Raw genomic sequence first — 121,896 nt, 5'->3', positions numbered from 1 at the left:
AAGTCCCATTGACACCAATGGGCGTTGTGAGCACACATCACCTGTCTGATCCAAGCTTTTGTGGGCTGCAACCCACTTCGTCAGATGCAAGAAATATTCTCACCTTCTAATCAATGATTGTGAATAGGCCTCATCTACGCTAACTAAATGGAGTTTGCTAACACCTACTCTCCCCATTGTTGTTTCTTACCCTTGGATGTATATATATACCCCCTATCTGATTTCTATTTCTTGCATCTGACGAAGTGGGTTACAGCCCACAAAAGCTTATGCCTGCAGAAATTAAATTTGTTAGTCTTTAAAGGACCACAGGACTCTCGTTGCTTTTACTTGGAGACAGTCTTTTTCATCTCCAAGCGGAGGTGTTGTGCGTGTTTTCTCTGCTGTGCTGCAGCTGTTACTAATGTCAGAAAAGATTAAATGTTGATGAGCTGCGATAGCTCTATCCCCACTTCGGTGCCCTAGCACAAGGGCACAGAGCAGCACAGAAGCAGGAGTGGTACAGGATGGCAAAGCAAAGCATAGAAAAGCCAGTGGATGAGGATGGTTCTGTCTTAGACTGGTCTGGAATCAATAGATACAAAATGCAGCTTTTAGACCTTTTTACTGGAGTCCGTAGCACAAAAAACACAAGCAAGCAAGCGACTAAAATGCAGCCACATAGTCCAGTATTTGTTCTTGTGACCTGTGCTCATACTAGACTGACTGCTTATAGGCAGGTATGGGAGAATGCGAAGGCCCCATGCTGTAATAGCAGAGGCACATATAGCTCAAAGACACAACACATTGGGAAGCAGGAATGGCGTGGTTACCAGGCCATGGAATGAAAGGGAGCACAGGGGAGAAGCTGGCATACGTTAGAGAGACGGTGAGATGTGTGTGCAGTGGGGGAAGTTAAGCTACACAGAGGGGGAGAGAAAGAAGTGCTGTTGAGCTACACAGAAAGACTTGGACTCAGGAGATAAAATGCTGGAAAAATATCTGTTTGAATTCACAAAGTGACAACCAATCTAATTTTATCTACCCTGTCCTCATCTGTTCACAGGGCTGTACTTTATCAGTAGCAGTGCAGCCGATCTAATACAATTGTATAGTGATCTTGACAGAAATAATGTTAGCTACCAAAGGGGTGATGCAGCAGCTCTGAGCTTAAAAAGGTTCGCAACTGTAGTGCAAGGTGAACTCCTAAACTATCTCCTCTCCCCTCCCCCCACAGGGAGCAAGATAAGGTCTGCTCCAGATTTCCACTGCTGTCACAGGATGTCACAGAGTGTGAGGACAAAAGGGTTTGGGCAACAGTGCTTTCAATTGCATTTAACCACAATTAATTCCCAAACCCTGGAACCAACAGGACATAGAGATGTATTTACAACTAGCTTGAAAAAGACAAAGGAAGATAGAGAGTGTGGAGAGAGAGGGGCTTATGGCCTGATTTTCAGAGGTCCCACTAAAGCCAAGTGAATTTACAGGTGCACGGCAGCAGTGAAAATTAGGCCTTATTAATTGAGTTGCTGTGCACATGGGGAGGAAGCAGATACACTTTTGCTTGATAAAGTTTCTTCCCTTTCCTATTTCCTGTCCCCTTTTTGTGGGGCCAGTCTCATGTCCACCCCCCCTACATATACTATCCCCCTCTCCCTCAAGAGCTTGCAGTTCCCGAAGAAGGAGGGATGGGCCAGACTCTCACTCTGGAACCTGCAGGGGCTGCTGGTGGCTCACCTTTGCCTCCTGTCCCTTGCGGGCTGAGTGTAGCAACTGTGCAACAATAGTTAGTACAAAAATATCGATTCCCTGGTCCCACTACTTTAGGAGGCAGAGTAAAATTCACTAGGGACACTCCAAGCTTCCACCAATGGGATCGCTATCTACTTCACCCTCATCTAGCAAACCCAACAGGGACATACTCTCGAGCCCCTCCTCATCACCGGGCTTTTTGAGTCAACAGGTGTCACAATGGCTTATTGACTTGGGTCTATGGTTAGGAATACAGTTCAGAGCACTGAGGCTGTGTTGAAAACACTGAGACAAATGCTCCCCTCAGATGCACTGGTGCAGGCCCACTTGCCTTAACAGGGCTGTGCTAGGGGTCACTAAGGGGACAACAAATTAAAAATGTTATTAGAAACATACAAGAACGCAAACCTTGGACTCTTAAAAGAGGCGAGGTCATTTGTAGCATTGCAGAGTTGCCAACACTCACAGGTTTATTGAGAGTCTCCTGATTTTTCCTTAAAGCTCCAGCTCCTGGAGGCATGTGATTAGGTGAGAATATCAGCTTTCATCTAGAAAAAAGTTTCTAACCCTAAACAGTTGCAGAGAAAAAATTGTGACTCAAGCATAAAGATGTAAGGACATTGACATGTTGGGGCACATGACCACTGTTGGGTCTGGGTTCCCAACACTGCAGGTGAAGTGCTAAAAATACAAAAAATAGAAATAAGCAGAAAAAGAGCATTTTTCCAATGAAATTTAAGAGAATGGCTCCTCGCTTAATCCCAGGCTTGAACCCCATTTATTTTGCAAACCCTTAGTGGCAAGTTCTTCATTTGAACGCCTGTCTCAAGTATCACATTACTCAGAGTTAAACTGTAATAGTTATTTTCAAAAAGGTCTAATAATATTGGGTGTCTCAGTTTTTGAGGGTTCAACTTGAGATATCTTAAAGGGGCCTGCTTTTCAAAAAGTGCCAAATACCTGCAACTCCCATTGACTTCAACTGGAGCTCGGGCTGCTCCGTAGTTCTGGAAGTCAGGCCCAAGGTGTCTGCAGCTGGGCACCCAAAGACCCAAATGAGGTAGCCACTTTTGAAAATTTTGGCCTACGCTCCTGGGGCGGGGATGTAAGGCCTGGTTCTTTTCTCACTTGCACTGGTGTAAATCATGTTTAGCTACATTGCTATCACTGAAGTATACCTATGGCTAGGGTGCTCCCAAACTGCAAAATCCAATCTGAATCTTAACCATCCCACAATTCAGAGGGGCTTGGATTCAGCCCATTATAAATATGAGGGAGGGAGCCCAACTGTGCCATTCAGATCTGGATCCCAATTTTGATTCTGAATCCACCCACCTTCTTGGGTTGTTCAGATCCCACGTTACAGTTCAGGCACATTTCTGCTTACTACACGGTTCTCTGTATGCCTCCATTCCAGTCACCGCCACTGATGTGAAATCTTTATTTGGTAACATAACTTCTCTATGGGACCTAAACAATTTGCTGATGTTGGTGACTTGTCGCAAAGATTTAGCCCTGATCTACACGTCTGGGAAGAAACAGCTTATGGTAAATATACAGATGCTGGAAAGCTGCTGGCCTGAAGTGGCTCTCTGAATTAAGATATCTTCTGGGGTAACGTGAAGGCTTGTCTTGGAGTGTACTCGATATACTTCAGTGCTGACAAGGGTATCCAAAAAAAAGTCTCGATTTACTTTTTCTCCAGAAGAACAAGAGAGCGGTTACTGCTGGCATCCCTGTAAATATGAAAAGGGATGCAATATTTACAACGACAACGGTTCTAATCAACAGGCAACTACTGTCCACAAAAAGAGTTGCATGTTTTTCTGGTAAGCTGTTTTGTCTGAAAAATGCGGTGGTCAGACCCCTGCTGGATTAGTTTAGAATCACCCAAGGAGCTGAAATAAATTAGCACACCCATCTTCCTAGAACAGCTACAGTAACACTATAGTTCTGGTTGGGAATAAGCCTCAATGTGTGTCATCTCTTATCCCTGCTCACTCCCCACCCCCTTTTTAAAGTAGAAGAGACATTAATGAGGGCATGAAAAAAAACCCCATGCATCAGATTATCTCACTTTAATGGGCTGGGCCCCTCATTAGGAGCTGTAGATCACAGCCGGATGGACTGTGACCCTCATTATTTTTCAAAATTACTCTGCAGCTTAATGAATGCTGGTTGGTGGCTTGCTGGTCACTAAACTACTCCATTCCACTCGGATTCACACTTCATTAGTTGCAGAATGTTTATTCCTCAGGGGGATCCGTTTTCTTCCTTGTATGACCCCAGTCTTCTACTCTTTTTTATTCCGCTGCTCTGGTGGCCCTGGGAAAATTGAAATGATTGTGACCTGGAATAGAGACAAGGGCAGTAAATCACTACTGGGGCTGGGGTGCCTCTAGCTTTGGTGACTAAAGACTGCAGCTCTGGAAGGAAAAGGAGACCAACTGTATCAGAGACAGCATTCTACGTCAGACAGGCACTCTCCTCCTGCCTCCAGAGATGCACTGACCTTCTCTCATGCCACAGCACTTCCAAAGCTTTGGAGTGGGCTGAAGAAGCCCTATGATTGTTGCTAGAAGAGCAGAGCCTTGCCTAGAGACCCAAACAATGGTGGCTGCTTTGCTGTCCGGTACTGCTGAGCCTCAAAATTCATTTGATTTGTTCCCTTTGCTTTCAGTTCACTAGGAAGCCTGCTCTAAGTGCAGGGAAGGGCTTCACAGCTAAGTTCTCCAATACTCATCCAACCAAAGAATGGTCAAGTCCAAAGCATTCACACACACCAGCAGGCAATCACTCCCTTTACCCTAGGACCAATCTGCAGGAGTCCAGCTCTTCTTGTCCCTGATGGCAAGAGTTTTGAAGGTGCAGGGTGTTAGTTACATATTGTGCCTTCTCCACAGAACACCTTTTTCTTGGTCATACAAATGAGACTGATGCAAATGAGTGGATGGTGGAGAGGATGCATATGAAGGAAAGGATGGTCTTGTGATGGTGGCACTGGCTTTAGCCCCAAGAAGTCACAAGTCACTTCTCCACTCTGCCAGCATCTTCCCCTATTGCCTTGGGCCAGTCACTTTATTGTTTCATGCCTCAGTTTCTCCATTTACAATTGGAGACAATAGTTCTTCCTTTGTCTGTCTTGCCTATTTAGAATGCAAATACTTTGGAACAGGGGCTGTCCATTACATATATGTACAGCACCTAACACAATGGGGCCCCAATCTCAGCTAGGGCACCTCAGCACTGTGTAATATAAATCATAAATGCATTGTGTCCCATTCAAACTAGAATCAAACATGAGCACCAGAGCACTGACATACCCAGTCACCTCGACAGGTACAACCAGAGCACAGGCTGTCACCTTGAGGGATTCCCCTGAAACACTGACATGCCCAAGTGCTTTCTGGTTAAAATGGAGGCATGCCTGCATCTCTTCCATCTGGTGGCTGGCAGGTGCACTCCTCACCACACAGCAACTAGGGGGAGGGAGGGCCTGTCACAGACTCATCTGATCCTGGCAGCGCCACCCCCATCTCGCTTCAATGGCAAGTCACTTTAGAATGATATTAAATGAAGGTTGCCTCGACGAGATGGCAACAAAAGCAGGGAGGCCACTAACAAACAGAGCCACGTCTCATTGTTCAGCAAGCGCTCGACTCATTGAGCACAGAACTTCCATCCTCCTCCCTTGCCGCATCAGGAGTTGAGTGTGGGGCCAGGACAGAGCACAGATGGTGCCAGCTGCCTAGACAAACAGCAGCCATTGTGAAGTGCACACAAACAGACTTGCATATGGTGAATACTAATGTTGGTTCTTCTGATGAGGGAAAAGGGAAACAGGTAGCTTTGTGTCCCAAGACACTGTTGCTTTCAGGAGCAGCAGATTGGCTTTGTGAGCTGTTCTGGGCGTGGGTGAGTTCTAGTTGAAGGGTCAGTCACCCAGAATTGTCGCTGGGCTTGTCAAACATATAAGACGGATATTGCGATAAATGAACAGATGGAGTTCCTTTAACTGTATGATTAACCTAAGCATTAGGAATATTTAGTGCATCCATCAGCACGTGCTGAAACTGCAGCGGCTGTAAGAATTCTGAAATCTAACGTCTTTTCCACCATTGTTAGTCTGATCTTTGCACTTCCCTGAAGTTGAAGAGTGAAACTAGAGTGGTCACTGTCATATTCTGGTTGTCATGGGCAGTAAAGACCTCAGGCTAGTTTCACACAGGGGACTTGGGTGTTGCAGTGTGTAACTTTTAGGTGTCCGGCTGCCTAGTGGAATTAGGCTCCCAAGCTCCCTGAACAATGATGGGAAGAGTTAGGTACCTCAAGAAGGGAGTCACAGAAGCCAGCATGCTGAGTAGGACCAACCTGTAGGAAATGCCAAGAAGGACGTTGCCTCTCAAAGGGACTTAGGGACCTCAGTCTGGGGTGAAGGGAGGCACCTATCTTTGTCTGGGATTCACAGCCATGAACCTTCTCCTGGAGTTAGCTGCCTAAACCAGATCAGTGCTTTCTCAAGAAAAGCCAAGGAGGTGATGGTGGTGGCATCCCTGCTCTGCTAGGACTTGCACCCCGGTGTCCCTCATCTAATCAGTCAGCTGAGCAAAAGGAAGCTTTAAAATGAACAACAGTGTTGTATGACTCTTGTAATCAGGGTGTGGTTTTTAGCTCTTGTACTTTGTCAGATGTTGGAACTGCAGGCAAAAATATTCATGTGTGTAAAAGTTCATGAACAGGAGGCAAGAGAGCCACGTTTTGTCTGTGCAGGAGTTGGGCTTCAACCACCAAGTTTGGATCTGAATTTCCCCAGAGTTTGAGGATGTTTAGATCCAAGGTTTTTCCAATCTGGAAAAATGGACCAGCATTGAAGTTTACATCAAAAGCCAAAGTGTGTGCAGAATGGAAGGATTGGGTTCAGTCCCACTTTTAGTTTAATCTTAAGAGGTAAAGAGTCTTACTACTCAGATTTGTTTCTTTCACACTACAGCAGGGAGAGAGAATTTTTTAAGTGATAAGCTTTCACCACTAAGTTCAATGTGGTAACTATTACATAGCAGGGTGGGATCCAGCTTCATAAATCACTGTAACCTAATCTGGAGTCTTGCAGGCCACATTCCTGCTTTTCTTTCAACTTGTTTTTGTTACCACTTTATCCTGTCGATGGTACTTGCCATTCAGATGAAGCATTTTTCAGTCTGAGTGCCCCCAATGCCCATTGGAATCAGTGGAAGTAGAAGTGCTGAGCACCTTGCAAGAGGCACTGAGCACCTAGCAGGATCAGATCCTTGCTCAATTCAGATCCTGCAGGCATTATATTTGGGTTGGATACCAAATCTCCTTGAGCACTAAGGAATCCTGACCTCCAACCCATGGAGCTGTAATAAACTGTGCTACAAACCCCCAGGGCTGCCTCCCTATAAACAAGCTCTTTCTTTACAGTTCCATTACCATTTATGAAGATAGCAAGTCATGAGTGTGCATCCTGCTAGGGGGGGAAAATTCACTTGGTCTCAACTTTCCAAAAGCAGAACCAAGTATTAAATATTGACTTAACCTGTCCTTTTGGATCAGTGAAAATAAATATTAAACACTCTCTTAGGCTTGCAGGAAAAGTGAGATACGGTGAATGAATTCCACTAGGAGAAGCATATACTGCAAATCCTGGATTTCACTTTGAATTACAGATGTGACATAGGCTGCCACTTCATTTTAAAAAGCACCCGGAATTTATAGACTTCCTTTGGACACTATGTGAATGTGCCTTGAAGCCAGATATTAGAGAGGAAACAGTGCAGTGAGTCACTTTCCATCCCTCCTTTCTTCTACTGTTTATGCCATTACTGGGCCCTATTACTATTTAATCCCTCCTGCTGCTAGAGAGGTTATGTTTAATAAAAAGATTGTGAAAAGAAATACATTGTATTCACTGAAAGAAACTCCCACCCTAAAACTCATAAGGTGCCACAGTGAAAAGCAGCATTAAAAAAAATGTGAGAATGGAATGAGTAGCAAATCAAACAGCTTGTTTGCTAGATAAATGGGGACCCAGTTAATCATCAAAGGGAGTGTAAAGAAATACTGCCCCCTTACCTAGTTACTCAGCAAGGTGGAAGAAGATGAGAGAGAAGGGTTTACTTTCAGGGGTATTTAAATACTGACTTGTGGGTTGAACCCTGGCACACTCATTGCAGATGTAGATACCTATCCATTTTCTGAGAGTTTGTGAAAGTGGAGCTCCTGGGGCAGGAGTGGACCAGGTCTCACTATTCCTCTTTCTATGGGACAGCTAGGGCTGCTGAGAGAAAGTTGTTTTGTGGGAAGGGCTGTTGAATTGCAGATCTCTGTAACTGTGTGTCTGGGAACAGCAGTGCTAATGCACTTACCTGCTATGATTGGGCATCTCACTGAAGAGTGTTTGTCTCTCTTGCTTCAGTAGCTAGGAAGGTCCTCTTTTTCTTTCTTGTCTGTAAGATAGGTCAGGAAACAAACACTTCCTGAGATCATGCTGAGGTTGTCCTCTTATGTAAGGGAGCATCCAGTGGGAGCTTAGAGCTTATTTTTCAGAACTTAGTCCTAAACTGAAAGAGCCTATGGGAGCAGAGGAGCTGAAGTCTCAAGGACTAGAGGGATCTGAGTTATGCTGTCACTATTTCTTTGCTTGATGGGACAGCTGGGCTTAGCTGTATAAAGCCTGAACAAGCTCAGTAATCTGAGGCTTGCAGAGAGAGTAGCAGGGTGGGTTTTACATAGCCCTACTACTGGTCTACTAAAGTGCTTGTGAGATGTTCTGTTTTTCCTTCTCCAAGAATAAAACTCTTGCTTTCAGTTATCAGTGTTATCAGGCCCTGTTCTGCACTTAATCTGACCCTGCTCACAGGAAATGGAGGGGAAACACAAAATAATGGCAACAGAAACTCTTGACAACTGATGCAAGCTTGCCAGCTTGGGCTGTGTTGTCTTCACGTGCTGACACCCCAACATGCTGAAGGCACTGCGAGGCAGATGTTGCACATTGATGAATTTGTGGCTCTCTGTGATTCCTTTCTCTTTGGCTGCCTAAGGGGAAGAAGCTTGTTCTCATCCATCTTGGCTGCAAACAGAAAGGGAGGTGTGTACAAACCTCTCATTTTCTCTGTTGTCTCCTGCAGCCTCTCATCTGCCTGGTGCTCAGTGCTTTGTTTGAATTGCTTACAGCTGGCAAAGCAAGAAGAGCTCTGATCAGTGGTGAGGACAGTCAGGTGCAAGGCACCAGAGGAGGTGCAGGAAGCTTTAGAGCCCCAGGTTAAGCATCACTGTAGCAGCTGGTTTTTGTAATTTGCTGACACAGGCTGTTTGTGAGGTGAAGAACTTGGTAAATTTTAAAGAAGGGGCATACGATCCAGATTAGCATTTGTAGTTACACTGGCTAGGATAAAATCACAAGGTTAATTAATTCTGAGGCTTCAAGGCATAAACTGATCACAAGCTGGAGTCAGGCAGAACTACGTCTTTGTGGTGTAGCATTGTGCCATTGGATCCTTTCAAAGGATTTTATACCTTTCTCTGAAGAAGCATCAAGTACCAGCTTCTATTGGAGACAATGCTGGATTAGGTGATGTATTAGTCTATTCAGGACAGATGTTTCTATGGCGGCAAATTTGAAAGGGGGAATAAATGTTGCTCAGATCCAAAGTCCCAGTTTTAGGCACCACTGAGATCCATAAAACCCCTGCTCCACTGCACCCCAACTTGATAGGTGCCTAGACTCACTTGGTGCCTAATTTTTTTTTTAATGGAATTTCCCACCAGGGCTAAGTTTCTGCCTCTGTACACGTGCACTGCTGCTTATGGCAGGGGTCCAGTTGCCTAGCTCATGTCTAAACCCCAGCACCATCATCAAACCAGGTGAAGACGGACATTGCCCCACCTATCTTACTTGTGGGGCCCAATTTGGTAGATGTGACTCTGAGCATGCCTACCTCTACACAAAATGGCTGGAAGCGGGGAAAAAGATGGTTTCCCTTCTAATCTTTACTCCACTGGTTAGAGTACAGACCCAGGCTGTGGAAGATGCTGGTTCAATTCCCCCCTTTGCCTGAAGAGGAGGCAGGATTTGAACATTGGTACCCTAACTTTCAGGGGAGTGCCTTAAACACTGGACAATAGTGTCAATCTCACGCTTTCTGTGGCTCAGTGTGTATTTATTTATACAAAGTGGCATGGCTCCAACAGGAGACACTGAGAGCAGTCCCCCCCGAATATTCCAGAGCCTAGGGGGTAGGGCACTTACCTGAGAGGTGGAAGAGCCTGCTTCAAATCCCTTCTCCTCATCAGGCAGAGGGGGGAATTGAGCCGTGGTCTTCCACGTCCTGAGTGAGTACCCTCACTACTGGGCTAAAGATTATGAGGCAGGCCTTCTTGCCTGCCCAGCTGTTTTATGTGGAGTTAAGTATGCACCACTGCTGTTAGAGCAAGAAATGGCTTACGCACCTGACTCCAGAATAGAGGTCCCGCCTGTGGAGAGGTGCAGAGATAAGCACTTCTCTCCCTGAGAGAAGTGGGGGTTTGGGTACACCCCTCTGGTTGGTATCTGCTCTTGCCTATCTTAGCTGGCTCCCTGCCTACCATGCTGGCTTTTGTGGATCCCATTCTCAGGCACCTCTCTCTCCCCCTGCATTGTGTAGGGAGTCTAGGCACCGAGCCCAGGGTTTGTGGTCTACTGGGTGGTAAGGCACTTAAAATGTAGGTGTTGCAACAGCTAAGTTCCTTTTTGGGTTTGGGCTGTTGTGTCTTGCTGCATGTTCTTCAGAGGTGTTAAAGTAATGGTAGAATGGGGGCTGCTTGGTAAGGGGGATATGTGGCTTGGTTCTCAACTGTGCAGATTCTGTGATTAGTTACACCTGCATAAAGTGCATACGAAATGCTACTAAATCCCAATGGCACACCTGCTGCTCGGGTGTCAGTGACTGCACAAGGTGCAGAGCAGTTGAGAATCAGGTTCAGATAGCCCATCCTTCTTAGGGCAATGCTTTAAATCCAGTTTAGGTCAGTGGTGATGAGGGTATTTGCCATTTGACAGCTTTCAGTCTCCTATGCGAGCCGTCTATCTAGGTTTTTATACCACTCTCACAACCACGACATGTGCAGTATGGACCCATATCTACTTCCTAGGACACAGGTGTCCACTGGCAATAGTTGGCCCTTACTGAGGTCAAAGACTGCATAAGTCATGGAGACTAAATACCCTCAGTCCCCCTATATGTAGCCCTGGCAGGTCAGATTTGAGGCAGGATGAACAGGTGTCTGGTCAATTTGGCATCTTTCTACACCGGTAGTTTCTCACACAGTCAACCCACCCTCTTCCCCTGTGCAAAAGTATTTCACAACACTTCAGTCCTCACAAAATATCAGTATAGGAAGAGTGCAGACAGTGAGTAGCCAGAAATCACAGCACAAGGGGGAAGGAACCAAACAGCTGTCTTTGGAGGACGTGGAGAGGAACTACATCCCTGATTTTGGCACAGAGAACTTGAAAGGGAAAATGTTATACAGTCAATCGGATTGTAATGCCTTCCTGACTATCACTGGTAAATTGGATAATAAATGAACACCCTGTGTTCAACTGATTCCTCCAGTCTAGTGCCAAGACTATCAGAGGGATGGAGAGATGTCAAGTGATCAGTGCCACCTTAGACAGGTATAATTAAACTGGCCTCCCAGAAGCTGACTGCTGCAGTGGTTTCTAAGGCCACAGGAAACTCTGAATGTCTTTGCATCACTTGATTTTGCCTAAAGATTTCATTATCTAGGCCTGTGAGAGAGAAGAGGGAGAATATCATCAGCTATATTTCCCCCACTCATTCAGTGTTCAGATTCAGATATCTTAAAGAGTTATGATGTGGCCATAGGGAAAGTGGCAGTTGCTAGTACGGTCATAAACCAAATCACTAGATAGGAACAGTATTTGGGGACATGAATAAGGAAGCTTGAGTGTTTCAGGATCAAAAATGTCCTGAGATATATGGGGAAAGCCTAAGAATACTGGGCCAAATTTTTACCATTAGTGTAAATTCTATGGACTTCAGTGGGGTTATTCTGGCTTTACATCAGCATGAATGAGATGAGAATCTAGCTCTTACTCTGATGTATAAATGATTTTATAAATCTGATCTATACTCATTACTTTTCATCCCAGTAAAATAGATTTTTAAGTTCAGTCTGCAAAGCATCAGGCTGAGACTGTTACACACCCTGCAGATGGAAATGGAACTACTATAGATGCATACAACTATACTTAGACTGCAATAAAAAAGGCAAGTGAGGCTAGCTGTCACATGGGCAAGAGCATTTTAGCTATACTGAAAGCTTGCTAATGACTCGATTGACTTCAAGTCGCATCTCATTCCTTTTTCTAGGAACTTAAGACTGACCACTTGATAGCCTCAATCACCGTCTCCATTTAGCTCTGCTGCCCTCCAAAAGTCTCAACCTAGTCTCTTCAGGCTGCACTCACTCTTTCTCTTTAGTATCATAGGAACAGCAGTCTGCTGGGCTGGTCTGGACAAAAACCAAAACAAAAGTCTGCATCTTTAAACCATTAACAAATAATGCTCTTGGAGAACAGAACTTGGATTCAAGACAGAGTCCAGAAAGTGCAAAAAGCAATATTTGCAGTTTATTAAGAATTATTTATATTACAAAGCTCCTCCTAAGCTAAAAAGGAGTCCGCATTATTTCCCTAGTGATAATGCTGATATCAATAATACCTCATGGGATTTGATTGGTCCTTTACATTAAAATAATGTTTGCATTCTCCTGAAAACAAAATCAAACCAATCTGACACTCTCTGGTTTTCCATTTTGGATATACAGATCCTTCCCTTTTTTAACAAGTTTTGTAACTGAAATATAGTAATATAGATATTGTTGTTTTTAAAAAGGTTTGTTTTAAATATTTAAAATCTAACAAGGCCAAAAGTCTAACAGCCCAAGACACAGAAGGGACTTAGAGCCAGATTTTCAAAGGTATTTAAGACTCATATCCTGAAAGATATTTAGGTGCCTAATGCCTACTGAAACCAATGGGAGTTAGATGCCTAAATGAATTTGAGGATTCTGGGCCCAAGCACCTAAAGGTGCCTTTTGACCCTCTATGTGAATGTAACTCAATTTTTTTTTCAATGAGTACTGTATGAGTTGCCTAGGGGCCAGTTTTTTAAAGGCATTTAGGTAACTAAAGATGCATTTAGGTGCCTAATGGGAATTTCAAAAGTACCTAGGTGCTTAAATCCCATTGAGGCACGTATCTGACCTCAGAAAGGGGAAAAGTCCTGATGTCCTCACCCACATATGTAGTCTTGCTTCAGGCAAACTCCCTTTGATAATTTTTGCCAGAGAAAGAACTGAGAAAATTGAGGAAGGACTTCAAATCATGATTTGGGCCCAGTCCTGCATGTGGATCGAATAGTGTGGATCGCTGCTTGTGTGTATAAATCAACTGACATCAATGGTGGTCAGCATGGGAACCGAGGTCCATCTGCACAGGACTGATTGTAGGACAGGGACCATAGTTATGAACATTTGCATTCAGCAGATTATTTTGCCACTAACTAAAGAGAAAACATTTCAGTTATACTTCGTTGGCAAATATACATATGGTTCCAGTCCAATTAACCTGGGATTATATTAAAATAAGAGCCACTGGGCATAATTTAGGATTTTAAAACAATCATGTTATGAAAAAATTAAGCTTCACTCTGTGGAGCCTGAGGCACACATAATTTTTGTCTAAAGAGACTGAAGACAGGAAAAGAAGAGATAGCAAAAAGCAACCCAAACACTTACACAGTTCTCTATCTTGAAAGCACTTGAACAAACAGCATTTGGTAATCCTCATAACACCCTGGTATCATTAGTTCCATTTTATAGATGGGGAAACGGAGGCACAGAATGGTTACAAGCCTTGCCCAAGGTCAGAGTTGGAATTAGAACTCAAATTCGTGACTTCCAGGTGCATACTCAGAGCACACCTCCTCCTCAAAAGTAAATGAGTGAAAACCAATTTGACTGATAAAAGACCGGGGGGGGGGGGGGGGGGGGGGGGAGGAGGGAAGCCATGCCATTTTTTCATTGACAAACTGCAGACTGTATTAATTTTCAATAAGCCCAGAGGCCATCACATGTAATAACTTTCCCCTGTGGCTTGTGTGATGAACATTTGGCAACTGAGCAAGGTCAGTTATTAATCAGTGGTAGTTTCTACACAAAGCACTTAACCATTGAATTGCTTCAATGGGACGTAAGCATGTACCTGAGGTTAAGCACTGGCCTAAGAGCTTTGCAGAATCAGGGCCTAAAGAAAGATAGATTGTGGAATCAGGACTGCAGTAGAGAAGGCTCTCTCAACACAGGGAATCTTCGCCTCTATTAGCTAATCATCAGAGTTGCACAGCAAGACATTGAGAGATCCTACTGTTTGTGATTTCTGCTGGGTTCAGAAGCACGTTTTCTTCTCACTCCACTCCTGCAGTGCCACAGTGCATCATAATTTCTGGGGCTGCCCGGGCAAAAGGCCCTCAACTAATGAGCCAATCTCTCGGATACAAATAATTTGTGACACTTGCAATTAGGCGTGGATTGAGCACCTTGCTTCTGACGTTCACTCAGAGGTAAGTAATGATGACACCGCATTGAGCTCTCTTTAGTTATGATGGGGCTTGATTTCTGGCTTTTAAGGAGATTAATTGACATTCCAATCATCCTCTTTGCTGGTAGCCAAAGCTAAATGAGGAAGACAGATCTGCCCAAAAGCTGTGCAACACTTGCAGTAGTGGAGTTGAAATCTCTATTACAATGCAATGGTTCTCCTGCAGGTAGTGCAGCAAAGGGAGTTTTATGTAAGCAGCCTTACTGATAGAAGTGTCTTTTAGCATTATACATTTTAGTCTAAATGGGAAAAATAGGCACCAGGATTTCCTTGATGGGAGAAAAATGCCTGCATCCATATTTAAGGCTGAAATAGTACAAGAGGCTGGATAAGAGTAGTGTCTAAGTAAAAATATACAGAAGCATCTATAGGGCCAAGAGTACTTCACACTAACAGCAGCCAAGTTTCCAGTGTGTCCCTGAGTTTAATATTTTTAATCATTTGACCTAGACGCTGTGCGTTTTTTCTAAACACTGCATCAGACATTAACTGCCACACATTCAGGGCAGGACACAGCAAGGTTCCTATTAATGCTAACAGCAGGAGAGGAATCATATAAGAAGGATCTTGTTGGGTAGTAGTTATAAAACAAGGTGGAGTCAGAAACTTTGGGTTTTATTCTCCACACTGTCACTGAGGGACCTAGGCCAAGTCACTTAGCTGTTCCATGCCTCAGTTTCCTGACCTGTTAAATAAGGATAACAATAATCACTTACCTCACAGGGAGGATCTGAGGATTAATTAATGTCCATAAAGTACTTGGATTCATTCATCTCTGCAGCCCAGTGCCTGAGCCATTTGTTTAAAACACAGGGAGTTTGGGGAGCAAAGCCGGGGGAATTAAATGCCATTTCAGCTATTTCCTCCTTGTATAGTTGTATCAATTCCCTGAAATCTACAGGATTGCTCTGCTGCTGCTGCTATTACCCACCTGGGTGCCCCATCATTTTAATGAGCCATGTTAAAACGAACTTTTTCCTTCTGTTTGGATAGCATCCAGTCATCCTTATTCAGCTCCTCATTTATTACAGAAGCTGTTACCTGCTCCCCTGATAAAGACTTACTTGGTATTTCTGTGAGCATTGCAGCACATGTCAAATCAAAACATAATTCAATCCAATCTGAATAGTACATCTGCACTTACACAGTATGGCCTGAACAAAAGGGGAACAATGCTGAAGGACTAACATGGCACTGGGTAGTTTACAGAAACCTGCTGGAGCAATCGTGGGAAATATCACAGGATTTAAATTGATCAGATACATAAAACAGAAATCATGGGCCATTCTGCACAAGCCATTGCTCTGCATTTAATGCTTTCCCTGCTTCAAGTTTTACCAGGTGTCTTAGACAGTATGAGACTGCAAAAGAGATCGGAAAGCCTTCCAAAAAATATTGCCGTGCCTCCTCCTGTCTGGATTATTGTGTTTTGTATAACAGGTTTCTGGATTAGGGTCTTTATTTTTAGTCAAATTGTGATTTAAAAAAAAAAAAATCAGGAAAGAAAAATGTGTTTCATTCAGTGATTAAAAAACCTGTTTCCCTTGAAATCTATGAGACCCATGTCTCATGCAAAACTCTGTACTGCTGAGAAAAAACTTCCAGCGGGAGCTGTTTAAAACAAAAAACCAACTGCATGCAACTTCTGAGATTTGTGACAATTTTGTTCACTGGGTGGATTATGTTGTTTAGCGATTCAGGGCCATGTTTGCTTCCCTTATTCACATGTCTGGTTCCATCGATGTTGCTATTTGTGTACCAAAGTGCTTATGAGTAACCCATCCCAAACCTTGATATTCTATTTCCAGCTATTCTAGAAACTAACATTATACTGCACTTTAGGAAGTCACTAAAATCCATCTATACCACTGAATTCAATGAGCCCAGTTCACCACTACTGTAAACAGGATTACTTCACTGACTTCAATGGAATTGGGTTGGTTTACATCAGCAGTGAATTTGGGCCAGTTTTTCAATAACAATTAATGATCAAATGGGAAAAAGAAAGCAGAGATTTTTTGTTTGTTTCTTTATAAGTCAAAACTAAACAAACTTGAGTGGCATAAACTAAATGTATGATATTGCAAGAGATACCTGGAGAATATATGGGCACTTGTTTGAGAAGGCCTGGGTAACATGGATGCATATTATGACATCCAAAATCCCCAACAGTAAGTTCATTAGACGAGGGGTGTGTGTACCCTAGGGGAGTACGCAGAGGTCCTCCAGGGGTACATCAACTCATCTAGACAGTTGCCTAGTTTTACAACAGGCTACATAAAAAGCACCAGCAAAGTAAGCACAAACTAAAATTTCATACAATAACTCGTTTGTATTGCTCTATATATTATATCCTGAAATGTAGCACAGAAATCATAGATTAGGGCTGGAAGGGACCTCAGGAGGTCATCTAGTCCAACCCCCTGCTCAAAGCAGGACCAACCCTAAATAAATCATCCCGGCCAGGGCTTTGTCAAGCCGCACCTTAAAAACCTCTAAGAATGGAGATTCCACCACCTCCTTAGGTAACCCATTCCAGTGCTTCACCACTGAAATGTAAGTACAATATTTATATTCTAATTGCTTTATTTTATAATTATATGGTAAAATGAGGAAATAAGCAATGTTTTGGTAATAGTGTACCGTGGCACCTTTGTATTATGATGTCTGATTTTGTAAGCAAGTAGTTTTTAAGTGAGATGAAATTTGGGGTATGCAAGACAAATCAGGTACAGAAAGGGGTACAGTGATCTGGAAAGATTGAGAGCCACTGCGTTTAGACCACTTATCCCCCAGCAGTATGGTAGGGTAGTGTAGTATAAATAAAGATCTGAAGCATGGACAGGAAACAAGATTTTCCCCAAATCTTCTCTGCTTGATTACCTTGCTACTCTAATCAGTTTAATGCTGGTTATGAGTCATTTGGAGTGAGGCATGAGAGAACAGTGGAGGAGGAGGAAGTCAATGGGCTACTCACTGCTTCAAAGTACCTCGCTGAATCAGGGGCCTGAATGGGGCCTTGTTAATAGCACTCTGATCATTCACAGGAGTGAGCTCACAGCTCCTCGCCAGGGCCTACTCATGATTTTAGTGAGTCTCCCTTATAGGATGACAGTTTCCTTGTTCTCAAAGGCCGTAGTGCCCTTATAACTTTTAGCCCAAAGGTCAGAGCACTCATCTGGGCTGGGGGAGCCCCAGGTTCAATTTCCTCCTCTGCCTGAGAGGGAGAAAGATTTGAAGAGGGACACCCACTTCTCAGGAGAGTGCTCTAACCACTGACCTATGGGCTGTTCTGACGTTGGGAGGGGTGGGGGCACTCAGTCTCTCTTGCTGTTCCACTTTGGATAAGTGAAATGTTCATTGCAGCAGGGGGACTGGACTGTGGATCTCCCACCTTCTTGCTGGGCACCCTACCCCACAGGGGACTGAGTCATATTCTCTTTCTCTTTGGCCCAATGACTAAATATTTAGGCACCTAAGGGCCTTTGTGGATCTGAGCCAATGATTTGTAGTACGTGGTGGCAAGATGGGACTCTAAGCTGCATAAACCCCCATCTAACTTCTTCCCCACTGTAGGTTTCCTGAAGCCTTTTCATTAAAGGAGGAGGCTGGACTGGAATAAATAGACATTACACGCAGATGGTGCAAAGAGGGTAGAAGGGTTGGCAGGGCACTACAACATATCAAGTGCTCAGGGGTTGTGATTTGCTACAAGTGAGAAACCTGAGGCTGAGCACTTTATTGGAGTTCCCTGGGGCAGCCCTCTGTCCTGGAAGATGAAAGCCAACCCCATACCATAGGTGGGGAAACTGAGATAGAGAGATGAAGAGACTTGCTGGAAGCCCAGGGGAAGCCAGTATCAGAGCTGGGATCCCTGATTCTGTAGCTTATGCTCACGAGGCATAAATGTAAATCATGATGCACATTCTTCCCCCTACAAAGCTCGGAAATCTTAGGACTGTGTTCAGTTATTATACAGTGTTTCATGCGGCATCTTTCAGAACACACTAAATTAAGCAGTTAATTATACCTCTCCAATCCTTCTTCTTGAAAGACCATTTCCACCTCATATCATTTATTCTCAGCTGCCTTAAATTATTAAACTAAAGTCTTCAATACTCTCCAATCAGTAAAAATACCAGCGTGGCTTTTAGACTCAGATTTCTACTTTTTACTGTAATGCATTCTTCATTTTAATTACTGGATCCACATTTTCAAAGGCCAGTGTCATCTCTTTGCAGGTTATTTGTCAACCTCTGAAAAGACTGATCGGCAAATAGGTCACTACACATGACTGTGTGTTCCCAAAAGACAGGTGCAGGGAAGGATCACATTTTATCATCTAGGAGAACCAAAGACACAGCAAACTAAAGGGAGGAAATGTCAGCTGCTGCTGCTTCTGCCGCACTTGTGTGACTGAAGACGCTCTTCCTGCAGTCTCATCATCACATGGAGTCTGAGTGGAGAGGATCCTTCTGTGAAGGAAAAGCAGATTTCCTGTGAGTAAAGAAACAACAGGGGAATGGCAGGTGATCTACAGTTGGACAACGTATGGCTTATGACAAGGAGTAGGTCTCCGCAGCTGGAATGTAAGGAGCTACATGAATTAAACATGATCAAACCCTGAACATTTTCTCTGTCATTTAGAGGCATTAGTATTGGTGAAAGGTGCTGAACTGACAGCTCTAGACTGAAGAACAGGGACAGCGCATGTAACATACTGGCAGAGGGCATGGCTGATGTTCCTCAGTGGACAAGCCACTAATAGGGGAACATCTTCCCATTGCTACCAGCTAAGGGAGTTACTTCTTTGGCTCGAGTAAAGGTCTTACCCTAAAGATCCCAAGATCAAGCTCTGCTGATGACCCACCTGAGTAGGTCGTTACAAAAGGTGAACGACTGTGTGGGGGAAGCTTGCACTAACTTCTCACCATTGGTACATCTCTGCACTATTCTGGATGACCATGTCATGGATGAGAGAATAGTTCAGTCTCAATCACCCATTCAATCCTTGGACATCTTTTGAGACTGCCAATAATGGGGCCAGTTAGTGCCAAGAATAGTGGGGCCCGGTTTGTGACGCGGGCATCTGTCCACAGGAGAACTGGACTGAGATTCTCCAGCTCACTGCACACAGGCCAATGGACAGTCGTTATCCCGTGTCGAATTTTAGCTTCTAGGACCGAGGCTACATTGCTACAAAAAGTTTCTATATCTCCTGAGCCTTCCACTTTCTACTCCCCATAAGTCACATTTAGAACACATATATGGTTCCCCTGTCTCCTCCTCCCTCAAAGATCATCAGCCCACACAATCATCGGCTCTTTAAAGCCACCTCAATCTGCTTGGAGCAAGAGTCGTTCTTTCTGTCTAGTTTTCTTCTTACTTGTGCTCTTTCTGTTTCATTACTAGTAAAATCGCTGGGACCCACAATGACTTAAACAAACACAGATAAAGCACTGTAGAAAATGCAGTGAAGATTCTAGGGATCACATATTTTCTGTACAAGATAAATAAAATATTACATTATGGCTCCTCTAACCCTCTTAACCTTTTTAATAAGGGAAGACAAATACCAGCCCAGGTGCATACAGCTAACATCTGACAGAGCTGAAAACTTTAACCCAATAATGTATATTGCTGTACCAATGGTTCCATGAAAAATACATTTCCAGGATCTTTAACTTCAAAAGGGTGCTCTTGAAACAACTGACATAAAGGGCTTGTTAAATTTAAGTTAATCTAGTGCTAGCTGGAAATGCAGGAGTCACAGCTTCAGAGACTAAAACAACGAGAGTTCTGTGGCACTTTAAAGACTAACAAATTTAATTTTATCAGGCATAAGCTTTCGTGAGGCTCAGCTCACTTCGTCAGATGCAGAGGTAGAAATGAGAAACATAAGATCATCATGTGCATATACAAGTGCATAGAGAACAATGGGGGAGGTGGATGAAAGCCGGGTACTTGAGGTCTAATGACAGTCATTGAGTAGGAGGCGAGAATGGGTAAGCAAAGCAATTTACCTCTTGTAATGAGAGAGCCATTCCAAATCTCTGTTTAAACCCAGTTTGAATGTGTCAAGTTTGCAGATCATTTCTAACTCAGCAGTTTCTCTTTGAAGTCTGTTTTTGGAGTTTTTTGGGAGAAGTACAGCAACTTTCAGGTCAGTGACAGTGTGCCCGGGAGATTAAAGTGTTCTCCCACTGGTTTATGGATGTTGTTATTTTTTATGTCTTATTTGTGTCCATTTATCCTTTTGCGTAGTGATAGTCCAGTTTGGCCAATATACCTGGCAGAGGGGTATTGCTGGCACACGATGGCATATATTACATTAGTGGATGTAGAGGTGAATGAGCCCCTTATGGTGTGGCTGATATGGTTAGGACCAGAGATGTTGTCACTAAAGTCGATGTGTGGGCAGAGCTGACAACAGGGTTTGTTGCAGGGATAGGTTCCTGGGTTGGATTTTTTGTAGGATGTATGGTTGCTGGTGAGTATTTGCTTCAGGTTGGGGGGCTGTCTGTAAGACAGGATGGGTCTGTGGCCCACTGCCTGAGCGAGAGATGGATCATCTGCTAGGATAGGTTGTAGATCTTTAATCATGTGTTGGAGAGATTTTAGCTGGGGGCTGTAGGTGATGGCCAGTGGTGTTCTGTTGTTTTCTTTGTTGGGTCTGTCCTGTAGTAGGTGACTTCTGGGTACCCATCTGACTCTGTCAATTTGTTTCTTCACCTCTCCAGGTGGGTACTGTAGTTTTAAGAATGTTTTATGAAGATCCTGTAGGTGTTTGTCTCTGAGGGATTGGAGCAAATCCGGTTGTATCTTAAGGCTTGGCTGTAGACAATGGATCGTGTAATGTGTCCAGGGTGAAAGCTGGAGGCATGAAGATACGTATTGTGGTCAGTTGGTTTTCGGTATAGGGTGGTATTAATGTGACCATCCTTTATTTTTATTGTAGTGTCCAGGAAGTGGATTTCTTGTGTGAACTGGTCCAGGCTGAGGTTGATGGTGGGGTGGAAATTATTGAAATCCCAGTGAAAATCTTCGAGGGACTCTTTCCCGTGGGTCCAGATGATGAAAATGTCATCAATGTAGCGTAGGTAAAGAAGAGGTGTTAGGGGATGAGTTTTGAGAAAGCGTTGTTCTAGGTCAGCCATAAAAATGTTGGCATGCTGTGGGGCCATGCAGGTGCCCATTGCTGTGCCACTGACTTGGAGGTATAGATTGGCTCCAAATCTGAAGTAGTTGTGGGTCAGGAAAAAGTCACAAAGTTCAGCTGTGAGGTGTGACATATGATCATCGGGGAAAGTGTTTTTGATGGCTTGAAGTCCATCTTTATGTGGAATGTTGGTGTAGAGAGCTTCTACATTCATAGTGGCTAGGATGGTATTTTCTGGGAGATCACTGATGGATTGTAGTTTTCTCAGGAAGTCAGTGGTATCACGAAGATAGCTAGGAGTGCTGGTGGCATAGGGCCTGAGGAGAGAGTCCATATAGCCTGACAGTCCTGCTGTCAGAGTGCCAATGCCTGAGATGATGGGGCGTCCAGGATTTCCAGGTTTGTGGATCATGGTAGTAGATAGAATAACCCTGGCTTCAGAGACTGAGTTTATCTATCTAACCACAAAGCAGGTACAGCACAGGTGGGGAAATTGCAAGCTTCCTCCACACTGTGCCCAGTTAATGTACCTCAATCTTGACCTAGGAGGAACCATTTCAAGGGATGAGGAGGAAGATCAGTGTCTTCCTTATTCAATTCTTGGCTTCTCTGTTACAACGGTAGACAAGCCTGCCAATGGAGATGGTGATTTTCTAACGTGGGCACCCGCTCTCTCGGAGCTGGGCTGAGGTTCAAACACCTTACCCATTAGGAATCGAGTAGCCACAGACTGGTAACAACCACTAGTCTTTACTGATCTGGGCAGAATTTGAACCAGTGACCTTGAAGTAAATCCCATTACCAATCCCTGAGCCCTCCAGTCCTTTAATGGAAGGCACTGGGAAGCCTGACTAGTTTACTTAGTTCATTCCTGTTTGACATTAACATCTGGGGACAGAGACTGTGACTCTCTACAGAGCCGCACAATCCTCTCTCGCCCTTCTCCTTACTATCTACCATAATATTCTCAGCCCATCTAGGCTCAAATGAATAAGACCCCAAACTTGGGACCTGATCACTGATCCTCCCCACATTGGGGATAGGCAGAAAATGGGAGATTTTGTCCAGCTCAGACTTTGAGCTCATTGTGGCAGCAACACCATGAAAGACAATAGATACGTAATTTCCTGAAATTGAACGACTCTGCCGCTCTCAACCTTTCTTACTGGTTTAAAGGAAGAGACATCCAGTCCAAACTAAGAAGCAAGCGCCTAAAAGATACACTAGATTTCCCCTGTAGTCCCTGGGGCAAGAACGTTCTTTGTAGCCACTGTGCAGCCTTGAGTTTGTTTCTCATCTTGAAATGGCTCAATAAGAATCCAAATATAACATATATATGAACAAGAATGACACCCGCAATGACACCACCTATGGTGAGAATTACAAGGGCCATCAATCCTCATGCTTCAGACCACAAATTGGTGTCCGGCAAGAAAGTCCCCTTCCCCACAATCCTTGGAATATTACTAAAGAATGAGGTAAATTACATTTTTATAAGTAGTAGGTGGCATTCATCATTAGTTTTGGTAACATTTATTAATATGCTCTTAGTAATTAAGATTTTTCCCACTATTAATGGCCACCGTTGCATCACGGGAGTAAAGGGATTAAATCATTTTCCGAGGCATCTGGCACTGTCTGCTGTTAGGGAGAGGTCTAGGTGGACATATGGTCTGATCCAATGGGTCAATTCTTTCCTTAATTCACATGCTATCACTCTTGTAGTCCACATCTTTCAACCTACACTGATGGGAATAGAGTCTCTCTGTAAGTGGCACTCTGCATGCCAGAAGGGTTCCTGTGGACAGGTGGGCAGGCTGAGCATGTTGCAGCAGCCCAGACCCTACCAGAGCACAAGGACCATACTTTCATTTCACTTAAATTCATTGCTATTGTTTTCGCCCCTGGACAGAAAGGAGCTTAGTGGGAAAGTCAAAACAGAGCTCAGCCAAAGGGGAGGGTGGGGAAACCAGCCCCATAAATTAAGGCAAGCAAGTGTATCCTAGGAACAAGAAAGAGCTCATGCAGACAAGGCGGAGCCATGGCACGCATGGAAAGCAAATCCCCAGTGCCGGTCCCCCTTCGTGCCATTCCAAGCAAATCTCTATGTGAAGTGTTTGTGAGCAAGCTGGAAACAGGAGGCCCTGGAAAAATTATTACAAAATAAACTCTACTATTTGGTGGCATCTCTCCCAAAGGGAACAAAGTGTCTTTTGTGAAAGACTCCTACCAGAAGCCTCGCAGAGTTTGAACTGTGTCCCTGGACTCCACTGGTATGAAACCCATAGCAAGATCTTATTATTCCCCTTTAATTTTACTACTGAACATGGGACTGAAAATCCAAATAGATTAAAAAAAATATGACTAATCAACCACTTCTGGGCTGCACTTTTCCCAGGACATGAATCCACTTTACTAGGATTTAAGAAAATGTATTAGCATTACCAAGAGATAAAATATAAACCGGGGTAAGGTGATTAAACATGGTGAACAAGGGATCACCAGTCTTTAACATCGAAACAATCACTCATTTGCCACACTGGCTCAAGACTTTTTTTCACCCAGAACATACTAGCTAAAGTTGGGATTTTCAAAGGAATTGGGCCACCAAAATCCCATTGAAATTCAGGGGGATTTGAGTGCCTAGATAACACAGCTCCTTTGAAAATCTCCATCTAAGGACCTTAGAATTGACTTTACCTTTCTCTGGAGCTTTGAGAAGGCAACATTGGTCAGTAAAATTGCTTAATGTATCACTAGAAAGGGCTCAGATACATGGTGATGTATGCAATGTAAACACCAAAATAAATTAGGTTGTGCATTCAGAGCAGATGGGCTGTACCCCCAGTCACTTAGTTCCCTGTCATCACTGGGGTGTGGGAGGTCACTGGAGGAGCATGGTCCTTCCTATCTTTACCCGTGTTGTAAATTTAAGAGGTAGCACTTGATGAGGAAATGAAAAATACCCTGGAACATCTTCACTGCAGCCAAACCCGTCTTGTCTCAACAGGGCCCATTAGCAGACGATGGGTCCTTGTCATCATATCTCCTGTTCCCTCGGGAAGGAGATGCAGGAGGGAAAGGATCGACTCTGTAATTAAACAAAACAGGGATGGGGAAAGAGCTGAGACATCATGCATACAATACACCAACGGAGTACTCCCTGTGTGACAGATGACCTGCAAAGAAGCCTCTCTCTGGACACAGGGCCACACCCTGAACCCGTAAAGTAATAGGTGTACAAGCTATACAACCGCAAGTTGCAGTCATGGGGCTTGATTCTCCTCGCACTTACCCCAGTGTGAAATCTGGAGTAACATCATTGAAATCAAAGAAGAAAGGCCAATAGAATATCTGGCCAAGATCAGATTCAAGGCTCATTGTCTTGAGAATATGGGCTAGCCAGGTGATAGTGCTGTTACCAAATGCCATTGAACTGACATTTTAAAAATCATGGGAGAAAATTATATACAGCATGGAATGACAAATCGGGGCTCAATTTCTTTTCAATTAAAAACAAAAAGGGAAATGCGGTTTTACGGAGATCCATCTCTATTTTGCTTGCAATAATGCAACTGGGTTTCTGAAATGTTTCATTCTAGTGAAAAATCCTCATGGCCATGCAAGTATTTTGATTCATACAGACCTGCTCCCCCTTTTATTAGAAAGTGGAAGGAATTTATGAGCTACGTTTCAAACCATTCTTTTTAACACACACACTTCCCAAACCACCTCCCCCTGCTAAGTAAGTGTTTCCCCCCAACCTCCTCTCAGGGCAGAGATATTGCAATGAAACTCTCCAAAGTAGTTGCCTTCCATGAAAATCTTTAATAAAAATGCAGCAGATTGTAAATCGTTAAGATAGAGGGCCTGGGCAACAGGAAATTTAAAGAGACAAATATATAAAAATCAAAATGTGCTGCCAAGACCGCAATCTCTGAAAGAAAATGGTGCTGAGTAACATTATTTTCCCCAGTAGCTGCAAAGTCACTAGGCAACCTTGAGTTAAGTTCACACTTCATTGTGTCTTCACAGCCTCATTGGGAGTGGAATGAAATTCTCTAACAGCATTGCCAGCTCCACCCCTCCCAAAAAAACCAACTTAAATATTAGAAGACCTCCAATTAAAAAAAATCAGAGCGCTGGCAGCTGCCTTGCAGTGATTAATAGGTTCACACGTCTCCGGATGCCCTGCCTCCGCCGTGCACAATGCAACGTTTGAGAATTTCACAACCTGACCAGCCCCTTTGCTTTCAGAGATGCTCAGCCTGGCTTTCAAGTCATTTCTCACTAATGCACGTAAAATGAAAGATCAGTTTGTCTCTCTAAGGTCTCTATGCAGTGATAACAATCTCTCTCATAGGTAAATGTCCTTAGGAATTGTACTTTGAATGGTGCACCATAATTGACTATTACTCTTGTAAACTAATATAAAATACAACCAGCCCTGCACAGTAATGAGGAGATTAGACGGAGCTGCCTGCTGCCACAAACAGGCAGGAAGAGAAGTGTTGACACAGTGGGGGGAGGAAAATCTTATTTCACTAAGAAACCAGCAACACAAAACCCAGAAACTAGCATGCACACACCAACCAAGGATTCTGGCTAAATCTATTAATCTCTGTGAACGGATGCACTAATCTGTCTTCCACACAAGACATCTGCTTATGTGGCAATGCGCTGAGCTCTGCGTCCAGCTGTGAGCAGCTTTCGAGACACATGTACATCTTCCCTCTTAGGAAACTCAGGGCTGGTCTATACTAAGTTTCTAGAAACTTACATCAGCATAGCTATGTTTCAGGGATGTGAAAAATCCAAATCCCCCGAGAGATGGCGCTACATCGACCTAACCCCCAGTGTAGACAGTGCTAGGTCGCTGGAAGAATTCTTCATTGATCTAGCTACCACCTCTCAGGGAGGTGGATTACCTATGCCAAAGGGAGAAGTCCTGTTGGCATAACTAGTGTCTATACTGAAGTGCTTTAAATGTAGACATACTCTCACAAGAAGGAAAATAGGAATTAGTAGAGACATGGCAGGCAGGCAGCAGCAGGGGACATATCACTGGCTAATCAAAGAGGAGAGCACTTGATTACACTCTTCCCCTTCCATTACACCAGTACCGGCTGCAATGAGGAGGCAACTGGCAATCTTAAAACCAGTTCCAAATCCATGCTGATGAATCCATTTGTTTCTTTTGGTCCCCCTTTTTGTGCGACTGAAAGATCCTAGAGAGCCCTGAAGACTGAAGCTTTATTTATCCACAGAGCATGCAGAAGCATAGGCATCAGCAGAGTAAACTTCCCCCACAAAGGTCCCAGCCAGCCAGCGTGCCTCTATCCTGAGCCGCAGGGAATGTCGCTAGGGAACGACTGGAGTGAATGTCAATGTCCATGGTCTATCCAGTCTTTGGGTTCTGCTGAAATGGCCAGCAAGGGTCAACTAGGATCATTCATTCAGTAACTACAAACCTAGATGTGAAGGGATCCATGTCCCCATGCAACACTGGCATCCTTCATGGGGAACTAGGGGGACCCTTTCAGCACACTCACCTTTCCTGAAAAGCACACTGCAGAGCACTACACACAGCATTAGGGGTTCTGCAAAATGCATTTTCCCAGGGAGAATAGTCCCACCATTCTGCCTCCAGGGTACCCCTGCTGTCCAGTTGTCCTCAGCATACACAAAGCTCATCTGGTTGGCCCCATGGGCCAAAGTCTTGAAAGGGAGTATTCCTCTGTGTGAGGGGCCAAAAGAACAGAGTCCAATTGCCTCATCTTGATTTGCTGAAATCTGTGCTAATAATTAGATAATTGACTGCAAATGAACATGTATCTGTGAAAGAAGAGAAGCATGGCAGATAATGATAATACCTTTGCAATTCTGCTGGGCCCTTCATCAGAGGATCTCAATGGACACTAACAAAACCTCACAACAACCCTATGAAAAAAGGCAAGCATCACCATGTTCATTTCAGATAGGAGAAACAAAGCACAGCAAGGTTAACAGATTTGCCAAAAGTCTCAGAACAGGGCAGTGGCAGAGTTTGGAATGGAATCTGGCAAGCCAGTCTCCCAATCCCTTGTTCTGGTCATTAGTCCACACTCTTTCATTAAGTCAGAAACTAGCAAATGCTTAGAACCAAGAGACTTCTCAGACCACTCTAAGTGAGCATATGCTATACTGCACTAGCACTTTGTAGAAGTAAGTTAATGTCATGCAGGACACACAGTGGATATAAAATCTCTACTGCATACGTGTGTGTACACAGCTATATGCAAATTGGTTTTTCTGTTTACGTGCAACACATCACTGCCTCCAACAAAGTGCTTGTTGTACTCTATCATGTTTATGTACTGTACATGTGTGTGTGTATATATAGGATAGCGATTGCTTTTCCACACACCAGTAATCTCTACTGCTGTATAAGCAGATGTATACAGTGCAGAGTAAATCCCTGTTTAGAAGACACTCACTTTCAGAATCCTACTGTATTTTAATCACGATCTACAAGGGTGGATAGTTAATCATGATCTACATGGGTGGGTGGGGCCCCTGCCCTGATTCCGAGATGATGCTCTTGTTTAGATTGCATTTTTTGTTTTAATACTGAGATTTTTATTGTTGATCACATTTTAAATGGTTGGCATGGTGCTGCTGAGCACCCTGGCTGGGCATGCAGGTGCTTTACACATAAAAATACTGCATGCATGACTGTGTGTAACAAGCAGCATCAAAGCAACCAAGTAAAGAGGGGTGGCAGGCTGTCTTCAGTGAATACTTGAGGCTTATCCTGAGACGTTATGCTAACGTAGCACGGTGGCTCACTAAAGCAGTGGGAATCTCAGGAAGTCATTTCCATTTTGTGAGGCATGCTGAAAAAGTGTCTCCGGTGTATTCATCTTCCACACTGTCTATTTTGCAGCCTATCAATCATTTGAAGAGATGGGGCAGAGGAGAGGGGAAAACAACATCACAGTTTATTCAAGATATCAAGAGAGTGATGGCATCTACAGAGGCACAGTGCAGAAAACTGCTGGGACAAACAGAGAAGCAGGGGTGGGGTGGGGGGGAATAGTCTACAACCAAAGGGTGGGACATTTCTAAAAAGAGTTGGATGGACTGGGGAAGGAGAAAAAGGGCAAATTCAGCCATTAGTGGAACCTTTCTTTCAAGAGTTTACAGGTTGGAAGAAGGAGCAACCTGGAATGCAAGATACACAGTTAAAGTGGTTGGGGAAAATCCCCTCCATTTCTTGAGGTCCTGTGAAGTCTCAACTGATGGCCCAATTTCCAAAGAGAGGTGTTGGAAGAAAGCTCACAGCCCAAATCACCATTCTCTAGCAATGGCACCGGAGACAGAGGAGGTGACCAATGATCTCATAAGGCTGATCCCATTAGAGTGTCATGTTCAAGGATGTGCCAAATAAATCTACCTGACTTGTTCTATATGCCTCTGATTAGACCTGGCTGACATTCAGTTAATCTTTTCAAATTCCATCAGGTCTGCCCTTCTCCTGGGGTGGGTATACTTGGAGAACTGAGCCCCTCCAAAAGCTCAAAACCTTTTCTCCCCAGCTGGCAGTACATACGTATGCACGCACACACACCCCCTACTTGCTGACCTAATTCAACCCCTTACCTGTGTAGGATTGCTCCATATTTTTTTTTCTAGTTTTAGGAAGAGCCAGATCTACATCCCTATTCTAGGATGGTGTTTGTCTGGGAGGAGAAGCTAGTAACTAATAAAGGAGTAGTGGGAACTTTTGGAGGGCAGAACACCTTTTCCTAGGGAGGGGAAAAATAACAAACCAACAGTCTGGTCAGCCCTATAGAAAAACCAAGTCATCCCAGTGAATTTCAGGAGTCCCATGTTTCAATTTGTATTTTAAATAATCAGGAATACTTTCAGTGCAATCCTGTTGGAGGCAGCAAAAACACAGATGTTCTGAAAGAAGATAGAGAATGTTTCATGCAATGCATTCACACTCCAGGGCTCTCAAAAACATTGAACACACTATATACAATGGGGAGCGCGTTTGGAATGATAACACATGTGCCAGTCACACGTGTATCACTGGGAAGAGCATTTTAGGGGATGAGCCAAGAAAGATCAGGCTCCTCAGCTTGCAGAATTATTTCCCCCTTTGCCAGAGAGTTTCACACTTGTTTGGCAAAATTAAAATTCTGTGTTCAGGGAAGATGACAACATCAGGCATAATTTAGCAAGGAAGTCACTTAATCTCTTCTGCATTCTTTGTTAATTTAGTGTTCACTAACCATCGATGAAAAAAATACCACACCGCACGTTTCTTCTCACCACGAAGGCAAGTGTTGTAATAGGTCTCAGGCATTATGTTTTTTTTAATGTGTATATATATTATTGTATGTCTTTATGTGTATATATATATTATATATATATATATCCACACATTTCCTGGAAGCAAATGGTCACTTAGAACGAAAGTGAAAAGCAGAAATGGGAATTTTCTGTCTCCCATATTTGTATTTATTATGGTATGTATTACTGTACACCTTTTGGCCCCAAACAGAGATCAAGGCCCCACTCTGCTAGGCATTGCACAAACACACAATGAGAGAATGTCACTGTCCTGAAGAGCTTACAATCTAAATAAACAAAGAGAAGAAGTGTGTGTGTGTGTGTGTGTGTGTGTGTGTGTGTGAGAGAGAGAGAGAGAGAGGGGAAAATAGGGGCAAAGTGAATTGCCTGAGGGTCAGTGGCAGATGTGAGAACAGAATCCAGGTTGTCTTCTCCTAACTTCCAAACCAGTGCCCTAGCCACTGGGCCACACTGCCTCTCCTAATTCTTAGCATTTTTATTTCTAGATATTCTGCAGCATGAAGGCTCGTAAGTTATCTGACCTGCCAGAGAGTTTTCTCTATTTGAGGAAAAGAAAAGAAAAAAGAACCCCTGAGAAGCTGGCAGTACAGTGCCAGATTTTGTTAAAATTAATTTACTCCTCACAGGCAAAGGGTTGCACAGCCCAGACAGGAGGTAGGATAAGTGTCTAATCAAACTCAATCTCATCTGTCCAAACCTGCATTTTATTTTATTTCATTATTTTCCCTTTCAATATGGAAAGGTGCCATCTCAATATAAAAGCTCATATGTGCACAACACTGAAGCAAGAGACTAAGATAAAATAGAAAAATTACACTCAAGTCCCTTGGAGTATTAGTTATAACATCAGTATTTATTATTAAGGTGCTGGGGGAATGTAACTATTTTTCCCACCAGACTTGTCTGGTCAAATGAGACCTTGAGATGTCAGACAAGAAAACACTGTTCTTGGTTTATAAAATCTCTCTCTTCTCTTTTCTCCCTACTCTTCCCCTCCAGCCCTTCGGTCCTACACTTTAAACACAATCTCTTCTCAGTTTTAATTCATGCCCGAGAATGCAGATTAGAAGCAGGAAGCAAGTGAGAACTTGGAATACTTAACTGCCTGAGGTTTTCCCTGGGAGATCAAGAGAGCAGACATGCAAAATCGTCTGTGACAGATGGGTGATGGATGGAATGAGTGATGGCTGAGGGCTATCATTCTAAAGGCTGCAGCAACACAACCCTGACATGTGGCAACTATCATCTTTGTGCAGGTGCCATTTTACCATCCCCCATAGAAAGCCAGATCCTCCACAACAACAGTACAACACATTGTTGGGCTGAGATCTCCAATACGTCTATACTGATGGCAGCAAAGTGAAGACCCGCTCAGTTGATCCAGAAGTCGACGCAGTAAAACCACCCCCTCAAGTGGCGCAGTGCAGTGAAGACGCCGCGCAGAAGAGAAGCACAGCCGTCGACAGGAGTTACGCAAACTACTCTGTGTAGTTTGGGTAACTCCTGTCAACTGCCAATGAATCGCCCGGTAAGTGTAGACCAGGGCCAAGTGAATTCAGGGCTCATGAAAAAGTGTTGAGATCAACCACTTTTGGGAATAAAGTCCTTGATTATTCATTCAACAGCTACAGCAGCAGTGCAAGCTCCCCCTCTATTCACCCAGCAATGCCTGTTTTCTCCCACTAGCATGTCTCAGTCATACTTCAGAGGGAACCCCTCTATGGCACACAGGAGAATTCAGTCTGCATTCTGTCTTTTGCCTCTCTGCTAACACTGCCAGTGTGGGGGCTAGTTGTGATGCAGATGAGCCTCCTACTAGGAACGAAAGACAGACCACAGGCTCATTTCACATAGGTCACCAGAAAGATGGTCAACACCGATCCTACATCTCCCTTTGATGTAGGCTGAAAGATAAACTCTTCATTTTGACTTGCCATTGGTTTTTATAATCAAGCCTCTTGTCCCCACCATAGCGCTCACTGTAGTTGATAAAGTCCATGCAGCTTGAATCCTGGAGAGATCTCTTCTTCATCTTGCTTGGTCTACACTTAAGGCTAAGATAATGTAACGAAGGTCACCGATTCCATGACTTTCAGAGACCTCCGTGACATTTTTTGTTTCAGCCCTGGGGTGGCGGTCCAAAAGCTATCAGCCCATGGGGGCCCTGCAGCTCCCAGTCACTGAGGGAGGCAGGGGGGACCTCTGCAGCTCCCAGTCGCCGGCCCCACAGCTCCCAGCCGCCGCAGGCATCAAGGAACCTCAGAGCTGTCAGCTGCTGCGGGGGAATGCCGGAGATGTTAGCTAGACCTCTCCCTCATACATCTCCCCATTTGGGCTTCAGTCACTCCCCCCCCATCAGCCCCATTTTATCACAGTTATTTTTAGTAAAAGTCAGGGACAGATCACGGGCCTCTGTGAATTTTTGTTCATTGCCTGTGACCTATCTTTTTTACTAAAAATAACAGTGACAAAATCTTAACCTTATCTATACTAAACTAATTTTTTTGTTTTTTTAAATACCCACTGGTCGGAGCTCTAGTGTAGACAAGGCCCTGGCAGTTGCCCACATTGTCTATACTTGCTTGTAGCAAAACTGGACGTTCAAAAGTAGCAGCAGCTGGTCTACACTAGTACTCTCACCATTGACACTACCTATAGAACTGCACTAGAGGGAAATTTTAGGTCTAAATGGCTAGTGTAGGCAGCATCTCTGCATGATAACACACTATTTGAGATCAGATGGAGCGCTTGGGCTAACAGTTCATAAATGTGTACATTTAGGGAACGGGTATTCTTGGGAGGGTCTAAATTCTGCAATGTGCTTCTCCTCCTGGTCCTAGGCAGCCAAGATCTACTGACAATCTCTTCTCTTAGGCTATTGGAGAAAACAAAACTGTTTTTGTTTGTTTTATAATTAAGAAGTTTTTATAAATGAATGAAGGAGCAAATGATTTCATTGTATCAAAGAGTACTGACATTGCTACATTTTTAAAGAAAGTGAGTTATTGTTTAAGATGTTTCAGGGCACCAAAACAGCTACACAAAAAGCAAATTATACATGCACGCTAACAGATTTACGTGGGAGATCTCACCCGCATGCATGTCTTGGAATTCTCGGAATGTATAGGCCTCCTTCCAATGGATGCTGTGCTCAGAATGTACCCAAGTGGGGTTTTAACATAACAAGGGGCAGAAATGAGAGCTCTACTAGTGCAGTAAATGACAAGAGATGAATCAGTCACTAATGGATGGACCAGATCATTTTGCCTAGAAAACGGGGAAAAAAGATGACTAGGCTTTGAAAAAATCAAGCTACTTAAAAAAAGGAAAAACTACAGCCACCCATAGGAAACTATTTTTAGCCCTTCTGCTGTTTCTAATGCAACATGGTGATAAAAGCTAGCGCACTGAATTTACACCTTTCAAAAAGAAAAAAAGCTGTGAATTTTGTTTTTTAATAGGCAGTTGGCAAAAAAATAAGCAGAGTGGTTTTTCTTTTTCTTTCTTAATTATCTAATGAGCTAGTTCTAATTTTTGCAGCTTCATTAGTACCTTTCTGGCATTGCGGGGTTACCTGGTATCTTTAATAGTCCTTAAAATCCAAGACCTAAATCATTAACGTTACCTAAAACAATTGTCACCCCAGAGAACCAACACCAGCCACAGACTATTCTTTCTCCTTCTCCTCAGACACAATGATCCAAACCTCAGAAATTAATTTTGCCTTCACTGGTGTGATATTACTTGTGTTGACATGTCAGTCATCTACCGATTAACAATACTGAAAGCCAGTCTTCTGCATTACTTTCTGTTAAGCAATCTTAGGCATTATAGCTCTGAGAACTAGGTAGAGGACATGGTGAGAATGCTGTTCCCTTCTGAACTGTAGACAGAATCCAGTTTTTAATCCTTCTATTTGAACTCTGCCAAAGACATGGTCATCTCAGTATGGGGGCAGTTAACATCCTGATAGCAATACAGAGCATTGCTGCTGTAATGGGGTATCCTCAAACTGCTCAAGTTGTAGTACATTACGTTAGACTGAGCTACAAGACGGTCTAGAATGAAATCACAGCTCTACTGAATTCAATGGGAGTTTTGCCATTTACTTCAATAGAGCCAAGATTTCACCCCAGCTGTTATGCGAAGGGAAAAATATTATTTGGGCTGAGGATGGGACATCACAGAAGAAAGCTGCGGCTGAACAAGTCTTCTAAATACTGTCCAGTTATTGCCTTCACTACTCTAGGCTTGCAAAGTAAAAAAACCAACAAACTTTTAAATCTCACCTGTTTTCCTCACCGTAGTCCCAGGTTTTCCCTTGTTTTTACCATTGAAAGAAAAACAGTATAGAGTAGGCTTTGCTGGTTAGAGGGGTGCTGGAATCTCTTTCCTACTAAGAGGCATGAAGTACAATTTTCAAAAGCACCCAAGTACCAATTTAACACATGGCTCCTCCCCCCCATTTATACATTTCAACATACTCCCTTATGGCTCTGGGAATCATCTCCCCATCATGTAGATTACAGATTTTAAAGAAAATATGCTCTGTACACACCAAGTATACTCGTTCAATATTTACACAACTTGCTTACAAGAAATGTTGCTAGTTCACAACAAAGGAAAGCATGTATTCATCACTCAGGACTATGTACTTGTCAAGCTTCAAAGCAAAGGCATTTTTAGCTATCAGCGTTTAAAGGAAAGCATCTACAAACTTTAATGGTAAAATGTGCATTTTCCCCTCCTCCCAAGGACCAAACTCAAAACTGTCAAATGGATTTTTAAGGAAGATTTCACAAAACCAAATGGACTTCTAAACTGAGCTTAAGCATGACAAGCTTTACCTCAAACTGAAGATGGGGAGGAAGGAGCAAGTGTCAAAGAAACTGAAAATGGGGGAGCCAGAGCTGGAAAGGCCACCACCACCTAGGCTTCATTGTTGTTATCAAGGAGAACCAAACTTTTACACTAGACTACTGGACACTTTTTATGTTCACAATGCCACTAACTGCATCCTCTCCCCACATATATCTGTGCGGTAGATGTCACAACTAGTTTGAATTCAGCCTTGCTCCCTGACAAAATTGATCCGCGAGAGGCAGCTGACAGTCAGTCATTTCATTGCCTCATGAAAGATGACCCTATTCTGCGCCATTCATGTCCATTTGTTTACAAAAAGTAAAATATGCTGCTCTAAATTCTGTGTTCAACATTTTGAAATGTTGCATCTGGGAGAAGAAGGCCTGGAGGAAGAAAGAATGACTATCCAAAAGAATGGTGGTATCTCTAACATGTCCAGCAATTTAAGGGAAGGATGGAGGACTCAACCAGTTAGCCAGATGATACTGGAATTTCTATGGTTTTTGGGAACCTGGTAATTCTCAACACAAGGATGTGACTGGATGGTGTTTCTGAACCATGCTTCAGCACAAAGGTTTCCACAAAGGTAGAGGTTAGAGTGTAGGACTTTAGGTCCACAGTGTTAACCAAAGCCAAGTTTAAACATCATTCTTCCCAGAAAGGTGTTCAAGTGGAACGAATAATTCATAAAGGATGATCACATCAACAAATTCCTCATTTTTCCTCTTTAAACCGATGGACATTTCTTGAATTGGTTGCTTTATCCTGCTTGCCAAATAATTTGAGAAAATAAGGCCCTGCTCCTCAGGCATATTCCCAAGATAGCTGCCACATAATAAAAAGGGAGGAGTAAAAGGGTGACTCCATCTCCCAATTTGCATATGGCAGGGTGAGCCAGATACATCTTTCCCTAATAAAATCTAAACTCTGGGTAGCTGTGACACCTTATGATGTCAGCCAAGTCAGAAAGGCAATATACCACAGAAAGAAGGGTGAGGGAGTGAAGACAAGATCAGCAATTATTACAGAAAGCGAGGTGAACTCCTCAAGGACTGCCATCCATCCTAAACTAGAGAAAGCATTAGCCTCTCCCTGCACAAATGCCAAATCTCCTCAGGATCTACATCAGTTCTACTTATTTAGAAGTACGGAGAGCTGCCACTTGATAGGTACTCATTTGTTTACATGGTTTAACAAAAAATTCTTTCATGATGAAGGTTGTTAAGAAATCTGATGATTGTTACCATCTCGGGTTAGAATATAAACTCCTCACACATTCATTACACTGGGGAAGTAGGGCAGATGCCCTCCTTACTCTAAACCTCACCCCTATCAAACCTCACCTAGCATCTCAGGATCCCACAGTGCTGTATAAAACATGGACCAAACTGCACTCTCAGATACACCAGTAAAATGAAGTAAATCCTGATCTACACTGGTATAACAGAGCAGAATTAGCTCTATATGTCTAGGGACTGCTTCACCCACCCCTGATCTGCAGTCACCTCTGGGAAGGAATACAGCAGCTATTGAACCCGAGACCAAAGTAGATTCCCCCTCTTATTTTTAGGCCTTCTAACTCAGTGGTTCTCAACCTTTCAAGACTACTGTACCCCTTTCAGGAGTCTGATTTCTCTTGCGTACCCCAAGTTTCACCTCACTTAAAAATTACTTGCTTACAAAATCAGACAAATGCTACAAAAGTATCACACTATAACTGAAAAATTGCTTACTTTCTCATTTTTACCATATAATTATAAAATAAATACATTTTAGGGTATATTTTATATGATATATCATATGTATAAAAGAGTATCCAAAAATTTGTGCTTTGCTACTGGGTTACACTCCCCAGGCAGATTAGTATCAGCACTGATGACTCGTTGAGGGCCATCAGTGACACAATGAGCCACAGGCAGAAAAACCAGGGGCTACACTTTATGAGTCATCAAGACATGTAGGAACATGCTTATGGACAGGGGACTCAGAGCTTTTCCATGACATGTGCTGTGTGGCTGTGTTTGCAACAAAGGAAGTACAAGCCTCATGGCAGAAACTATAAAAAGCTGCTGCACCATCTCCATTTTGTCTTCATTCCTGCTTTCTACCTCTGGATCAACACCTACAGTGTTACCAGCTGTTACCAGCTCTGGGAGAATCTGCTCTCCTTTTGCAAGCTTCCCTGAACTTGGCATTTAGTGAGCTACCCTAGGCACGGACGGATCACACATGATCTCCTGGAGCCTTAACATTCCACTTGTTCTGCCTTCTTTAAACAGGAGCTCCATGTTATGAAGTGGATTTCACCCTGCTGCACAGAAGGAACGCTAAGGCTCAGACTTGTAAATTATCACCATTCCTGTAGTTTAAATATAATTTTTTCCAAACCATGGGAACAAACAAGCAAAACACCAATCTGTAAGCTCCCTTACATTCTATTTAAGTATCACAGTAGAAGCAAAGCTGAACATACGACAGTCCCACCTCCACTAGACACTCAGTTCTCTCCACCTTGCCAAGTATGCAAATAGTGGTTATTTTCCCAGTACTGCACATGCTTGCATAAACCCAAGAAGTGCCTCAAAGGCATGTAACATATTTAACAAAAACCATTCTCAAACACAGAGATGTTCTTTATATTTAAATCATACACTTGGAATTATGGCTATTTATTGCTCATTAAGTATGTGTGAGAACACACATATGCCCATGACATACTAGGATATTATCCTTCCAAATGCATTGGGAAACATGGGCTTGGAGGGGCTAGGATCAGAGTTAAAGAAACACCTCCAGCCCTGTGCCTACCTCCCAGTAAGTGACAAGAAAATTCACCCCTGCACTGTGGCCACTTTCTGCTAGCTAAGCCAACATACAAGGCCCATAAGGCCCCTGTTTCAAAGAATATCTGCAGCATGGGGGGCCTTTGCTGGAACCAGCTTCACCTACAGAAAGCCCTGGTCCAAGGGGTGCTTTGGTAATTCTGCACCCCTGTAATGGCCATAGGGGTCATTGCTACAGGATCACAAGTTAGAAAAGCTCTCACGGCTGCCCTAGTTTGCGCTGTACCAGCCCCTTTGCCTTTGAATAGAAGAGGTGCAAGCTGCTTCCTCTGCTCCTACACAGGGATGAATCTGGCTCATTACCTTGCACTTCTGCAAAAGCAAAGGGTTCTTTTTGCAGGTCACAACTAGAAGAAAGCCATATAGTCATATCTGGCAACAAGCATGATCAAGCAGCCATTAAACATACTTAAGAAAATTATGAAGGTGGAATGGTGGAAGGATCTAGACGCAAATGAAAGACAGTGCTCCAATCCCCCTTTTAATAAAAGAGAGTCTCCTTTCTCCATTCTTCACTAATGAAGGCAACACTGCGCTCAAGAGGGGGAAAAAAGATGTCCCTGAGACATCTGGAGGGATTTCAGAACTTGAGTATTTTATATTTGGGACCATAAATAAAAATGGAGCCCTGCAAGGATTTTCCATTTCTAGATCATACATTCAAATTACATGCACAGCTACCATTGCAAACAAAAATGGAATGAGGGATCTCTTTTAATAGCCAACTATTTATTTCACATTTTTAATAATTATTGGTCAAGACTGAGTTGTACGTGCTAGGTGACTAAATACCAGTGTGTGCCTGCAAGTCGTGGAGGAAAAACAACTTTCTACCACCACAGTGAACTGAAAATGCAATAAAATATGGCTACAATTATCTGTGGGCACAATCCTGATGCACAGCAGGTTAACTCAGACCCACTTTCTGTAACTCACGTGTCAATACCTGGAATTTCTAGTGCTGCTGTCAGTGTGGTGTACTGCAGCAGAGAGCCATATAGCTCTGCCAGTAGGATTCAGCTATACCACTCAAGAGAAACACCCACTCAAACAGAGATAGAGAGACACTGCCAGTCAAGTCTGCCACTTAGCCTGAAAGGTCTCTCACCTGGTTGCTTAGAAACATGAGCCGGCTGTTAAATTGGCTAAACCCTGATATTAACTCAAGCAAAAAATTCCTGCGGACTTCAATGGGAATTTTTTCCCAGCTACATACTAAGTAAGGACTTCAGGATTTGCTCTTCAGTTACTCTGCACTTAGATCTTAGCTCCAACTCCCTAAAGCCTTTTGTAATTAATACTGTTCTGTTATGTAAGATTGAAATTTTTAAAGCTGCTTAGGGGATTTGAACACTTTCCCCATTTTAATAGGAATAGAGTATCCAAATCCCTTAGACCTAAACATATTTTTCCATATCTTCTTAACCACATAACAGCTAGCCTGTGTTAATATTCCTAGCTACTGAACTAGGCCCTGCATCACTGATACTTTTCATTGGTGGAGTGGGGATCCTCCACAGATCACTTCCCTCCCGACCCCTGCTCCAAAGCAGAAACATTGTAAAGATTCCCACAAGTTGGAACAAACTTTTTGCGCTTGAAAGCCGACAACAGCCCCAGCCTTGGGTAACAAACACACTAACTGGCTGGAGAAGATGTGCATTAAGCCACTGTGCCAGTTAATATAATAGTTTTAAAATTAAAAAGGCAAGGGAGGTTGGGTGGTAGAGATGGAAAATACAGCTTTGAGTTTAAAAAAAAAAAAGACCAATAGATATAAAAGAAAATGATAGAATGAGGACTATATGATTATGCAAAGTTCAGACCCCATCCTTAGCCAGCATTTGCACATGTTTTGGAGAGGGGGAACAGCTCTTTAAAAGTCACATGAGATCTTTATTAGGCTAATCACATCTTTATCATTTGTTTCTGGTCTCTGAGGTTGTCTTTATAGAGTGATTTCACAGAGCTCCCAGATCTCACTCCAACTTGCTGACACATCAATCAAACCTAGGCCTATCTCCGGAAATGAAGCTGTGCGCCCCCAGTTCTCTAGCAATCAGATCTCTTTATGCTGTCTCAGCTGATTTAAACAAAGCCAGAGCGGCAAGAGAAGCAGAGAAAATTACAGAGCAGGTAGAACAGCAGTGTGCTCTGAATGGAGGGATTTTGGTTCTTGTTTTCTGCACGCCCATAGAAAACATTATTGCAGGTCCAGCAATAATTGATTCATTACTGATTATGATTGGCCAAGCCATATACAATAAATTGCCTCAATAGCCCATGGGACAGACCCTGGAATCTAATGTCCCAGGCCTTCCTTCTTCATAGGACTAGATACTTCCACAGTAGAGGTTAAGTGAGGCAGTTTGCAATGACTGATTACCATTAACAGCTTTCTCTGTATGGAGATTGGACAATAGGGTGGCATGCAAGCAGTTCCCAGCAAAATTATTATCGTTGCTGTATATTTACCGACACTGCCTATCTCAGGCATTACTAGTCACTGTAGAGTAGGAGTTCTCCAACATTCCCACAATGCATAGCACATCTTACTAGAGAAATTAAGTCAGGAACACATCCCCTGCAATTTGCGATCTCCTGGGCCACTTTCCATTGACACTCAAACTATCATTGCTGAAGAATCTACAGCAATTTCTTACTTAAAACACTCTAGGGAAACATTTAAATACATTTCATGAATTTTTAACTTCTTTTAATGGAGTTTAGCACCTGGAAAAAGCAGCAGCCAGCACCATGTAACCAGCCAGCTTTCCACAGGCCTGCAAAGCACAGGTATGGAACATCTTATGTAGTATCTAGGCATCACTGATAATACCAATAATTATCACTGCAGGCTCAGCAGGCTCTCAGGTCCCCTATTACTGTTAGGGCTGTGTGAAACTCAGAGGTTCCCATTCAGTAGAAACTTCTTTCCCATTCCAGTTTCATTTGGGTTTGCATCCCCCTTCCTGAGTTTTGATTGTGTTGAATCTTCAGACAGTCCCAAAAATTCAGGGCAAAACTCTTCTAAAAATGTTGCATGTTGCCAGGTTTGGGGCTGAAATCAACTTTTGAAAAAAATCAACAAGTTTCACATTGCAACTATAAATTGGCCCAGATTCACCTGAAACTCAGCCTGTGCTGGTTTGAAGGGCTGCTGGATCAGCTGTGAACCCATCACTGAAGCTGGTCTGAATTTCAGAATGGGCAGGAAATCAAAAGCCTCAGGCCTTGAGTTGAATGGATTTGGAGGTGAGCGGCACTTTGCAGGATCAGGCCCCTGATTGCAAATCAATGAGGTATGAGAACACAGCATCTTGCAGGATCATGTCCCAGAATCCTACCACTTTACAGAACAGATATTGGTTGGGGGTTTTGAGTTTCACTTGGAAACCAGACTAACCCTTTCCCCTCATTCCTAATAAACTAAAGATAAATTTGTCTGGAGATCATGGTCCTCGGGTTTATCTATAGATGGAGCAGTGTGGAAGTCAGCAGAGTTACTCCAGAGATTAATTTGGTCCAAAGCATTAAAGCAACACACACACACTTTTTATTTAGTGGGCCTAGCTACCGAATGCTTCCACTCATTGCTACAGCCATGAAACAGCAGGCATTAGTTGTTATAGGTCTCCAGTTGAAAAACAACCAAGAACAATGACTCTATGATGAGCTCTTTCCCTTCATTTAAGATTTAACCAATGTTCTGCCTCCTGTTCACAATTCAGCGTTCTTTCTCTTGTATGTTCACAATTCAGAGTTCGCTCTCATATGTTCTCACACACAGTCTAGACAGATTTTCTCTTGTGTATAAGAGGGTCCAAAGATTACACTACATTAAAGTGAGTAGAGCTCAAGGGATATGGGCTCTCCATCCTTCCCGGCTGCCTATCTCTCAATCACCTCTGAAAATTGAACCTTCTGCTTCTAGATTTAAATGTTCTGTTCTATTCACTGATTTATTGCTTAGGACACTAGCTATAGCCAAACAGTGGGATCACGTGAAGTGCCAGACATTTTGTTTATGCTTCTATCCCATATACAATTAATGAAGTAGGGGACAATACCTTCTTAATGGATGCAACCCCAAGAAATATACCACTCCAGAATGCAATGTGAGTATATCATGCCTGGAAGTAATGCCCAACTGGTGGGGATGTGGGGAAGTTGCACTTAGGATTCTGTACAATGAGAGAATAGAGGAGAGAGAGACAGAAGTGTGAGGTGGTCTGAGCACAGGACTGAGAGCCAGGATCTTCCAAATGCTAATCCCAGCTATGACTGACAGTCTGTCACTCTGCCTCTCTGTGCTTCAGTTTCTCCACCTTTAAAATTGGAATAATACCAAACTCACAGGTGGAGAGGTTTAGGTACTCCAGAGGTCCAATCATGAGCAGAACATTTCCTGGCTGGTTTCCAGTGTGGTCCACTTCTACCGCAGTCACTGGGAATGGAAGGTACTCAGTGTTTCCCAGCAGCTGCTTAGCACTCAGAGCATTGGTCTTAAAAGGGTCAAGGAATACTTAGAGCTAATACACATGCAGCCAGCCCTGCAAGTGTTTGTTCGTTAATGGGACTCATCCAGTGCAGCTCAGCTCCCACATGAAGAGTGTCACGAAGAGCCAAAATGCCTCAGCTCAGCATTCTACACCCTTTGTTCTGGGGCCTACATTATCTCTGAGCTTCTCTGGTCACCCCCACTCTGTTCTCCTCTGTTCCCCTTCCCCCACACAATTCATGCCAGCATTTAGATGTCTGTACTTTTTGAACTCCAAACATCTGCCACCAAATTATTTCTCTCTCTCAGTTCAATGGGCAGAGATTCTGCATCACTGAACTACAGAGTTGATCCACTGACAACAGGGTCACCATCTCAGTGCAGCCTTTCTCAGCTGAAGCATGCGTATGTGAGGTGAAAGACACACAGCATTCAGCAAACCAGCAAGGAATGCTTCTTATGATAAATTAAGAGCCCCCCCACACCTGACCTGAAAAATGTAAGACAGATATTTGATATAGTAAGTGACTCATTTATCTGAGCTAACTGCTAAATCACAGTGGAACACCTATATCATGAACACTGATGTGCAAGTTGCATATGCAGCAGATTGGGTAGGGTATATGCTGTCACAAGGAACAGTCAAACAATCCGGAATGACTTGTCGCTAATTTTGAACCACGCGGAAGTTTCCTGACTAGGCAGAGTTGTGTGCAAGCGTGACATCCAGACTCACTTAACCCTTGCTCTCTTGGTGGAGCAACAGACATGCAGGTAATGCTTTTAAAATGTCCATTTACCAACACAAATTACAGCTAAACAAATTGAAAGTGCTGGTGACATCCACATGAATGCAAAATAAATTAATTATGATCAGCGCTATTACAGTGAACAGCAAGAGCATTCATAATGGCAGGACATTTAAAAAGCAATGCGTTGCTGGATTCCATGTCTATAAAAGTGATAATGAGGAAATGGATGTAACACATAAATTAAAGGGAGACTCGCATAATGACAAACTGCTGCTTCAGAGGCTCTGGGGAGATACAAGTGCACATGCTCTTAGCATTCTCCTGTAAAATTATTGCTGCTGTTCCCTAAAATAGGTCTTCCAGATCCTCTTCTCTGACTGGTACCGGATAGTTTCCGACAGTACATTTACTAGTGTTTTAGCCAATCTAGTTTTAGGTTCCTGAAGAGGTAGACCTTCCACCATTTCTCTTAGGAAACTACTCCGCAATCTATCAAAACTGACTGGTAGAAAAAAAAAAATCCTGCTATTTAGCCTAAATTTATTATCTTAATTTAACAGCCAGGACAAAAAATTGTGTCTCGTATGAACCACTTACGTCTCAATTCCAGTGCTGCATTAGATTAGCTAACCGAGAGTCAAGACATTTACTAGTGTGCAGGGGAGGGGCGCATGAGGAAGGCACTGGCTGAAAAGTAGCTCAGCTAGCATGCAAACTTAACCCTAACCCTCAATTTCCCTAGAAAGGCATCCCTTCAGTTGAGCACTGGTCTACATCAGCAAGGCACGGAGGTATGAAATTTGCACTACGGCACCTTTCACCAGCACTAAAATTACTTTAAAAACAAAATAAAAACCTGAAGGTGAGCAATTGCTGTGGCTTACTGGCCACCTGTTTTCCTCCCCATGGCAGAAATGGGAGAGTTATATGGCTTTGAGAGTCTCTGTGATTATTTCACTCATCACTTGGGTGTCCCAGCGGCAGGACACACTCTCCTAGGCTATTCACCAAGAAATGGCAAAATGAAAAACCCAAAACATTCAGTTTGCCTCTGTAATGAAGAAAGGAATGAGCACTGTCCAGAAACAACATCTTTGGTTCTGGGTCAGCTGCCTACCCCCATGCTGTGGGCAGAAACAAGTCTGTCAGCCATCCAGCCCACAGACTGGAATGCAGACAAATATTTTATCACAACTTCTTCAGCAACATGCAATTTTGTCCAAATCGTTCTGCCAACAAAAGTTTTGTTAAAGTTTATGCACTTCCCTACCTACCTCAGAATCAAAGACACAAGAAAACACAAAAATACCCCCACTCCCACACAACAAATGGCTACGCATTCCCAGACTACACAGGGAACACCGGCCCACTGACAGCACGTTCAAGCACTGGAATTAGTGGGTTTGCAATGCTTACATCACTAGGCCCATTGCCTTCGGCATTTTGAGAAATCCTAGCCTCAGACTTTTTACCACAGGGAATATGCAGTCACCCTTCCTGTGAACCTCCTCATGTTTGCAGGAGGGCAAGACCCACAATAAGGTTTAGGAGGCTTACTGGACCTCATTTGCATGCCTTTTGGTAGAAAACGTCTGGTTTTAACACTGAAAATTTCACTAGTGTTAGCTAGTTACATTTTAAGATCTGGCTCTGCACAGAAAAAGAGCTAGAAAAACTTTTTTGTTTTTTAAATGAAAACTTAGAATTACCAATGTTATAAACTGTTTTAAAATTTAACTAAAAAGTTTAGTCCTAGGCACTAGGGGCAAATTTTCAAGATCTTTTAAAGGCTTGTCTACACCAGCATTAAGTTGGTAGCAAGCTGGCTGTGAATCTACCCTGCATTAGCCTGCCATGGACTAACTTTCCATGTGGACCCTGCTGACGCACATTAACAGTTAATGTGCTTTGATTTAATCCGCTTTGAAATGGAACTAGATCAAAGCGAACAAATGTTAACGCGCACCAATCAGGTCCTCATAGCCAGTTAGTCCAAGAGAGGCTATTGAGAGGTAGAGTCACATCCCAGCTTGCCACAAACTTAATATTTGTATAGAAAAGCCCTAAGTGATTTAGGCACTGCTCCACTCAGAGTTGCAACACCCAGCTAACTTGGGTTCCACAAAGCTGAAGTTGCTTTTGAAAATTAACATAGGCTCCTAAGTCACTTAGGTGCTTCTGAAATTTTCACTTTAGATCTCAGCTAAGGGCCATTGCATAAGATCTCTCTCTTTCCAAGGTTTGCTATTGCTGCAGAGAGCTAACACGTATAAGAAGACTTATTTAACAGCTCAGCCTTTAGGGTCACAGGCATGTTCTGCTTGATTCACTTCAAAACTGTTTTGTAGAAAAATTCAGCTACTGATTTTGAAGTCAATATATATTGTGGACTTTAGAGAAGGAACCAAAAATCTTATTATGGAAACTCAGTTGTAACCTACAGAGCGACTGCTGTTGCTTGATATTGCCAATAATTGCTGTCATAGAATTCATCATAACCAAGGTATCTAAGTTTTTTGGAAGCCTGCAGGCAAGCAAGGCTAAACTCAAAAGAACCTATCATGCACTTTTAGTACCACCTCCTCATGCTCCACTCCCTGCTGGTATCCCAATCGGTCAAGAGAATCTGAAACTAAATGACCTTCAGCTCAGCCTGGATATAGAGGGGTGACCTCAGGGTGACTGAGAAATGCTAAACAAAAATTGCAGAATTCTAGCTTAGGAACTCTCAATGTCTGTGCATTGGCTTTTGGAGGCTGACACAGAATTCTAAGAAGCTTCTGTATCTGAGAGAGAGACATTACTTTTGAAAGAAGAGAGAATTCTCTATCCAAGCGTCAGCCCTGTTACTCGGGGAAAATGGAGTGAATTAAAAGCAGCCATCAGAGGCTTTTGGATGGCTGTAGCTTGGCCAAGAATGTTTCATTTGTATGCTTTCTATTTAAATTAGATGGACATAAGGGGAAACATAGGGTAATAGGTGATGAAAGTGCCATAATACTGTAAAAGGCACCTGGATTTTGATGATGGGTTGTTTTTTTTAAAAAGTACTCTTAGTCCACCTAACTTTGCATCCAATTAAAGTCTAGAGCAAAATTCCCAACCCTGATTTTTATTTATTTATTGGTCAGTCTCTGCTTTTGAATATATCTTCCTAAGCAGTTTGGCCCAAAACATATGAGGTTTTACTGCTATATCCAGTCCTCCAGTTTTGCCTATGATACTGTACCACCTATTTGCCCTATATTTCCCCTTACGTCCATCTAATTTTAAATAGAAAGCAAACAAATTAAACATTCTTGGCCAAACTACAGCCATCCAAATGAAATGGCTGCCTCATTTTATACCCCCTATGCTGCCATTTGTTATGACAGAGATCCCCTTATTTCATCACGTATGAATAGACAGTAAAACCCCATTATTACGTCTGTTTATCGATGACAAATGACCAGCAACATACAAGACACAAAAAGACAGCCACCTCCTTGAAGAGCTTACTGTCCAAAAAGGACCAACATGGAGAGGGCAGGAGACACTGTGAAAGCTGGAGAAGGGAGTACCTCTAAGGAGGAGGCAGGAGCTGAGGTAACATAGCCCATTAAATCCATGGTCTTGCTGTTGAAACTGAAGGCAGGGGGCAATTAGTGCCAGCTCTAGTGGTGGACTTCTGTAAAGTATTCAGCTTCCCATTAGGAATTAGATACAATCCACCACGCCATCTCACATGCTACCAAACAGCCATCATTGGGTAACAACTTTTGATCACTATCAGTCCACTTGGACTTGAACAGGCTGGATTTGAACCGATGACTGAGAAGAACAGCTCCTCAATTAAGTCCTCAGATCAAAACTGGAAGGCTTTCTGAAAGATATGTTTTAGTCAAACACAAGTTATTGGGCTCATTACAGAAGTAACTGAAATTCTATGGCCCATGTGACACAGGAGGTCAGACCAGAATGGATGATCCGGTGGTCCCTTCTGGCCTTTAATCTATGAATCGCCCATTGTCAAAGTCCATGCAGTTCCCCCTACTAATTTTTTCTTACTGCAATCCCATGTATCCACTACCTACTTTTTACTTTAAGGCAACATTGCCCTACAAACACAAGCAGAGGTAGCTGCTAATAATATTGAAATCATATGTTACAGCATAAAAAGTGCTTCACCATATATTGAAAAGCTGGAACAATGTTTACATCATTCAAACTAAAGAGAAATGGTCAATATTTTTGTTTACTTACTAAAGTGGAACTTTATCTCTGCAAACAGAGTCCCACTTGGCTTATCTATTTGGAAAATTCAATTGTGTTATCTACTGTTTGGCACTGAAGTGAGAGTAAAAATTTTTTTTAAAGTTATACATATAAATAATGGATTGTGAGAGCAGAAACCGAGCAGGTATAAAATCTGGGATTTGGGCTAATGAGTACTGAAAAATGACTCTGGCTACACATGCCCTTTTGAATTCACCTAGGAATTCCTAGCCATCAGTCTTCCATTCTAAGTTGTGTTAGCAAATAAATGATTCATGGACACAACATCACTGGAATTTCCAAGCCTGAAATTGGGCAAAAAAGAAAAAAAAAAAGTGAATTTAATAAAACATTTGGGGACAAAAATAGATTATCTCTATAATCTCCCCTTCTGAATGGTATAAAGTTCCTGTTTCTAGGTCTGCAGAGACATGATATTACATATAAAGTATTACAGCTTTTCAAGTTTGTTTAGTACCGAAAACCTGTGTTACCCAGAGCTGAATCTTATTCATCTGGTGCTTTAAATAAGGGGACATTTGGGAGAAAGATCTATTTTTCAGGCAAGCAGAGGGGAGAAACCTGCAATATTGATGATAAGCGATATCTACAACTATGTTTGTATCCAAGATGCCTGCAGAATATAACACAAGCTTATGGTTTTAGTTATTTATTTTATTAAATGAAATGTTAGGCTAATTTAAAGAAATTCCAAGAGGTTTCTGCTTTCTGTCACAAGGGAAAAGCCAAATACCAGGCAAGATAACACCTTTTTGGCCTTAAAACCATGTTTATTATACTCAAGTGTGTTTTGTACAAGCGCTAAAATGCAGCTTTCACAACTTCTATTTTGTTTTATGTTTCTATTTTCTTTTATGCTACATTTTAAAAATGGACATAAGTATTGTTTATTGTGATTTGTGCTTTGTAGCATATTTAATATCAGTCTTTAGTTGCAAATTGTAAATACACAACAAATGGCTGGTCGTAAATTAACGTACCATTTTGGTCAAAAAGGCCAACAAACAAACAACATGATTGTCTTCTCAGAGTAAAGAAAGCAGTTTGGTATAGAGATAAATCTCAAGAAAACAAACGTAGTAAGATATTTATGTTTTAGAAAGCATCCTGATTTTAAAAGAACATAAGAATGCTCTGTTTTAGAGCAAAGAGGAATGCAGAGATGTACTCTCAGAGTTATAAAACTAAGTCATAAAAGTGGGCTGTCCTCCCCACCATATTCCTAATGAAAGCAATATCTTTTATAAGCACTCTAAACCTTCAAACACTAAGGAAAACATTTGATGTTTGGAAAATGTTTTACGGAGGTTAGTAACTTCCAGTTTATGTTTTCTCTCAATGGTGCAAATCTTGGTTATTTAAATACTTGAGATGACAATGTAATGGCTTCTAAGGTAATAGCTTCCTTGTATCAGTGAAATAAATAGTGGGGTTTAATTCAAACTTAGGATTTTTCATATTCATTACTTTATCTGTCTTAAGACAGGTTCTTGATCAGCTTCTTTTGAGTAACTGATTTCAATATATATTTTCTTTGGTTTCACAGGACTTACTTAATACTCACTTTACCTATTTATAAACTGTTCAGATTATCCATGATAAACCGAACAAGACTCACCTGCTCTTAATCAAAATTCTTTTGTCCATCCACAAACTGTTTTGGTTACAACTCCCTAAGACGGAGCTCACTACAAAATTTAGGGAATAATATACTTTGGTCTTCATTTACCAAACGAAGAGTGCCCCACCAGCAGTGAGCCCATTCAGATGCATAATCTGTCACAAGCTTTCCAGAGAGAGACATACAGAAGAGATTGCCACTGAAGTAACCGTTGTTTATTACTTGAGTTTTGCTTTGTTCCACTTTGTATTAAAAAAAAAATACAGTACTTGATTTTTCCTTATGCCAGAGAGCAAGAGACAATGATTCTATAGCCTGATTGATGGGGCAGCCAAGTTCATGTCCCCACTCTAGTGAATTTTTAATTATTTATAAGAAATGGAACAGTTTCAACAGGAGCGACTGACAGAAACCTTCCCAAGAGAAAACAGTAGCTTATTTGTTAGGGCACTTACCTGGAAAAGGGAAAACCCAAGTTCAAAGACCTTCTCCACATCAGGTAGGGGGAAGATTGAACCCCAGCCTCCCATATCCTGGGTGAGCACTTTAACCACTGGGAGGAAGTTATAAGGCTGGGAGGAGGTGGGGGAGAAACACCACCTCTCCTGTGTTTTGAGAGTCTATCCCTTTAAAAATGCCTGGAAACAAAAATGTTTTGGGTCAAACAAAATGTTTTGTTCAACCCGAAACAGACTTTTTCAATTTGTCAAAAATTTAAAAAAAAAAAAAAAAAAAATCCTGATTTGGTTCAACCCAAACCAATTACTCCCCCCCAATTTTTCAGCACTGCCAGCAAACTGCGGGGGGGAGGGAAATCAGTTATTCACCCAACTCTGCTCACACCTTACAGCTTTTCCCCTACCCTATATTTGTTTTGTCTAATTAGAATGCAAAATGATACGATTTAAAATAAAGGCATTCAGTGGCAATGTTTTGTATATTACAATAATTCCTAAGGGAGGTTATTAGTGGGCAGATGGCAGGTGAGAAGAACATGGCTCTGCAATATACTACATAGCCTCTACCCCCATGTAGGTACACAAATAATCAAAACCCATTAACACTAGGTAATAATTATCTCATAAACAAATTGCATCCAAACATACCTCAGAATGGCCCCATTACCACAGCTGCCAATGACCCTCCATCCTACATAAATCTAATGCACCGTATTCTCACTTCTATTGTTGCAAATTATTCAAAGCACAAATAGTATATCATGAAACTGAGATGATAAGCAATGTTATTTATGTTAAAGCAGCTAATCCACATAGATGGAAGTTGATGTCCGTTTCTAACCTATCTAAGGGTTTTATCCTGCCTCTATCACTATTACTATAGTATCCGAGCACCTTCCATGTAAAAATCAATAACATTAGCAAATCCCTAGTGGATTTCACAGAGTCCCTGGCCCACTCTTCCTTTCTGGAGTAAAAGCTGTGCTTGAAGTAGTTTAAATGTTTTTTAAAATATATTTTATTATTATTTTTTTTAGTTGGTGGGGGTTTTGGAGTAGAAGAGGCGTCCGTGTTGGGAGTGTGTTTCTTGCTGTAGAAAGGCTTTTCCAAAGAGGAAGGTTTTGCAGTGTTTTCTAAAATTGCTCAGACTCTGGATTTCCCTGATCTCCTCTAGAAGTCTGTCCCATACATAACTGGATCACCTAGACTGAAAATGCTTTGTTCTCAGTTCTCATGTATTTTGTCCTGGACATTGCAATCTGCATTTTCCCAGTAGTGGGTCATAAATTGAAATTTGGTCTTTAATGTAGGGATGGAAATAAATATTTCTACATGAAAATATCATATCTTCAAGGAAGGCCTAAAATAATTAGCAAAGTAATATGAGTCGGAAACAGACTACAGCAAGGACTGACAAGGGCAAGCAAACCACAGCTACAGGCCTGCTATATGTTGAGCAGCTGCTGCTGATTAGCTCTGGTGGCCAGGCTTATAAGCAGGGCTGCTCAACCAGCAGCCAATCAGGGGCTGCAGCCACTCTGTGAGGTCTCAGGCAATGCAGCTGGACTTGCCTTAGCAGCCAAATTACTCAGAGAGCAAGTCAGCAGCCAATCCTAGCTGGTCTGGTCCCTTGACGCAGCACTTTGCATATAGCAATTTGCACTGTTCAGCTAATGGTCAATTGCTAGGGTTGCCATTTTGGTTGCACATATTCCTGGAAGTTTCATCACATAACAATTTTTAATTCCTGGAGACTCCAGGACAATCTCTGGCAACTCTATCAAATGCACTTCCTGTTTAGTGTGCTATCAAAAGGACATCCCTCACACACTGCTCTGGATGGACAAAACTCTGCAAGATGGTATTTACCAGTAACACAGCAATAGAGCTGAAACCAAAAACAGGTGGTAAACAGATGTGTGCACAGAGAGGAAAGGCAAGGATGGGAACTAAGCATGCTTTTGTTTTGTCCTCTGGCTCACCCTAAAATATCCTCACAAACATCAGCAGGGAGCAATGAAAGATTCCTACACATTTTTGTTTTAAACAAAACTTGTCTGTCCATGTTGTTTAAAAAGTGCTCCACCAGAAGTCTGAATTTTTAAAAATTAGTGAATTTAAAAGTAATTGTGCTCTTATTTTCCTATGTATCTGCTACTGCATTTAGAGCTCAGCAGAAGGAACATGATGATAATACCTTGTCACACTAAGTGTATGTAGAACCTAAAACATTCTACAAACAATAGACTTCGGGGAGGCAAATATTATCTACATTTTATAGAGAGATAAAAGGAGACAGATGTTAAAGGGATTTGCTTATGGTCACGTGGCATGTAAGTGGCAGATTTAGGAAGACAATCCAGGAGACCAAGTTGCCAGTACTCTGCTCTAGCCACTACACCACACGCCCTCCCAACTCCAAGACTTCCACTGTGAGAGTGCACAGCATCTGTCCATAGAAAAGGTGGGTTACCAGGAAAATCTCCATGTCTTTAAGTGAAATCTACTCCTTTATATCCTCACTAGATAGAAGATAATTTCTTTCTTTAAAACAAAAGGCTGAATATATCATCTAACAGCCTGCTGCATTATGACCCCCGCACTAATCTTATTAAAAGAGAGGTTACTGGGCTCTTTGTTGGCAAACAGCACATTAACGAGATCTCCTTGAAATAATCCCATCTCTAATATGCAGGGAAAATTACATTTTCCAGCATAATTATTGTGTCAGTCAAACACCCCAACTCCAATACTAATTGCTTCTCTACAAATTCCAACAGCAGTTTGATAGATGGCAAACTGTGGCAAGGAAACAAGAGGAAGTTCATGTTATTAACTGAAAACCAATGGTGATTTTGTGAGAATAGATCCTAAGTGGGTAGCTACAAACATCCCAGCAGTTTGGTCAGAAGTAGGTCACTGCACTACTGAAAATCCTTCTACTGACAGCTGCGTCCCCTCCCCTCACAACCGCTTCTGTCACAAACCATCTACTCTGCAGCCCTTAGGATAGAGAAGAGGAGTGTCACAAGTTCACCCCAAGTAACACCCTATAAGCCAAACCACTTCTCCCTGTGATTCTGTCAATTCTTAGGCTCATCAGGGTCAGGCCTAGCCAGATCTCCAAGGAGAAACAGGTGCTGTAGATAATGGCATTGTTAATTCAAAGGTGACAGTCATGTCTTTCTGAGTCAGCAATAAAGCAATGCTCAACATCGTGATTGGGGTGCAGTGTTGCTGCCTTTCAGATTAGATATAAAGCCAAATCCCTGACAATCTGTGGTCAGTAGAAGCTGCCTTCTAAAGAACTGTTTAATGTTACCAGAATGACTGACTGCAGTGTTCTGCCCCAGAAATGGCTGCATTTCAGAGCTATCCATGTGTACATTTCATCTAATTGTAATTCTGCTCTCCATTACACCGTGTAAGTTTTGAGTAACTGCACTCAAGTCAGGCCTTAAGCTCTCTGTGGACACATCGGTCTACCTACCACTTGTTTTGGTTTTAGCTTTACTGCCATGTTACTGGTAAATACTTGTGTAATTGTGACTGGAATTTGGTTAGCAGCCTATAAAGTATTTTGGAATCTGCTTTGTAAATTTAAGTGATCCACTCCTCTCTGATGATCTCCTTACTGCTTTCCTAATGGCTCTGTTCGTCTAATCCCTCCCCAAGTAAAAGCTCGGCAGGAGGTGCTCTGCCCTGCTAGGAATGGCATTGTGCCCCATTTCACAACACTTCCCAGCCTGTGACAACTTAAATGGCTACAGCACGGCACACAACTCTGACAGCATCTGTGAACTGCCTCTTTATCTGTGCTGTTCTCCTATAATTACTAAGAGTTTCCCCTCCTGCTACAGTTATCTCCCCCTCCCAGTTAATTATCAGCTCTGGAATTAAGTGCTTTTCTTGCTCTTCCCTTGTTGCCATGACAACAATTGGCCTGCACCTGCCACTGGGTGAACAGTGGCACTTTTGGAAAGAAAAAAAAAGTCACAATGGCAGCAGTTGTGGTTCCTTCCTGTAAGATGTAAACATTGGGGATCCCATCTAGGAAGGGACAAGAGGGACATTTGGTGAGAGTGCAACTAGAGAGAGCAAGTTGTAGGGATCTACTGCTGGCTGCAAAGAACAAAGACACTGTCACCCACAGAGCAGCTGAAGATTTGGCTGCCCCTACCATATTGCTGCAATAGGTAACTTCCTATTTTGCCTGTATTATATGGAAAGCTGGGTATATAGAGAAAACTACCATATACAAAGGTTATATACAGTGATGTTGTAGGGATGTTGGTCCCAGGATATTAGAGGGACAAAGTGGGTGAGGTAATAGCTTTTATTGGACCAACTTCTGTTGGTGAGAGACAAGCTTTCAAGCTGAAGAAGAGGTCTGTGTAAGCTTGTCTCTTTCCCCAACAGAAGTTGGTCCAGTAAAAGATATTACCTCACCCACCTTGTCTCTCTAATATACAAAGGTTGGGTGGCCCAGTGGACAGGCTGTCAGGAGACCTAGATTCTATACCCTGGTTTGCCACAGACTCACTGTGCAAACATCGCACGTTGTTAAATAACTTGAGATCAATTTTTTCAAGAGTGCTCTCTAATTACAGGTGTCTCCAATGTTTTTGGATGCCCAATTTGAGACACTTTGAGCCTAATTTTCAAGGTGCCGAGTTCCCACATCTTCAGCTGAAGTCCAGCTTCAGCACCTTCAAAAACTCCAACCTGACCTGGCTTAGGTTGCAAAACCAAAATTCATGCCTACCTCTAAAACATTTTACCTTAATTTCTCTGTATGTCAATTTCCCCATTTCTAATATAGGCTTCATGTTTACCCTCCTCTGAGATCTATGGATGAAAAGCAATGAACAAAAGTATTAGCCCCTCACAACTCCTCAGAGAATTGCAGGTGGGGCTTATACTAGGATAGTATAAGTGAATACACATTCAGTTTGAACCCTGCTGTAAAACAGTAACAACTTTTGGTCACTACTGATTCGGTGTGCACAGGAGAAGTGGAAGGTTCTGTATGTCATTACCAGTCCCTGGAGTTAGCCAATATCTCAGATTTTTTGTTAATCGCAATAGAATCACAGAAATATAGGGTTAGAAGGGGACCTTGAGAAGTAATCAAGTCCAGCCTCCTGCGCTGAGGCAGGAACAAGTAAACCTACGTCATCCCTTACAAGCGTTTTTCTGACGTGTTTTTAAAAACCTCCAGTGATGGGACTTCTGTAACCTCCCTTGGAAGCCTATTCCAGAGCCCCACTACCCTTATAGTTAGAAAGTTTTTCCTAGTATCTAACCTAAATCTTCCTTGCTGCAGAGTAAGCACATCATTATTTCTCCTACCCTCAATGGACATGAAGAACAATTGATCACTGTCCTCTGTATAATAGCCCTCAACATATTTGAAGACTGTTATCAGGAACCCTCTCAGTTTTCTTTTTCAGGACTAAACATGCCCAGGTTTTTTAACCTTTCCTCAGAGGTCAGGTTCTCTAAACCTTTTATCATTTTCGTTGCTTTTCTCTCAACCGTCTCCAATTTGTCCACATCTTTCCTAAAGTGAGGTGCCCAGAACTGGGCACAGTAGTCCAACTGAGGCCTCACCAGTGCCAAGAAGAGTGGGACAATCATATATCCTACATATGACACTCCTGCTAATACACCAGAGAATGATATTCGCCTTTTTCATAACTGCATCACATTGTTAACTTACAGAATTTGTGAGCTACTATAACCCCCAGATCCTTTTCAGCAGTACTACCACCTAGCCAGTTATTCCCCATTTTGTATTTGTGCATTTGGTTTTTCCATCCTAAGTGAAGTACTCTGCACTTATCTTTATTGAATTGCATCTTGTTGATTTCAGACCAATTCTCCAATTTCTCAAGGTGGTTTTGAATTCTAATCCTATCCTCCAAAGTGCATGCAATCCCTCCCATCTTGGGATCATCTGCAAATTTTATAAGCATACTCTCCACTCCATTATACAATTCTTTAATGAAAATATTGGACCCAGGACTGATCCTGTGGGACCCCACTAGATACACCCACCAAATTTGACAATAAACCATTGGTAACTACTCTGGGTATGGTCTTTCAAACAGTTCGGCACCCACCTTATAGTAATTTAATCTGGTTTGTTTATGGGAATGTCATGTGGGACTAACAAAAGCCTTACTAAAAACCAAGATATAAGTCACATCTACTGCTTTCCCCACTGTCCACTAGGCCAGTAAAACCCTGTCAAAGAAGGAAATTAGTTTGTTTTGTCATGATTTATTCTTGACAAATCCATGCTTGTTATTCCCTATTATCTCCCAGGTGCTTACAAATTAGTTCCAGTGTCTTTCCAGGTATCAAAGTTAGGGTCACTGGTCCATAATTCCCTGAGTCCTCTTTGTTCCCCCTTTTAAAGATAGGTATTATGTTAGCCCTTCTCCAGTCTTCTGGGATCTCACCCATCCTTCAGGAGTTCTCAAAAGATAATTGCTAATTGCTTCAGCTAGCTTAAGTACCTAGGATGAATTTCATTAAACCCTGCTGACTTGAATACATCTAACTTATCTAATTACCTTAATTAACCCATTCTTTCCCTATTTTGGCTTGCATTCCTTCCCCCCTTACTGTTACTATTAATTGTGTTGAATATCTGGTCATCATTAAACTATTTAGTGAAGACTGAAGCAAAATGGCCATTAAACACCTCAGTTTTCTTGATAGCATCAATTATTACCTCTCCTTCCCTGCTAAGTAGAGTATCTAGACTTTCCTTCATCATTCTCTCCTAATGTATTTAAAGAACATCTTCTTTTTGCCTTTTATGTCCCTTGCTAGGTGTAACTCATTTTGTGCCTTTTTTCTTTCAGATTTTGTTCCTACATGCTTGTGCTACTCTTTTGTACTCCTGGACAATTCATCCAAGTATCCACTTTTTGTAGGATTCCTTTTTGATTTTCAGGTCATTCAAAGCTCCTGATGGAGCCATACTGGCCTCCTACTATTCTTCCCATCTTTCCTTTGTCTTGGGATAGTTTGCAGTTGTGCCTTTAATATTGTCTCCTTGAGAAATTGCCAGCTCTCCTGAACTCCTTTTTCCCTTAGGTTTTCTTCCCCTGGGACCTTACCTACCAGTTCTCTGAGTTTGTTCAAGTCTGATTTTTTTTTAAAGTTTTTTTAAAAATATGTTTAAAAATAGTTGAGATCATGTTACTTTTTATTTTTTTTAAATGATGTTAGCCAATCCCCATTTACACAGAGGGAACTTGCCAGATCTATAAAATCCCCTTAGAATAATTCATTTACAGATACTGTATGCCTGTATAGCATCTCAAACTGAAAGTCATCTGATCAGAATGTTTATTATGCCACACCTGAGAACATAATTATTTTTATTTTCTATGATCATCATATTATATATATATATATATATATATATATATATATATATATATATATATATATATATATATATATATATATATATATATATATATAGCGCCATGAAGTAACATGTCTGTGACCATCCAACCTCCAGGAAGCAGTAGTGTAAAAAAAAAAAAAAAAAAAGATACTCAACTGGGAAGATAAGAACAAATACTCCATTTGGTGAGAGACTGAGGTAATAGCCTAATTTTTTATGTCCCATAGGACATATTTAGATACGCAGAAAATTAGGCTAATGGCCTTTTGCAAGGTCTCAGGGTACGTCTACACTGAAATTAAAAAGCTGCATTTGGCCTGTGCCAACTGACTTGGCTCACGGGACTTAGACTAAGAGGCTGTTTAATTGTAGTGTAGAAATTTGGCTCCAGCTGGAGCCCAGGCTCTAGGACCCTGCAAGATGAGAGGGTCCCAGAGCCTGAGCATCTGCTGTGTGAGCCTGAAGCAGTGGGCACGGGCTAGCAACAGGTATCTAACTGCAGTGTAGGCATACACTTAGACACACTTTATGCCATCTCTTCATTGGATTCTAAGCACACCTGCCCCCTCTGTCCCCTGGGATGACAGATAAGTCAGTGTGGCTTTGAAAAAGGACAACCTTTTTCTCAGCTACTATTCTAAGGCTCCCCATCAGCACCAACTCTCAGCCTCTCGTCCTGAGTTGCATACGTGCTCCAAGGGACATATTACAAATCAATGCCAAGATTTTACAATAGACTTTCACAAGTCAAATTAGAGTGGGTAGCAGAGAAAAGCATGCTACTTCTAAAGAAACAGCAATTTAATCAGTAACCTCTTTGCTGCTTTTTTAAAATTTGAATTTTATTTAAAATGTCCCTATATAAAGAGAATACATCCATTTTTAAAAGACAATGTAGCTGTTACCCTGCTCTTATCAAGAGATGGTCCCAGATTTCCTGATCTGCTGACCTGTGCTCTACATAATATTGGAAAGAGGGAGCAAAATTGCATTTAAGACACCTTTATGTTCCCACAGTTTTGGGGCCAGCGCTGGCCCCCAGCTTAAAAGAACCCTTTTGTATTAACCAAGAATTCCCCAATGCAGGGAAGTCTTTAGAGGGTTGGATCCAGTGAGTTTACAGCTGATTTGAATCAACAGAGCAGCACAAAGCAACTGGAGTAGTCCCCAATATATGCATTTATACTTTTAAAAAAAATAAATAGTCCACCAAGTAACTAAACAGGAAAGAAATCTAAGTATTTAAAAAACATCCCTTATTGCGTCATAAAGAGTAACTGCATACACCAAAAACTAATTAGATCACCTTCAGTAAGTGGAAGAAATTAATAAGTCAAAGTAAGGTCTGCACTTCCAGCTATAAAGAGGATGAAGTCACTGCCAATACCCCGGCAAGAAGATCACAGTTTAAATGCCTGCATAGATTAGACTTACACGTTTCATCAGGATTTCTCATTCTTGCCCCGTACTGAGTCCACCAGCTGGTTGGATCATAAAATAAATATGAGATTTTATTATGAACCATGTGACACGAGCATGAGTAGAGAAGGTTGAAATCTGCATGAATAATGTTCAAGACTGGGTACTAAAGTGAAACACTTAAAAAAAAATTAGATCTACTTCAGCTCCAGGCACCTTGACAATTATTCAAAATGACACTCCATTTAAGAGACTACCCTCATAGCTAAACCCACACACAGCAATGGGATCAGACAAACAATAATTAAGCATGCACATACACCCGTACTGTGACCCCCCACTGAAGATTCCTGTCCCGTGTATTAACAACCTACCCAAAAAACCTTAGCAAGTAGATGTATGGTAGATAAGGGTAAGGTGGATGGAGCAACGTCAGAAGAGTGAAAACTCTATACTCCTGAAAGAACATCTGGCATTGTCAGGGTAGTTTAAAGAGTCAGGTCTGGCAGTGGCAAAAACAAAGTTAACATAGTCGGATTTCTGACTAAATTCCTATCTTTGTGCATCACTAAGGATGTCAGACATTCGCTAGGGAGATGGGATAGGGTTTTAGTTTCTAACTGGTATAAACTATTAGAGGAGGAAATGCCTGCTCATTTATGGCTTGAACCTCTAATCAGCGATTAAAGTTAATATATATAAAAAGGCCAAAGCTAAGAGTCCCCAGTGAGGTTAACCAGCTGCTGGATGAGAGGATAATATTGCATTCTGATTTGTCAGTAAAATGCTAGCTGTCACAGGGTGACTGACCCTGTAGAAAGAATGGGGGTCCAGTCTAATATGTGAATGATCAGTTACTTCCCAGATGAGACTGATCAAGTGATTATAAAAACCAACAAGTGTCTCAGTTGAGGAAGCAAGCTGTGGGAAGTAGATGGGTTTCTGTGTCTGGCCCCGGAGCAGTGGGAAAGAGGCACTGGGCTTCTGCAGCCTACTTTGGTACAGGGAATAGCTTTATTTGGTGTTACTTTGTGAGTCTTATGTTTGAAGACTAACTGTGCCCTGAAGGAAGGCCCTGAACAGACTTTGGGTGTGGTGTTAGTTTTCCCGGGCTGGGGGAGACAGGCCATTACCTACACTACCTTTAAATGAGGCTGAGAAAACAGCTCACTGATTCCTGATGTCTTCTTATCATGGAACAACAGATGTTAAGGCCAGTAATACATAAAGAACTCACCACCAGGATATGCTCTTAAAGAAACTGTAGAGTGGTCAGCTCTGGTGCTGGCTTCAAAGACTTTGGAATAATCCTATTCTAAGGCGTACAGCCATTCTTCTTAATAAGAAATTACTGGAGTGCTCCCTGCGTACCTGACCTCTTCAGATACACCAGTCTAAACATCCATAAACAGGCACACTGCTGATACCGTACCACCCACATCTCTTTCCTCCCTCTCCCCCTTGCCCTCAACTTCTTTTTCCCAAGCAATTTCAGCCATCTTGGAGTCAGATGATGAATGGTCCTATGGAAGGGCTTGTGGGTACAAGCCACAATTGCAGGCACTTTGGTTTCCTGAATGCAGGACTTGCTCTTTGAGAAACAAGCCACGTCAGAAGGAGATACAAGGCCATACAATCCAACCCCCACTCCTTTTCAATCTGTCAGTGGAACTGGCTGGGTGCACACACAAAGGATGTTTGCTGTACCCCCTGAACAAGTGCAGCAACAGGTATTCTCCCACTGCAAGACTAGAAACTGCAGAAGGCAATGTTTCCCAAAATATCTATACAATGCCTGCCAGGATGTCTGCTATTTCAGTTCTCCCTCTCCCCCCATGCCAGGTTGCAACTAAGGTCACAACAGAGCCCTGTATGTGGAAGGAGAAGAACTTATTAGCCAATGTCACTCAGGGCTGATACAGAGCTATTTAACATCATATAGAAGAGATGGGAGGACTACTGGCCCAGAGCACTCAACTAGAAGACAGGAACTCCCATCTCTGCCACTGTGACCCTGAGCGAATCAGTGAATCTCTCTGCCTTAGTTTCTCCATCCGTCAAACAGGTATAATACTGCTAACCTTCCTTTATAAGCTGCTTTTTGATGTACATTTGACATAAAGCAAAGTATTATTAATTATCAATATCTGCCTATTTCAAGCACTGATCTTCCTTTAAAAAAAAAAAAAAAAAGCGCTAGCACTACAATAAAAAAGATGTGATGCTGATGCCAGTTCATCTAGGACCCCAAGAAGAAATGAAGGCAGTAAGATTTATGAATGAGATTGTTCCTAAACCTGAGCCATCATGAATTATGCTTGCGGCATTAAGCAGATGCAATAAGTGATTACAGAGGGACCATGTAGCTATTCTGGTGTGGACAGGGTTCTCTCAGAAGCATGCTGAAATTTACAAACTAAAAAGCACTGCAATTAGCAAGCTTTTATGCTTTGAAAATCAATTACTGCTTGGGTTTTGTTAGAGACAGTCAGAGCCCCACTTTTCATCCTACTGAGGGAAAGAGGGGAGAGGAGGAAGAAAGATCCAGCTTACTCCACACTGTGCCTGAAGTGTGACAGTTAAGTCTCTTCACGGATCAGTCCTCCATGAATATTTGAAGGTCTCTCAGAATGATAACCAGCTCCTCTCTCTCACACACTCTGCTTTCCTAGCATCACAGCCACATGTCTAGGCTCGTGAGGAAGCCCACCGAAATTAAGATAATGCAACAACCGAGCAATGAATTCATAACAGCAGAGAAACAAAAGGGCTGCCTTAGCCCTGCTGCTCAGAGTGCAATGAGCTGACTGAAGATGCACAGTTTTGCCAAAAGATGTGGGATGTGCCCCCCTACTGGAGCATGGAGGAACGTTCGGGGGGGGGAGGGGTGGAGGTGAGCGCCAACCCTGCATGGCCGGGCTTGGGCAAGCAGTGACACCAGGCAGCTTGGGCCAGCTCTGTGCAGGGGAGGGAGGGCGAGCAACTCGGGCCAGCCTCATGTGGTGGGCTTGGGTGAGCCCCACACCATGTCCCATTTTCCCTTTGGAAAATGTGCTCACACTATGCACAGGCCATTTTATGGACCGTACTTTGTGTTTCAGAGCAACTCACAGCAGAAAAAACACAAAACAGATACTTTCTAAAAAGACACTGTCCGAGCCACGAATATGGACATTGTCCTTTGTCAACCTACTCCCACAAAAATGTTAACCTTATTTAAATACTGTGGGCCAGATTTCCCCTCTCAATTGTACTGGTGTAAAACAGAAGCAATTCCATTTAGTTTACTGGAGTTATATTGGGACATGGTCATTTTGAGGTGAATCTGGCCCTATATTGCTAACATGCAGAAGGCAATCAGCTCTCTGAAAAGAGAAAGGCAATAATTTTAAAGCATAATCTGGGTTAGCTCTGCATATAAATTCTGGATAGGCTGTACTGAGGGTGCATATTCTAGCAACAATGAACTTTAAGGCTACTACTGCCTTAGTTTCCTAAAACCTAGTGCCCTTTTTTTAAAATTAGAGTTGTATTCCTAAAACAAGGCTAGCTTATTTGGGGGGCAGGAGAAGTGGCAAGAGTATAATATGGAGCCTAGAAGCCTAGGTAATGTCCTTTGATATACAAAGCTCAAGGTAAGTAATTTTATCTGATGGGCTTTTTCATCATCATGCTAAGGCTCATAGGTGTGCACAGCACATTTCATTAGGGTGTGCACCCAGGGAATTTCATTGCAAACTCAGTTCCACTGGCGGGCCACATTTGAATTACCCACCAGCGGAATTGTCGCCGTGTCCTAGTCTCCACTGTGAAATATCGCGAGGAACGATATTTTGGCGGCAGATCGCTGCAAAATCTCGCAGCTCCTTCTTCCTTCTGTCTTGCCACCCACCGATAAATCATGTGCCCGCCGCTCTTTCGGCGGCAGAAGGCGCCGCGAGACGCATCATAAGGGGCCGTATGTTTGACACCCCTGCATTAGGTGTCTATGCTAAGGCTGTGCGATTAGATTTTGTGTTTGGGCTGGAAATTTTTTATGACAGTTTCACACAATGCAATACTTCACCTCCAGATCAGTCAGGAGGAGGATAAGAAACCCTCCTAGACAGAAAGAGCCAGGAACAGCAGGCATGAGATGGAAAATTGCAACTTAAAGTAAGTGGCTCTTTTATTTAAGCATCCGCTTTACAAATCTGCCCTCTACAAAATCAGAATGACTATACACTGTTTAAAGCTCCATTTCCATGCACATCAGTAAGTCCCCACCCAAACCAGTTCTACTCAAAGAGAGACAGAAAAAAAGGGCTGATGGAAAGACAATGGATAATTTACTCCCTAGTAGCAAAGCGAGGTTATTAACTCAAAAATTGTTCTGTGTGAAGTGAGCAGATTGTTCCTGTTTGTAATTTACTTTTCTTTTGGGATTATGCTAATATCTCTTTACTGTCACTGAGACAGCTTTAGCTAGGGCTCTCCAACTAGGGTGCAGTGCCATACTGAGGAATGGGGGGGTCCAGGCCCCCTGGCTGCAGGGGGCACCAGGCCAGCACCTCTCCCCCCAAGGCTGGGGAGGGTGGAGGGGGAGTGTGTGAGGCCACCCCAGCTGGGCTGCAGCAGCAGGTAAGTAAGTGTGTGTGTGGGGGAGGGGGCGGGGGGGGGAGGGCATGCCAGCAGGCCCTTCACGACAGGTGGGGGACTGAGAACACAGGAGGCGCTGAGGGGCGCCCCTTAGCACCTCTCTCCCCGCATGTCGTGAAGTGCCAGCCCAGCTCTCCTCCCCAGATGGGGAGAAAGGGGAGGCCGCCCCGTGGCGTCCCAGGTGCTGGGCTGCGGGGCTGGAGCGTCAGGTAAGGGGAGGGCGCTGCCTGGCCCGGTCCTTCTTGGTGAGGGGGCAGGGAGTGCAGGAGGCGCTGAGGGCCCCGCTCCTGTGTGTCATGAAAGGCCGCTGCCCACCCAGGCTGGGGGAGAGGCTGCCCCATCCAAGCCAGCGCTGGGCTGCAGCAAGAAAGGCGGGCACCACACTCCAGGAAAGTACAGGGAGGGGGAGCAGCAGAACCAAGCCTGCATTTGCATCCCCCCAAACCTCTGCCTCCCTCCTGCAGATACAGACCCCCCCTTCCCAGGGCAGCTGGGGGGGCGGTGCCAGGACCCCTCCTGCTGTGGAATGAGGCCGGGGGGGGGGGAAGGGGGTGAAATGTAGGCTTGGCCCCCAGGCACCTGAGACCATCAGTACGCCACTGCTGCGGTGGGGTTGAATGGGTGCCCGAAGTAACTCCTGGAAGTTATTTTACCAATAAAACTCTTTTTATTCATCACATTGAAGGGTGTTTGTAAATGATGCAGGAATAAGAATCTATGGTCATAAAAAATGAGAGTCCTGTAGCACTTTAAAGACTAACACATTTAATTTCTGCAGGCATAAGCTTTCGTGGGCTGCAACCCACTTCATTAGATGTATACAGACTAACACGGCTACCCCTGTGGAACTTTTCACAATGGTCATAAAAGTGCATAAGAAAATTACTGTTCAATACTGCTACAGAATAAGTGAGCTATGTGCAGACTCCATACAGCACGAACACTACTTTGGTAGAGTACAAGCTTCATTTTGTCTTTGTTTGCTTGACATCACTCCTTTCAGTTTCATCAAGGATTTCAGTCACTGGTGTTCAAAATAATGAAAGGTTATATTCTGCATCCTAGGAAATGAGCAGCATAGAAAGTCGTGTAGCTCAGCTATTGCAAAGTAAGCACAGTATCTGATATACTAGGATTGCATATGTGGAAACTGAAGTGGCTACAGAAAGCACAACCGTGATATGATTCGCTAAGCCATTTGTTACAATGCATAGAGCCTTGGAGGTAAGTGGAAAAGGTGAAGTCACCATGAGCCAAGCTTTTAGGCCAGAGAAATTGCATTTTACATTTCCATAGGGGCTTTCATCATGAAGTATTTTACACGCTACAGAAATAGAGCACGAGTAGAATGCAAACCCTGTGCAGCAGGGAAGGTAACAGTAGAGAGGCAGAGAAAAGAAATGTTGGCAAACTCCTCCTCTCACAAAGAGGGCGAGGAGATTTTTAGTATCCACAAAGAAGAATGATTTTTAAAGGATTTTATCCAACACACTTGCGCTTGTACACGGGCTAAATGAAGGCAGTCTAGTCCCCTAGAAATATTCCTACATGGAGGCCCTGTCCCCCCCTTTGCCTGTTTGGGGTGGTAGGGGAAAGGGCCACCCATACAAAAGCAGAGAGGAGGTCATCACTACTAATCCTCTTTGGACAAGCTGGGTCACTGAATAAGGACTGCCATATTGGGTCACACCAATGGGCCATCTAGCCCAGTATCCTGTCTTCCGACAGTGGCCGGCGCCAGATGATCCAGAGGGAATGAACAGAACAGGGCATGTATCAAGTGATCCGTCCCCAATATTCAGTCCCAGCTTCTGGCAGTCAGAGTTTAGGGACACCCAGAGCATGGGGCTGTATCCCTGAGTAGTTTGGCTAATAGCAATTGATGGATCTATCCACCAGAAACTGATCTAATTCTTTTTTGAACCCAGTTATTCTTCTGGTTTTCACAACATTCTCTAGCAATGAGTTTCACAGGTATTGTGCGTTGTGTGAAGAAGTACATCCTTGTGTGTTTTAAACCTGCTGCCTATGAATTTTATTGCGTAATCCCTGGTTCTTGTGTTACTTGAGGGGATAAACAACACATCCTTATTCACTTTCTCCACACCATTCATGACTTTATAGACTACTATCATATACTCATTTTGTCATCTCTCTTCTTAGATGAAGAGTCCCAGTCTTTTTAATCTATCCTCATATGGAAACTGTTCCACACCCCTAATAATTTCTGTTGCCATTCTCTATACTTTTTCCAATTCAAATATATCTTTTTTGAAATGTGGCAATCAGAACAGCACATGGTATTCAAGGTATGGGCGTATCATGGATTTATATAGAGGCATTATGATATTTTCTCTCTTATTTTCTATCCTTTTCCTAATGGTTCCTTTCAACATATCTGAAGCTGCTGCATTATCCAGGGACCTTGAAGCAGATTTTAGATCCGATATGCCCTGGAGTAGTTAAGACCTTGTGTACAGGCTGAGGCAGCTGGCCATGAGTCCTGTCTTTCCACTGGCTGGAGGTCTATCCCAAAGGAGAGAGAGGACTCAAGCCTTCTCACCTAAGCAGAGGACTGTGAAGGGAGAGCTTGCTGACACCAGCCTAGCACAGTAAATCCTTTGCTGGGGGGTGATATCAGCAGAGCCCTCCCAGAGCAGCTGGGACCAGGTCTGCTTCAGTGGTCCAAGTGGCCTTTGATGCTGCTTCTCTCTTCGCTGGAGTAGACAGACTCATGTCCAGCTGCCTCAGTCCATACACAAGGTTTTACTTACTCAATGGCACATTGGACCTAAAATCTACTTCAGAGTCCCTTGGCTCTGCAACAGCATCAGGTATGTTGAAAGAACTGATGTTTTATTAACCAGACAATAGTCAGCACAATAACTGTGTTATTCTGATATTAAAGTAATTCTATACCTCTTCCACATTTTCAGTGCACCACAGTATATCTACAGTTTTTTGGGTTATTAACACTGTGGAGAGAAAGTTTGAACGCTGCATGGAATGGTCTAACAACAGGCACAATATTACCTGCCCTGGGCTCCAGGCAATCCAAGCTGGTGGAAGAACTGGAACAGCAATTCATAGTGTTATTTTTAACTATGCAGCCCCACTTAGAGAAGCATTGTTGCCTCTCCTGATCTCTCTCTTACATTAAGCTGCTTTCCAAATTGTTATCAACAACTTTGCCAATAAGATACACTTGGCTTCCAGTGATGGTGAAGAGCTTGCCATAAAGAATGAATAAGATCAGCAACAATCGGCACTAAAGGGTTAGTTATAACAAATCCAGTCAGACAAAAGCTCAACATAAACTTATCAGTACCAATGAGTACAGCAGGGCATCTCTCTGGAGGCAGCAATGTTTCACTGGCTTCTAACAAGTTAGCAACCTTTGTTACCTACTGGCTGTAATCTTGAAATGACACTAAACCATGTGCAGCCAAACCAAAAGTCCCTTTCTAATATAACATGAGATTTCCTTTATCTCTGCCATCCTGTTACCCTAAGCTGTTCATTCTTACCACTCTCCCCAATTCAGCCCACCCACAGAGTAAATGATCATTTAGGATCCTACATATGTAGACTTCTACAAGCCTTTTGAAGACTACAAGCATACATGTAACCCTTTCCTGAGTGTTAATGAATCGGCAGTCTGTAAAATACCAATCTTCTTAAAGGCCCCATACAGAATTCCACCAGACACCAGTAATGCAGAGCCATAGAAAAAACAAAAAGGGATGGCAAGAAGAGGAAGAATTAGAAAAAGCCATTCAGCGTATCAGCCTGCTCTAACTCTTGCTGTCTAAATAACATCAATCAAGAAAAAGGACTTTCTAAGGGATGCAGCCGATATTGTCCAGATGTATCCCCAGTTCCTAGATGCAGCCCTGCAAGTGGATCTGTGCAAAAGAATGCTGTGAGCAGAGTAACAAGAAGCCTAACATACCAAAAAAAAGTACAAGGAAGTCCAAAACAGGTTCCAAAGAGTAATTCCATAATGTAATTTGATTTCAGTAGCTCGGGTACCCAAGGGAAATACACACACAAGGCAAAAATTTGAAGGCTGATTAGAATTTTTGGACATTTATATGGATAATAATAGTAAAGGTTAAACAAATAAGTTTTGAAAAGGTTATAAACCCTTTTGTTTTGGGACATAAGACCACTTCTAATTAATGGGAGCTAGGAAGAAACTTTTCCAGTTAGGGCAATGAGTCAGTTATTCCACAATCGCTTTCTGCAGGGTTTCTTGTACCTTTCTCCAGCCACTAGTGAAGACATGATAAAGGACTAGATGGACCAGGTCTGACCCAGGGTGACCCCTACATTCAAGAACAATTCATTCCCCACCCCCATCCCCTTTCTAATTCTTGGATTTAACATTTTGGCATGCGTGCATTTTTTTCATTTTAAAAAGGTAAATACATTCATTCAATCAATCCTAAATTAGAGTTACATAATGGAATAGTAACCACAGGGGTCAGCATCCACTGATTGTGACCATCCTTATTCACCCCTGTAAACATGGAATTAAAGGCAACTGGGTTCCTTCAACTTACGTTACCCCACAACATAGTCAGAAGTTTGTCTATCAAATCCTGTCTGCACACAATGGCCATGAGCTAAGAATGAACTCAGGTATTTCTGTTCCAAAAGCACAAGCCCCTCCTCAACCTGTGCTGAAAGGAGCATCTCTATGAACAAGATAGTTTTTATGACATTCAGTCTAGCAGTTCTGGTAAAGGTAATAGTTCACATGTTCATATTCTTTAAAAACTGTTTTATTGGTAGTTCTACATTGCAATGGATTGAGTATGGCCAGAAACAATAGCTTCTTTTATAGTCACTTAGTTTTAATACATTTTTGCTCTCCCTGGATTTCTACAGAAACAAAATTATATTAAACTGGTTCCAAAACAAAACACTAGGCCAAATCCAGGTCCACTTGAAGCTAATGGGAGCTGTGGATGCTAAACATCCCCTGAATACCAACCATGTATTTAGAGAGGTTAACTATAGGATTAGCTGCCTAAATTTGGGAACCAAAGTTTGAACGTTCTGACATAACTGGCTTGCCTAAGACTGTGGAGGGAGTCAGTGGCACAACTAGGACTAGTTGTTCCTGAATTTCATGATCAGTCCATTGGACTACACTACTTTTCACAATCTTTAGTCTAAAAATATATATATATATTTTGTTTTCAAATTGCATTTCAGACATTATAAGAAGAGCAGAAAAATGAAGTACTCTTACCTGGGTTCCTCTTCTCTGCTCTGCAGGAAAAACAAAAAAAGCACTATTGGATTCAGCACTTTGAAAATGTTTTTTCAGACACAAGCAAATATTTTAGAAAGTGATTTACTATTGCCCATGCACATCCAACAGCTGAGGTCATTATGATCACATTTAAAATCGTAGGCTTGACTTGACCAGAGATCAAGAGGGACAGGTCATCATTTATTATAAGGCCCAGGGAGCCCAGTATCTCCCAGCAATACATGATCACATCAGCTTCCAATACAGTTTAAATATTTTCACACTCTTTAGGTCCAATTTTCTTCACATTTGCACCAAAGGAGAATCAGGCTTACTCCAATCAATTTGTGAGAACACCAGCCTGTTACCTGCTACACAGACAGGCTGATCAGATATCCAGCATATGTGGAAGCAGACAGTGTGTAAATGCACAAGGGCCTAATATTACTTAGCATCTTATAGCCTCCATTTCTTTATACACAGTGGAGTTTAAATAATAACTGCCTATAAAGCAAAACATATTGGGCTTGATTTTCATTCAACATGCACTGGTAAATAAATAGCTCCACTGAACTCAGAGTACACAGATGTAAAACTGGTGTGAGAAGGAATCAGTCACTCTTCATTAAAGCTATTCATTCACTACAGATGTAAGACTATTTACATCAGATGTTAATACAGCAAAGTGCATTGCAATTGCATCAGTCACAAATTCCATGCAAATGGCAGTATTTCCACAATAGGGACATTCAAACAACACTCCCATTCCACCGCTTTCGCCTGAGAAAAGCAAAAGAAAAGAGCTATGTTAAGCAAGCTTTGATTTCTGATTGCTTGGACAGTCTGTTAGGGAATATTATATGAACTACGATAGTCATGCAGTTTAATATGATTTACATAACTAGGCAACTAAACATATCTACAGCATACCTCAATACATCTCTAAATACTTAAATCATTTGCCTTATAGAACAGCTGACACCTCACAGACAAAAACATGACATTACATTAGATAATTATGAAGGAGAAAATTATCTGTAAGCAAAGCTAAGGGCTTATGCACAAGCGGAGATTGTGTGGACTATCATCCGCCCCAAGTCAAGTCACTATTCTTCATCCTATCAAAAATGTGTCCATATCAACCATCCACTGTGGCAAAGAATCATGGCCAAATTTGCTTACCCCTGTATCTTTCACCTGTGTCTATCTGATGTCAACAATCAACCACCACTTGCTGAAGCAGACTTTGGTTTGTTCTTGGTGCATCCAAGATTGACATGTACCAATCAGCCTTCCAATCACAGGCAGAGAAAATTTCAAAGGCCATGGTCAAGCTAAAAACACAGTCTGGCTTTTATAAAGCAGCCTTTTTTCAAGGTTACTAATCTAACCTTTGATTAAAAGCAAGAGAATTCCAAAAAGTTTGATTTATTTTTCATGTTACTTATTGATGCTATTTCTCTATTCCTTTCATTTCTCTCAGCTTGGACCCTCACTTCTATTTATAATTACATCTAATTATGCTCTCACAGCTGTCTTACTCCAGATATACACTAAGTGACATCAGAATCAGGTTTCACTGATTCTGTTTCACTTTTAGGTTCTCAGATACTAACACAAAGCTGCAAATGTTTTGGTTGCAAGCCTCACAGGGCCAGGTATATTCATTGAGAGAGAGCACCCCATTTCCTCCCCTCTCTCAACTGTCCCCTGGAATTTTGAAAATTCTGCAAAATCATATTTATTTACAAAGGAGTAACAAGGAACAGACTGTTCACTTTGAATTCTACAACTAAGCATGGAGACTCCAGACACAAATTCATTCACAACCCTACCAGAAGTTATGCTGTTCCACCAGCGAATCCAAATTTCAGTTTCTGCCACTGGCACACAGTGGGATAACTCAACATCAGGTGTAAGTGCACTGAAGTTAAAGGGAGTTTAAGCATGGTTTGATTTGCTCCATTGTTTCTGAAATATGGGGCTAAATTCTGCCCTCGGTGAGGCTGTGCAAACCTGTTGACGCCAGTAGGGTTGCACAGCTGTAACCAAGAACAGATTTGGCTCTTTGGGCTTGATTCAATCACTGCCTTGCACTTAATGCAGTTATATACAACTATGCAAAGGAATGCAAAGCAGGTGTAAGACTATCAAAGCAGATTGGTAGCACTCTTACATCCACTTTGTAATCACTGTGGTGGGGGTTCAGGTGGCTTCAAGCATGCTCCAGCCACATTTCCCAGTTCAACTCCCCAGCTGGCTCTGACCGCTATTCCAGCGTTATACCAGGCTGGGAGGCCCCACGCACAGCATTATTTAGGAGTCTTGTTACGTTGTCAGAGCAGCATAAAGGGGCCTTAGCGTAACTGAGATTCGGATCCACAGTGCACAGTTGGAATGCACAAGGTTCAAGGCAGAGGTGACTCAAATTCAAGACAGTGATCTGTCAACAGGGACTGTTAGCAAAGCAATTATTATTTATATTGCAGTAATGCCTAGGAGCTCCAAGTGTGTACCAGAACCCCATTGTGCTAGATGTAGGTTCTCCAAAACTTGGTTCAGAAGCATCAGAGCTGAAATAGGCAGTTACTCGCTAATACAAAATTCTAATTTAAAGACCTTCACTTTAAGTGCAGAACCTCTTGGTACAGTGTAGGAATGGCTAGTGTCACGATTTAACAACACTCTTCTTGCACTGCTGGAGAAACACTCTCCTCATGGTACTTATGCCATAGGCACATCTGTGGCAATTCACTGAATAATGAGAAAGCAGCTGCATAATAGCAACTGAACACAGACTCCAAACGAACCAACAGTGAAAGGTTGTTGATTCAATCCAACTACCAGAGTTTCTTCAGTTTCCTTTACATTACAGGTGCAATTGCATCAAAAGATATTGAACAGAATTAATTTGTTCCCACAGCATCGCAAAAAGTTCAAGTTTTAGTGCTTGACCTATTGGGGATCTTTCCAACCTGAGTTTCTTAAATTCATCCCTGCTGTAACTCCAGGGAAATAGCTGCAGTTTCACTAGAGCTGAATTTTACCCACTGTCTAGGAAGCTGATTAAAACAAATCTTATGTGAATTAAAAGCATACATCTTTAGACTGCAAGCCTGTATTTCCCATATGTGGCCCTTATAAAGGTGTACAATATTAGATTACAAACTCTTTGGGGCAGGGACTCTCTCTCACTAAGTGTACAGTGCCTAGCACAACAGGGCCCTGATCTTGCTTGGGGCCTTTGGTCAATACTGGAACACAAACAAAATAATTCCACGCTGAGGGCAGACAGACATTTAGGCATGTGTATGTCCATTGTATGCTTTTAATGTTGATGAACACACCTATTTTGGAGCCCACAAGTGAAGAATGGGCTTCACTTAGTAGGCACGTATCAAATTACCACATCATTATATGGGCTAAACAGTTATAGGAATTTCACTCACCATGTAATGAATACTAAAACTCCAAAAAGCTAGTATTTTAGTAAGCTTTTACTGTGCTGAACACAGAGGAAAGCATACACTGCTGGGTAAAGTGATAGACAAAGGAGAGGCAAATTTGTTTTAGGAAAAACAAAAGCAAACAAAAAACCCACTGTGGGCTTTCAGAACTGAACCTGTACACATTTGAATATGCACCCCCCGCCCCCGCCATTTTTACACTTCTGGATTCACATGAGGACTAGAAGCAGAAATGCCAGTTATATGCATTTTTTTTTTAGTTCAGGTGTGCACACTCAAGGAGTTTGGCTATAAATGACTTTTGGGTGGCTGCTTATCCAATCTCAAACTTAGAACCCAGGTAGTGAGAAAAGAGTGCTGATCAGACACAGACCCTGTGAGATCTATATATAGTTTAAGAACCAGGGATGGAATACCACTGACCGAGGTGTTTCATTTTCCCATGAATGCATATGCACTATTATATTTACAATATTTCTACTATGGAAAAAAATGGGTACCCTGGAAGGAGTGATCCAGGTGAGGGTTGGTTGGTTGGTTGGTTGGTTGGCTGGCTGGCTGGCTATCTGCTATAACCCTGAAGCTCACCACTCGTTAGCCATGTTACAATAATGTTAAAGCATTCTCTAGATGTTTTATGAAGCAATAGCACACTTCAAAAATTGCAACTGTAGTATACCAGAAATCCACTATTAAGTGGTTTCAGGCATTTGGCTTTGTGCCCCTTTAACCACTTAAAGTATGTGGGCATCCAATATGACCGCACAACTCATCATGCATTATTACCCGCATCTCGGCTTATCGCTTCAGATAATTAGTGGCATTTGTGGGCATCTTTAATGTTGACAGATGCAATGGGGGAGACTTCTTTCCTGCATCCATCACAATGTTTTGTTGCCTCCTGCCAAAATCATTTAATCTGCTCTTAGTTTTTACCTCAGGCTTGAGCAGGGCTAACTCATTGAAGGTGTTCAGCTGCTTTCTGATCTCTGCCATCTCAGTCATCAACTTTGTCATGTGGACGTTGATTTCAGCCAACACCTCTGTCACGTGAGCAGTGGCCACAGCTTCCTGGAGATCCACTAGGTGGAGAGCTTTCCGTTCCTCCTCACAGACCAGCCGCCGTACGGTATCAAACTCCCGCTGAACACACAGCTTCATCTCACTCCGAGTCACCTGCAGATCATGCACATGGGACAGAACATTGCTGGTTAGAGAAAAGCTTTATAGCACCAGGGTCTGAGCTAGCAACCCTTCAGTGGTTGCTCTAAAGCAGGTAAAGCATTGAGCTGGACCTCGCTCCCCAGGCATCTGAGCATCTCTTCTCCATTGCTGTACCTGTTCGTCCCTCTCCAAAAGGCTATTACAAAATATTTCCAGAAGGGGCCCATTCCTTCAGCCTAGGGGTCATCATTCCCCACTTTCAAGTGAATCCTTGATCTCCCTCTCAAGCCACTCCCTGTATATATGGAGTTCATCCCCCACGTAGAAAGGATGACAGCTAGGCCAACTTTGCTGCCACTCCAACAAGAGCGTAACTCTCCTTCGTTCCCTGATGCTACTGTAGAACCTTCGATACCCCTAGCACCCAGCTTGCTTCCAAGTCTATGTTTCCAGTCTACCAGCATGAAATGTGTATATCTGCTCTATATTCTGCGCAACAAAGACTCCTATGTTAATCCCTGTAGGCTAAATGACTGATGGATTCAGAGGTGTGGTAAACCAAAGCTAAACATGCTCAATAAACCTGACAAGATCAATTACCAGATAAAAAATGGAAGTGGATGTTCTCTCATTTACCAAAGATTAGGATAAAGCAGTTAAAGTAATTTCATTAAAAGTAAAATTATTTTAACTTGGAAGGTCTCAAAACTGGCATAAAACAGATGCAAGGTAAACAGAGGTTTTCTACTGCAGCCGGGTGATGAACTCAACATTTAACAAAAAACCAAAACAAAAAACTCTCTGGCCATTTCAGTAAACTTCACAGCACTTTGTCTGCGGCTTGGTCTATGTTACAGATTTACGTCGGTATAACTACATTGCTTAATATCAACCTAATCCCCAGTGTAGACAGCGCTATGTCGACGGGAGGGCTTCTCCTGTCGACATAGCTACCGTCTCTCGGGGAGGTGGATTAACTACATCAATGGGAGCAGCTCTCCTGCTGGTGCAGGTAGCATCTTCACTAAGCACTACAGAGGTGCAGCTGCATCAGTACAGCTTTGCCACTGCAGCACTGGATGTGTAGACAAGCCCTCAGTTGCACATCATGTCAATTTTGTTCACTGAATATTTCAAATAAGATGTAGAGGAGATACATTTCCACACCACAGTCTTCCTCTAAGATGTGACTGTCAAAGAGGGGCCAAACCAACTAAGTTAATAAATTGGAACTAGATCATTCAGTGCCACAGTATCTTTCTGTTTATGAACTTCCTGAACATTTTCTCTCTGCTATTTTTATACACCATTATCAGACTTGCAAAAAAAAGTCCTGCAAATATTCAAGACTGGCACTATATTTACTTGTCGCCCTTTACCATGATGATTGTTGATGAAGAGACTAATGATTTTACTTACCAACTTAAAAATAAAATTCACTTGCTCACTGAAGGGCAGAATTTTGCCAGACTAGTATTTATACAGATAATTAGCTCGGAAGAAAGGTCCCTGACTGACAGCCCTAGAGGTTGAAGTCTTCTTCTTATCCACAGAACAGATACAGTCCTGGCAGCGGCAAGCCTCCCTCTACACTGGCTCAAAGTCCTTAGCCGTATCCTTGAGTGAGAAGATACTTCAGAACCTGATCTGACCCCTATGTAAATCAGGAGTAATTCCACTTACGTCAATGAAATTTCAACGGCCTACGTGAAATTAGAGTCAGACTCTTTGTCTGTAAAGGCCCTTAGCACATAACTAGCACCATGTAGATAAATAATAATAAACATTTTTTTAAAAGTCACATCAAGATGACAGCATGGGTCGCAAAACTGAGAACAACAGGAACACATTCATTATGCTGACAGCCCATTTTAACACTTCTCATGTAAAAGGTTTTGTTAATCCTGACGAATATTCAGTTTCCTCTGAGCAGGGGCTTGTAACTTAATGCATAAATTCACACTTTCTAAATAGGACAGCTTGCAGGAGCCTTCAGAATATAGCAGTTTTTCCATGTACTTTTTGCTTTAACAGACAAGGTTTCCTTTTTCTTTTTCCAATGTATTAATAAATTGTAATAATAAAAACATAATAATAAAAAGCAGCCACTGTGGCCTTTAGGTGAATGTACAAACGCTAAGATCATCTACATCTATCATGAAGCTCGTGCTGAAGGGACTCCTTATTCTCCCACCTCAAAGGGAAAACCCTCAAACACTTCCTTGGCACACCAAGATGACAATAATAAAAGAATAAAGATAGAACAAACTCATCTGTATTATGGGGTTGAGACCTCACTGTACTAGGCATGGTCCAAACGCTTAGTAAGACAAACAATCTTTGCCCCCAGGAAGCTTACAATCTAAATAGACAAGACAAAGGAAGTAAGCTGAGGTCATCTGAAAGTCTAACCATAAGGAGTTTCTGGATGCTGAGCAGTTTTGAAGATCTGGCCCCAATTGTGGGTGCTGAGAACTTCAAAACCCTCATCCTAAGTGACTTTATCCAAAGTCATACTGGAAATCTTTTGCACAGCAAGGAACTGAACCCCCAATTTCTGGATTCTCAGTCCAGTGCCTTAGCCACAAGGCCGTCCTTCCTTTCACAGATCTTGCAATACACCCTATGGCTCAATAGTCACAGATTCAAATGCAACAAGAGGAGCAATGAGCTCCAAAGTCAATGGCTCTCCTCTGAGATGAGCCTGCCCCTAGCCCTGAGATTTACATCAGGAGGCTGTCAGCTCAACTCTGCCAGCTGATCTTAAATGCCACGTTGGAGCCTAAATAGGCTGCATCTGCACCAGCAAAACTGGACCCATAGATCACCATCCATATTGCAACACTGTTAGCAATAGTAGGTAACTTACTGTTAGATGATGCAGTAGCAAGAGCACTTGCAGCATATCTATACTACAGCCCTCACCACTGTGCACACCGTCAGTGAATTAGGCATCCAATTTTTCCTAGCACAGGCAAGCCGAGTGGGAGATGGTCTCTAAGATCCAGGATTTAAGCTACAAAACAGGTTTTTATTTTCCATCACCCTGATTTACCCATGGAAACCAACTGAAAGCAAGCACAGTTTATGGACACAGGTAGAATAGGTACCATGTGAAACCCTAGTCATTAAGCAGGCAGCCACACTTTCATTAGCTGAAGTCTGAGTTACCTTCACAGGTCACCCCACATGGAGTGCATTGCAGTAATGCAATCAGGCACATTATTTGTCTCATACAGACTTGAATTCAATAAAGAAATTCACAGCCAAAAGGGGCATGACCTTCCCTTAGAGAGGCATTCAGCAGCTCTACAGGACAGAGATGGTGTTTATCTGTGCCTGGTACATCAGCGAGAATATAGTCAGACCTTAACAGAAACAGAGCTCTGATCTTACGTTCGCCTTTGCTAAATGCACTGGGTCCAAGCAGAATGCGCAAAATAAGATCACCCCTGTTCAGTTTGACGGACCTAGCCTAGGAGTTGTAATATGAAGATTCAGTGTTCAGGACAGAAGGACGTCACTCCATAGCAGAGTCCCTCCAAGATTTTTGGAAACTGAGGTACAAACAAGAGACAGTTTTAGTGGGCACCTAAGAAGTTGTAGGAAGCGTAAAAGAACAGATGAACATTTCAATTACAATATTTTTTCAGATTAAGATGAAACGGGGGAGGGAAGGGGAAGAGAGAATACAGCCCTGTGAAATCCAATAGTTTTCTGAAAAATAATTAGACTAAATAATGTCACCTTGTGTTTATAAAGCATCCTTCATCTCAAGGCATTTTCCAAACATAAATTAATCTAAAAGCTTGCCAAGGATCACTCTAATCCACTACCAAAATGCAGTTGCTTCTGGAGTCAGACTCAGCAGCTACTGTTTCCTGAGCACCACTACCTAACAAAAACACTGCATGGAAGTAAAACTGAAGAATGAATTAATTTCCCATGGTTAGAAGTTGTCCAGAACACAAAGCTTAATCCCCCTACTCTTGTGAAAGATACAAACAGGACTGTTAATGACCACAAGCAATCGGGACCTCAGCTTTATATAGCATCTGAAAAGATAGAAACACAGCACCCGTAACACCACACTGCGGTGTTATGTTCACTGCACTGTTCAGAGTTGCCTTCTGAATTACCAACATCATTCCTTGAAGCACCAAAGCTTGGTTGCAGCCATCCCATCCAAGTACTGACCCAGTCCTTACCCTGCTTAGTTTGCAATCTGATGGGATCACAGTAAACGCGGGGTGAGGTACAGAGCATCTTTAAAACCTACACAGCCTCACAACCCCCTTCCCAAAAAAAAAAAATCTACTTCCAACATCTGAGTGACTTCAGCAAGCACAGCATTTGAGTTCAGGACGAGGACATGATAAAAACGGAATTTCTAAATCACATCTGGGCAGGATTTTAAACATTTCCTTGCACCGAAAAACTTCCATACTCTGCCAGAGCCTGAAGGATCATGAGAACCATCTTATGGCTATTCAGCAATGTATGTATTATATACATGTTACATACAAAAAAGTATTTTCAAGATCATTATTAGAATTTCAAAGTCAAGCACTCAGAAAGTTAAGAAATGCCAGAATTATAGTTGCCTATGCATCTAGACCTGTGTGAAGTTTTTTGGCCGAAACTTTTTTTTTTTTTTTTTTATTAATTTCCTCATGGGCAACACACCTGTAAGATGAGGCAGTGGGGGGGACTGAGGACCACTTAGGTCAGGAATATCTACTAATTAAGGTACCCAATATGACATCCCTAGGACCTGATATTAAAAATGCAGATTCGGTGACACAAATGTTTTGCAAAATGGACACAATTTTACTGTGCACTAGTCAAACCCTACTCCAAAAAACAGAATTATTAATTTCCTCATGGGCAACACACCTGTAAGATGAGGCAGTGTTATTATCCCTGCTTTACAGAAGTGGAAACTGAGGCACAGACCACTTAGGTCAGGAATATCTACTAATTAAGGTACCCAATATGACATCCCTAGGACCTGATTTTTTCAGAGTACCTTGCCTTATATAGCAGTTTATATGTTCAATGCATAGCTCCCATTGACTTTGATTGTATCCCAAACCGAACCTATCAGAGAGTTTTTCTCTCCGTTTCCACACTCAGCACTCCTGCAAGCATATCCCAGGGTCTCAAGTCAGGTACCCAGAAACTGAGGAACACACAATTAGTGGCTACTTGTGAGAAGTTTGGTTTAAGTGACTTGCCCAACATCACATAAAAACTCTGTGGCAGAGGCAGGGACTGTGACACTGGCAGACCAGGTGCCAGCTCATGCCAAGGTCCCAATGCCTCAACTGAACATTGACAAATACCTAGCTGAAATCAGCCTGACGCACCATGTATGTTAGTTTGGTGAAAACAGGTATTAGAGTTCTAAGAACGTGTTTAGACTCGATTAAATGCTTGTGAGTTGCTATATGCATTAGTCTGACTGATGACATCTGTATCCCATATGGTAAGATAATATTTGAGCACTGGCATTTTAAACCTTGATAACTGTGTAAATCACCGGCCAGGAGAGAGACATTAACAAGTGTGAAATGCTGGTCTCCAAGAGAAGGTTATTATGACCGTCCTGACAATGAAGGCCCCGGACACCAGACGGACTAAAGTGGAACATTAGGGAGGACAAAAGACTTTGTTGTTTACTCTCTCCCTGCTCCAGCCCCAACGAAGAGGAGTTTTGCAACTGAATTCCTCCCATCAGTTGAGTTTGCAGTTCAAAGCAGAAGGGGGAAATGGAACAAAAACCTCTTGTCGGAGGAACCATATCTCATTGCTACTTGGACTCTCGGGAAAAGGTTTCTAGGAATAAGCAAGGGATCCTCAGCTGCTTAACCTGGGTTAGCACTAAAGGACAACAGAGGTTGCTTATTATAGAAGCTCCTTTCACTTTTGAAAATTTAAGATTTAACTCATTTGTGTATATATGTTTACCTGCTGTAACCTTGTAAGTAACTCTCATTTCTTCTCCTATTAAGGAGTTGTCAACTTAAAAGTGTTGTCTTTGGTGTAAGATCTATGGTGCAACTGACCTGGTGTAAGTAACTGGTCCTTTGGGACTGGAGATAACCTGAATATTGCTGTGATTCATGGTGTAAGTGACTATCACAAAAGTGGGCTTGCCTAGGTGACAAGATAGATTGGCATTTTCAAGACAACTAACTGTGACACCATATTTAGGCTGTTATAGTACCTGAGGAGTCCACAATTGATGATTGGTTGGTGAAATCTACATTTAGAACTCACAGCCAATCTGGGATTTGCACCCTGGTTCTTAACAATCTGCCCTGAGGCTGGTACTCATGCTCTTGAGTCACTGCTGCACAGCTTGACAGGAACAGAATCCAGTTCTCCAGGGCAGCATTTAACTGTCTAAACCACAAGATTATCCTTTTTCTTCCTGCAATTCCCTGCCTCATTCACACCTACAAGTTTCTACAACAAACAAAGCAGGAGGTTCCTACAGACAACAGCCTCCTTTACTACACAACCCTGGTCACCTCTCCCCTCCCCACAGCAGCTCCATCCTGTGCACACAATGAAGCTGGGCCTCTAGAAAATATGGTGTGTGATCATATAATTAAAACTGTATCCTAATGCATATACAGAAGGTGGCTGAATTAGGGTTGCACAAGAAACCTTAATTCTGGCATTTTCTGAATATCAAATGTTTGACTTCGAAAGCTTAATGTTCTTTTACCGTAGTTTTGTGTGTGTAATTGCCTCAAAAAACTGTTTTTTTTAAAAAAGCAAACTGAAAAAACAGAAATTCCATAATGTAGAATCATATTGACACCCACGTGGGTCATTAGCACAGCTGGAACCTTTAGATCCTCTGCAGAGACCACTCCACATGAGCAAACAGAGTAAAATTATAGCAATAGTAGGTTGTCATCCTCTGCAAGGACAGTACTGACTAGAGAAGACGGGACACAGCCAGTGGGTTTCACAGGTATTTGCTGACTGCAGGAGGAATGGTGAGACTCAGGAATCTTGGGCTTCTTTCCAGGATCAGGACGGGTATGTGCTGTAATGGACATAAACCACTTAGAGCATTCCCCCCAAGCTTGAACCCCATCCTCCATAGCCGGGTCCAGTGCCAGTGCTGTCACTTCCATCCTATTCTTCTTGCCTACCTTGTCCCAGTCTACACTCCTAAGGCTTCTCCTCCCAGTCAGTCTTGTAGCACAGCCAGCTGGTCTCCGCATCCTAGCTCCTTGTCTGATCCTCACCCAGCCTCCAGTCATTCTCTCCCTGCATTCCTATTGGCTCCCAGTCTTCCTTCCTGGGCTCCTCCCAGAATCTCAGTCTCCCTCCTCCTACCACATCCCCAGCTCCTTCCATCATCTATTTGCCTAGCCAATCCCAATTCTCCCCCTGTACCTGAGCTCTTAACCAGATCTGTCACCACTCCCTTTCTAAGTCCATTCCTCCCCAACTGGTTCCCAGTCCAAGTCTCCTTGTCCAGCCAGTCCCAGTTTCCCTCCTCCCATCAGCTTCTCAGTGTTGTCCCCCCCTGCCAACTGGCTCCCCAGTCTCTCTCACCCATTTGCCTCACTGGCTCACACTCACTGCCAGTCACAGCCTCTCCTCCTACCTCCCAGTCCAACCAGTCCCAATCTCCATCCCTCCCCCCAGCTCTCAGTTTCTGTTCCCCAAGCATAACTCCCAACTTAGTCCCACCAGCCTCCTTTTCCCAATCTATTTTTTCTCTCTTGTCCCAGTCCAGCTATTGTTTCCTCTGTACTCAAATCAGGCAGTTTCCTCCTTCACACTGTATGGGCATCGGTGGGTGTGTGTGTACAGGAGGAAGAGGTGCAGGTCATTGAGAGCACAGGAAAAACACATTCCCTGTTCTCAGTACCAGTCCTTGGTCTTATTTCAACCTTGAGCAACCAGCAAAAGGCACATCCTTGACAAGGACATCTCCCCCCTGTCAAATTTCAAGTCTCTGCTCCAAAATATGAGGTTGCTAGAGCTTCCAAAGGAAAAGGTAACCAAAATTTTATTTTTCTAAAAACATTGCAAAACAACTCGCCCACACACACAACACATTCTCAAAAATGGCTGAATTATTTTGGCTGAAATGTTCCAAACAAATTCAGCCTGAAATGGACACTTGGCATGGAAAATTTCAGCATGACCAGCTAAAGTTTGCTAAAGTTATAACCAAATGATAATAGGGTCTTATAGTAGAAAGTCTCAGGCAACCTTTATAATAGGCAGTGCTACCAGCCCCGCCTATAATACAATTAAAAATGAGAAGGAAAAAAAATAGCACACACAAAACACAGTAGCTTTGTAGGTATCACTCTGTGAATCTTTGATAGTTAATCCCAGATCTGCTGGCAGGGCTGCTATCAGCAGGATGTTGATATATTTTCCCCTTTAATCAACACTATTAGATAATGACAGAAACCTGTGCTGGAAGTTTTCCTTGAAAAACACTCACAGGACATTTTCCAGCAAAAACTTGCAAGGGTCAAGGGCAGAAAGCAGCACAAATAGAAAGCTGAAATGGTTCACTTGCTTCTGAAGCATTCATCCTATTAGCCAGACTACCTGCCAGGTATAAAGGAATACATTCTGTGCCTCACCTTATCAGGAAAGGGCTGAAATGAAGGTGGAATTGAAACTACAGATCTAATAATAAATATCAAGACAAGAGTACCACCTCAGATGCTCATTTGAATGGTCACTGTTCTAAAAAGAAAAAAGAAAAAAAAATAATCAAAAGTGAGAGAAGCAGCAGCACCTATCTGTGAGAATCTGCCCTATCCCTGCCAGCACAGCAGCAGGCACTGTAGCACCAGCACACTAGTGTTTTAAAGTTCATTAGCATGGAATGAAAATGTCTTCATTTGTTCTTGTCAGATTTATCCTGTTGCCTTCCAGGGTTCTGATTTGCCATGGAAATGATGGATTTTGTTGATACTTTGAGTGTAATTAGATCGATGGACCTGCATGTCAAACACACTCCCTGCACAGAGTTCTTTCAAAAACATCTGACTAACATAAGGGCCATGTCATAAAAATCCTTCAAATCAGGTTCTCTTTATTTCTCTATACTAGGACAAAACCAAAGATGGGAACTGGCAGCACAGGGCCCACTCAGGTTCCACTGCTCCCCCAGCGATTACCACTGAACATTTGCTGGTCAGTTAGCGGCTGTTAAAGCATTATCTGTCGGTACATTGGAGATTTGAGATTTTTCTTTGTGATGGGGGGTGAGAAAGGCAGCAGGGAGGGTAACTTTGCCTAGCGAGTGCATTTGTAATTTGGGTGTAAATATAATGTCCCTTCTTTTGGATTCTCTCTTGCAGGCATTACACATGTAGGAACTGCTGCTAAAGCTGTTTCTCCAAGGTGTCTACTACATTAAGGGAAGCGGCCATAACATGACAAATCCTTGTCTACACCGGAAAGTGCTGCACATCGGCTCAGCTGAACCATTGAAACATTCAGCTGTTACAGGCAGCCACACAAATCATCATGCTTTGTGTAAAACAAGTTCAGATTGTCCACACACAGCACGCCCATCACTGTATTACCAGTCAGTTGAGAGTCCGTATCCTACAGTTCCCAGCACAGCTCTCAGAGGTAAGGAATTGTCGGAGCAGCAATCCATCCTTGGAGTTTTTACTTTTCAAAATATGAAATCCACACGTTGACATTTCATTGTATAAACCAGTAGGTATTTTGTATAATTAATGAGCATCAGCACTACATAAAAAGTGTAGCAATGACCCCTATATTTAGTTTGCCTAACACTTTCCAGAATAAAAGATTCTTGCAGCCTGTTAGAGAAGCTCTGACATCTCCATGTTTGCAGCTACAGGAGAGCTCTCTGCCTAGAAAGGTGCCTTTTTTTTTTTTTTTTTTGGGGTCTCTTGAAGCCCATTCAAGTGTTCCAGATATATTAACTGCAAACAATCATCATTTCCCTTCTCTTGTTTGTGTTCCTCAGGAATATGGTGGCAGAATGTTGAAGTAATAATTGAACAAAAACATTCTAATAAGCCATGCCCACCCTGCCACCAAAGTAGTAACATGCTGCACCAGTGAGAATGCCTGGGAGCTGCTGGAATGCGCAAGAGGGCAAAGAGAGCCAGGCTGGCTCCTGACCCCTTGCGCCCAACCACCAAACCCAGCACATGGCCCCATACCTCTCCAGGGAGGTACCACATGGAGCAACAGTCAGGAAGAAAGACAGCTGGGCCATGCTCCTCGCAAGTACTCCCTGGCCCCAGCAACCCATTTCCCATCCCTGGGATAACTGCCAGATGACGTACTGCGTCCCGTTAGTCCAACATCACTTGGCCAAAAAAAATTACATTAAGAAAAAAAGAAAAAAAAAAAAAAAAAAAAGAAAAAAGAGGCCTTACACTGAATTTGATGGCATCTCTCTGTTTGTAACATGATAACTTTTGAACTTTGAATCCCATCAATTACAAAATTTCCGGGAACGTTCTAAGCATCAACAGGAAGAACCCTGTTGACTTGGTGAAAATCAGAAAACTAAAAGGGAGAAATGGAGACACACAGAACCCCTGACATCTGGTCAGCAGACTCAACAGCTTCTTCAACCACCTATAGATCAAACCAGTTGTAAATAATGACTTAGACAGAAAGAAAAGAAATAATGGGGGAGGGGATGCATAGAGCCTCAGCATGGGGGTGGCAAACAGGAAGCTTAGGAGAAATGTAATGATCTCAGCCAGCGGAAGCAATGAAGTGTGTAAGCCTCTAATGTATGTAATACGTTATGTATTTAAACAAAAATGCTTTAAGCCTGCATACATTGCACCTTATAAACACAAAAAATTCATACATAAAAAAACTATAGAACCTGCAATATAATAATCAGGATTACACAAGACCTTCAACAGAGCAGCTGCAGGAGCAATCACAAGACTGCTGGGAGGACTGGTACAATAACCAAACCTTCTTTCTACATCAGCACTGCAACAGTGGTGCGCCTGGGGAAATGGAGATACAGAAAACCGAAGGGTATGTCTACACAGCACGCTTCTTTTGGTGGTGTGTAGAGTACCCACAATTGTCATTTCCCTTCTCTTGTTTGTGTTCCTCAGGAATATGGTGGCAGAATGCAAAAGTAATAATTGAACAAAAACATTCCCATAAGCCACGCCCCCAAGCACAGGTTTGAATTGTAGTGTAGACTATAAGGCCTAGGCCACACGTTAGGTGAACCAGCTTGAAGGGCATAAGTATGTATTTGAGTTTTGCAAGTACATACCTCTAGCAGCCAAGCCATCCCTCCTCATTTACACTCCTATTTTTAGCAGTATAATGTCCCACTGCCTCCCAACTGCCAGAGTTTTTTATGGGAGTGGGGAAAAAGTGCCAGCAGCAGGGAGAGACTCTGGCAGCTCCCAGCTGCTGGAGCCTTTCTCCACTGCCTCCCCGCAGCCAGAATCTTTCACTGACACATGTAGCTACACACCAGTGTGGAGACAGCTTGCTTTTCACTATGACATATGCACATACACAACACGCCCCCATCAGAGGTGTATAGCATAGATTGGGCAAGTCACTTAGACAAAGCCTAAGTCAAGTCTTTTGAAGAACAGGGAGTTGGATCCATGTCTCCAGACACACAGGGCTTTATTCTTCACTGCTTTCCCCTTGAATAGTTATTTATACTATTATTTCCATCGACAGCTCCTACCGGACAAACAAATTCAGTTCCCGAGCAGAAAGCAGTCAACCTACCCTCCAATTAAAACTGGAATCTCCACTCAGGACTAGAAACCAATTCAAGCAATTTCAGGAAAAGTCCTTCACAGACACCCTACTTCATCTGTTTACAGTGCAATCTAGTCCCCATTAAAAATGATGGCTCTGACAATAGCTTAGCAGCTCATTAGCACACTATGCACTTGCTTTTGATGGCTACTCATTAGGAGCATAAGGTCAGTTTGCCTGTGTAAATGGGAATTAATGTATAGCAACTGCCCTGATTTAATAAAACCCCAAAAAGAGCTGATTACTATGGACATTCAGCCAACATTTTATTGTTTCTAAAATACAACCATTTGTTTAGAATGTTATGAGGCAATACATTTCCATACAGAAAGAATACGGCAACATATGTTCTAAGAATCATGGTGCTTCAGTGGATTTGTCCTCCCTTTCGTGCGTGTGTGTGTGTGTGTGCGTGCGCGTTGGGGGAGGGGGGGGTGTCCAGATAATACTTTAACCATGTTAGAAACAGGCAGTGCAAAGTACTACAGAAGTAGCCACAATCCACTCTATGAATCATGGCTGTCTACTTTTGTTGGATTTCTGCAATTCTTCTACCTACTCCTCTCAAAACCTAGAGAAGCAATTCCGCTCGAGGAGTAATCACATTGGAAGAGAGTGACTGAAAGTGACACGAAAGGTTTGTGGGGGCTCTTTGTTCAGGCAGGCACTACATTTAAAACTGATGTAGAACGTATTTTGTTAGGTTTACACAGACAGAATGTGATTCTTTCCCTGCCCAAACATGTCCACTTATTTCAAAATGAAAGACAGTTCAAACATCAGCCCCCTGATTTCCCCAAACAAACACTTTCTAGTTCTGGTGCACGACTGCAAATGTAAACTTCTTGATTGGCAGCATCAATCACATGCACCGCTCTTCTCGTCCCACAAAGTTTATCCTAAGATTTCCAACAGAACAGCTACACCGGTGATAGCACTGATGTGATGCTCAATCAAGGCAGAGCACAGGCATTTGATGTTCAGAGTACATCTAAAAGAACCAGCAGACAGTCTCCCCATTACAGCTAACACATGTGGAACAGCACTAGTGGTAGCTCAATGAGTGGGAAACTTTTAAGGAAAACAAAGTCTAGCATAAACCAAGCCAAAAAGAGTTATGAGACTACTTTAGCACAACCCCCATTGGTTCACGTGGTGGTAAAGAAGCAATCTATGTAATGAATGTCCAGGTCACAGCTCACCTGTGGCAACATGCAGGATGTACGTACAGCAAGGGCACCTAACTGTGGGGAGACTGCTACATTGCTGACTTTCGTTATTACTTTCCTTTCCTAGTAAAAAGCAGGATTCAACATTCTTTGCAAGAGACATTTCAGTAAAATTGCAGCAGCACGATGAAGGCTCAGAGAAAACAGAGCAGGCCTCATTGTTTGCATCTCTGCCAAAAGTTGGGCTTCCTATGTACACTTCATAGTAGATGCTGCCTCACTCCTAACCACTCAAAAGGTGGCTATTGCTTGGCTGTCCACGGCTCTCCACTTTTCCCTGCACTGGGACCATTCGTTTGGTCTGCACACATTTCAAGGTTTTTTTCTGCAGCACTGGGGTGTGAAATTACAATGGTGGAAGAATGTTTTCCAATAACAGAACTGGTAGCCAGGGGCCCCACCATAATATGCAAGTCTGCCATTCACCCAGAAACTGCCACATCTCAGACTGCTGAACACATGATGACACTACCTCTGTTCTCTAGGTGTTTGATGAAGGGGGTGGAATAGCTACCAGATGCCACTTACAAGTGATCAATACACTTGCAGCCTTACACTTGGTCATACTCTATGCTTGGATTCCAAAGTTTCCCCAACAATAAATAATTTACATTTATGTAGTGACTTACATCAAATTAAGGGTCCAATTCTGTTCCCATAGAAATCAGTGACGTCTGGAACTAGAAGATTAGAGTTCAATGCCCTGCTCTGCCACAGACATCCTGCGTGACCATAGGCAAGGTGCTTAGTTCTCTGTGCCTCAGTTTTCCCATCCATATGATGGGATGGTAGTTCTTCCATATTGCACAGGGATGTTGTGAGGATAAATATATGCATTACAGATTGTGAGGTGCTCAGACGATAAGGTATTTATACAATTCCCACTATCAAAGACTGATGAGAGAAACACGCTTGGGGAACGCATTGTATAATAGCAGTGCTAGGGGGTGGTAATTCTGATAGGCAAAATAGATGGCTAAATTCCAAATAGTATCAAAGACCCCAGGATTATTACCTCTGCTCTTAGCAAATTAACCACCACAAGTGGTCAACACTTGTTTTATATCTCACTTGAGTGAAAGCACCCACCAATGCCACACTGTGGCATGAGTTCTGCACAGACCATGGAGGAAACACTCCACCGAGTGAATCATTAACCTTGCTTCCTGGGAGGTCTCCCATTCCAAGAGTAAGTTAGCCTGTTTAGCCCGTAGAATCTGACAGGGTCACAGCAATGCCAATACTATCAATAAACTTTAAAAAAAAAAAATCCAGCTTTTCCTGTTCATAGCAACAGCCTTGTCAATATTACTTGTGCCCTTTCCTCTGTGGGGATTTCAATTACGGATCAATGAAATCTGTGTTACTCTGGTGGGAAATTACAATTGTATGAACTAACTACAAGACCCTTCTGCCTATGCTGCCATTATCCGCTACCCCCAGGCATTTTCCTTTTGCATTGTATAAACTTGCCTGGCATATGACAAGGGAGCCAGTGAATTATCCCAGAGATGAAATGAGAGTCACTGTTAGATAATTATCTACAAATCAGGTCTACTCAATTCATAAAAATATAGGGTTAAGCCTCTTTCCTTAATGCCAGTCAGGCACTCAGCCCAAACTGAACAGAGGGGATGAATGAGGCAAAGGGAAGTTGGTCCCTTCCAACTCTAATATTCTATGATTCTATATAGCTGAGGTTAGTCCTGCTTTGAGCAGGGTGTTGGACTAGATGACCTCCTGAGGTCCCTTCCAACTCCTAATATTCTAATATTCTATGATTCTACGATTCTAAGAAAACTCTGTGAAATGTAATGCTCAGCTGGTTTATCACTATTATCATAGTAAAGTTTTATAAGTAGGTACCAAGGATCTTAAATTAAATGTCACACATCATCCGGCACTGGAAACATGAAATATAGCTGCCTATGGGGGGGAGGGTGTGTGTGAAAGAGTGTGACAGTTCTGCTCTGCTTGTCAAAATGGCATTTGCTTCATAATCAGCTGTTCAGGCCAATGAATCACCATATGGCAGAGACTGTTACTGGAGGCAAAACTTAAGATGAAGAGGCAATTTTTAGTGGTATTGAACTGTTTAAAGCCCACGTTTCTCTGACAGTAACAATAAGGCAGAAGAAATGATACAGAACATTTTACAGCTTTAAAAAAATAAAGTTGATGTTTTAAAAAGGCCATTTAACCTTCTCCTCTTCATGCTTCCTCCTCCCCGCCAAACAAAAAGCACATCCTGCAACTATTTCCCTTTTGTTGCTGCCTTTCTGAGTTGGCTCCAGAAAAGGTTGTTAACTGGAGTTTATAAGTCTTGGTAATTGCTTCTGTGCACGGATCTCCTGTTTGTATAAATACATACAACCACTCCCACCAGCCTGTTAGACGTATACCAACAGTCGCAGGTAACACAGCTACACAGAACTAGTTAACTGAAAACTAGGTTCTGAACAACAGAGAAGGGATCCTTTAATTCAGGTACTGCTATGCTAGTGTGCTTGTGTTCGATATAAAAAATAACTTCATAGAGTTTATGGCATTGCTACAAAAGCAGATTAAGAAGATTGTTGATAATCAAATGGACTGTAAATTGTACTGCTGAAAAGAGGAAGTTAATGTACAGAAAAGAAGGGTAATTTAGAAAGAACAATATGCCAATTTAGATGGTACCCCTTTTCCTAGGGGCCTGATCCTGCCAGCTGCTGAACACCATCTCTCATTGACTTCAACGGGAGTTAGGGATTCTTAGTAACGCACAAGTTCTGAACCTCACTCTGTGTCTATTCGTATGAACCTGTTGGGATTTATGTTGAACACTAGTCTGCAGCCACTCAAGAGGCACAGTGGGAGCACAGCCTTGAATTAGAGTCTGTAAGAACAAGATTGGCCTTTTGATATACAGATCCACAAAGATGAACAGCCTCCTTCCCCCCAAGTTACCAGACGGAAAAGGGAGGGGAAAAAAGTTAGGTGTCCCTCTGGTCCAATTGCCCAGAGGTGGCGGGTACAGGAATACAGGTTGGCCAATGAGCTGCTGAGAATATATGGGGCCATGAAGCCTTTGCATGTGTTTAAGGCCAGCTTTTTAGAAGATCTTTACAATTTTAGTCTGGGCCCTTTATTCATTATTTGGTTGGATTTTTTTTATTACACAATTGTACAATGACCTCATCCAATGCTCTAGGCACCTTTGACAAACCTGTTAATTATCCAAGATTTAAAAAAAAAAAAAAAAAAAAAATCACATAAAAAAGTTAGCCTCCCTACACTGCTACTACCCTGCCAACACCTATTTCGTCACAGACAAGGAGTAAAGGTGAGCCTGAAGGCTAACAAACTCAGGTTGGCATCAAACAAACAAGTTCCAAAGGCACCATACCAAACCCATCTTCTCCAAGGAAATTGCCTGCTGGGTGCAAGGGTTGCAGACCTCTCGAGACATGCAGTGCTAGGGAAGAGTTGGTGGTTGTGGTACATGTGGTTGTGGTACCAATGATATAGGGAAAGGTAGGAGAGAGGTCCTGGAGACCAAATGTAGACGTCTAGGTAAAAGATTAAAATCCAAGAACTCCCTGGTAGCATTCTCTGAAATGCTTCCAGTTCCACACACAGGGCCAGTTAGACAGGCAGAACTGCAGTCTCAAAGCGTGGATGAGACGATGGGGTAAGAGGAGGGTTTCAGATTTATTAGGAACTGGTGAACCTTTTGGGAAAGGAGGATCCTATACAGGAAGGGTATGCTCCACCTAAACCACAAAACGGAGCCAGATTGCTGGCATGTAAAATTTAAAAAATTACATCCCATGATGGCAGACAACTAAAAAATGCTTGTATACAAATGCTAAAAGTCTAAATATTAAGATGGGTGAACTTGAATTCCTGGTATTAAATGAGGATATTGATATGATGGGCATCACAGAAACTTTGTGGAATGATGATAATCAATGGGGCATGGTAATACCAGGGTACAAAATACATAGGAATGAAAGATTAGGTCATGTTGATGGGGGAGTGGCACTATATATGAAAGAAAGCAGAGTCAAATATAGCAAAAAATCTTAAATGACTCAAACTGTACTATTGAATCTCTGTGGTTAGAAATTCCATACTTGAACAAGAGTATAGCAATAGGCAAATACTACCGACAACCAGACCAGTATAGTGATGGTGATTGTGAAATACTCATGGAAGTTAGAGAAGCTATAAAAATAGGAAACTCAATAATAATGCGTGATTTCAGTTACCCTCATATTGACTGGATACATGTCACCTCAGAACAGGATGCAGATATCAAGTTTCTAGACTCCATTAATGATTGCTTCTTGGAGCAGCTAGTCCTGAAACCCACAAGGGGAGAGGCAATTCTTGATTTAGTCCTAAGTGGAACACAGGATCTGGTCCAAGAGGTGAATAGAGCTGAACTACTCAGTAATAGCAACTATAATATTATTAAATTTAACATTCTTGTGAGGGGGTAAATACCAAAGAAGCCCACCACAGTAACATTAACTTCAAAAAGGTTCAACAGTTAACCTGTGGAACTTGTTGCCAGGGGATGTTGTGAAGGCCAAAACTATTACTGGGTTCAAAGAAGAATTTAATACGTTCATGGAGGGTAGGTCAATCAATGGCTATTAGCCAAGATGGTCAGGGTGTCCCTAGACCTTTGGCTGCCAGATGTTGGGACTGGATGACAGGGGATGGATCGCTTGATGGTTGCCCTGTTCTGTTCATTCCCTTTGAGGCATCTGGTATTGGCTGCTGTTGGAGGATGGGATACTGGGCTAGATGGACCATTGGTCTGACCCAATATGGCTGTTCTCACGTTCTAGAGATTTATCCCATCAGAAAAACAGTCAGCTTCTCTGGAGGCCAACTGTAAAAGATCGACTACATGAAGAAATGGAAGGGTAGGGTAAAGATGGAGGTAATTCTTAAGGAGATATTCAAGTAATAGATGCTTAGAACTTTAGGTAAGCATCCAAAATGAACCTCCAAACTTTTGAAGGTTCATCACTAGCTTAACCAGTCTCTCACCACTCCAGCTTCCTCTTCCTCTCACCCCCAAGACATCGAACCAATGCACAAAATAAATGGGTGATTGCAAAAACCAATTCATAATCCTCAAATGAAAGCAGCCATAAGCAGAAATTCCTAACATTATAGATATTGTACCTATTTCACCCACACTCCTTAGGACCTTGAAGGAATCACTGGCCCATCTGAACTTTTTAATTAAAGAAATAAAAGGCTATTTAAGAAAGGGTGGGGAGGAGGTTGCTGGAATCCATCCAAGTCCTAGCCGGGAAGGGAAGAGCTGCTAGATTTATATTAGATGAAATCATAAATCTTCATCCACCCTTTGCAGAGCTCCAAAGCTAAAAATAACTGCAGTGCCTGCGGGACTTCAACATTTGGATTAATCAAATCTTGTGGTGCTAGAGGGAAAAAATGCTACAGGAGCAAAGCGCTAGAGAATTTCAGGGCCAGAGCGTTCAGGCAAGGACGCAGCATCCAGAGAATGAACTGCCGTTTGTTTCTGGTTCAAGCAGATGTTCCAGGAGGATTACAGCAGGGGAAAGGAAAAAAATCTCAGTCACAAAATAGTCTATCACAGAAGGAAAAACCAGATATTAGCCACGATGGAGGGGAGCAGTTGATCACCCCAGCTACTGTACCAACCAAAGCCCATGTGAGGTGTGTGTGTTAGGGTAACAAATCTTCTATTACAATCCATGATCTGGTGTGGTATATTCAGTGTCCATTTGATCACAACTTCCCTCCAGCTCCCTTTGGAATTCTGGTATTGTACACTCCTTAGCGTACCTGGAGCAAGCAGGATACAATTACCACACATTATGCAAACCCTGAAAGTACTTACAAATAAGTCACTACAAATAAATCATTTAGCAATGCAGGGAAATATGGAAACAATCGGGAAACTGCAAGAGAATATAAGGCACAGAATTAGAGATAAGGAAGATCTACTACGTCATCTACTCTATATACTTTGGTCCCTTTGTTCAGTTACTATTTTGTCCCATTTGAGTTTTTAGTAAATCAAGCAATGGGGCTTCTGCAGCTTCCCTTGGGAGACTCCTCCATAATCTAACAGATCTTGCCGCTTGGAAGTTGTTCCTGATAGCTGGTCTAAGTTTGCTTTTCCTTACCTTGTTCCTCAACAGTGGGGTAAGTTTCTTGTATGAACCACTTTAGCCTCAATTTTGCTGATGTAGTATGCCTTATACTTACCACAACATTGAGAAACAGAAAGCCCCTTTCCTCTCTCTTGCTGAGCTGTCTGTCAATGATCATTCCAGTTTGTGGCTCCCCCTTCTGACCACCGCCCCCAGGCCTTCAAATAAAACTTTACAGATGCCATTACCATTGCAGTTGTTTGGCTAGCAAATGGGAGAGCATGTTAACAGGCATCATACCAGTAAGTCGTTCTTAAGTCCCCCTGCTCTGCACTGGAATAAGTAGTCTTGAGATGTTATACCTTCTCTTTCCAGGAGGCCCATTTTTCCATGAATATTGTCACCTTTACATCTCCTGACAAGACTACTTGTCATATGGAGCCTTTGCACATTATCCAAAGCGCTCTTGGTTTTTATCTGCACTGGATGAAAGAAGGAGACTGTTGGCAATAAGTCATGCTTCTCTGGTGCCACCTCAGCCACAGTATCATTTGTTTTGGACCTTTCACAAGGTGTTTAGCCGAACTGATCTTAGACTGGGTGTGGGCCTGTAAGGCAAGTGCTGCTATAAAGAAAATTAACAACGCACTTGTTCGCGGTTGAGGGAAAACAATTAATGATTGTACGTTTGAAGTCATAAAACAGAAGGGAAAAATATATGACAGATCTCTAGGCATATCAGAGGTCTGCTTTCTGTGTTTTGATTGACATGCTTCATTAGATCTTAATGTAATGTTCACATAGTCATTAACAATATACTGCGCTTAGCTTAAGGAAAATGAAAGGCAAGAGAGAGAAAACAAACAAACAATCATTCCAGTAACTTACTTTAGGGTCTGCACACTTGAACTTTAACCTTTCCACCATCTCCAGCATGGCCACCTTCAGGTCAACAGGTTCTCTATTCTATAAGCAAAAGAAGACAGAAGTCACCAAACAGCACTCATTTTAACTCTACCAAGCACAAAAAGGATTTTCATAGGAGTATGAAAGGCAGAATTAGCTGAAAAATTGCTATCAGCCAAGTTGCTGTGAACCCATGAATACATTTGCTTGTTCTTCTGGGACTGTTTTTGTTCAGGCAAAAGGCTCAAGGAAGAAAAAAAAAAAAAAAAAAAAAAACAGCCACCAAGTGAACTGGGAAAACTATTGGAATGAAAATTAAATGCAATTGCACAGGCTGACTCATTCATTGCTTTGTTTCATGGCTCAGCTGCACCCATGTTCACTGAATTAAGGCCCAATCCTACAATATGTTCATTGCCCCTCAACTACCACTACTAAAGCCAGTGGCTCAGCCATTTGCAGGAGACACTCAGCACTTTACAGGATAAAGCTCTTTTTGAGGATCTGCAAGAATAGGGTGGCCTGGGTCCATGTAACCATTTAGTTGCTATAATGAGCACTGGCTGCCTGATAATTTAATCTTGTGCTTTTTGTATATCCATTTATAAACAGGAGCAAAGAGGGAGATTAAAAAAAGGAAAGAACTAATTAAGGAAGCAATCAAGAGTTCATACTTCAAGAGAGAGAAGTGAAGTACTAGTAGGCACTTATGGAATCCCTGGAATATTCATTTCATTTGCTTCAACAGTTCCCTGCAAAAAATTAAATTACACTTACTTGAGAGGAATGATGCCAGTGACAAATAGAAGAGTTAAACAGGAGCCTTAAAAGGATTTTCTCCAAGACACTGGTCAGACCTGTCTACAGCAGTTATTCGAATGGCATTTAAAAGATCCACGGACACTTCATGGAAAACATTCTTGGTCATATTGTGGTTATACCAGCCCAGAAGGGAGGAAAGAATGCAAGTAAGCCATTTTGTGCATCTCTGCAGAGGCGACCCACAACCCCAGTGCCAGAAGAGTAACTGCTTGTAGTAGTTCAGCAAGCCAGAACTTCTTCCATGCCAGTTGCCCTTCTGAATTTTTCCTTATTTCCCCTACTTCTCAGCACCCACCCTGTGTTGTCAGCAGCACCACTGGCCAGAGGGGCCCCGGCACCAAATACAAATATGTGGCTGGGCTCAAAAGCCAAGAGAGGAAGAGAGACTGGCGCACCATGACCTGCCGGAGCCTCTGACCTCCAGCTGACAGACACCACTGCCAATCAGAAATACAATGCTAAAAATCCATCCAGTCTGCCTGTGGGGGCAGAAGCAGCACCACCACAGTGCACAGGAAAAACTGCACAGGCGGTAATCAAGAGCCTCATTAGGGAGAGCCAACAAACCAGTTGAGTCCAATCATGACCGGCGGTGGGAGAAGTGTGTGTGGTTCAAGCCCCACCAAGGAGGAGCTGTATTGTAGTTGGGCCACATTGGGTTTGTCTACACTGCAGCTGAGCAGATGGACTTGTGCTAGCAGGGCTTGAGCCAGAGTGTTAAAAACAGCAGTGTGGACATTGCAGCTCGGTGCCATGACCAACTCCCTGGGACTGAGCTCGTGTGGCTAGCCCATGTTTCCACCAGAGCCACAATGTCCACACTGCTATTTTTAGTGCACTAATTTGAGCCCCGCTAACACAAGTCCGTCTACCTGGCTTGGGAGGCTTACTTCCAGCTGCAGTGTAGACAAACCCGGTGTGGCCATGTGCTGTGAGGGTGCTGTTCTCGCTGCTCAATGTGTAGACATGACCATGGTAGCCCAAACATCACTGAAGGTGAGTCAAACCCAGAAGAGCCAGTAATGGGACTTGGGGCGGGGGAGGGAGGGAGGGCAGTGGGTTTCAGTCTGTTTCATTTTGCAGTCTGTCTCAAAACAGACAAAGCTTGGTTTGTGGGCAGTCTCTGGGAGGATAGCACTCACTCCTCCCCCCAGTTCAATCCCTAGCCTGGGAACCCATGCAGTTTTATTCAAGGGCTAGCCACAATCTCAATCCACAAACCCAATCTATTGCTCCTGAAGTTTGATAATACAGATCTGGAACCTTCCAAAATGGGAAAGGATAAGGCAAGGGCTGGAGTGAACTAGTTGAAGGTGGGATAGAATGAAGGGAAGGCCTCCGCAAAGGGCAATGGCTTCTTTCAAAAGGTGTGGCAACAGAGAGACAACTTTTGCTCCCTGAAGGTATCCTGGGTGAACCAGCCAGGATTTCTTTAGGAATTCCCACTGCTGAGGAGCCCCTCTGAACTGCTCCCGCTCTATAGGTCGTACTCTGTCCCTTCATCAAAATCCATTTCAGGATGTTTCTGCTTAGAGTGCATGGTTTCTAAAATCTTCCTTTAAAAAAAAAATTATTATTTGGGACAGCTGTATCAAAACAGGAATATTGTACTGACAATGGCATCCACTTCGGATGCTCATTCCTCACTTGAAGCCTTTCTAAATTGAAGTGTTTATATAGCGCCAGTCAACCAGTTTCCACCCCCTGTATCCTCTGTTTCTAGAGCAATCAATTATGACATCACATGTTCAGATTAGGATTTCAAAGGAGGCAGATGCGGCAGGGGGAAAAAAAAAAATCAAAAGCAACAAAGATCTTATTTTTATACAGGTGCTCCAAGTAATCAACCAAATAAACGATTAAAATAATGATATATCAGCAGGATTGTCTCCAAATAGAAGTTTTTCAATGAGGCACCAGTGGCAAGTGCCCTGAAAGTCTAGCTTGACACAAGGCAGAGTGACTTAAACAATGCAAGCAGCATCCCAATGATCCTTAACACACACCCTGACATGGCAGAGACAGAAAACCAGGGCTTTCTTTTCCCTCTCAAAAGACATTTTCAGATATTAAATGACAAATCAGAGAGATACATGCACATTCCACCTGATTTAAACTTCTGTTGTGCTCTAGATCCCCCTCAGTAGCTCCTATGATCCTAGTGCAGAGACGAGGATCAGCTTAGGGCATTTACTGAGTCTTTCATTTCACTCGCCATGTGGCTCTTCCACAGCATTAAAACATCATCCAAATTAATTTCTAATAAATAAGCTATCAGAGTCTGACTTTTGAAAGTTGTACAAAGCTGATAATTGTCACCTGTTCATAAGGTACCAGTGGGTATATATCTACCTAATCACCTCACTTGCAATTGTCCTTCCCCAGCTATGCCCCCCCAGCTATTATTTGGAGTATGTTTTTTTTGGAGGGGAGAGCTCTGAACACACGCATTCTAAAAACAGGATGATCCAAGACACTGCTAAAATGTTTGTTACCCATTAAAGATTCTCTCTCCACTCTGCATACAGGAGTACAGCCAGCAATTTGAAGTTCGCACGAACCTAACCAATCTTGTCCTTCCACCCACCTGACTGAAGCAGATTGATTATATCCTTGGTACTGCAGGTCTACCATTGCACACATAAGAAGCTGCATCCTGCAAGGTACAGAGCACCCTCCATACTCATTGATTTCATGGAGTCCAGAGCACTCAGAATCCTGCAGGACTGGGCCACACTTCTATAGCAGCTGAAGTTAGATATACATACTCGGCTAGGAACTCACAAAGAAGCATGATGAACAAGAAAGTTCATTGCTAGTTCATTTCAAGAAAAAGTGTTCCAAAGAATTTAAAGTTGTACCCAGTATGTGCCTATCTAATCTGAGCATCATAATTAGATCTGGGTAAATATGAACCAGGAGTGTATTCAGTTAATTTATGCTGTGAACTTTGGGATAAAAAAAATTCAAATATGAAAATACGTACCAGGAGTGAGATTCTATACTGCCCAGGAGGAGGAGGGGCCAGGGCTAAGGTGACTAAAAGCCTTTCTAAGGCCTTGTCTACGCAGCAAAGATAGGTCGATTTACAGCCACCGCATTAATTACTATGGTGGCTGATGTCCACAACTACCCTCCCTGGGTCGGTGGTGCATCCTCATCAGAAACGTTTCCACCGACCTAAGAGAGGCAGTGTGGGGAGCGGAGAGCCCAGTCTCTCAGCTCCACTGGCACCTCCCTGCCAAGAGCCCGGCTGCCCCACATGCTCACTGGCAGGCTCCCTCCAACCTCCCCGTCCCCAGCTGGGAGTGCGGTCCATTCTTGCCTGCAGCTCCCAGCTGGGAGTGGGGTCCAGCCACCCAGCTCTCCAGCGAATTGGGGAGCAGCTGGGCTCTAGCTGCCCAGCTTTCTTGACAAGAATGACAGCCAACAGTCGACGTAAGAAACAGAGTGCCTACACAGACACTGTCGCCCTAACTACACCAACATAAGCCCTATGTCTCTTGTTCAGGTGGTTTTATTATATCAGCATAGCAGGGGAGTTACATCTGCAGGAGGACCCTTCCAGCGTGTGCACCGCCACTATTTTGTCAACAAAAGCTGACTTTTGTCATCAAAACTCTGTAACGTAGACCAGGCCTAAATTACAGCAGCATCCCAGGCACTGTGCTCCGGGTCAGCGTTGCAACTGCCACTCAGTAAAAGTTACCATTAGGACCTTGCAAAGTCTCTAGATGGAGCAAAAATATCCCCAAACTCCAGAGAATCTATATTTTATTAGCGTGTGGCCAACTGAGTGGTCATTTTTGATTGGCTGTCATCATCACATGGTACAAAGAAGCCCCAACTCTGCAATACCTTCTTGATTTGATGCCTGACTCCACTGTTCGTGAAGTCACTGACTTCAGCGGGAACTGCCCCTCCATCTTTGCCTAAACAGTAGAACTCTTGTAACCAACAACAAACCTAAAGTACATATGATTACAAAGCTTTACCAAATATCAACACATTGCAGAATTGTTTGCAGGGAAACATTTTAATGAAATATTTCCTCTCTACTTGTTTCTTTTTCTTATTTTTTGGAAAACGTGATTGACATATGGACTACATCAGTATGCCCCTGAACGATTCAGTAAGGGTTTTACTCAAATTTTGCTGGAATCAGTTTTAAATGTCATACTTTTGAATGCTACTGTAGCATGCAATTTGAAATCAAACTCCAAAGGCATAAAAGCTAGAGTAGAAAAGGTTGTTTCTTTGACAGACGTGGTAAACATTAAGACAACTATAGATGCATTTCACTGGAGTTTTAAAATAATTAAAACTGAATTTTAAATAAAGTGAATACAGGCGTCAAGACTACCAATTGCTTTTCTTCCGCATGGATGCACAGATAGAATTGTCCTTTTCAATAAAAGGACCTGATTGTTCTCCTGCAAATGTTTCCCCTTTGTAACAAGATTTAAGTGTTCTGGTTAAGTGCTTGGGGGGGGGAGAGGGTGGGTGGACAGAGCTCTGTGGAAGCATTATGGGTACTGCAAGGCTGACAGATGGACAAGAGACTGTGTAGGAGATGACTGAGGGAGGCTGAGAGGGTGGCGCTGGGGGCATTGGAAAGGGCTATGGGTGATCAACATCTGAGGGAGGATTGATGTGTGCTGGCTGCTTGGGGGATGTCGGGCTGATGGGTGCTGGGTGTCTAGAGGGATGCAAGGGGCTGGATGGTGAGTGCCTGCAAGAGGTAGGGATGCAGGGTGCTGAGAGTCTAGGGGGATGCAAGGGGAGGCGGAATGATGGATGCTGCGGGGCAGGGGTGTCTAGGGGATGCAGGAGGCTTGTGGGTCTGCAGGGGGCCGGGAGGTGGAGAGTGTTGGGTGCCTTGCAGGAAAGGGGTGTCTGTGGGAGGCAGGGCGCTGGGGCGAGTGCCTAGGAGGATGCCCTCATTCATTGCGTGCGATCCAGCCACCCTGTCTTTTACCTGCTGAACCCAGCAAGTCCATTTTGCAGTTGGAGGCTTCATCCTCCACATTGCTGGGTCCTAAGCGACAACAGCAACTGACTACAGCCTCTGCCGCTGCCTAGAGTGACGCAAGGAGCTACGAGTGTCACTGCCTTTCCCCTCGCCTTCCTCCTGCCAAATTCTGACGCCCCTGAAGTGCAGGTGGACAGGCACCTCCAAATCCAGGCAAGGCCCGGCCGAAACTGAAGCTTGCTCCCTGAGCACGGGCAGGCACAGAAGTCACCAGAGCATCAGAGGAGTTATTTAAAAGTCACTGTTTCATGACTCAGTGCAGCAAAGCCTGACAAATCTTTCTGAGACCTAAAAAGCTGCTAGATTTAGGGACCATTTTGCTAAATTTGCAACACTGCTCTGGGCCGCAACACTGCCCAAAACTGTCAGCTTGCTGCAACCCCATCCCTAACACACCCTCCCAGCCCTGCCCCCAAAATGCCCCCTATGCCAGGGCCTGTGAAGGCTAAGGCTACGGTTACACAGACAGTGGCAGATCGATTTCTCTGGATCGACTGAGCGGTCAGTGCAGACCCACTCAGCCGATCCAGAAATCGACGTACTAAGACCAGCTACAAACGTAGCGCAGGGCAGTGCAGACGGAGCGCAGAAGAGAAGCTCAGCAGTGGACGGGAGTTACGCACGTTTCTTGCGTACTTTGCGTAACTCCCATCGACCGCCGCCGAATCTCACAGGTAAGTGTAGACAGGGCCTTACTCTCAAGGACTTCTTATAGCTGTCTCCACAGTACCTGCCTCAGGAGAATCCTGTCCTTTCCAGATCTGTGTTTTTTAGAGCCATTTACACCAAACAAAGGGGCTGAAATGGGAGTGGGAGGGAGAGGGGCAAGGATCCCACCCCTTGTTTTTTAAGAGATGCTAAGGACCCCAGTTCAAGTCACTAGGAGCGATGGGTGTTCAGGACGTCTGAAAATAAGACCCTTGATGAAATGCACATTCATTAATCCTGTTGCATTACTTGCCTTGTTCTAATCAGCAACTACGTGAGCACCGAAAGAAATTCCAGTAAGAATTTCAAAAAAAATGTAAGGTTCTCTCCAGGGGTCAGACCATACACTTCCCATTAACAGAAGCACCACCTCCTCAAACACTGGCAATGTTTGGATTCAGATCCAAATTGAGCAGGTCAGGCCCATCTCCAATTTTCTGGGCTTCCTCTTATTGACTTGGAGCCCTTACCAAGAATGACCTTGACAAACAGGAACAAGATTTCAGTCTGTTATCCAGCCCCTTCACCTCAGCGAATGGATGGGTTGCGGATGGGCTGCACCGAGTGGAGTCTGTGGGTATGCCTACACTGCTGGCAGCACTGGCGGCAGTGCAGGATCGATTCCGTGGGATCAACTGAGCGGCCGTGGAGACCTGCTCGATTGATCCCGGAAGTCGACGCTGTTAATCCACCCGCGCAAGAAAAGTAACACTGCATCAATCGGAGGGCATTTCCCATTGGTGCAGCACAGTGAGGATGCCGCGGTAAGCAGAAGTTAGTAAGTCGACAGGAGACACGCAAACTACTCTACGTAGCTTGCATATTTCTCGTCGACTGCTGCCAAAATCCGCCGGCAGTGCAGACCAGGCCTGTGTGACTAAAGATTATCACAGCTTTCACTTCTAAGGGAAGCACGACAACAATCAGACACTAGAGTAACACTACTGAATCAAGTACGGGCTTGGGAGCATTTAGATCTTCCTCCCACCCCTTCTAAAAAAACATTGTGCATGTATTAGTGCTCAGAACAGGAGCTGGCTTGGCAACCCTGGGCCTAGAAAGCAGCGCAATGCAATGCAGGAACAGCAGCCAGACAGGCTTCCCCCCATGTACTTCAAGCCAGCTCGAAGAGACCAGCTCTAGGAGTTGGAAAGGAGCCTCCTCTCAATAGCCTTTCCACTCAGACTGCCAACAACCAGTGCCATGTGCGCTAGCAATGTTTACGATGCGGACCGTGAGAGCTGGGTTGAGCCAACAAATTCATTTCACACAGACCACCCAACAGCCATTAGATGGTAGGAACTCTCAGCTAATCAAGAGCAGCAACTAATGGGGATTGGATACAACTCAGAGGATTTTAACGTTACTACCAATCCCCCCTGAATCATCCAGGCCACTCTGTATGGAACTAAGGGGGAAGGTTTCAGAAACGTGCAGCTGAAAGGCAACAGGAGGGAAGACTGAGGGTCAGTCTACACTGCAACAGGGAGCGAGCGTCCCAGCACGGGCAGACTGACTTGAGTTAGCATACTTAAAATAGCAGTGTGGGCTTTGCTGCTTGGGATCTTCAGCCCACTCAACTCCCTCACCTCTGGACACATCTACACTGCAGCTGGGAAGAGCGATCAGTCCTTTTGCTTGTCTGTTCACAGAACACATAAATCTGCAGTGAAGTGAACAAAGAGGAAGCAGCATCTCTGTGTATTTTTTCCTTTCTATTTTGGTACTTAGAAAATTAACACCCAGTCTTTAAAAACTCCCACAGTTCCTAACAGACAGAGCAGCACTTTTCCTGGGATTGCAGGAAAACAATCAAGGCTGGAAGGGAGATCTAAAATTAAACCTACCCACTGTGTCTTGGTTTGCCAGGGTACACAGCACCAGCAGGCTACTGAAATATATAAGAATTTCCCACTTCAAAGAGAAAGAGGCTTATACATGTCAATTGCCTCCCTAAACATTAGAATGGAGCAGACAGGTAAAGTGCAGGAGGGGAGGATAAGCTGGCAAACAGCTGTCCAAGGAAACCCAACATTGCTACATTTATTGAGAGCTTGCTTGCCTAAATCAGACTTTATTCCATAGTTCCTCCTCCCCTCCCCTGGATATACTCTTTACAATTGATTGGTAGCTGGTTACCATTCTCCATGTCCTCACATGCCAATGCCCCAGCACTGTTGCTGCCATCTCACCATCTCTCTTCCGCTTCTCTCTAGCCCATGTATTTTTTTCTTTCCCCTCCCTTCCTTCTGGATTCTTGCCCCATCTGTCCTCTCCCCTTAGGGCTTCCCATCACACTCACCCAAAATAAAAAGGGTGGGAAAAGATGGAGAAAGAAGCAGTCTACTGATAACTCCAGGGGGCCAAGCCACACATGCGCTTGTAGCTGTGCCAAGTGGCACAGAAGCAGAGAAAAGAAGGTTGGTCTGGCTGGCTGCTTCTTGAGCCTGCAGTCCCAGACACTTAGATTTGTTTGCTAAAGTTTCCCCACCAGTGCAGCTACATCAGTTGGAGCACTACCACAGACTGGGATAAAGGCAGATGCTGGCATTTGAAGTACCACATCACCTAACTAATCCTGCTCAGATTAGGTCTGCCTGACACAATGGTTAGAATGCTGGCAGCTATCTGGAACTTTACAGTAAGACCCACACCATTGTTACCCCAGTGGAATTGAACCAGTGGCAGCCATGGTTGAAAACTTAGGGAAATTTTTCCTACTATAGACAAGATTTAAGCTAGTGATGAATACTTCTAATTACCAGGTATTGGCTATCCACAACATCCCCCTCCTATCTTTGCACATTACTTACTCAGATCCATTTTGGATTAAAAGCAAAAACAACAAAGACTCAAAGGAGCAAAGAAAGAGCAAGGTGTAAACGAGCTGTTATAGTGGACACTGGAGGAGCTTCCTTTACACATCAGTTCTCAGACATAATGGCAAACAGAAGCTTAAATAATAAGGGCTTGATACAACATCCACTGAAGCCAATGGGAGACTTTCAATTGACTTCAGTGGGTGCTAAATACTCCTAATATCAAAGTCTATACTGCTGGATCCACACAATTTACGTAGTTTCAGTACAGAAAATGCCCTTGTGAAGCTGTTAGTGCTTGTCTACACTTGCGCTTATGCTGGACACATTTTTGTCGCTCCAGGTGTGAAAAAAACACCCTGTTGAGCGATATAAGTTTTGCCAGCATAAACGCTAGTGTAGCCACTTTATGTCAGCAGGCGAGAGCTCTCCCATCAACATAACACACCTAAATGAGGGGCAGTAGCTATGTTGGCGGAAGAGCTCTCCCGCCGACATAGCGCTGTTTACACTAGCACCTATGATGGCAAAACTTATGTGGCTCAGTGGAGTATTTTTTTTTCTCACCCGAGCGACAAAAATTATGCCAGCATAAGCACCAGTGTAGACAAGCCCTTTACATCAGGGGAATGACAGATCAAACTTTGCAGGATGGATCAATTAAGGCCTGTGCTTCCAACAGACAGCCAACTGATGGGTCCTTCACAACTGGACTCCACAGAAGTTGGGATCTAGTTTATACTGGGTTGTAAGCAGCAATACACACGAGAGAATTTGATTATGTCTGTTTCCTTGGTGCACTGTAAAGACAAAAAGGTAGAGAGAAGGCCTTATTTTCTTCAGGTTCTGATGGGATTCAAAAGCCAAGTGGCATCACTGTTGTCAATTTGTGTGAGAGGAGAATCAAGCCTGAGATACCCATGAGTTTATAGCCCACTGTCAGGGGGCACTGACACAAGGACAGAGGGGAGGTGGTTTGTGTGTCTCTTACTCAGGAGTACCAGGGCCAGTTTAGCTTCCGATACAGAATACTGCAGTCCTGAGGGTTTGCCTATTTTACATCCCCAGTGCCAAAGTCCCAAAGGAGCTTGTGGCAACGGGGAATTGCTGAAGTGCAAGACCATTTCAGGCAACTGACTCCCAATATGCCTGTGACTTGTCCCTTGCACTGGTGGGGGAGACATGAGATTATGCCATCCACCAGGAGGGAGGTACCTCATATCTGCTCTAAAGCCCCTGTGTACTTGTACAGTTGCACAAAGGGGCCATGGAGCAACAGTGAGTCTGGCCTAATAACACCACGCACATCCTGGCAGGCAACATAGGACCCTGAAACTGACCCAAGAGCCATGCAAAGAGAGCGGCTTCCCCTCCGTTGCTCGTCAATTTCCCTAGGTGTACAATCCGGTTCCCACTCACCAGATCAGTGCAATGCTGCAACTTCAGTGGAGCACCTTCTCCCACACCCAGCCAGAGACAGAGAAGCCCCAATGGGTGTAAGAAACTGGGGGGAAGGCAGGAGTCCTCCCCCTGTTGGAGAGGTCCAAGGGTTACCTGTGACCCGTCCCTGCCTAGGGTAGCCACCTGAAAATGCCAAGGTCAGGGCAGGCTGCAAAAGGAGAGCAGATTCTCCCAACGCTGGTGGGTGACACTGAAGTAAGATTTGAGATCCCAGCACCAGCCTGGAATCACCCTGCTAATTCCCATGGGAGAATTTGAACAAACTCTGCACATGGTCTGTTTAGCCTTCATTCCTCTGGATCAATTCATCTACAACTGAAGCTGTGAATCAAAGGACTGAGACCCATCCAGGTACTGGATGTACATCAGAGGGACTATCCAAGCCTGCAAATGCCACAATTCTAGTGGAAACCTGATACATGTGGACTTTCCAATCATTTGTATATATGTGATTGCTTTAATCATTTAACACTTATCTTATTGTTTGTTTCTTTCCTTTTATAATAAAACTTTAGTTTTAGTTAATAAAGGATTAGCTGGCAGCGTGGTAATTTGGGTAAGATCCAAACTGGTATTGATGTGGTATTGTGGCTGACCCTTTGGAGTCAGGAGAAACTTTTTGGTAAAGAGCATAGAGTTTTAAATAACTGGTCTCTTTACTGGACCTAGTGGCTGATTGGGAGCCAGAGACTGAAATGCAGTAAAGGGGGCTGTGTATATTTGTGTACCGGCTTCTTGATAACCAGTGTGGGGAATCAGAAGCACTGTTTGTGGCTGGTTGGAAAGCCTGACTTCAGTGTCACCCACCAGTGCTGGGAGAAACTGCTCTCCTTTTGCAGCCTGCCCTGACCGTGGCATTTCCAGGTGGCTACCCTACCCAGGTCACAAGAGCTGCGGGAGGGAGGCAGGGCCAGGGCTTACCCTCATGGCCTGGTAGGCCTCATCCAGGGTGATAAGCTGGTGCTGCCTGTGGGTGCCGGTGACGGCGCACAGCACGCAGATGATCTTCTCGTGCTCCTTGCAGTACAGGCTCAGCTCCTGCCCGTGCTCCTCGCACTTCTTCCGCTCCAGCTTCGGCGCCTCTTCCCCCGCCGCCTCCTCCTCCTCTCCCCCGCCAGCCGAGGCGGGGCCCCGCAGCCGGTGGGCCGCGTATCTCCGGCCGTGCTCCTCCGCGTGCGGCTGGCAGAAGGAGAAGCCGCACTCCTCGCACAGCCCCACCGCGCGCTGGGCTTCATCGGGCTCGCAGACATCGCACGTGCCGTCGGGGGGCAGAAGCTCCTCGGCGCGCTCGCCCTCCGCGGAGGCCATGGCGAGCCACTCCCAGGGGCGGCCTGGCAGGGGGTGCAGCCCCGCCCGCCGGGGATCAACCTCTCTCTCCGCTGGGAAGCTGCTGTCTTCCCTTCCAGCTGCTCTCTGCCCTGCTTCGCGGGAAGGCCCCAGTTGCTCGGCTTCCCTCTGCTCCAGCTGCGCTCCCTTTCCTTCTCTTTCTGGCTGAGCTCCCAGCCGGCCCCCACCCTGCGAGCAACTGGGATCTAACCCGGCAAAATAACCTCACCCCCCCCCCCCCTTCCTTTGCTGAGCAGCGTGCTGGGATCCAAGCAGCACAACACAAACCCACCATACACTTGTTACCAGCTACTTTCACTTTTAGCGTGCAGGCCAGCCTGGTTTTTACTTCCTGAGTCATTTAAAGTGGCAATGGCCTTTTTTCTTCCTCTCCCTTATCAGTGCTGCTCCTGCTTGAAAACAGCAGGACCCGTCAGATCTGTCAGAACAGGCTCGTTGGAAGGGGAAATCCCTCATCTGCGATTAATTTTAAGGCAGGTTTTTTTTTTAAGTGTCTATAAAGATGACCTTCTAAGGTCCCTTCCAACCCTAATATTCTATGAGTCTATCTCCCTTTTGGTATGATGAAAGATGTATGTGTGGGTGTGCCAATGAGACAAGGTGGGTGAGGGGATGTCCTTTATTGGACCAACTTCTGTTGGTGAGGGAGACAAGCTTTCAAGCTTACAGGGAGCTCTTCTTCAGGTCTAACAGTCGTCAGTCTTGGGACTAACATAGTGGCAACAACACCGTTGCAGTGACTCATTTAAAAAATCTCACTCCTTCATATGTTTCCTAGCGCAAGCTGTTCAAAGGCTAAGACCAGCATCAGTGGAGAATAACTGCTGGGAAGCCAGTGGAGTTTTGCTTGTGTGAAAGTGGGATAAGCAAGAGAAGAATCAGGCCCCTTCTCTTTAGTGGCTACAATAGAATTAGAAATTTAACAGCAACGCCAGTAGGAACATATGATTCACCACTTTAGGAAGCCACTATTCTCACAGCAGGCCTGAGACTTTTCAACTCCCTTCTAGCAGCATGGGGTCGTGCTGCCAGAACTGAGATCTGGTAACAGAATGTGGAGGATGACCTACATCTAAGGCAGGCCATCCATCCAGCTTTGAGCTAGACAACCCTATTTTTGATGGTTGTGTCCCCTGTCCAGAATGGAGAAAAAACTGGTGGATGTGGTTTTGTCCAATGTCAAGGATGGGGGATGCCACTTTGAAGAACACGGTGCTTTGCCCCTGCCCATGTGACCTCACACACAACCTGCATGTGATGTCACTCGGAGGGGGAGGGGGCCAAGGCAGTGTGCTCTTCAAAATGTTGTTCTCCTTGTGGCATGGCCTTGTACGTGCAAGGTCATACCAGCAGGGTGGGCCCATGCTGTTCCCAGCAGTACAGGAATATCTGGTGTTCTGGGGGTGTAGCTGTGGCCACCCTATTTCCATCTACTCTTCCATGTGAGATCCAGGAGAGGGGAAGAATACTTTGCCAGGACTGCATTATTGCCATTGCCAAGTATTCAAAATTATGAGTCATGCCCCCAAAAGTCTTGAGATTGGTTTTTAAGAAAAAATCATGATTTAAAAAAAAAAAAAAAAGTTATTTTTATTTTTCTCTGGTTTCTGAGCCTGTGGGTTGCACTGGAAAGGGGGGTGCACATTTTCAAGTGTTTCTCTGCAACCCTGAGGGCTTACAAAAATCCTAATTTATTTTCTTTAATCACATGGATCTAGAAGCTAGGCTTCAAGAAAAGCTCCGGATATTGTGGGGCTTGCAATAAAATTGTGAGGGTTGACAACCTGTGATAAAATCATTAGGGATGGCAACACTGCGGTGATGTTCTCAACAGTTTGTGCAAATTCAGGTTTTTTTCTGCTTCAAATGATTGTAATATGTGGCTGTGCTTTGCAGCCAGCACATCTTGGGCTAGATTCTGAGCTCAGTAGCACTGGAGGAAATACGCTGGTCCACACTACACAGTAAGGTTGACATAAGGCAACTTATGTCGACCTAATTATGTCAGTGTCTACACGACAGCCTTGCTCCCAGCTATGTACGTGCCCTGCCACACAGACAGAATAATTCCACCTGCACGGAAGGTGTAGTTAGGGTGACACAGTGTCCCTGTAGACATTGCTGTTACTCACATGGGTTGTTGGCTGTTATTCTTATCAATTTCATGGCTCCTGCAGCTCTTGGCTCACCAGATGAGCTGCTGCTCCAAGCCATGCTGCCACCCAGGCTTCCAGCTGGGGCTGCTGCCTGGGGTCCATGCCAGGAGCCTGGCTGTCCCCCCCACCCCTAATCACCTCCGCGCTCTCAGCTCTACACCGGGAGCAGGGCTGCAGTTGACTCAACCCCGGGCAGCTGGGACCCTGCTTGCGGCTGGGAGCGGGGTGTGGGAGGCAAGAGCCCGAGGGCAGCTGGGCTTCCAGCTGGGCGATGCACAGAGCTGGTTCTTGAGTCGGTGGAAGCACTCCTGGTGAGGACGCACACCACTGACAGAAGGAGGGTAGAGTGGACATCAGCCACTGCGGTGGCTGTAAGTCGACCTAACATAGGCTGACTTAGGTTTGTAGTGTAGACATGCCTTAACTTACCTCCAATTTACTTTGGTGTAACTGAGATCAGAATATAGCCTCATGTGTTCAGCACACAGTGAACAAAGAATCCATTAACACCTATCTGGGGCTGTCACAAGAGGAAGTGTTTTCTATTAAGTGCGAACAAGGACCCCTTACTCTGTACTCTGCACCCTGCCCCTTCCCTTGGAACAATATTTTGGCAAACATTACAGAACCTGTGTCAGCCCAATCCCATGTGGCAGTTACTTTCCTTTGCTAAATGGATGTTAGTTTTCCCCCCCTGTACAGAACCTTTTGTGATCAGGTGATCAGTGTGCTATTTCTTTATTTTCACATCACTGTAACTGCGTATGCTGATCAGTAGTAATGAAAGGAGTAAATTCAAGAAGGGGACAAGGGAGCTTTTATTTAGTTAGTTTTATACACAGTCTAATGCAGATAATCCTGCACACAATATATACAGCATTCATATGCAGCTAGACTCTATGACCGATTTCATTTTAACAGGCATGCCCACGAGATCACCTAATCTGATCTCCTGCTGTTACCATATTAGCCAACATCTTATTTTATTAAAGCTCATTGCAGAGAAATGTGATGTCCCCTTGCTGAATAAATCAGTTTCAGAAATATTGTGAATGAAAGAATCCCAGCTGTTGCTGTTGTTTCATGCTCATGAAAGAATGTAAACTGCTAGTCTTATTAAAAAAACTGTGATTTAACCTCTGCACTGCCTATATTACCTGACTATAACCCACAAATTCTGTTTAATGATTTGTGTTAATTTTTTTCATTTTCCCTTATGGCATATGCACACACAAAATGAATATAACAAAAGCAAAACCACTTTGAACCACAGAGACTTATTATTATGGATCATACTATTTCTTAATAATCCTTTTTATTAATTATTGCTGCAGTTTGCCTTGTTGTAAACAGAAGCTTCTAACATGAATATTAAGAAATCTAACCATATGTATTTATAATCTTTTTATTATTTATCTAGAATGATTTGCTACTCAAAGACGATCATCCATTTATCTTTAATCATGTAGCCACGTTAGTCATGTCCTCTAATTTTCGTCTCTTATAGTAGGTTTCTTGGAGAGTGAAGATGATATTTTCTATGATGGCATAATTGACCAAGAAGTGCCAAAGGAGGCCTGATAAAGTGTTTAATAGTGGTTTCCTATAGTGCTCTTTTTCATTACACTGAAATAAAGCTAATGTAACATTGTTAGTTGTATCAAATTTTTCCTTGGAGACATTTGGTTTTATTAATGCTGTACTGAAGCATTGTACTCAATAAGATCTAGTCTGATTCCTAAATACTACCTTAGGCACCTAAGTCCAAAAGTTAGATCTTCTCAAAACCCTTGTTCATTTGTCACCTAATTCTGTAGGAAGCCACTTGTACAGTCTCTTAGGTGTGTAAAGATCTACTGCTGAACATATGCACAGCAGCCTCAGTCTTGACATCCAAATGCCTAAGCCTCAGCGGGATCCTCATAGAATAGAAGATTAGGGTTGGAAGGGACCTCATCCCTCATCCCAGCCAGGCATTTGTCAAGCCACACCTTAAAAACCTCTAAGGATGAAGATTTCTGCTACCCCTCTAGGTAACCCGTTCCAGTGCTTCACCACCCTCCTAGTGAAAACTAGGCATTCCCCCACTTATCCCACCTGCAGGACCCAATCTGGAAGGCATTCTTAGAGGCCAGCTAACAGATCAGGCCCTGCACAAAATGCCAATGGTGGTGACCCCATATTAACCTTGGGAGACCCAAGTTCAACAAGGACATGAATCTGGGTTTCCTACATCCCAGGTGAGTGCCCTAAGCCCTGGAACGTAGAGCCATTCTCACTCTTCCTCTAGCCCAATGACCATTTAGTTATTTATATGAAGTGGAATGGCTTCAACAGGAGAAATTAAGGAGACCCACCACCAGAAGACCACATAGCCCAGTGGTTAGGACACTCTCCTCAGATGTGGGTTAAAATCTCTGCTGCGAATCAGGCAGAGGAGCAATCTGAATCTTGGTCTTCCCCCTCCTGGATGAGTGCTCTAATCACTGGGCTCAAGGTTATAAGAAAGGGCCACAGCTCCTCCTTTTTTTGAGAGAAAAGGCTTAGATGCATAACTCCAGGAGAGGACTCATGCCTGTGAATCCCGAGCAGAGAGAGGTGCCTCCTTCTGGCCCAGAGTTAGGTGTCTAAGTGCTTTTAGGGGGGGCTTAGGCCCCACCTTTTCCCTCTGCATTTCCTATCAGCTAGCTTAGGTGGCCCCTTGCTCAGCATGCTAGCTTTTATGGATCCCATTCTCAGGCGCCTAACTCTCCCCATGCATTGTTTAGGGAGCCTAAGCACCAAACTGGGGCTGTGCATTTCATTAGGCAGCAGAGCACCTGAAGTCAGGCATTGCAATGCTAAACGAAAGTCCCCTCTCTGGTTCAACTTTTGCTTGCCGGCAGAGAGCAATCTGTTTCTTGAACTTGATGGGGATTTGAAGCAGGTGTCCTCAGCTGCAGGATTCACCAGTTTGCCTCAGTGCCTCCAAGGGTGAATTGGGCCAGGATTTTTTCTCAGAGGACAAGTTGTAGCTAGAAACAAGCTCAAACCACAATACTCAGATCTGGATCCAGAAGCAGATTTTGAACACTCCACTCTTTGGGGTGTTTGGAACTGAGGTTTTGGTCCAGCCCATTGTGAAGATAGATTATGCTAGCTATAATATTTGGATCCAGTTCTAGGTTTCAAGAAAGGGACAATCCCTGGCTTTGGGCATTTACTAGTCTATTTACTACTATTTACTAGAAAAGTAAGGTGTTAGCCCAAAGAACATTTAAGCACCAATACTGAGCCCCACTGCTCCTGCTTTACGCCATAGGAGGAAATCCAGCTTAAATGGCTATCCAAGAATTCCTGCTCCATAGTCCCTGGGTAGGGCAAACTACATTACAGTCCCTGGTGTAGGTGATATGTTGGGGGCGTGGCTAAGAAATATGTATGTGGCCATAGTGTCTCTGCTTTTCAGTGATTTTAGAATAAACTGTGATGATAATTTCCATCTACAAGGTCTAGGGTGACCAGATAGCAAGTGTGAAAGATTGGGACAGGAAGTGGGGGGGTAATAGGCGCATACATAAGAAAAAGACCTGAATATCGGGACTTACCCTATAAAATCGGGACATCTGGTCACCTAACAAGGTCCACCATAGACCATTGTGGGCATGAGAAGTAATGGGAAAATGATCCAGGTCCAACAGGGCCATCTGAGTGAGAGGAAGCAATTTTTTATTTGCAAGGAATAACCCAGACAATTATTTTCTGGCTGAGAGGCAGGACAACCCCTTTCAATATGCATTACCTCTGGTTTTATGAGGAAATTAGCAAACATCACACAGTTTATTGAAAAAAGTGCTGGAGGTGAAAAATTAAATATACAGTTATGTAGACTTCAACTGCAGAAAAAGAATTTTCCTCTTCAGTCTAGGGTGGCAGAAGCTGGAGATGATTGCTATGTTCAATGAACATTAATGATTTTTTCTTATTATGTTACATTACTCTTTCCTAAGCTGGTGGTCAAATACAATAGCTTTATTAAAGACCCAATTCGGTTAGAAAGAAGAATGCATCTTCCTGCTACCGTAGCCCTTATGAGTGATGAGGGTCTGATAGCTCTATTAGAAAATAATGTTCTGTAGTGTGAAACAAAAAAGTCAGTGGCTAACACCTCTTCTGCATATACCCTAGTGCCTCCTTCACTCCCAAAGCAGTGGGGTCACTCTTCTTGAATAAGTAGCTTATTCAGGCACTGTGCTTACTTAGTTCCAGGTTCCCTTGGAGCGGGTACAACAGCTCCACCTGCTTAACTGTGCAAATTGTTGATCAAATTCCTCTAATGTGCCCTATTTTTTTATATAGAAGGCACTGAGCTGAGAACTCGCCCTCTCCCAAAATCTAACTCATGACCTGATATGGATTGAAGCTTATGCATCTAGCAATAAGGAGCGAGTGCATGAAATTATAATGCCACCTATGGGGAAGAAATCATTTGAAAGGAAATGAACCAATTTTGGTCCAAGTCTATGGAGGCAACGTTACACTCTTTAGACAAAATGAAAAGAAACAATCTTAGTGCAACTCTATGGAGGCCATAGTCCAATGTAATTATGATGGCAAATTGATGTTCTAATGCCAGTGTGCTACCGCTGAAATGAAAGAATATGAAGCCACAAAAATACAAAGGATATTAAAAAATAAGGTTGAAATTAACTTAGAGGGACTCAGTAAAGAGCTTTTAAAAAGTATATATGTGTCAGAGATCCCCTGCCTGTTTTTCTGAGCTGTGTGAGTTATACCAAATGCCACAAGCCACACCTGGCAGGTACATGTGGGCATGCCAAACTTGTGGCCATAAAAACATAGAGTACACCGTGTCATCTAATGCTAACACTTAGTTTTCCCATAGAACTGTACTGGCATTAGCTACTCCTCACAACTCTCATGTGAAGTACTTAAATATCATTAGTCCCATTTACAGCTGGAAAGCCTGTGGCAGATGTGTTAAGCGACTTGTCCAAGGCCACAGAGCAAACCTGCGAGTGCACTTGAATTAGAATTCAGGACGATTCTAGATTTCAGTCCTGGACTGAGATACTTAGATACCACGATCATGGGTGTTTTAGAAAATGGGAGAGAGACTTCCGAAGGAGCAGGATAGGGCCCAAAAGAATATCCTCAGTTGGGAGTAACTGTATCTCTCCCTTACCCCTTGCACGCACCCAAGCCCTGAGTCTATGATCCACCTAAGCTGTAGACAGCACAGGGTCAATGCTTTGAACTTGCTGGGGTAGAGTTGGCAGATGTTACTGTGACCCAAGAACCCCTCAGTGCCCGCTGGCAAGGGGGTTACAAGAATATCCTGATTCTGGTCTGTACATTTTGGTCCACCAAAGAATGTCATGTGAGGCTTTAAATGAAAGCCAGGGTCACATGGGTCATTAATGTCATTTTGAAATGTATGTCATCGGTGATCCCTCGGAATTCAAGGATGATTGTTTTTCATACAATGACAGCCAGTTATCACTGGTGGATCCGCAGGGGGCTAATGAGACCTATCTGGGATCCATAGATCTTGTCCAGTTGGGGCATACATTTCCCAATGGATGGGGCGGTCCATGACTAGGAGCTTCCAGTCATCACTGTCCTGCTCCTGTCACCACTCGCCGATTGCCACAGGACTTGGATGTGAATAGGGAAGATTCCTCTGTGTGAATTCTTTTAGCATGGTGGCACCATTGCACACCAGTGTCCACACGGTGCTTGACAGGATGAGGATCATAATCCCATGGCAAGGAAACCAAGACGTTTGAAGACCTTCATCCTGCTGCAGCCTTCATCTGCCTTCACAACAACTGAGAGAGGTTGTGTCTTCATCTGCCTGCCCTGCCATTGAGGACTTGGGGAGGGGGAGATTGGATTGCTGTTCATCTGGAATCTCACCTTCAACCTTGCCACCTTGGGTGACCCTGCCAGGGGTGTGAGATTTCCCACCAAGGTGGGAAATGTATGTACAGATATTATGTTGGGAGTTATATATATAACTAGTTTTCCTCCAGACAGGAGGCAAGAAATGTTTCTTTCTCCGTTTGGATGTAAATTAAACATTGTAAGCTAACACAATGGATGCCCATTACATACAATGTCAGATGTTAACAAAGACATGTGAAGTCAACAGGGATGCAACACACAGGAAAAGCAAAGACAGACAATTAACTTTGGGGGTATATGTCGGAGGCAAAGAAGACACCCCATCTTCCTGCACTTAGGAAGTAAACGCATGAAAAGTTCACACTCATGAAAATGCGATCCCAGCCAATCTTGGCTGGAAATGCTGCAAAAGATTTTGTCTGAGATAAACTTCTCTAGACAGGAGATTAACCTGATAGTTAAGTTTAGTTTCTAACAAGGATGCTATGATTTTGTTTTATATGTAACCATTTGTTTCCAATATTCTTACTCACCATCACTTGGATTGTGACTCTTTGATTATGAACATACTCTAGTTTTTATTATAAATATATCTCGGTGCTGTGGTGTTAAGCAAAGTGCTGGTCCTGAGCTGAATCTTACAACCTGCTGCGTACACCGTTTCTTTGGGGACAGTAGATCTCGTGTTTCTGTGATTAGCCAGTGACAAGGGATGGATATTACAGGGGAATGCTTCAAAAGGGTTCAAGGACTAGGATGCATGTATTATTAACCTGCAAGGCAAAGTGAGGGCTGGTATAGCCAGAAGAGAGTGCTTGAGTGACCAGAAGGCTAGTGGTATTAGGAAGCCAACAGCCAGCTAAGCACCAGCAGAACTCCCTCATGCTGTAGGCAGGGGGCAACAAGCTGCCTCACAGTCCTGGGTACCCCGAGAACCACCACAGTTACTTGACACCACCTTTGTGTTACCCAGATCCTGAGGCTGGCAGGGGAGGGGCTTTCCCCAAAGGCTGCTCTTATGCCCAGCTGGCAACGTTCTCAATGGACCGTTTTGACAGCCAGGTATTGTAGCAGGATGTCCTGCTACACATTCTTTACCTATCAGCACCCTCTACGCTAGGGTCAAGCGGAGAGATGGTGGAATTACTTTGATGGTTCTGCATCAACCAGTTTCCCCCTACACGAAAGGAATCCTGAGGGGGCTGTGTGCACGCAGTCAGAGGTTGCTGGAGCAAAGCAAATCAGGCAGAGCAGAGCCCAGAATCAAACCTCAGGCTAGTCACCCCCCTGTTGAATACATTACCACTGTTGCTTCACCAATTGGGATCTATTAAGAATGCAGCCAGCAAATGCCATAATGATAAGAGTTAGGGTTAAACGGTTAGTGAGCCCTATTGCTCAAAGGGTGGAACCAAATTTAGGTGCTGATTATAAAATCAGATTAAAAAATAAAGAAAATCTGTGCCCTCTGCGGGAGTGCAGAACAGAACTTTTTCTCTCCTGTTCAGCTACCTACGCCAAACTAACAGAGAAGCCATTCCACAGGCCCTCTTAATCAGGAGTCATTCTGGAACAGGACCTTGGGGGTCGGAAAGCACAATCCACATATTTATGAGTGTATGACCCCTGACATGCCACTATTGCCTGTGTATAGTTCTTAGCTGGGGCCATCTGGTACGGTGGCGGGGATTCCATGACAAGCTCCGTAGAGCTATTCTATGGATACATGTTCCTGGTGCTCTTACAGAATATAAAGATGTATCTTTGGAAGGGAGCGCCAAGGCAGCAATTGAGCATTGATCCATAATCCCAAAGTCTTGCATGGATTCCACCTCAGTCTCAGTGTGGGAAAAAGTCAGTTCTAAAATGAATCAGAAAGAAGCAGTTGGCTTAGGACAACTATTTAAAGCAAACATTCCTACTCAGTCACTGGGAAACAAGAGAGCTCTGCTGTCAGCCTTAATCAGTGAAGGACCTATATACGGGGGAAGAAAAATCAAATCCTGACAAAGGAATGTTGCTAAACACATTTAGAACTAGTCCAGCCAGCTCTCCTTTTAGATAAAAGGTTGTTGTTGGTTTTTTTATTTCAATACATTGCCTTTAAGCAGAGTGAACTTAAAATTTAAAAGCTGTTTCTCCCAGCACCATCCCTATCCATTCCTTAATACATATAATGCTAGATGGCCTGGTTGAAATCTATTTGTGCAACAGGATCAATAGGCTCTGTAGGTTTTGCATCCATGGCAACACATATTTTACATACCATTTTATCCCAAACAAAGGAAAATTAAATACTTGATGTGGAAAAACTTCAGGTTTCAAGTGAGAGAGAGAGAAAAGAAAAAGAAAAAAAAAAGAAAAAAAAGAAGATGATTTTGCCTTGAGGTGGAAACATGTCATACAGAATTCTTAATGCAACACACTTAAGAAAAGTGTTGATAGAGCAAAACTTGAGGCTCTGTGAGAAGCATATGAATGCTGTTGGCTGCTTTAGCTGCCGTTATGTGTAGTTTAGTCCTAACCATAGAACTATCCACAAAGAAAATAAACATTTTCAAAAAGCAACAGTGGGAAAAAGAAGAAAAATACTAGAAAGCAGCCTAAAATCAAATCTCAGGAAAGCTTTGTGATGAGTGAATAACTTCCAAAACCTGATTCTAATCTGATTTATATTGGTATAAAACGGAAGAACTAGTCTGTAAAACTGGGGGTGTATCAGATCAGAATTAGGTCCCCTCTTCCTTCTTGAGTAGTGAAATCATTAACAGCAGCAGGTGACACTTGCAATTAAATTGCATTTGTTATCCAATGGTCTCACCTGCTTATAATTATTTAATTTCCTTATCTTTATGTCCTAATAAATGTTTATTTTATTTTTTTTAAATCAATTTGAAATAACACTTTACATTAATTAAATTACGTAGTTAATAACATAAAATGCATATTAAAAATTACAGGACTGATTCTCCACTGCCTTGTCCCTTGTTTATTATTTGCAAACACAGAGTGAATACAAAGGGGATTAAAATACTACCATTCTGATCTGGTTTAGTTTTACACGCATTTTGCACAGATGCAAATTACTACAAAAGGGGCAAGGCAGTGGAAAATCAGGTTCTATATTTGTATGTGTCTAGTCAAGTGGATAAATTTCACTGAAATTCAGAATCTTTCCAGTGTTTCTTTTGTCATTGTTAAATGTATATTCATATATGTCTACGTGGTGCTGAATTTGGCCTCTAGCCAACTTCAAATTTCAATTAAAATCATTTTTATATTCCAGACCACTTTGAATTATGAACACCGCATAGTGTTTTGGTCTTCTGTTTGTAGGAAGAGTCCAAATTGAGCATAATTCTCCAAAGTGAAATCATCGTCTATGTGAGCAGTCAGTAGGCCTCAATTTGCAATACAGAAATCTTCTTCCCTGTGACCACGACCCCCCACAATCACCCTAGGTCCCCACAACTTGATTCTAAAACTTCTGCAGACCATTAAGAAGAGCTCAGGAGACCACAGTCTCAGAATCACTGGGTTAGAATACGGGACTGTGAATTAGGAGATTTAAAATGGGTTTAAGTGCATCTACATTAGAGGTTTGCATCAATGTAACTAACGTGATTTTTAAATAGATTTAGTTACAACAATGCAATTTTTTTAGACAAACCCATTGGCTCAGTGGACATATTTAGAAGAGCATTGTAAAGGCGTGGGAATTAGATAAATTATGTGAGTCTAAGGGATTCTAAGAGATTCTAGGTTGGTGTAATTTACATGGAGGGGCCTGCAAGAGGGTATAAATTACTCCAGTTTAAACATCCTTCACTTCACTTGGACTTATTGTTTTTGGCTCTTCCATTGACTTGCTGTGTATCTTTAGGCATGTCAGTTAGCTTCAGTGTTCGTTGGTTTTCCTATCCATAATATAAGGACAATAATACACTTCTTGCAAAGGTATTATAAGGCTTAATTCATGTTTGTAAATCACTTGGAGATCAAAGCATGAAAGGTCCTATAGAAGTGCAAAGCCCTAATACTACATTGTTAATATCACTGTATTTATATTACTATTAATAAGACTTTGATGTGCTATATTACTAATAAGCATTCTTATTCTTATTCTCAGCTCCCTAACAGCTGTATACAGATGCTGCTCTCCTCTTCTTTTTTCACAAATTTCCATCAGATTTGTGAACACACAAAATGTTAAAAGTCAAGACTGGAGAATGCTGTCTCATCTAGCGACATAAAGGGATCCACTTGCCAAACATATATTTATGTGCTATTATTCAAACTGAAAAATGAAATGCTAACGAACTTTGTGAATAATCCATATCAGGCAGCATGATCATTTTTAAAGTCATTCTACAAGCACGCTCCCCCTACCTGAAAATAAATTCTCTTGATGACTGTGAGCATACTGATACTTGCTGTAACTGCAAGATGCTTATGGGGACCATTAAAATGCCAGCACATTGGAAAGTAACAATGAAGTAAACATCTATTTGCCTTTGTATAATAAAATAACTTGTCATCTTCAATATATCACTATAAGTAGTGTCTGAGAGGATTTCTAGAGCATCATGTCTCTATGCGGGCATGTCTTCTTATCCCAGTGCAGCAAATAGAAGGGGGCATGTAGCACAGGCTCATGCCTTAAAAAAGGTTTAAATGACAGCATGCATCAATATGTATTGAAAATGTTGGAATCTGAGAACCTGTAGCAAAGTGCAGATGAATGTGAATGTTGTCTGTGTGCTGTGGGAGGCGTAGTGTCCTTAATAATTTGAGCAAGGGACTAGGAGTCCATACTCTTGGCTTCTATTTCTAGATACATTATTAGCTCATTCTGTGGCCTTGGACAAGTCACTTATCTGCTCTGCGCCTCAATTTCCCCATCATAAAATGGGTATAATATTTTTTTACCTACATCAGAGGTGTACTGAAAGGCTTAATTCATTAGAGAGTGTTCCAGCCCGTTAGCTGAAATCAGCTGAGTTGCTTAAGATAACAGCCTCCTGATAAAATGTCTGGAAGCTGGGGATGGGGCATTTTCAATAAGAGACATTCACTACTAGAGTTCATTTCTCCAGCTGGACTGACAAAGCCCACGCTTTTTGGCCTTTATGGCATACTGGCTTTACTTTTTGGCATACTTTATGGCATACTTACTCTTGTTAGCTGGCCCTTTTCTGGTGGGGTGTTTTGGAGGTTCTATAATAATTACTGTGGTCAGCGTGTCCATGGCAAGATCTCCATTCACCTACTCCCCAATAGGAGTATGGCTCTAGTAGAAGCCATGCCGCTGCTGCCTGACATCCTTCTTACTAGAAGCCATGGAGAGAACCCAGAGGGAGATCAAGAAGCTGCAAACTGCATGAGCCCCTTCTTGGATTTACGTGCAGTAATCTGCGATCTGAGAATGGCATCATGGAGCTGGATGATTCTTGTGTATCCATAAGGTCTCAAAGAGCCTCAGCATTATGGAACCCCAGTAGTGGTGATGGGGTGCCATGTGGGCAGCTGAGGCCCCATTCCACACAAATCTGGGGGTGGGGGAGTCAATCTGGACATTATTATTAACAGAAGCAATGGTAGCTGAAGTAGTAAAACACTAAAAGGAAGCGCCTTGATGGAAAATAGTCTTTCCAAAAAGGACAAAGAGGGGAGACATCTTTGGCATAGCTCTAAAACAACATGATACAAATGCTACCAATTCAATTTGTAAAATCCTGCTCCTTGTTAATTTCACTGCAAGAAGGAATGTGACACTGGCATGGAGAAAGGTGGAAGTTCGGAGTAAATTACTAACGACCTTCAGGAAGTAAATACACAGGAAGCTTGTTTTTTTGCCATTCAGTAGTTGCTAGAAAATGTCAGCCAAATTTCCCACTTGTTTTGGAAAAAATCTGCGTGCAACTATCAGAACGCAGAAGAAGTCTTATGGTGCTAGCAACTTTAGTCAACCAAATCTGTAGACTTAATAATATGTTTGCAGAAGCCAACACAACTGCTTTGGAAAAGTCCATCTAAAAATTATACACCACCTGCCATTCCTCTGACAATGTATTACATGTGAGATGGTAGAGTTATCATGGATTGGAGTGTATTCTTTGTCCATCTGTTGTGCTCCTGTCTGAATAAGCTGTACAGTCTTGCTGCCTGCTCAGTGGCATGAAGTGCTATTGTCACTCAGAAGTGAGGGAGGAAGAGATTTGTGGGGGTGTTGGTGTAGAGCGGCTTTCATCCATAGCCAAAGAAGGACTTCCTAAGTAACATTTGTGCTTACAGCTGTTTTGATCCATGTTCAATTTTGACATTTTATGTAAATTGATGACCTATAAGCAGCAATATGTTACCCATTTGTCAACCAACTGTTAGAGCTGTACTTTGGTGTTTATACCACCCCCGGCCTCGTTTATATGATCAAGGGCAGCATTTATAATGTCTTGCAGAACTTATAATCAAAAGCCCTGTTAGAGGAAACATGGTTCTATTCTGTTGCTCTGCTGTTTTATGGCAGGTAAGTGTCTGAGTGTGACTCATTTCTCTATCTTCCCTTCAGCATGAAGGAGCTCAAGCTGAGAGCTTGTAAAATATAGAATTAAAGAGATATGAAGGGGTCAGTTTAGGTCCAAAATAAAGATTTTTCTAAAAAGAACATTTTTACAAAATAATATCCAGGGAAATTTCCCCATGATGTTCTTTATTGCAACAGAAACAGTTTAATTTTCAAGGGATAACCTTCCATTGCAGCATCCCCAGATTCTGCAGCATCTGCTAATGAAGAAGAAGACTGGAAAAAATGAAACTGATTACTATAAACATAGAGTGCTTCATTTATTTCCATTGTCTAAATTGAATGAAGTACAAAAAATAAGGAAACTATATATACAGTGTGCTGACAAGTAAATTACATTTTGAATTTATTTCCTTTTTAATCATTTTAAGTGTTATTAGCAACATAAGGAAGGAAGGAAACTTGCTTTTTAAAAACAAGAGGTGCAACTGGCAACATCCCTTTAAACCTTCCATGTCAAACAGGACTGTCTTTCTTTTAAAAGTTTGACATAGCTGCAGCTCACTATAAATCACCAGCTGGTATGAAAGCTGTCAGTCATCAGCTGACGTCCTTTGTTCGATAGCTGACAGGCACCTGAAGAACCTCATTAGCACCCGTAATGGAAGCTCTCATCCTTATCACACCTGTCAAGTCTCTCAGGTTTGCTGTTCAGACATGTGAATACAGTAGAGAACTACTCTTCTTTGTTACAGTCTGAGGTAATAATTTCCTACATTTATACAGCACCTCTCATCTTGAGGATACCACATCAACTGAAATGACCCAGCTCCTCTTGGGCAAATTTGTTCTGTCAACTGTTTCTTAGTCCTTTCTATTTAAGAACCTGGTATCCTCCAAGAATAACTTTTCTAAGGGAAGACTGAAGCTAAATATCAGGAGGAAAATGTTCCTAACCATGAGGTCTGTTAGATTGTGGAATAGTCTTCCAGGAGAAATTGAGGAAATCCCAGTCACATGAGTCATTCTCTATTAGATTGGGCAAAACCTTAGATATACCATAGGAAAAGAAATTCTGCATTGATCAGAGACTGAATGGAGAGATGAAGTAGATGATCCAGTCAGGCTCTTCCATTTGTGATTTCTACGAGTCACAGATTTCTTTATTACTGTTCTATGAAATTCTTTAGGATCTATGACATTGAGGCAGAATCCCACTAGTCGGTCTGTATCAGACTCCAGGCCATATCCTGTCCCACTCCACACTGTGGCATATTTCCTGAAGGATAATAACTGAATGCCACCCTGTAACCTCTTTTATGAGCCTGGCAGTGATATAACTGGGCCTCTGAATGACTTTCCCAGTTTGAATTTTTTCCCCCTCCTACTTTTGATTGATTTCTACACAGGCAATTGTTTTTACGAGCCTGCAAATGACTGCCTTGCTTTTGGTATAGCCTGAAATATTCCAGGAGCTCATAAAATGTCCTGATTCTTGTAACTCTCTGTTTAGCTGGGCTCCTGGAAGTCTGCTGGCTTGCAAGCAGAGGAAGGAGCAGGGAGTACTATTGTTATCCTCCTTGTCATTGTTTAAATCAATCAGGATAAAGCCATGTAATAAATAATGCTTGCCACTTATATGATCATCATCAGCATTCAGCTCCAAATTGCCGCCAAATTCATACTCTCAGCCCTGCCTGGGTGTAAATGAGAACAGGATTTAGCCTGCTTTTATATGATAAATTGCAAGTATAGTGGGGCCTGATTCTGGTCTCACATGGCTGTAAATCACCAATATCTTCACTGAAGTAAATAGTTACTCTGTTGCATGACTGTTGTGAATGGAGAATAAAACCATTAATATCAATCCACATTCATCCATAATATGTCACACGATTTTGCATTGCACTGATGAATTAAGAACAATACAAAAAAGCTTTTGGCATACGTGCAAATTCTGTATGATTTTAAGAAAAATTAAAGGAAACAATTAGTTTCTCTTATCAGGAAAAAAAGTAAGTGTTATTGAAAACTTCTAGGAGTGTGAAGGTGACACAGCCAAACTGAGGGAAATTAACTACAGTCATTTAAGCAAATACCGTGAATAGGTTCCCAGCTTAACTCCAAAACAATCATACAGAGAAGAAAAAATTCACACAGGCAGCTTTGAAACATAGTTTATTAATGCACTTTCCCCCATAGCAGGACACAAGGAGGAAGCTATCAAGACAGGCACATGAAAAAATTATGACTCCTACAACTGAAATTTACAGATATGCAGAAATAAAGCACCCTTCTTTTGTGCTACATTTGAGATACCAATGTAAAATATATTCGCTCCTTCCTCTGTTATGTGGTACATTAATGCTATTAGTGTGTTAATACCACTTTAGCTAAGTG

The 121,896-nt window shown here is 43.0% G+C and overlaps 1 protein-coding gene and 1 long non-coding RNA gene across 4 annotated transcripts; both read right to left on the bottom strand.

The window, feature by feature from the left end:
• Positions 1 to 3,119: 3,119 nt before the first annotated feature.
• LOC137159621 (uncharacterized) lies at positions 3,120 to 10,096 on the bottom strand. Of its 2 annotated transcripts, none has more exons than XR_010921668.1 (4): positions 10,007 to 10,096; positions 8,121 to 8,201; positions 3,812 to 4,084; positions 3,120 to 3,470 (listed from the first exon to the last, which is right to left on the bottom strand). It is a non-coding gene; the product is annotated as an uncharacterized lncRNA (long non-coding RNA). The 2 variants fall into 2 exon arrangements; XR_010921667.1 differs by lacking the exon at positions 10,007 to 10,096 and adding an exon at positions 8,858 to 8,944.
• Positions 10,097 to 17,441: 7,345 nt separating this feature from the next.
• TRIM44 (tripartite motif containing 44) lies at positions 17,442 to 105,164 on the bottom strand. 2 transcript variants are annotated; one of them, XM_067557559.1, is made up of 6 exons: positions 104,485 to 105,160; positions 92,704 to 92,781; positions 72,408 to 72,647; positions 68,002 to 68,021; positions 24,548 to 24,672; positions 18,739 to 18,897 (listed from the first exon to the last, which is right to left on the bottom strand). In XM_067557559.1, the coding sequence occupies exons 1-5, from the start codon at positions 104,869 to 104,871 to the stop codon at positions 24,585 to 24,587; spliced, it is 813 nt and encodes a 270-aa protein (XP_067413660.1). In that variant the 5' UTR covers positions 104,872 to 105,160; the 3' UTR covers positions 18,739 to 18,897; positions 24,548 to 24,584. The 2 variants fall into 2 exon arrangements, with proteins under 2 accessions (XP_067413659.1, XP_067413660.1); XM_067557558.1 differs by lacking the exon at positions 24,548 to 24,672 and having other exon boundaries at positions 17,442 to 18,897; positions 104,485 to 105,164.
• Positions 105,165 to 121,896: the final 16,732 nt, after the last annotated feature.

The sequence above is a fragment of the Emydura macquarii genome, unplaced genomic scaffold, assembly GCF_026122565.2.
Source record: "Emydura macquarii macquarii isolate MOO-44397 ecotype Brisbane River unplaced genomic scaffold, CSIRO-AGI_Emac_v2 contig_1876, whole genome shotgun sequence".
Taxonomy (NCBI): domain Eukaryota; kingdom Metazoa; phylum Chordata; order Testudines; family Chelidae; genus Emydura; species Emydura macquarii.
Note: the sequence above shows the minus strand (reverse complement) of the source record. Positions and strands in the feature narration are given on the sequence as shown.

Coding starts and splice junctions, on each gene's coding strand:
- TRIM44 (XM_067557558.1), bottom strand. CDS start 104,871: ATGGCCTCCGCGGAGGGCGAGCGCGCCGAGGAGCTTCTGCCCCCCGAC. Junction 72,648..92,703: donor TCAAGTGTGCAGACCCTAAA/GTAAGTTACTGG, acceptor CATGATCTGCAG/GTGACTCGGAGTGAGATGAA. Junction 68,022..72,407: donor TAGCCCTGCTCAAGCCTGAG/GTAAAAACTAAG, acceptor TTTTTCCTGCAG/AGCAGAGAAGAGGAACCCAG.